Genomic DNA, 144,179 nt, shown 5'->3' on the forward strand with positions numbered 1-144,179 from the left:
AGTAAATACTGATGGCTGGCAGTAAAACTTCCTTATTAAATTACAGTGATTGGTTTATGTTTTGTCAGATTTAGCAATACCCAGTGAGAGAACATGAACCTAATTTACAGAAAGACTGAGAGATTTATGGACCATAGAGGCAAATTGGAATTAATATGATTCACACTTATAAATTAAAATTTGATCTACTTCTCCATAGCTTATTGTCTTCTGAAACCCTATATACCTAATCAAAGTAAGAATTGGGACCAGTGGATTTTAATCATGTGCTAAGTGTGGTGTTGGAGAAGACTCTTGAGAGTCCCTTGGACTGCAAGGAGATCCAACCAGTCCATTCTAAAGGAGATCAGCCCTGGGTGTTCATTGGAAGGACTGATGCTAAAGCTGAAACTCCAGTACTTTGGCCACCTCATGCAAAGTGCTGACTCATTGGAAAAGACTCTGATGCTGGGAGGTATTGGGGGCAGGAGGAGAAGGGGACGACAGAGGATGAGATGGCTGGATGGCATCACTGACTCGATGGACGTGAGTCTGAGTGAACTCCGGGAGTTGGTGATGGACAGGGAGGCCTGACGTGCTGCAATTCATGGGGTTGCAAAGAGTTGGACACGACTGAGCGACTGAAATGAACTGAGCTGAACTGAAGTTAGCTAAGGATATTTAGTAGAAGATAATTAAGGCTGTAATTTCTGCCATTCTCATCCTCACATTTAGTAAAGCTCTAAATTTTACATATCTTCTTCCTACGGTATCTGTTATGTTTATCTCTTCTTTCCCATCTCTACCTTTGTATAGATCCTTATCCCCTCACATCATGTGTTTTACAGTTGTCTTTTGAATCACCTCCTTGCTTCTCAGATCCAAAGTATTGTTTCTGACCCTGTTCCTTACTTATTCCTGTTGAAATCAATGGTCGCCTTTCACAATATACAGTCCTTCATCTGCTTCTGGTGTCTTCTATACTCCCTATCCTTCCAAGTTCAGTATTAGAATATTTCTGCTGCCCTCTCAGGTATTTAGATATCTCTCTTTGTCTGTAGGTAGACATTTTCCCCAAAAGCCATGTAATTTTCTTCCTCCCAGAATAGTAATATGGTACCACCCACCTTAAGGGTTTATTTTTCATTCACAATATTTTACATGACTTACGGTGCCATTTCTCCAGATTCTGGACTCATGTTACATGAGAAGAACTTTTGTTTTTCAGTAGCTAAGTCATGTCTGAGATGCTTTGCAACTCCATAGACTGCAGCACGCCTGGCTCCTCTTCCACTATGTCCTGGAGTTTGCTCAAATTCATGTCCTTTGAGACCTTGTGGATTGTAGCCCACCAGGCTCCTCTGTTCATGGGATTTCCCAGGCAAGAATACCGGAGTGGGTCACCATTGCCTTCAGAGGATTTTCCCAACCCAGGGATCGAACTTGTGTCTCTTGCATTGGCAGGTGGATTCTTTACTGCTGAGACACCAGGAAAGCCATGAGAAAAACTTTATACCTGTTTTATAATTCTTTTGGTGCATAATTTTCTCTTCTTGTTTTCTGGGTGGCTTTCATACATAATATTACCAACCACATGATATTGGCTTTTATAACTCTTTCTCCCCTCTAGATAGTTTTCTTCCTTTATTCCTAGATCCATTTTATTTCTGCAAACACTTCTTGTTCTCTACTGTATTTGAGGATAAGTATTTATTCTCCTCGTTTGTTTTGTTTCTGCTCTAGTGTCCTGTTTCCTTTGTTGAAGTCATAGTATCCATTTGGGTAAACATGCACAGAGCATATAGTATGTCCATTATTATAGAGTGTTCAGCATCCTTGCAGCATGTATATATAGATTTCTTTTTCTGTACTTACTATTTCCTGAAAGCACCATATAAGGATATATTAATCTTTTCATGTGAACTAAATTGCCAGCCTCTTCGTCAGCCTTATAAGTTCATACAATGTAAGCCATTTTTCTAATATGCATTACGCTTATTTTCAATGGGAAAGTATTAATGTGAGAATACGCTGCATTAAAAGACTACTCAATTAATTACAGCTATGTCTTCCAGTGCTATACTGGCCTTACGTATAATAGGCATTCAAATATTTTCTGAATTAAAGTGATATTTATATGTTTTTATGTTCTCAAAAAAAAAAAAAAGGAAAGAAAAAAGACTGTTATCATGGGTTATACTCAGTGTTGTCCTAATGTTTTAGAGTCTTTCTTTGGAGATACTAAGCTCTCCATCTTTGAGATATTCAAACTTACATTTGGTTGATCACATGGTAAAGACTTTAGAAAATCCAAGGGTGGTTACTCTAGAGCAGAGGTTAATAAGCCATGTTGCACAGATCAAATCTGACCTGCTACTTGCTATCATAAATAAAATTCTGTCAGAATACAGTCATGTTCAATTGTTTTGGAATTATCTATGTCTGCTTCCATGTTATATTAGTGCAAGTTAAATAGTATGAACAGAAAAATCCTAAAATATCTGCCATTTAGCCCTTTACAGAAAAAAGTTTGCTGACCCTTTTTCTAGACTAATATTGAGATGCTGTTGATACTGGTGTTTAATGTAAAATAATGTCTGAAGAAAGTAAGTCCCTTAATATATAAACTTCTTTGGCCATAAAAATGTATATGTCCCACAGTGCTTTGTCCTTTATAGTCTAGGCAATAGTTCTTAACTGAGGGTATGCTAATATCTTGAAATTTTATTCACATTTTTTCTTTGTATATGTATATATGCATTCCTGTGGAGGGGGCCCACAATGATCATTATCAAATTACCCATGCAATCTGTGTGTGATAAAAAATGTCACTACTGCATATATTTCTTTTTATGATTATTATAAGATCTCATGTTAAAATTTTGACAATGCCTGTGATGACTTTCCTCCCATGTTTGGCACCTCTAACTTCTACATTGTTTAATCTGAATGCTTTGTTTCTACCAGGCTATCAAACTGCCATAAGAAAATACAGACATAGCATGGCATTGTCAGATTCTAAATGTTGCATTCCTGTTGTCAACTTTTCTTCTTGAAGAAGAGTAAGTGTGAATACTGAAGAGAGCTCAGGGAGAAGTTCTTTTTGCAGAAACCATTTTATTGAGGTATGATTGACATGTAAAAAGCTATGCATATTTAATGTATACGACTTGATACATTGGGGCTTTCCTTGTGGCTCAGCTGGTACAGAGTCTGCCCGCAATGTGGGAGACCTGGGTTCAGTCCCTGGGTTGGGTAGATCCCCTGGAGAAGGGAAAGGCTACCCACTCCAGTATTCTGGCCTGGCAAATTCTGTGGACTGTATAGTCCATGGGGATGCAAAGTCATATGTGACCGAGTGACTTTGACTTTGACTTTTGATGTACTCCTAAAACCATCACCACCACCAAGACTCTAGACATATCCATCACCTCCCAAAGTTACCTCCTGCTCCCTGATGATAATGATGTGTGTTAAGGACACTTAAGATCTACCTTCTCAACCAATTTTAAGTAAACAACTCAGTTTTGATAGCTATAGGAACTGTGCTGCTTAATAGTACTTTAAAACTTCCTTCTAGTTTCCTAAAAACCTGTCCTGAAAGCAAAGCAATTACTGGAAAGGGATTTTATAAGGAAAAATGACTGTGTGTCAGCAAATTCTGTTTCCTTTTCCTTATGGGCTCACAACTATACTACATTTCCCATCCTCGCCATAATCAGTTGGAAAAATTTGATTGAATTCTGAAAGATGGAGTGTAGACTGAAGTGATGGACCTCATGCTCAGGGCTGGCTCCAGAACACTTCTATGTGATCTTGTGTGCACTATTCCATTTTTAAACTGGCTAAATGGGATTTTTCTTAGGCCTTAAGGGACAGTGGAGTCACTCTTTGGAAGACACCTTGATTCTTTATTGACTGTGTGGAGCATACCACCATAGTTACTTTTGAAACTGTTTATTACAACCATGAATCTAGACTGACTACTTCAGGGACAGACTAATACACCAATCAGACTGTGAAGAATTGTGTCAAAGTTTTTTTAAAAAAGAAAAGATCTATAGTACTTTAGAATGGCCAGGAAGGCATTCAGTTGTTAAAAGGGCTGAATCACCCCCCTCTTTTTAACTAGTTGATTATGATATTGACAGATTTTAAAATAGCCTTTACTAATACAATCATTAGCATAATTTTTTCTAAGCCAGAGACCATCTTTTCTTTAGGATATATTGAACTTGTTGTGTTTCCTCTGGCTAATATCCAGGTCATTAAAAAATTATGAAATTTTATTTGTAAACAACTGAGGGTAGGTACAGAGTTTCCCAGGTGGCATAGTGGTTAAGAATCCACCTGCCAATGTAGGAGATGCGAGAGATGTGGGTTCCATCCCTGGGTCAGGAAGATCCCCTGGAGGAGGAAATGGCAACCCACTCAAGCATGCTTGCCTTGAAAATTCCATGGACAGAGGAGCCTGACAGGCCTCTTTGGGGTCACAAAGAGTCAGATATGACTGAGTACACAGGGAGGGTAGATTGACATCAAGGTAAACTCACATATGAATCTTTCTAGGCCAATGAAAATAGCAAAATAAAAAGAAAGTTAAATTAGAAACAATTGAATGAAAAACAAAAACCTAAAACTCAGCTTATGATCCCATAGGCAGACCTGAGTTCATTTTATCTAAGGAAGAACTCCTGCTGACCATCCATAACTCTATGAGAATAGAGTTTTTAATAACGCTTTCTGTCTTACATAACTGTGGCAATTCCTTCACTAGGCTGAAGAGGAAGTATCTAGGGTCAAATTAGAGATCACGTTTCTTCACAGTAAACTTCACAGTAAACCCAAAGTTTGGGGTCACTTTCAGCTTACCTTCCATTTCTGAAGAAAATGGTCTTTATGTGTATGTCCACATGTACATATAAGAGGACATGCATGGGCGTTCATGTGTTGTCTCAATCCTACCAAATCCTACAAGAAGAAAAGAGCTATTCAGAAGACTTTGGAGCTAAGAATTGCAGGATTTTCACTTGCTAACCTGAATAGATGGACTATCATATAAACTGTAAACACAGCAAGCGTCTTTTTAGCCTGTGAAATCATAACTTATTCTAACTGCAGTGGAGCTTTCCCTTATTTCTCTCTTTAAGTATTCTTTTCTGGGCAGCGCAGGCTGCTGCTGATTGTCTGCTCAGTTCAGTTCAGTCACTCAGTCATGTCCCACTCTTTGTGACCCCATGAACTGCAGCACTCCAGGCCTCCCTGTCCATCACCAACTCCCGGAGTCCACCCAAACCAATGTCCATTGAGTTGGTGATGCCATCCAACCATCTATCCTCTGTTGTCCACTTTTCCTCCTGCCCTCAATCTTTCTCAGCATCAGGGTCTTTTCAAATGAGTTAGATTTTCACATGGGGTGGCCAAAATATTGCAGTTTCAGCTTCAACATTAGTCCTTCCAATGAACACCCAGGACTGATCTCCTTTAGAATGGACTGGTTGGATCTCCTTGCAGTCCAAGGGACTCTCAAGAGTCTTCTCCAACACCACAGTTCAAAAGCATCAATTCTTCAGTGCTCAGCTTTCTTTATAGTCCACTGTCACATCCACATTCATACATAACCACTGGAAAAACCATAGCCTTGACTAGACGGACCTTTGTTTGTTTGTTTTAATTTTAATTTTTACTTTATTTTGCTTTACAATACTGTATTGGTTTTGCCATACATTGACATTAATCAGCCAGACTAATGTCTCTGCTTTTTAATATGCTGTCTAGGTTGGTCATAACTGTCTTTCCAAGGAGTAAGTGTCTTTTAATTTCATGGCTGCAATCACCATCTGCAGTGATTTTGGAGCCCAGAAAAATAAAGTCAGCCACTGTTTCCCCAACTATTTCCCATGAAGTGATGCAACCGGCTGCCATGATCTTAGTTTTCTGAATGTTGAGCTTTAAGCCAACTTTTTCACTCTCCTCTTTTACTGTCATCAAGAGACTCTTTGGTTATTCTTCACTTTCTGCCGTAAGGGTGGTGTCATCTGCATATCTGAGGTTATTGATATTTCTCCCAGCAATCTTGATTCTGCTTGTGCTTCCTTCAGTCCAACGTTTCTCATGATGTACTCTGCATATAAGTTAAATAAGCAGGGTGACAATATACAGCCTGGATGTACTCCTTTAACTATTAGGAACCAGTCTGTTGTTCCATGTCCAGTTCTAACTGTTGCTTCCTGACCTGCATACAGGTTTATCAACAGGCAGGTCAGGGGGTCTTGTATTCCCATCTCTTTCAGAATTTTCCACAGTTTATTGTGATCCACACAATCAAAGGCTTTGGCCTAGTCAATAAAGCAGAAATAGATGTTTTTCTAAAACTCTTGCTTTTTCGATGATCCAGTGGATGTTGGCAATTTGATCTCTGGTTCCTCTGCCTTTTCTAACACCAGCTTGAACATCCGGAAGTTTGCGTTCCATGTATTACTGAAGCCTGGCTTAGAGAATTTTGAGCATTACTTTACTAGCATGTGAGATAGTGCAATTGTGTGGTAGTTTGAGCATTCTTTGGCATTGCCTTTCTTTGGGATTGGAATAAAAATAGGACTTCTCCAGTCCTGTGGCCACTGCTGCATTTTTCAAATTTGTTGGTATATTGAGTACACAGCATCATCTTTCGGGATTTGAAATAGCTCAACTGGAATTCCATCACCTCCACTAGCTTTGTTCATAGTGATGCTTCCTAAGCTCCACTTGGCTTCACATTCCAGGATGTCTGGCTCTAGCTGAGTGTGAGTGATCACACCATTGTGATTATCTGGGTCTTGAAGATCTTTTTTGTACAGTTCTTCTGTGTATTCTTGCCACCTCTTAATATCTTCTGATTCTGTTAGGTCCATACCATTTCTGTCCTTTATTGTGCCCATCTTTGCTTGAAATGTTCCCTTGGTAGCTCTAATTTTCTTGAAGAGATCTCTAGTCTTTGCCATTCTGTTGTTTTCCTCTGTTTCTTTGCATTGATTGCTGAGGAAGTCTTTCTTATCTCTTCTTGCTATTCTTTGGAACTCTGCCTTCAAATGGGTATATCTTTCCTTTTCTCCTTTGCTTTTTACTTCTCTTCTTTTCACAGCTATTTGTAAGGCCTCCCCAGACAGCTATTTCACTTTTTTGCATTTCTTTTTCTTGAGGATGGTCTTGATTCCTGTCTCCTGTACAGTGTCACAAACCTCCATTCATAGTTCATCAGGCACTCTATCAGATCTAGTCCTTTAAATCTATTTCTCACTTCCACTGTATATTCATAAGGGATTTGATTTAGGTCATACCTGAATGGTCTAATGGTTTTCCCCACTTTCTTCAATTTCAGTCTGAATTTGGCAATAAGGAGTTCATGATCTGAGCCACTGTCAGCTCCTGTTCTTGTTTTTGTTGACTGTATAGAGCTTCTCCATCTTTGGCTGCAAAGAATATAATCAATCTGATTTTGGTGTTGACCATCTGGTGATGTCCATGTGTAGAGTCTTCTCTTGTGTTGTTGAAAGAGGGTGTTTGCTATGAACAGTGTGTACTCTTGGCAAAACTCTTATTAGCGTTTGCCCTGCTTCATTCTGTGCTCCAAGGCCAAATTTGCCCATTACTCCAGGTGTTTCTTGACTTCCTACTTTTGCATTCCAGTCCCCTATAATGAAAAGCACATCTTTTTGGGGTGTTAGATCTAGAAGGCCTTGTAGGTCTTCGTAGAACTGTTCAACTTCAGCTTCTTCAGCGTTACTGGTTGGGGCATAGACTCGGATTACCGTGATATTGAATGGTTTGCCTTGGAAATGAACAGAGATCATTCTGTCATTTTTGAGATTGCATCCAAGTATTGAATTTTGGACTCTTTTGTTGACCATTATGGTTACTCCATTTCTTCTTTGAGATTCTTGCCCACAGTAAGATATAATGGTCATCTGAGTTAAATTCACCCATTCCAGTCCATCTTAGTTCGCTGACTCCTAGAATGTCAACATTCACCCTTGTCATCTCTTGTTTGACCACTTCCAATTTGCCTTGATTCATGGACCTAACATTCCAGGTTCCTATGCAATATTGCTCTTTACAGCATCAAACCTTGCTTCTATCACCAGTCACATCCACAACTGTGTGTTTTGTTGCTTTGGCTCCATCCCTTCATTCTTTCTGGAGTTATTTCTCCACTGATCTCCAGTAACATATTGGACACCTACCGACCTGGGGAGTTCATCTTTCATTGTCCTATTATTTCGCCTTTTCATACTGTTCATGGGGTTCTCAAGGCAATGAGTTTCTGCTCATGTGAGTAGTAAATGCTGAGGCATCACCTTGGAGTTGACATTTTGATCAGTCGCAGCATTACCTTACAGAGCGTCTTCCCCACCTTGATGACAGGACCTATAGCTTAATGCCATAAATATGCTAATAGCCATTCTTTACATTTTCTTCTTTTTTTTTGCTTCTCCTTTCCCAAAGAAAACACACAAAGTTCACAAAGCAACAGCAGCCTTAATCCCCAGTTTTGTGGGGGTAGGGCTGGGAGCCAGGGATGGAACTCTGCCTGATTAAGTGGTCATGTGATAAACAGCACAGTTTCTTTGTGTCTCTCAAAGGAACTTTTCATTAGACTGTGTACCCTTCCTAACTTTCTAGCTTTACCTCTGCCACTAAGCTGATGGTGACCTGTTACACTAAATAATTATGGATTACTGCGTGGCATATGTTTGTCCTAAAGTGGATCCACCCTGCCATCACTCCTCCAAACTCTCTTCCTCTCTTGTTGCCTAGCAACCAGCCTTCCTTCAAGTCAATGTTGAAATGTCCCTATCCACTGTGAAGTCTCTTTCCAGCCGCCAAACACAGATGGTTATCCTCCTGTTGGTGTTCCCAGACTATGTAGTACATACCCTTTACTATTATGGTTATCTCACTTTATACTCATTTGTTAATATATTAGTTTCCTCCATAGGACCTTGAGCTCCTCAAGGGCAAAGAATACATCCTGCTCATTTATACAGCACCTAGTCCAAGCCTGATATGTGCAGAGTAGTTGTCAACAAATAGGTACTGAAAAAATTTACAGGTATCTCATTTCTGCAATTAATCAGCATAGCATAATAGCTTAGAGTAGGGGCTTGCCGATGGGCTCTCTCAGAGATTAAAGTCCTAGCCTTTTTTGTATATCAGCCTTGTGACCTTGGGCAAGTTATTTATCTTCTCTGTTTGAATGAATGAATGAATGTGTTCGCTCAGTCATGTCCAACTCTTTGTGACCCCATGGACTGTAGCCCACCAGGCTCCTCAGTCCATGGAATTTTCCATGCAGGAGTACTGGAGTGGGTTGCCATTTCCTTCTCCAGGGGATCTTCCCAACCCAGGGATCGAACCCGGGTCTCCTGCACTGCAGGCAGATGCTTTACTGTCTGAGCCACAGGGATGCAAATAGTACCTGCCTGATGGAATTGTTGAGTAGATCCAATGAAGAAATGGATATAAGGTGCAATAACATGCCTGAAACACTAAATCTTCAACAAATGTCTATTTTCTTACTTTCAAAGCTCCTTCCTCCGTGTCTCTCTTAACAAACCAAAACTGCTTAGGTAAATGATATTGATAGGGACTAGAAAGAGACTTTTTCCCCACCAGGCACAAATCCCGGTCTGAAATAGGGAACAAATTTATATTGAATGAATATTTACCAGTACTTATGTCCTTTGTGATAGATGAAACTATGTAGTATTCTATTTATGTTCAACTACAAATTAAACCAAAGTTCATCAAATTTTCCCTTTATCTGCGATTACAGAGGAAAGGGAGGTGTGGGTTCAATTTAAAGACCCCACATAAAACCTTTAACCCCAACTTCTTGGTCAATTTCAAGATAAATTGTTTCATGTTATGAATGGGCCTATTCCATTTTTAAGAATCCTTTTGCAGTGTTTTTCTTTAGCTATGCATATATCCAGGAACAAGTGCAGGTTAACAACTTGTATATAAAGGCCAGTATGAATCAAAAAACCAAGTAGAATCCTGTTGTTAATTTTCAAAAAATTATTTGAAGAATATCTTGCCATACTGATAAAACTATAATTACACTTTATATTCTTCATATTACTCAGCAAATTGTATCTTTTCATACAAACTCTTTGTCCTTGAAAATAGGTTATTACCGCAAAGCAAACTCTAGGTTTCGAAGGCGGATAACTTTCCTGAGATATGTTTTAGATCATCACAGGCTGTCTTTGTTCTGTTCTTGTCTACACTTTTCAAATAGTTAGAAATATCTACAATGTATTTGACACAGTTACAGCTGCCTTTTAAAAATGTTGCCTATCTGGTTGATGTAAAACAATATGACCAATGAGTTGGGTGGGGGATGTGGAAAGAAAGCAGACTGTATGCTTTAGAATCTCCAGAGTATTGCTGTAATTTTAAAGCTCAACATTCAGAAAACAAAGATCATGGCATCTGATCCCATCACTTCATGGGAAATAGATGGGGAACCAGTGGAAACAGTGTCAGACTTTATTTTTTAGGGCTCCAAAATCACTGCAGATGGTGACTGCAGCCATGAAATTAAAAGACACTTACTCTTTGGAAGGAAAGTTATGACCAGCCTAGATAGTATATTCAAAAGCAGAGACATTACTTTGCCAACAAAGGTCCGTCTAGTCAAGGCTATGGTTTTTCCAGTGGTCATGTATAGATTAAGAGTTGGATTGTGAAGAAGGCTGAACGCCAAAGAATTGCTGCTTTTGAACTGTGGTGTTGGAGAAGACTCTTGAGAGTCCCTTGGACTGCAAGGAGATCCAACCAGTCCATTCTGAAGGAGAGCAGCCCTGGGATTTCTTTGGAAGGAATGGCGCTGAAGCTGAAACTCCAGTACTTTGGCCACCTGATGTGAAGAGTTGACTCATTGGAAAAGACTCTGATGCTGGGAGGGATTGGGGACAGGAGGAGAAGGGGATGACCGAGGATGAGATGGCTGGATGGCATCACTGACTCGATGGACTTGAGTCTGAGTGAACTCTGGGAGTTGGTGATGGACAGGGAGGCCTGGCGTGCTGAGATTCATGGGGTCGCAAAGAGTCGGACATGACTGAGTGACTGAACTGACTGACTGATAGTGATTATAGTTATACACACACATACATGCACATACATATTATTGCCTGCCTATCATAAGGTAAACGTTATTTTTAGTCAATAGGAATTCAACTCAAATAACCAAGGTTGCAAACAACCTTAGTGAACTTGAATAGGGATCTACAAAGAAAGTTTATATTTTTATTTGTAAATTTGTTAACATTTTATTTCAAAATATTTTATAACATTCTAGGAGAAAGTTTTCAGCTTCCAATCATATTAAATACTCTGTTAAGAAACATGTGCCTACATTCACCTCTTTGAAACAAGTCAAATCAAGCAAGTCATCTGAAGTCATTTGGTTTCTGTAGGAAATCACGTACTTTGACATTTGTGCAGGAGGGAGGAAATGTGGTAAATTATGAATTCTAATAGCTACAGAATAGCAGGAACCTTGGAGTTTTCCAGATGGCATAGTGGTTAAGAATCTGTCTGGCAGTGTAGAAGATTCAAGAGATGCGGGTTTGATCCCTGGGTTGAGTAGATCCCCTAGAGGAGGAAATGGCAACCTACTCCAGTATTCTTGCCTGGGAAAGCCTATGGGCAAGGGAGTCTGGTGGGCTACTGTCCATGCATGGGGTCACAAAGAGTCAGACAACTGAGCACACAGGGACCTTGCCTGTATTTTTTTCAGGGATACATATTTAGAGCCTAGGGTAGGGCATGGCACATATTAGGTGCTTAATAAGTATTTGTTGAATGAATGGATGAATATGTATCTAATTTAAGACCTGTAGAGGACCATGGCAAAAATTTTTGAAAATATAGAAATTACCCATAATGTCATCCATAATTCAGCCACTCAGGAGTGGTAATATATATATTTTTATATTTGCCTTTGTTACATTCTTTTGGCTTCAAGAAAAATGAACTCTTCTAATCCAACACAAAGTAGTCTCTTAATAGGGGTCTCTCATGGTGTCTCAAGGAGCTTGTGATCTTTCATGTCTGCCTTTTTCTCTTCCATTCCCTTGCTTCTTTCTGTAGGCTTGTTTTTTTCCCCTGTGTTTCCTCATCAGTGTGTAATTGTGAGATGCCTTCCCTGCCCCCACCTCCCTAGGACGACCTTTTTCAGATAGTTTAATTTAAGCGACTGCCACCATTTGATTCTGTTCTTTGTCTCTTAAGACCCAGGAGAAAAATTCTGCTACTTGACCAGTTAGTAGATGACCTCCCTCTAGGGCACCTAAGCACTTACCTCTGTCCCATTCTGATCAACTGGAAAATTGTGTGTATCATGCAGGATTTTGAGGTACCTAAATTTACCTGTTCAGTATGGGCTTTAGGGTTGTATTTAAGGACCTACCTAATAGACATTCAGTGAATGTAAGATCTGTGAGATCAGTAACTGCACCTTTCACCATTTCTGATGCATAAAATTAGTTGCTCAGTCATGTGCAACTCTTTGCGATCCCATGAACTATAGCCTACCAGGCCCCTCTGTCCATAGAATTCTCCAGGCAAGAGTACTGGAGTGGATTGCCAGTTCCTTCTCCAGGGGATCTTCCTGACCCAGGGATTGAACCCAGATCTCCTGCCTTGAAGGCAGATTCTTTACCATCTGAGCCACCAGGGATGCTTGTTTGATAGGTAGTTAATAAGCGAATGATGAATAGACAAATCAAATAAAGGGCATAAAGGTGGGAATCCTGGAAGCCATTTTTAATTGAGATATAATTGATACACAACATTGTGTAAGTTTAAGGTAGACAGTGTGTTGGTTTGATACATTTGTCTATTGTAATAGGATTATAATAAAGGAAATAGGAAAGAGGTCATGGTGTGTACATGGAGAAGGAATCAGTTCAATTCTGTCACTCAGTCATGTCCAACTCTTTGTGACCTTATGTATTGCAGCACTCTAGGCTTCCCTGTCCATCACCAACTCCCAGAGCTTGCTCAAATTCATGTCCATTGAGTTGGTGATACCATCCAACCATCTCATCCTCTGTCATCCGCTTTTCCTCCTGCCTTCAATCTTTCCCAGCATCTGGGTCTTTTCTAGTGGATCAGTTCTTTGCATCAGGTGGCTGAAGTATTGGTGCTTCAGCATCAACCTTCCAATGAAAATTGAGGACTGATTTCCTTTAGGAGTGACTGCAGCCATGAAATTAAAAGATGCTTACTCCTTGGAAGGAAATATGATCAACCTAAACAGGATATTAAAAAGCAGAGACATTACTTTGCCAACAAAGGTCCATCTAGTCAAAGCTATGGTTTTTCCAGTAGTCATGCATGGATGTGAAAGTTGGACTATAAAGAAAGCTGAGCACAGAAGAATTGATGCTTTTAAACTGTGGTGTTGGAGAAGACTCTTGAGAGTCCCTTGGACTGCAAGGAGATCCACCAGTTCATCCTAAAGGAGATCAGTCCTCAGTGTTCATTGGAAGGACTGATGTTGAAGCTGAAACTCCAATACTTTGGCCACCTGATGTGAAGAGCTGACTCATTGGAAAAGACCCTGATGCTGGGAAAGATTGAGGGCAGGAGGAGAAGGGGAAAACAGAGGATGGGATGGTTGGATGGCATTACCAACTCAGTGGACATTGGTTTGGGTGAACTCTGGGAGTTGGCGATGGACAGGGAGGCCTGCTGTGCTGTGGTCCATGGGGTTACAAAGAATCGGACACGACTGAGCAACTGAACTGAACTGGACTGAAAGGAGATCAAATCAGTCAATCCTAAAGGAAATCAGTCTTTCCAATGAACATTCAGGACTGAAGAGAATGAAGTTTTGACCAAAGGATAAAGTGGGCTGAGAAGTAGAAAGAGGCCACATTGTTTATGACTTTGAATTTCAGTCTAAAGAGTTTCTATTTTATTACATAGGCAAACTTTTGCACAAATAAGTGACATAGTCACTTTTGAATTTCAGGACAAGTCCATCCATCAAGGCACTCTATGGTAGATGTGTTTAGGAGACATGGATATGGGTGTATTAGAAGGAATTGATAAAGAGAGCTTGCAAGTAGCAAGATCTTAGCTGCTGAGAGTTTTCAACACACCTATTTATATTATCTTCAGCTCAGGTTTATCCTATTGCCTGTGGAGTCCTTTTTTATTGTTGTTGTTTAAAGCTACTCCTGACATTTTCTCTTTTGATCTCTGTAAGTGCATAGGTATTTACTGAGGTGAGAATGAAACCGATTCCCTAGTGTTTGCTAATTATAATCATGTGTCAGCCAGGGCCAGAACACGGGGCTTCTATGGGGATTTGCTGCAGCATTAGCAAGCTATTGGTATTCAGAATACTCCGTTTGCTAGAACATTTAAAATTAAGTTTAAAAATATTTGTCTGTTGCTGCATTTAAATGTTTTAATTGTCTTAAATGCTTAAGAATCTGAATACCAAAGTGCCTAGAGAACATTTGCACGGAATGGTAAATAAAACATATGCCCCCTATTGTGACTTATGGCAATCAGGTAAAGTTGCTTTGTTTGTTTGTACATTACTAGAAAAATGTGATGTCATCCCACAATGGTGCTACCAAGTAGTGTCCAAGGACTATCATTTTTTCTAAATCCAGCTTGGAAAGGCAGACGTCCATATTTTCATTAAGTTATGAATTCTGTGAATCAGAAGCCACTCTTTTCAATTCTACAATCAACCAGCACTTGCCATTGTAAGGATTTGTGCTAGGAGAGATAAGCTAATGGAGTAGGAAATGGCAGCCCACTCCAGTATTCTTGCCTGGAAAATCCCATGGACAGACAAGCCTGGCCAATTACAGTCCATGGGGTTGCAAAGAGTTGGACATGACTGAGCATGCATGCACAGATAAGCTAAAGAGCAAGGCTGCTCAGTCTCCACAGTACTGACATTTCCTGTTGAGATAATTTTTTTTTTTAATTCGGAGATTGTCCTGTACACTATAGGCTACTTAGCAGCATCCATGTTGTCCTCCAAGTGGATGCCCTTAGTGACCCTCACATACTCAGTTGTTAATAACCAACAATATCTCTACACATTGTTAAATGTCCCTTGAGGCACAAATCACCCCTTGGTTGAGAACCACTGGTATAGAGTCTAGCATAAAACACAGTTCTTATCCCCAAGTAGCTTACAATCAAGCCATTTTATGACCCAGATTTTAGAATCAAGAAACCTCAGGTTTGAATCTTCACCTTGCCAGTTACTAGTCATGTAACCTTAGCTAAGTTACTAAACTTCTCCGAGATGCACTGTATTTACCTTTAAGGGCATTTAAGGAAATACTACTTAATTTGCAGAGTCATTGTGATTATAGAAAAGTAAAGAATGTTATGAATAGCATCTGCTAAAATGGCTGCGAAAGTGTTCAAGACCAACTGTGCTTATTGCTTGCTGGGTTTTACTGCTTTCTACCTGGCCTCAATGAGATCTTTTTTCCAATTTAAGTCTGATGCCTCATGTATGCACTGGTCCCTACCCCTTCCTACTTTCTCAGTAATCTGATTTCATGATTTGTCTCTTCAACATTGCTTTTTCCCTTACAGATGGACTCTGGTCAGAGAGAGAAAATTATAAGTATTAAATGAGATTATACCTGTGAATCATGTAATCAAAGAGGAATCTGCCAATAAAGTGGAAAACCTAGGTCAGGCCAAAATGCTACTGATGAATCACATTTGTTTATTTTGAGGATTGGTAAAGGTTTAACATTGCATGTTGGTGACTTAAGAAGCTTTTGTATTTCTCTCACTGTGAGATATTCCATTCTTATTTTCTCTTTATTACTGAGAGAGTAAAACTCAATTAATTAAATAAAGAATAACCAAGTTATATTAGGGGCTAGGTTATGCTGTGTTAACAAACATCCTAAATATCTCAGTGACCTACAGTTTATCTCTTGCTCCTGCTCTTGGCTTTATCAGATGTTCAATTCCATACCGTCCTCACTCAGGAATCCAGACAGATGGGCTCTTTGCTCTTTAGAACAACATGTCTCATCCTACCAGCAGGAAGGGAACATGGTGATTTGTTCATGATCTCTTTAAGCAGGGGTTGGCATCTATAGTCTGCAGGCCAAATTTGGCCCACCATCTAATTTATTAGAATACCGCTACCCTTGTTTATCTATATATTGTCTAGGGCTGCTTTTGCACTACAAGGGTAGAGTTGAATAGCATACACATATAACGACAGATTGTGTGTGGCCCAGAAAGCCCCAAATACAGACTGTCTGGCTCTGTGCAGAATAAAAGTTTGCCACACCTGTCTTCAAGGGTTCTTCCTAGAAGTAAACATACCATAATTAATCACATTCCACTTACCCTAAGAAGTCATATGGCCATGCCTACCAACATTTCATGCAAAAGTAGAGCCTAGTCTTGATCATTTATCTTCCAGTACCCCAAGGGTGTAGTTGTCTCTTTCTTGCTCTCTTCAGACTTAGGGATACGTCTAAGAGATATACCTGCAAGATGAATAATAATAATAAAATCTATTGTATCTTTTCAATGGATGCCACTGATAGAAGAAATCAGAAGTTGCTCTTACAATTAGGCAGGTAGAAAACAAGTGTCATATTTGGGAGTGGTACACTTAAATTACAAAAACTATCAGTTCTTCCTCTAATTTTAATTCTAGTACTTATTTATGTGTGACAGATACTGTTGGTTGCCAACATGATGACCAGTTCCCCTTCCTTCCTTGCTTGTAGAAGTATGGCTTTGTTAGGGCAGCACCTTCCCTTCTTCCCTGTATTATTCCTGGCTTCCTGCCTCAAAGTGCAGCAGTTATTTTGTGACCATGAAGCAACAAATCAGGGGACAAAAGGTTCACATACTAAAGGGTAAAGAGTAGAAATATGGAAGGAAAATGGGGTCCTAATAGTATAATTGAACTACCAGACTGACTCTGGAATCACCAACTTTCAAACATCTTGGGGAGAATGTTTCCATTGTTTAAGCCCCATTAAATTGGGTATTTCCAACTTTTAGCCGCCCAAATCCAAAGTCATAAATTGTGCCATTGGACATACAAATATTTAACTATTTTTAGTCTCCAGTCTTGAAGCCTTTATTGGTAAAATAAAGATAATTATATTGTCTTTCTGAGCATGAATTTCTATAAGGTATGTGTATAAGAATGGCTCCACCATGGCACCCTGGCTACCTTGCATGTCTCCACAATTTGACCCGAATCTTGGCAGAACACACCCCACAATCCTCTTACATGGCAAGATGGACGTCTTGTGAAGATTGTCACAATCTGTTTCTCATCCTCTTCCCTGTTTTGAGAGAGGCTCCAGCTCTTATGAAAGGCTTCCATAAGGCAGTTTATCATCTCTCTCTCTCTGGTTATAGTGAATACAGGGCTTTCCACTTCACTTTACCCTTTAAGGTACAGCTCCAAGCTCTTGTGTCATTAATTCTACAAATCACTTTGGCTCGTTTACAACAGCAAACCAACATATGAGTCATCTGTCATCAGGTACCTCTGATACAGTGTCATCTTGAGAGTCCAAGGACATGTGAAGGTGATACCATGCTGATTTTGCTTTTGCTCTCTTTGAAAGTAATAAAGTGAATCCATTTCTGCTGTTTATCTCCTTACTGGTCAAATCTATGGAACTGTGGCAAGCCAACCTAGCAGCTGTTGCATTTATGGATGCTTGCTTGGCTGAGAGCAAGGACTCGGTAAATGTTAGTAAAACATTATAGTAATGATGTTGTGGTTGTTTAGGCACTAAAGTCATGTCCAACTCTTTGCGACTCCATGAGCTGTAGCCTAGCAGGCTTCTCTGTCCATGGAATTTAATAGGTAAGAATACTGGAGTGGGTTGCCATTTCCTTCTCCAAGGCATCTTCCAGATCCAGGGATTGAACCCATGTCTTCTGCTTGGCAGGCAGATTCTTCACCACTGATCTACCTGGGAAGCGCCAGTATAGTAATACTAATAGCATTATTATAATGATAAAAATAATATTATAATCATGTTTCTGAACCTCAGGTTTTTTTTTTTTACATAAAATGGGGATTACATGGGAAAGAATTAACATTAAGCTCTTAAAGTGTCATTTGTATATAAAATAGTATTAATAACTATTTTCTCAGGTCACTGAAGATGTTTTTATTCATAGTTTTGATTTATGATATAAGGATATTATAATTTAAATATTAATCTCTATAGTATTTATTGTAGACAATTATTCAATTGTCCAGAGAGCCCCAAATCATATGTCTTCTGACTAGAAGCAGATTGAGAGGTTTTGTCACAATTATTGGCCTTGTCTTCTGACATCAGCAATATACACATGTCCTAGTTTGTTGAGATTCAGTTCAGTTATTCAGTCCTGTCCTACTCTGCGACCCCATGGAGTTCAGCATGCCAGGCTTCCTTGTCCATCACCAACTCCCAGATCTTACTCAAACTAATGTCCATAGAGTCAGTGATGCCATCCAACCATCTCATCCTCTGTCGTCCCCTTCTCCTCCTGCCCCCAATACCTCCCAGCATCAGAGTCTTTTCCAATGAGTCAGTTCTTCACATCAGGTGGCCAAAGTATTGGAGCTTCAGCTTCAGCATCAGTCCTTCCAATGAATATTCATGACTGATTTCCTTTAGAATTGACTAGTTTGATCTCCTTGCAGTTCAAGGGACTCAAGAATCTTCTCCAACACCACAGGGTTCAAAAGCATCAATTCTTTGGCACCCAGATTTCCTTGTGGTCAAACTCTCGAATCCATACATGACTACTGAAAAACCATAGGTTTGACTAGACTGACCTTTGTTGGTAAAGTAATGTCTCTGCTCTTGAATATGCTGTCTAGGTTGATCATAACTTTTCTTCCAAGAAGCAAGCGTCTTTTAATTTCATGGCTACAGTCACCATCTACAGTGATTTTGGAGCCCCCCCCCAAAATAAAGTTTCTCACTGCTTTCATTGTTTCTCCATCTATTTGCCAAGAAGTGATGGGACCAGATACCATGATCTTAGTTTTCTGAATGTTGGGCTTTGAGCCAACTTTTTTACTCTCCTCTTTTATTTTCATCAAGAGACTTTCATTCTTCTTCACTTTCTGCCATAAGGGTGGTGTCATCTTCATATCTGAGGTTATTGATATTTCTCCCTGCAATCTTAATTCTAGCTTGTGCTTCATCCAGCCTGGCATTTCACACGATGTCCTCTGCATATATGTTAAATAAGCAGTGTGATAAAATACAGCCTGACGTGCTCCTTTCCCAATTTGGAACCAGTCTGTTGTTCCATGTCCAGTTCTAACTGTTGCTTCTTGAACTGCATACAGATTCCTCAGGAGGCTGGTCAGGTGGTTTGGTATTCTCATATTTTGAAGAATTTTCCAAGTTTGTTGTGATCCACACAGTCAAAGTCTTTGGCCTAGTCAATAAAGCAGAAATAGATGTTTTTCTGGAACTCTTGCTTTTTCAATTGTCCAACAGATGTTGGCAATTTGATCTCTGGTTCCTCTGCCTTTTATAAATCCATCTTGAACATCTGGAAGTTCTTGGTTCATGTACTGTTGAAGCCTGGCTTGGAGAATTTTGAGCATTACTTTACTAGTACAGGATGAGTGCAAGTGTACAGTAGTTTGTGCTTTCTTTGGCATTGCCTTTATTTGGGATTGGAATGAAAACTGACCTTTTCCAGTCCTGTGGCCACTGCTGAGTTTTCCTAATTTGCTGGCTTACTGAGTGCAGCACTTTCACAGCATCATCTTTTAGGTTTTGAAATAACTCAACCAGGATTCCATCACCTACACTAGCTTTGTTTGTAGTGATGCTTTCTAAGGCCTACTTGACTTCACATTCCAGGATGTCTGGCTATAGGTGAGTGATCACACCATCGTGGTTATCTAGGTCATTAAGAATCTGCCTGCAATGCAGGATACCCAGGTTTGATTCCTGGGTCGGGAAGATCCCCTGGATAAGGAAATGGCAACCCATTCCAGTATTCTTGCCTGAAGAATCCCATGGGTGGAGGAGCCTGGCAGGCTGTAGTTCATGGGGTCACAAGAGTTGGATACAATTTAGCAACTAGGAGAGAGAGAGTGATCTTTTTTGTATAGTTCTTCTGTGTATTCTTACCATCTCTTCTTAATATCTTCTGCTTCTATTAGGTCCATACTGTTTTGTCCTTTTTTATGCCCATCTTTGCATGAAATGTTCCCTGGATATCTCTGATTTTCTTGAATAGATCTCTAGTCTTTCCCATTCTATTATTTTCCTCTATTTCTTTGCATTGATCATTGAGGAATGCTTTCTTATCTTTCCTTGCTATTCTTTGGAACTCTGCATTCAAATAAGTATATCTTTCCTTTAGCTTCTCTTCTTTTCTCAGCTATTTGTAAGGCCTCCTCAGACAACCATTTTGCCTTTTTACATTTCTTTTCCTTAGGGATGGTCTTGATCACTGCCTCCTGTACAATGTCAGGAACCTCTGTCCATAATTCGTCAGGCACTCTTTCAGATCTAACCCCTTGAATCTGTTTCTCGCTTCCACTGTATAATCATAAGGGATTTGATTTAGGTCATATCTGAATGGTCTAGTGGTTTTCCCTACTTTCTTCAATTTAAGTCTGAATTTGGCAATAAGGAGTTCCTGATCTGGGCCACAGTCACCTCCCGGTCTTGTTTTTGCCGACTGTATAGAGATTCTCCATGTTTTGCTGCAAAGAATATAATCAATATGATTTTGGTATTGATCATCTGGTGATGTCCATGTGTCTCTTTCAAAAGTGACTATTTATCCGTGTAATGAAGAAGGTGAAGGATGAAACCAAGGGAATATCCATGGGAAGAACGTTTCAGGCACAGGAAATGGTGGATGAAAATACTGAGATGAGAGTGTGTTTGACATGTCCAAGAACAGTTGGCAAGATCAGTTGAGCTGGAAAGGAGTGAATAAGAAAGAAATGGTATGAGACAAGGTCAAGGAAGTAGCAAAAAGCCAGAGCAAGTAGGGTCTTTATGTCCTTGGGACAGTGTTAACTTTGACTCTGAATAAAATAAGAAGGCATTGGAGGGTATTAAGTAGGATATTGATGTAATCTGATGTAATCTGTAATCTGACTGACCTTTTAGAAGGATTATCCTTGGTACTTTGTGGAGAAAAATGCCTACTATAGGGCAGATAGGGCAGACTCAGTGGAGTGTTTGTTTGTTTGCTTTTTAATATAGAAGATGTTATACCATGCTTTTTTTATGCTGATGAGAATGTGTGACATTCTTTGTAATTTTTAAACTGTCTTAATCCATCTTTCATTTTTTTAAAAATTTTACTTTATTTTACTTTACAATACTGTATTGGTTTTGCCATACATCTTTTTATTTAGCTAAACAGAGCATGAAGACTTGAGTTTTTATATTCACAGATGTGTAGTTTTCTTTCCTGTGTTTTATTCCTTGTTCTTTCAGCAATTTAAGCATACTAATTTGGTTGGTTGTTTTCTGATTCTTGATCTTGTAGGCTTGGTTATACATGTGTTTTATAAATATGAGTTGTGAGTTTCTGTTTAGCTTGGAGTTGTAGAAATCTCAAGAGCATTGGCTTGAGGATGTTTCCATTCTTGGAGAATTTGCATTTGCTTCTACTAATTACCCCAGGGTCAAAACAAAAGTAATCTTCACTCCTTTAGGTTAATTGTTAGCTTGGAGTTTCACAAATCTTGCTAGGATTTCCCATTCAAAGACCACAAACTTTCTTTTTGTTGTTTTCCCTACAGTAGGCCTTTTATTAAGAGAGTCTGAACTTGCAAGGATCTTGGGTCTTATTTCTCACGTCGTGTGTATATTAATCCTGGTTTTCTGTTCTTTCATATTTCTCTATCCAAATGTCTTGCTAACTGAAAAGTACATATATAACTCTAGTGCAATTTTAGATTAGTACTTTGTTTTTCAGATTCTTTGCATGTCTACCATGTTAAATTAATAACAGCTAGCACTTTCTGAGTGTGGATTATGTAATTGACACAGATTCCATCTTTTTAACATGCTCTATATCATTTGTACACCTAACAAAATTATGGTAAGGCAGTATTATTTTCTCCATTTTAGAAGCTGGGAATTTGGGAGATGAGACAAAAATAACTTGACTGAGTTTAACAGCCTATAACTGAAATTTTGTTATTTTTTTTCTTTTACTAGGTTGTAATGAAATCTATTGGTTGCTTATTGCTTTTAATAGTTTTATTAATGATAACTGGCCAATAATAAACTGCTCATACTTATAGTGTATAAGTTTTGACACACACATTCATCCACATGTAACAATAACCATAATCCAGATAATGAACATATGCTTCACCACCATAGTGTTATTGTGTCACTTTAATAATCATTCCCCATCATCTTCTCTAAATCCTGCCTTTCTCCAGGCAACCCATCATTTGCTTTCTGGCCTTAGAGACTTGTTTTTATTTCCGGGAATTTGTACAAATGGAAAATATTTTAGTTACATATATTTTAATGGTAATTTGTTGTATGTTGTTGTTTTTCAGTCAATCAGTCGTGTCTGACTCTTTGTGACCCCGTGGACTGCAGCACAACAAGCTTCCCTGTCCTTTACCATCTCCTGGAGCTTGCTCAAACTCACGTTCATTGAGTTGATGATGCCATCCAACCATCTCGTCCTCTGTTGTCCCCTTTTCCTCCAGCCTTCAATCTTTCTAGCATCAGGGTCTTTTCCAATGAGTTGACTCTTTGCATGAGGTGGCCGAAATAGTGGAGCTTCAGTATCAGCCCTTCCAATGAATATTCAGAGTTGATTTCTTTTAGGATTGACTGTTCTGATTTCCTTGCAGTTCAAGGGACTCTCAAGAGTCTTCTCCACCACAGTTCGAAAATATCAATTCTTCAGGGCTCAGCATTCCTTTTGGTCCAATTCTTACATCTATACATGACTACTGGAAAAACCATAGCTTTGACTAGATGGACCTTTGTCGGCAGAGTAATTTGTTGTACAGGAAATGTTCATAGAGAAGATCAATAAAGTACAATATAATCTCTTTAGTGGAGTGATTGACTACCTTCATTTCCCCAACCTAGCATGATGCCTAGTATTCATTTATTCCTTCTGTAATTTATTTATTTACCATTCATTCATTCCTTTCTCAGGGAGATTTCACTCCTACTTAGATTAATGATACCTGTTGTATGCTCTCATAGCACCTTAATCTTTTGTACACTCCCATACCCCCAAATCTCATCACACTTGCAATTGCCTTTTTACTTGTCTGCCTTACCTACTCAAGTATGCACAAGTATAGAAGTTGATGAATGCTGCCATTTATTTGACACTTGGTAGATATCAGGTGTTTTGCTATTTTTACTTGTCTATTATAGCCAGATCAATCACAAGAAAACCGCTTTGAGATTTCTTGGGTATTACTATTCCCATTGGACAGATGGGGAATGGAATTTCACAGATATTAATATCTATTACATTCATTTATTCATTCATTCATCAGATATTTGTTATGTGCCTGTCAAGTCTATGCCATAACATCTTAGTCTCTGGAGATACAACCATTTTGCTAAAGCAAGCATGGTCCCTGCCTTCTTATACCTTACTATTAGTATTAGAAACAGACTTTAAACAAATGATGAAACAAATTTTTATGAAATTTTGCTATGAGTATTATAGACTGAAGAGTCTATAACAAAGAATTGATATTTATAGGAAGGTCAGTGAAATCCTTCCTAAGGAAGAAAAATATGGTCTGAGATTTGAAAGACACATAAGAAATAGGTAGGCTAAGACATGAGTTACAAAATTTTTCAATACAGGCAAATATCAATATGGAATATTTTTGAAATGAAATGGGCTAAAGAATATTCAGAGAATTGGACATTTGGAGGATGAATTTTAAAAACAAATTGTGTATACAAATATGCTGCATATACCATAAGTAAAATTTATAGGTAGTTTGAAACAGTGGTATAAATAGTATGGTCTGTTTCTGTGATTTTGTTGTAAAAATTCAGTAGAACATAACTAGAAATTCTGTGGTTGTTAAAAATCTGGACTAACAACCACTTGTAAAAGAATGAAACTAGAACACTTTCTAACACCACACACAAAAATAAACTCAAAATGGTTAAAGATCTAAATGAAACACCAGAAAATATTAAACTCCTAGAGGAAAACATAGACAAAACACTCTCCAGCATAAACCACAGCAGGATCCTCTATGACCCAATCCCAGAATATTGGAAATAAAAGCAAAAATAAACAAATGGCACCTAATTAAAATTAAAAGCTTCTGCACAACAAAGGAAACTATAAGCAAGGTGAAAAGATAGCCTCCAGAATGGGAGAAAATAATAGCAAACAAAGCAACCGACAAATAACTAATCTCAAAAATATACAAGCAACATACGCAGCTCAATTACAGAAAAATGAAAGACCCAATCAAAAAGTGGGCCAAAGAACTAAACAGACGTTTCTCCAAAGAAGACATACAGATGGCTAGCAAACACATGAAAAGATACTCAACATCACTCATTATCAGAGAAATGCAAATCAAAACCACAATGAGCTACCATTTCACACCAGTCAGAATGGCTGCGATCCAAAAGTCTACAAGCAATAAATGCTGGAGAGGATGTGGAGAAAAGGGAACCCTCTTACACTGCTGGTGGGAATGCAAGCTAGTACAGCCACTGTGGTGAACAGTGTGGAGATTCCTTAAAAAATTGAAAATAGAACTGCCTTATGACCCAGCAATCCCAAGGCTGGGCATACACACCAAGGAAACCAGAATTGAAAGAGACAGACCCCAAAGTTCATTGCAGCACTGTTTTTAAGCCAGGACATGGAAGCAACCTAGATGTCCATCAGCAGATGAATGGATAAGAAAGCTGTTGAACATATACACAATGGAATATTACTTGGCTATTAAAGAGAATGCATTTGAATCAGTTCTAATGAGGTGGATGAAACTGGGGCCTATTATACAGAGTGAAGTAAGCCAGAAAGAAAAACACCAATACAGTATACTAACAGTTCATTTCAGTTCATTCACTCAGTCGTGTCCAACTCTTTTTGACCCCATGAATCACAGCACACCAGGCCTCCCTGTTCATCACCAACTCCCGAGGTTCACTCAGACTCACATCCATTGAGTCAGTGATGCCATCTAGCCATCTCATCCTCTGTCGTCCCCTTCTCCTCCTCCCAATCCCTCCCAGCATCAGAGGCTTTTCCAATGAGTCAACTCTTAGCATGAGGTGGCCAAAGTACTGGAGCTTCAGATTTAGCATCATTCCTTCCAAAGAAATCCCAGGGTTGATCTCCTTCCGAATGGACTGGTTGGATTTCCTTGCAGTGCAAGGGACTCTCAAGAGTCTTCTCCAACACCACAGTTCAAAAGAATGAATTCTTTGGTGCTCAGTCTTCTTCACAGTCCAACTCTCACATCCATACATGACCACAGGAAAAACCATAGCCTTGACTAGACGGAACTTTGTTGGCAAAGTAATGTCTCTGCTTTTGAATATACTATCTAGGTTGGTCATAACTTTTCTTCCAAGGGGTAAGCGTCTTTTAATTTCATGGCTGCAGTCACCAGATGCAGTGATTTTGGAGCCCCCCCAAAATTAAGTCTGACACTATTTCCACTGTTTCCCCATCTATTTCCCATGAAGTGATGGGACCAGATGCCATGATCTTTGTTTTCTGAATGTTGAGCTTTAAGCCAACTTTTTCACTCTCCTCTTTCACTTTCATCAAGAGGATTTTATTTCCTCTTCACTATCTGCCATAAGTGTGGTATCATCTGCATATCTGAGCTTATTGATATTTCTCCTGGCAATCTTGATTCCAGCTTGTGCTTCTTCCAGCCCAGCGTTTCTCATGATGTACTCTGCATATAAGTTAAAAAAGCAGGGTGACAATATACAGCCTTGACGTCCTCCTTTTCCTATTTGGAACCAGTCTGTTGTTCCATGTCCAGTTCTAACTGTTGCTTTCTGACCTGGATATAGGTTTCTCAAGAGGCAGGTCAGGTGGTCTGGTATTCCCATCTCTTAAAGAATTTCCCACCGTTTATTGTGATCCACACAGTCAAAGGTTTTGGCATAGTCAAGAAAGCAGAGATAGATGTTTTTCTGGAACTCCCTTGATTTTTCCATGATCCAGTGGATGTTGGCAATTTGATCTCTGGTTCCTCTGCCTTTTCTAAAACCAGCTTGAACATCTGGAAGTTCACAGTTCATGTATTGCTGAAGCCTGGCTTGGAGAATTTTGAACATTACTTTACTAGCGTGTGAGATGAGTGCAATTGTGGGGTAGTTTGAGCATCCTGTGGCATTGCCTTTCTTTGGGATTGCAATGAAAACTGACCTTTTCCAGTCCTGTGGCCACTGCTGAGTTTTCCGTATTTGCTGGCATATTGAGTGCAGCACTTTCACAGCATCATCTTTCAGGATTTGAAATAGCTCAAATGGAATTCTTTCACCACCACTAGCTTTGTTCATAGTGATGCTTTCTAAGGCCCCCTTGACTTCACATTCCAGCATGTCTGGCTCTAGATGAGCGATCACACCATTGTGATTATTTGGGTCATGAAGATCTATTTTGTACAGTTCTTCTGTGTATTCTTAGAACCTCTTCTTAATATCATCTGCTTCTGTTAGGTCCATGCCATTTCTGTCCTTTATCAAGCCCATTTTTACATGAAATATTCCCTTGTTATCTCTAATTTTCTTGAAGAGATCTCTAGTCTTTCCCATTATGTCCTTTTCCTCTATTTCTTTGCATTGATTGCTGAAGAAGGCTTTGTTATCTCTTCTTGCTATTCTCTGGAACTCTGCATTCAGATGGGAATATCTCCTTTTCGTCTTTGCTTTTCACCTTTCTTCTTTTCACAGCTATTTGTAAGACCTCCCCAGACTGCTATTTTGCTTTTTTTGCATTTCTTTTCCATGGGGATAGTCTTGATATCTGTCTCCTGTACAATGGCAGGAACATCAGTCCAGAGTTCATCAGGCACTCTATCAGATCTAGTCCCTTAAATCTTTTTCTTACTTCCACTGTATTATGATAAGGGATTTGATTTAGGTCATACCTGAATAGTCTAGTGGTTTTCCCTACTTTCTTCAATTTAAGTCTGATTTTGGCCATAAGGTGTTCATGATCTGAGCCACAGTCAGCTCCTGGTCTTGTTTTTGTTGACTGTATAGAGCTTCTCCATCTTTGGCTGCAAAGAATATAATCAATCTGATTTCAGTGTTGACCATCTGGTGATGTCCATGTGTAGAGTCCTCTCTTGTGTTGTTCGAAGAGGGTGTTTGCTATGACCAGTGCATTTTCTTGGCCAAACTCTCTTAGTCTTTGTCCTGCTTCATTCCGTAATCCAAGACCAAATTTGCCTGTTACTCCAGGTGTTTCTTGACTTCCTACTATTGCATTCCAGTCCCCTTAATGAAAAGGACATCTTTTTTGGGTGTTAGTTCTAAAAGGTCTTGTAGGTCTTCATAGAACCATTCAACTTCAGCTTCTTCAGTATTACTGGTCGGGGCATAGACTTGGATTACTGTGATACTGAATCGTTTGCCTTGGAAATGAACAGAGATCGTTCTGTTGATTTTGAGATTGCATCCAAGTACTGCATTTTGGACTCTCTTGTTGACCATGATGGCTACTCCATTTCTTCTGAGGGATTCCTGCCCACAGTAGTAGATATAATGTTCCTCTGAGTTAAATTCACCCATTCCAGTCCATTTTAGTTCACTGATTCCTAGAATGTCGACATTCACTCTTGCCATCTCTTGTTTGACCACATCCAATTTGCCTTTGACTGGTGCATTAAGCGCAGGAGACTGCGACTGGTGCACTAAGCGCGGCTGAGAGCAGCTAGCCCATGTCCGAGGTCAGGGGCAGCGGCTGAGAGGAGCTACCCAAGTCTGAGGTCAGGGGGGCCTGGGAGGAGCCACCCCGCGCCTGAGGCCAGGGACGGCGGCCGGGAGGAGCAACCAGACACCCAAGGAACTGTCACTTCGCGGGTGCAGGAGGGCCTAGAGGAGCTATCCCACGTTCAAGGTCAGGAAGGGCAGTGATGAGGACATACCTTTCATCCAAGGTAAGGAGCAGCAGCTGCGCTTTGCTGGAGCAGCCGTGAATAGATACCCCATGCCCAAGGTAAGAGAAACCCAAGTAAGATGGTAGGTGTTGCAAGAGGGCATCAGAGGGCAGAAACACTGAAACCATAATCACAGAAAACTAGTCAATCTAATCACGCTAAAACCACAGCCTTGTCTAACTCAATGAAACTAAGCCATGCCCGTGGGGCAACCCAAGACAGGTGGATCGTGGTGGAGAGGTCTGACAGAATGTGGTCCACTGGAGAAGGGAATGGCAAACCACTTCAGTATTCTTGCCTTGAGAACCCCAAGAACAGTATGAATATGCAAAATCATAGGATAGTGAAAGAGGAACTCCCCAGGTCAATAGGTGCCCAGTATGCTACTGGAGATCAGTGGAGAAATAACTCCAGAGAGAATGAAGGGATGGAGCCAAAGCAAAAACAACACCCAGCTGTGGATGTGACTGGTGATAGAAGCAAGGTCCAATGCTGTAAAGAGCAATATTGCATAGGAACCAGGAATGTCAGGTCCATGAATCAAGGCAAATTGGAAGTGGTCAAACAAGAGATGGCAAGAGTGAATGTCGACATTCTAGGAATCAGCAAAGTAAAATGGACTGGAATGGGTGAATTTAACTCAGATGACCATTATATCTACTACTGCAGGCAGGAATCCCTCAGAAGAAATGGAGTAGCCATCATGGTCAACAATAAGAGTCTGAAATGCAGTACTTGGATGCAAACTCAAAAATGACAGAATGATCTCTGTTCATTTCCAAGGCCAGCCATTCAATATCACAGAAGCTGAATATTTCATGTAAAATGGGCTTGATAAAGGACAGAAATGGTATGGACCTAACAGAAGCAGAAGATATTAAGATGAGGTTCTAAGAATACACAGAAGAACTGTACAAAATAGGTCTTCATGACCCAAATAATCACAATGGTGTGATCGCTCATCTAGAGCCAGACATGCTGGAATGTGAAGTCAAGGGGGCCTTAGAAAGCATCACTATGAACAAAGCTAGTGGTGGTGAAAGAATTCCATTTGAGCTATTTCAAATCCTGAAAGATGATGCTGTGAAAGTGCTGCACTCAATATGCCAGCAAATACGGAAAACTCAGCAGTGGCCACAGGACTGGAAAAGGTCAGTTTTCATTGCAATCCCAAAGAAAGGCAATGCCACAGGATGCTCAAACTACCCCACAATTGCACTCATCTCACACGCTAGTAAAGTAATGTTCAAAATTCTCCAAGCCAGGCTTCAGCAATACATGAACTGTGAACTTCCAGATGTTCAAGCTGGTTTTAGAAAAGGCAGAGGAACCAGAGATCAAATTGCCAACATCCACTGGATCATGGAAAAATCAAGGGAGTTCCAGAAAAACATCTATCTCTGCTTTCTTGACTATGCCAAAACCTTTGACTGTGTGGATCACAATAAACGGTGGGAAATTCTTTAAGAGATGGGAATACCAGACCACCCGACCTGCCTCTTGAGAAACCTATATCCAGGTCAGAAAGCAACAGTTAGAACTGGACATGGAACAACAGACTGGTTCCAAATAGGAAAAGGAGGACGTCAAGGCTGTATATTGTCACCCTGCTTTTTTAACTTATATGCAGAGTACATCATGAGAAACGCTGGGCTGGAAGAAGCACAAGCTGGAATCAAGATTGCCAAGAGAAATATCAATAAGCTCAGCTATGTAGATGATACCACCCTTATGGCAGAAAGTGAAGAGGAACTAAAGAGCCTCTTGATGAAAGTGAAAGAGGAGAGCGAAAAAGTTGGCTTAAAGCTCAACATTCAGAAAACGAAGATCATGGCATCTGGTCCCATCACTTCATGGGAAATAGATGGGGAAACAGTGGAAACAGTGTCAGACTTAATTTTTGGGGGCTCCAAAATCACTGCATCTGGTGACTGCAGCCATGAAATTAAAAGATGCTTACCCCTTGGAAGGAAAGTTATGACCAACCTAGATAGTATATTCAAAAGCAGAGACATTACTTTGCCAACAAAGGTCCGTCTAGTCAAGGCTATGGTTTTTCCTGTGGTCATGTGTGGATGTGAGAGTTGGACTGTGAAGAAGGCTGAGTGCCTAAGAATTGATTCTTCTGAACTGTGGTGTTGGAGAAGAGTCTTGAGAGTTCCTTGGACTGCAAGGAGATCCAACCAGTCCATTCTGAAGGAGATCAGCCCTGGGATTTCTTGAAAGGAATGATGCTAAAGCTGAAACTCCAGTACTTTGGCCACCTCATGCGAAGAGTTGACTCATTTGAAAAGACTCTGATGCTGGGAGGGATTGGAGGCAGGAGGAGAAGGGGATGACCGAGGATGAGATGGCTGGATGGCATCACTGACTCGATGGATGTGAGTCTGAGTGAACTCCTGCAGTTGGTGATGGACAGGGAGGCCTGGCGTGCTGAGATTCATGGGGTCGCATAGAGTTGGACATGACTGAATGGCTGAACTGAACTAAATTTGCATTGATTCATGGACCTGACATTCCTGATTCCTATGCAATATTGCTCTTTACAGCTTCGGACTTTGCTTCTATCACTGGTCACATCCACAGCTGGGTATTGTTTTTGCTTTGGTTCCTCCCTTCATTCTTTCTGGAGTTATTTCTCCACTGATCTCCAGTACCATATTAGGCACCTACTGACCTGGGGCTTCCTGTTTTAATATCCTATCATTTTGCATTTTCTTACTGTTCATGGGATTCTCAAGGCAAGAATACTGAGAGATTTACCATTTCCTTCTCTAGTGGACCACATTCTGTCAGACCTCTCCACCATGACCCACCCGTCTTGGGTGGCCTCACGGGCATGGCTTATTTTCATGAAGTTAGACAGGGCTGTGGTCTTAGTGTGATTAGATTGACTAGTTTTCTGTGATTATGGTTTCTGTATATCTGCCCTTTGATGCCCTCTTGCAACACCTACTGTCGTACTGGAGTTTCTCTTACCTTGGATGTGGGGTATCTCTTCCTGTCTGTTCCAGCAAAGCACAGCCGCTGCTCCTTACCTTGAACGAAGGGTATCTCCTCACTACTGCCCCTCGTGACCTTGAACATGGGATAGCTCCTCTAGGCCCTCCTGAGCCTGCGCAGCCACTGCTCCCTGGCAGTGGGGTTGCTCCTCCCGGCCGCCTATACGGAATTTAGAAAGATGGTAATGATAACCCTGTATGAGAGACATTAAAAGAGACACAGATGTATTGAACAGTCTTTTAGACTCTGTGGGAGAGGGCGGCATGATATGGGAGAATGGCATTGAAACATGTAAATTATCATATGTGAAACAAATCGCCAGTCCAGGTTCGATGCATGAGACAGGGTGCTTGGGCTTGGTGCACTGGGATGACCCAGAGTGGTGGGATGGGAAGGGAGGTGGGAGGGCCATTCAGGATGGGGAACTCATGCACACACATGGTGGATTCAAGTCAATGTATGGCAAAACCAATACAATATTGTAAAATAAATGAATAAATAAATTTAAAAAAGAAAAAGATATTTAAATCTTCATAAAATCAAGAGTTTTGAATTAAACATAAATCAAAAATGTTTAATTCATTATACAACTTGATTTTTAAATTTCATTATGCAATCCATTACTGATGTCATCCCATATTGCAAAACATTTGTGATTCTCTCATTAAAAAGTAATAAAAATATAGCTTCAAAGCTATCACCAAGTACTAATAGTTAACAAATATTCTAAGTATATAACTTACTTTAAAGGTCACAAAAGCCCAGTGAGATGAATGTTATCATCTCAACTTTACACTGAGGGAACTAAATTTCAGAGATGATATACTTTTGAAAAAGACTGAGATCAGTGTGATTTGCCCAAGGCCCCTGAGGCAGAACTGGGATAAGATTTTAAAAAAAAAAATGGTTCAGGGAATTCCCTTGCGGTCCAATGGTTAGGACTCAGTGCTATCATTGCTGTAAGAGTGGGTTTGATCCTTTGTCAGTAAAATAAGATTCTGCAAGTGGCTTTGCGTGACCAAAAAAATTAAACAAAGATTTTTAGTTCAGTGCTTTTTTCATACAAAAAAAAAAAAAGAGAAAGATCTAGAGTGAGCTACTATGAGCCAAAAGAATAAATTAAAAGAAGTGTTAAATAATGAATTAGAGTTAATAAAATAAAAACTGAGTGTGATTTTGTCTATCTAGACTTGCTCTCTCATTTAAGCAGCATTTATTAGATGCTCTCCACCATCAGTGTTTATTAGAAGCTCTCCACTTAGAGAAAAAGTCTTGTATTTTCACTTTTAAACACAACCTCAAGTGTTGCTTGCCATTCTTTAGTTTTCCCTTCCCTCCTATTTAGAAGGCTGTGAGACAGCAGCGAGTCATATTACATTAGAATTTCCAAGGAGGAGGTGTCTAGGCAACAGAATGGAAAATAAATGAAAGACTTTATCTAACTGTCTTTTTGCTGCTCTCAAACTATAATTTACTTTAACATGGCTATTTATCATGAAGATACCCATGCAATGGATTTAACAGGCAAGGATAACCAATAATGGCTTAGTGAATGCATTTCAGTTCTGTTTCTTATGTTCTTTTGTGTATTCAGAGCTGTGTATTCAGCTAGAAAGCGTGCTGCTCTCTACACATTGATTTTTTACTTGCATCCATGTATACATGTGTACACAAGTATGTGCACTCTTCTATAGCAATGATATTCAAATATCATTGGTGTTTTTCCAGCTATTATAAATACTTTCCACCCTGTGTTTTTCCAGCTATTATAAATATTCTCATTCAGCCCTTTAAATGTGACTAATTACAAAATAGGAAACCAAGGCCAACATTACTAATCTGTGCACATCTGTTATGTTTCAGATAGAGTATCAGTCCCTGAGCCTAACAAATTATTTATTGTACAATCCACCCAGTGGACCCCATGAAGTAGATTATTATTATCTCTATTTTACTCACAAGGGAAATGTGACTCATAGAAGTTAAGGAATTTTCCTGATATCTCCTGACTAGTTATTTGACAAGTTTGGATTAAATACAGATGTGCATGCCCCCAAAGTTTATATTAATGCATACTCACATGACTCTTCATAGATCATGAAATAGTAAACAGTGGTGCTGGGACTCTAACCACATGTGCTGATGACTTGACAAGATGCAATATTAGATCTCTTATTAAATGACAACACCACTTTGAGAAAAAAATGAATTTAAAATTGCTGGGTTTAAAAGCATTTTTTTAGGTTTAAATTATTTTGAATGTAACCATTAAAGTGTTACAACTGGATTTCAAGGGAAAGCTTTAATTAAAATCACCACGTGCACCCCTCAATCTACTTTGGCTCACTAAGTGTTAAACAAATGTTGACTTTGGGTTTGGAATTATTTAATTGGGGGTTAAATAAGATTATTCTTTTAGGAATGTATATTGAGCTCTTCCATTGTGGCTGCATGTATTAGATGTTCTATGCTCAAAAGTGATCATTTAATGTTGTAGTCCATGATACAATTTTATATGTAAACAATTGATTTGAATAAACAATAATGTAAATTACTTAAATTGATGAAATTATGTTACACAACCATTCTCCATGATTGACATAAGTGAACCATTTATCACTGAAGTAAACATCATACTACTGCTATAGGTGTTGATTGTGCTGATGAGATTTTATTTTCCTCTAATCATTAGTTTTATCTACATATGTACGCATTGCACTTTTCAATCAGATACCACTGTACTTATGCAGAAATCAACTGCTGCTTTAAAGTAAGTGCTCATTTTGAGGAAAGCTTAATGTTATGATCTTTCCTTTATTTGAAGCATTAAAGTAATATTTGGTAAATACACACAATGGAAAATTTAGTAGCTATTATAAATAATTTTAATGACATGAAAAAATGAAAGATGGAATTCAGAATGCAAAACTGTGTTTTCAGGTTGATCTCAGCCTAGTTGTTGTTCAGTCACTGAGTCATGTTCAACTCTTTGCAACCCCATGAACTAAAGTGTGCCAGGCTTCGCTGTCTGTCACCAACTCCCAGAGCTTGCTCAAACTCATGTCCATTTAGTTGGTGGTGCCATCCAACCATCTCCTCTTCTGTTGTCCCTTTCTCCTTCTGCCTTCAATCTTTCCCAACATCAGGGTCTTTTCCAATTAGTTAGTTCTTCATGTCAGGTGGCCAAAATATTGGAACCTCAGTTTCAACATCAGTCCTGCCACTGAATATTCAGAACTAATTTCCGTTTGGATTGACTGGTTTGATCTCCTTGCAGTCCAAAGGACTCTTAAGTGTGTTCTCCAACACCACAATTCAAAAGCATCAATTATTTGGTGCTCACGATTATATGAATAATTTAAACTCATTTTATGAATTTTATGCTTGTATATTTTCTGCAGGAACACGAATCATCCATATGTTGACTTCTCTTTCCTGTCTTTACCCACTTCTGTAATCTTTCTTTTTTTGTATTCTTTTCTGTGTAATATTCCACTGTAGCCCACCAGGCACCTCTGTCCATGGGATTTCCTAGGCAAGAATACTGGAGTGGGTTGCCATTTCCTTCTCCAGGGGATGTTTCTGATCCAGGGATCAAACTTGTGTCTCTTGCACTGGCAGGCAGATTCTTTACTGCTGTGCCACCTGGGAAGCCCACAATGTCTAAAAGGTACTGAATAAATATGGGTTAAAAGAATGAATTTTAAATTCAACTCAGTGGTAAATTTCATTGGCATATGTTTGACTCCAACTGTTTCTTTCTTCCTGCTTCCAATAGAAAAGAGGCCCTCCAATATGGGCTTTCCAGGTGGTGCTAGTGACAAAGAACCCCCCTGCCAGTGCAGAAGACATAAAAGACGTGGGTTCCATCTTGGGGTTGGAAAAATCCCCAGAGGGGAGGACATGGCAACCAACTCCAGTATTCTTGCCTGGAGAATCCCATGGACAAAGTAGCCTGGCTGGCTACAGTCCATAGTTTTGCATACAGTTAGACACGACTGAAGTGGCTTAGCACACTTCAGATTTGGCAAATAATAAAGTAATGATAAATAAAATAATAAATTAAAGTTTTCTCATTTCTTCTCAGCTAGACCAAAAATATTGGGGAACAGTTTCATAAAATCTGAGATAGAATCTGTCACAAGAACTGTGTCCTCCTTAAACTTACTCCCTTGTCCACTGATTTCATCATGGATTATTTCAAATATTTAAAGGTGTGATCATCCTGATACTGTTTAACCTGTTCCAAATTATAGAAAGAGGATGAGAGCTGCCAGTATTCTTTCAGAAGTTGGCAAAATTCTGAGACTCAAAGAATAGTAGACAAGAAGATCCTAGAAGATTTAAATATATAAATCCTAAATGTAAAATATTAATAAGAGAATTCACTGGTGCATTAAAACATTAATTTACTACAACCCAACAAGGTTTATTCAGAATATAGGGATTACTTGATACTGGAAAAGTATTAAAATGTTTGTGTAATTCGCCATATTTATAGGCCAATTCAGATTTTTTTCATTGTTGATAACCATGCATAGATGGACACTTCCTTAACATGTTCGGTTGTGAAATATTGACAAAGGTCTCATCAAAAACAGGAATGAGGCAATAATGCCAAATACCACCTTTTCCTGAAAGTTCTATAAGTACTAGTCAGTGCAAATAGTTAATACATGGGAGAATAAAATAACAGGTAAACCTATTAGGAAGGAGAGCAAGAAATAAGTGTCATATACAGATGATAGGAATATATACTATTAATAATCCAAAATATAAATCAACTGAAACATTGCTGACAAAAGGAACATACTGGTTGATCACAAAGTTAATATATGAAAATCAATAACTTTCCTGAATACAAATGGCCACTATTAGAAAATACGGTGGAAGGACAGGTTCTCTTTTCCATAGCAGCAGAGTGATAAAATAAAAAGGAATAATATCAATACAAATTAACCTGTAGAGAAATCACAGCTCACAATGGATTTTCAAGTAAAAATTCAGTAAAAATAGAACCACTTCGAAATTTTGAAGCTCTTTTTATGTGATTCTTAGAACAAAGCAGAAACCCAAACCTTAATCTCTGACTTTATAGGAAATCATAGGAATTAATCACACTGCAGTTTAAACCAGAGAGAATGTGAAAAATTATATAGAGAAAAATCAATAACTTTTAAAAGTTCTTATTTTAATACAAGAAGACTTGAAAATAAGTTAAGCATACAATTCAAGAAGCTGGGAAAAAATAAATATAAGGATAGCAAGAAGTAATGTTTGAAAAATATATCAGAGCAATTGATTAAATTGAATTATCAATAGAATAAAATTGTGGGATCACTAAATAAAAGGAGATCCTTTTATTTGAAAAGAGATTTGAAAATAACAGGAAAAGGCAAATTAATGAATGAGTTTAAAGATACAATAAAAAAGAGAAGAGATATATAAAATCTGATATTTTTAAAGGTCAGTATTATAACCACAAATAAAATATGATAATAACTATGTACTATTTTAGGGTAATATATTTGAAAGCTCTGATTAAAAATGTTGTTTTCTCAACAAATATATATTACCAAAATTGGTGCAGGAGACTTTCAACCAAGGTCATCCTATAAGCCTGTGCTTTTATTTTCTCCTCTGCTTCAAGTCCATATTCCTATAGAAATATTTTTTATGGAATCAAATATTTAAAAATTTATCACTTTTTAAAATGATATAATATAAATTGGATATATAAAATTTCAATGGAATGTCACCACTATTCTTATAGATTGATTTAAGAATTAATAAAAAGCAGAGAGTTTCTCTTAATAACATTAGAAGTCTAAGTAAGTGGGGACAAACTGTTTAGGTGTAAAATTTTAACATGAAAGTAAAAGTAACAACATTCTCTGTAATATACACTGTTAAAAATGACCAAGCTTGCAAATTTTATTTTTATAATATCTCTACAGAGATAGTCTCCATTTTGGAATTGTGTAAAGTATCTTTTGTCTTGAGTTTTCCATTTTGTAGTAGAGATTAGGAACATTCAGTTACACTATTTTATCATTTAAAGGATACATATTTTTATTTTTCTTTCTATTTCCCCATTACATTAGCCCTGCTGTGAATGTGCATACACTCTTTGGAGTTTATGCTCTGTTGAGATAGATTAATCATATTAACTTAGGCTCCAAGAGAGCAGTTTTGCTTTTTTAATAAATATTATGTTTTCTAGATCTCAGACCCAAGGAATTTCTCTTCAAATGTGTTTTTCTTGAACTCTGTTCCTTTTATGTCATAAAAGAAACCCATTGCTTTATTTCCAAGTTTTCTTTTCACTTCTTTCTCAAATTGTGACCTGTACACACAGAGTTAATCTTAAAAGTTATTATTGAATCTAAAGGATCAAGAAGTCCTGTTTCTTTTCTATTATATTTCTTATTATGGTACAAATTTTAGAAACTTGCAACTAATCACAAAATAAAACAGAACAATCCCAGTTTTCTGGGAACTGACAGTCTTTAATGTTTTTTTTTTTCAACACCTCCCTCTTCTCACACACATAAAGGCTGTTTTAATGGACTTAATGGATAAAATTGAATACTTGTTCTCACCATCATCCATGCAATATCAACATACCTATTCAAATATATATGTACTCTAACTTCAAATAACATCCCATTTAGTAGCAAAAATTCATAAGTGTATAATACAGAGACTGGTAGAAAAATAATTTTTCCATAAATATGTGCATATTTAATCCCTGGAACCTATAAATCTGTTAATTTACATGACATAAGGGACTTTGTATATGTGGAATCACACATATGTATGTTTTAATGAATGGATATAATTAAAGTTATGGACTTTAAGATAGATTACCTAGATTATCCATGTGGGTCCAGTCTTATTCACATGAGCCCTTATAAGGAGAGAATTTTCCTTTAGTGGAGGCAACAGATGAAAAAAATCAGAGATTTTAAATATCAGGACCTGATGCACTTTGAAAGTAGTGGGAAAAGGCCACAAGCCAAGGTTTGTGATTGGTCTCCAGAAGCTGAGAATGAATCCTAGCCAACAGCTAGCTTTGAAACCGGGACCTCAGTTCCTCAAACACAATATAAGAAATTGGATTTTCCCAACAGCCTCAATGCACATGGAAGCCAAATCTGTCCCCTAGGCCCACAGGAGGAGACACAGATATGCTGACACCTCCATTTTAGCTCAATGAGGCCCAAGCCAAACTTGCATCATGCAGAAAAGAAAAAGTGAAAGTTGTTCACTCATATCCGACTCTTGGCGACCCCATGGACTATACAGTCCATGGAATTCTACAGACCAGAATACTGGAGTGTGTAGCCTTTCCCTTCTCCAAAGGATCTTCCCAACTCAGGAATTAAACCCTGGTTCTTGCATTCTTGCATTGCAGGCAGATTCTTTACCAGCTGAGCCACTAGAGAAACCCTGTGACATAATCACTGGGTATTGGTTTAAGCTGATTTGTTACAGCAGCAATAGAGAACTCATCTCTGCAGCATCCTATCACAATTCTATGAAAAACAACAGCAAACAGCATGGTTAGCATGTTTATGCACTGAATAAGAAGTGGTCCACTTTGCTCTTCTCCTGGAGTTCTGTGATGTGTGTATGCTGCTCATTGTACTCTTAGAAAGGCAGGAAGTGGGGACAGGCTATCAGCTACAGACCCGAAGTGGAAGAGGCATTTCAGTGTTTACTGGGCCCTCATTTACCCCATGTACTCAGATTAAGAGTTTATTTACTGGTGTTCTTGCCCCAGAGCCAGATATTTAGAATATTTAATGTCAGCTCTTATAATTATGATGTTTTCACTTAGAGTCTTTGGATTAAGTTTCAGCTTGCTACCATTTAGAATTAGCAACACATTTGTTTCTTATCCTTTCTGGTTGTCACAATAACTTTGGGAGGAGAGGTCAGATGGATGGTCATCTTCGTTTAAAGATGAAAAAAGTAAGGTGCAGATAGATTACATGTTTTGTAGAGGGTCACAGAAACTGTAAGTGTGAGAGCAAGGATTTAAACTGCCTTCTAAGATGATTCAGTGGTCTGTTCTCCCTTAGGGAAGAGTTTACAAGCACCAGAGAAGGCTGCCTGGATTTCACAGTAATCTGGGTTGAACCAGGTTGCTTTCCTCCCTCCTTTTCTTTTTCATACTTTATCCATTAATCTTTTATCCATCATTTTAATTAAAACTTTAATCCCTTCCCAAATGCACAGCTTCATATTTTCTGAAGGGAAAAACAGAAAGAACTGTTCTTTTCTGAATTTTTTGAAAATAGTACTAAAAGCGCATTTGACTGTCACTAAAAAGGTTCTCTAAAGAAAAGTGTTCCTCTTTGAATACCACTGTAAATGTTCTTGGTGTCTTAATGTTTGTATTATTTATTATTAGATAGGTGTGCTTTCTAGGAGGAAGTGTTAGAGAGTATATCTATATCAGGGTCCTAATTTTTATCGGGGCATCGAGGAGAGTTTCTTGAGGAAATGACCATTAATGTGAGATATGAAGAATGAATGGGAGTTAGTGATGTGAGGAACAGAAGAAAAGAAAGAAAGGCAATGGCTTTGAGCATAGTGACTGAAGGGCAAGCTGAGGCCCAGAGGCAGGGAGGCACTAGAGCTTGAAGAGTCTTATTGTCCATGTTAAGGACATTAGATTCTATCCTGAGAACAGGCATTTGTTGAAGGGATTTAAGCCAGAGGAATGATACAGTTCAGTCTGTTTTTAAAAAGTTCCTCTCACTATTACGTAAATAGTGCTTTAGAAGAAAACTTGAGAAATCAAGGATGCCATTTAAATTTTTGGATTAGTGAATATGTGCTTAAGTTGTTTTGGTTGTGTCTGACTCTGTGACCCTATGGACTGTATCTCAGGCTTCCATGGTGGCTCAGCTGGTAAAGAATATGCCTGCAATGCAGAAGACCTGGCTTCGATCCCTGGAGAAGAGAACGGCTACCCACTCCAGTATTCTGGCCTGGAGAATTCCATGAACTGTATAGTCCTGCCAGGTTCCTCTGTCCATGGGATTCTCCAGGCCAGAATACTGGAGTGGTTTGCCATACCTCTTCCAGGGTATTTTCCTGAACAAGAGATCAAACCCGCATCTCGTATGTCTTCCGCATTGTCAGGCAGGTTCTTTACCACTAGTGCCACCTGGACCACTAGAGAAATCAAAGTTGGCACTAGATTTTGGCCTGAGCAATTGGATGGATAGAGGTATAATGTATTGAGATGAGGAAGACTGGAAGAGGAGCAGGATGGGCAGAGAAAATGGAATTATGAACATGAAGTTTTGAGATATCTGTAAGACTTCTATGTAGAAATGCCAAGTAATCAGTTTTATATGCAGAGTTGAATTCCAAGCTAGAATGAAAAATGTAGGATCATACGTATATATATATATATATATATATATATATATTGGACTAGATAATTTGGGCATGAATGAGATAGGCTAGATAGAGAATATGAGATGAAAAGGCCTATGGGAGATAGTAATTCCACAAACAGAAAGGTCGGTTGTCAATCTTATTAGCAATTCTGAAATCACCAAAGCCATGAACTATATTTTAAAAACTTAATTGTAAGTAAAACTTGAACTGATCTTAAGATATTTAGTGACAAAATCTAGCTAGCACTTATGTGAGTCTTTCAATGGCCTCTTTGTCTAACATGTAATCATTTAAATTTGGATGTGGTTTTCAACCTGAATATTGGTATGTCTGATTAGAGGCTACTGCTCCAAACCCACTAGGTTATTAGGTAATATGTTATATGTAATATATGCTCTGTGTTACTTCCTGATATCTAATATTTGATTTCTGCACATCTTGTCCTGAGTGGTTTAGATAACTTACCTGTAGCATGTGCTAATGTACAGGAAGCCCAAAGAACATGGCATGTGTCTGGGGCAAAATGTGAAATGGTCATAAAAGAAGCTGAAAATATAGGACTAGGAAAGGCCATGCAGATCTTTGTACATCATATTAAGAAATGTGATACTTAGATTAAATCTAGTGATACTTTTTGTTTACTTTTTATAGATAAATTTTTATTCCTATTCTGTAATCAGTGAACCCGAAACTCAGACAGGGTAACTAACTTGCCCAGTGCTACATGACTAATAAATGGTTGGTTTCTTATCTAGGGCAAATAATTCTAGAGATCTCAGTCTTAACTATAACACTGTAGTGCATAATAATCAGTGTGGATTGGCAAATATTTTACCTGTTATGAACAGTATATTTGTGTGCATATATGCATGTTTATTTGCTACTAATTTTTTAACACATTTAGTGAGGCATAATTTGCAAACAAAAAATTGTATGTGTTCTGCCATGAAACAGTCATAACAGTCTAGGTAATGAAGAGTTTGATAACCCACACTCTATACCCATCTCTGGGTAATCACAAGATCAGTTTTTATTACAGTAGATTAGTTTATCCTTTTAGAACATTTTATAGATGAATAATAATATATATAAAGGCATGAACCATATATATGAATGTGTATACATATATAATTTCTTTTTATTGCTGAGTGGTATTCCACTCTCTGCATATATTGTAGTTTATCTCTTTACTTGTTGATGGACATTGCTTCCCCCCCTAGTTTTTAGTCATAAAGTAAAGCTGGTGTGAATACTTATGAACAGTTTTTGTATGGCTATATGTTTTCAGGTTTTTTTGTTTTTTAATTAAACACTTTGAGATGAAATGGCAAGTTTGCATGGTAGATGTATGTTTAACTTTATAAACAAGCAAACAAACTAAAAATGTTTTGCAAAGAGATTTGATCATTAGTATTTTCCACTGTGGGCTTCCCTGGTGGCTCAGAGGTTAAAGCATCTGCCTGGAATGCTGGAGACCTGGGTTCAGTCCCTGGGTCGGGGAGATCCCCTGGAGAAGGCAATGGCAACCCACTCCAGTACTCTTGCCTGGAGAATCCCATGGAGGGAGGAGCCTGGTGGGCTACAGTCCATGGCGTCACAAAGAGTCGGACACGACCCTCACTGACACTGTTAGTCTTTTTGGTTTTACCCATTACAAAGTTGTGTAGTGGTATATTGTTGTGGTTCACTTTGTACTTCCATGATAATTCATGATGGTTAATGTCTTTTCATGTGTTTATTGGCCATTTGTATGTCTTTCATGAATCACTTATTCAAATATTTTACTGTTTTTATTGGAATGTTTGTTTTCTTATTACTGAGTTGTAGAAATCCTATTTTAAATGTTTGCTTCAGGGTTTAGGCTCAGATTTAATTGGTGGCTCAAGTATAATTTCAATTTTATTAGCATTTGCTGCATTGCACTGGACTTGTACTAAGCACAGATACTTTAGGGTTGATGCTGAGCCTTGTGTGGCTCTACGTACACTGAAGTGTTTCTGTTTTTCTGGATCTATCTCTTTTGTTTCTTCCTTGCTCTTTATCTTGCTGAGTTTCCTTTACTTGGTTCATCTGGAAAGTTGGTGTGATTTCTATTGGAGTTTCAGTTGCCAGCCCAGTCCTTGAATAAAGTCTGTCTTTAGAGCAAAGTTGGAGAAGGCAATGGCACCCCACTCCAGTACTCTTGCCTGGAAAATCCCATGGACGGAGGAGCCTGGTGGGCTATAGTCCATGGGGTCACTAAGAGTTGGAGACGACTGAGTGAATTCACTCTGACTTTTCACTTTCATGCATTGGAGAAGGAAATGGCAACCCACTCCAGTGTTCTTGCCTGGAGAATCCCAGGGATGGGGGAGCCTGGTGGGCTGCCATCTATGGGGTCACACAGAATTGGACACGACCGAAGTGACTTAGTAGTTAGAGCAAACTTGAAGGAGAAGGGAGGAGGAGAAGGGAGGGAATAAAAAGAGGAGAGAGAGATCTCCACAGAGATCACCTCTCTAAGTTTTAAGCTGTCTTCATAATCCACCTAGTTGATCTTTGTGCTCTGTATATGATAGTCTTTTTAATGACAGAACTGAGAGATGACGTTGACCTGGACTAGAGTTACGGTAGTAAAGTTGGAGAGTAATCAGAGATGTAAAAAATATTTAGGAAATAAATCAAATATTGAATGCATTTTTTAATATCGTTGCATTTTATTGGAATAAATGAAACACTGGAGGAATTCTAATTGGGGAAAGGGCAGATCAAGTGTTCTATTTTAAATACTATAAATGTGAGATACTTATGGTAGAGTAATATTTTGAAACATTAACCATCAGTTCCCTTCACATACACTTTCTTTACCTATTACTTGTCTGGAGTCAGCTGGGCTTACTGCCCTATCATGAGATCATTATTGCATCCTAAGAAACACTAAGAAAAAGAAATGGACAGTGTTCATCCTGAGACTTCCAAATAAACTTCTGAAGATATAACTTTGACAGGAAGCACTTTTGGATTGCCATAGCCTGAGACTTCCGACTTATAAGAATTGAGGTTCTAGATTTAAAAGTTGGTATAGAAGAATGTCTTTCAGATTACAATACCACTGCTGAATCACAACTAATTGTTCCTGCCTTAGAAGACTGGACAAGGGTCCTCCCAAATGGGGACAAGGGCAATTTTTATGGTAAAGAAAGAGAGATGTGATCTCTGGGAAGGAACACCAAGACATATCCCAATCCATGGGGTTTAGTTCTAATATAAGTACTAATAGAAATCCCCCTAAAGTTTGGGGGAATCTTAAAAGTGAGGGGACTTGAGTGTTAATCCACATCCTGTTATCTCAGAATGGTATAAGTCTTATGAATTTCCAGACAAGACTGAAATATGACACTGACAGCTGGTTGAAATAGACAGTGCTCTCTTGGTTATGATAAAATGATACAATAGAGTTTATATGACTGGATACAAGAGGAGATGTATCTCAGTATTTGTAGAGGCCCAGTAAATGGCCAGCCCACTCTTCCATATGTCATGATAATAGGTAAGCATTCTGGAACTGAGATGTCATCCTAGGGAGAAGAAAATGACAACTTATTGTTTTTAAACCTAAAATGACTGAAAAATCCTTTAAATACTTGAATTTACCTGAAACTGCTCTATAGGGTTTTCTGCTATTGAGCTAATAGTTTCTTGAGATAAAATAATTTTAAATAGATAAGAATAGCTACATCTGATTTCATCAGTAAGTGTTATAATAACTGATAAATGTCAGTTAAGTCAGTTCAGTCCAGTCAACTACCCCATGGACTGCAGCATGCCATGTCCATCATCAACTCCCAGAGCTTACTCAAACTCATGTTCATTGAATCGGTGATGCCATCTAGCCATCTCATCCTCTGTCATCCCCTTCTCCTCCTGCTTTTGTCTTTCCCAGCATTAGGGTTTTTTCCACTGAGTCAGTTCTTCCCATCAGGTGGGTGGTGTATTTAAATGTTTATAGTACAATTGCTCCGAGAAGGCAATGGCAACCCACTCCAGTACTCTTGCCTGGAAAATCCCATGGATGGAGGAGCCTAGTAGGCTGTAGTCCATGGGGTCACTGAGAATTGGACACAACAGAACGACTTCACTTTGACTTTTCACTTTCATGCATTGGAGAAGGAAATGGCAACCCACTCCAGTGTTCTTGCCTGGAGAATCCCAGGGATGGGGGAGCCTGGTGGGCTGCCATCTATTGGGTCGCACAGAGTTGGACAAGACTGAAGCGACTTAGCAGCAGCAGCAGCAGCAGTACAATTGCTACTGTGGACGGTGACTACAGCCACAAAATTAAAAGATGCTTGCTCCTTGGGAAAAAAAGCTATGACAAACCTAGACTGCATATTAAAAACCAAAGGCATCATTTTGCCAACAAAGTTCCATATAGTCAAAGCTGTGTTTTTTTTCCAGTAGTCAGGTATGGATGTGAGAACTGGACCATAAAGAAGGCTGAGCACTGAAGAATTGATGCTTTTGAATTGTGGTGCTGGAGAAGACTCTTGAGAGTCCCTTGGACTGCAAGGAGATCCAACCAGTCATTCCTAAAGGAAATCAACCCTGAATATTTATTGGAAAGACTGATGCTGAAGCTCCAATTTTTTGGCCACCTGATGTAAAGAGCCGACTGATTGGCAAAGGCCATTAGGCTGCAAAAGATTGAGGGCACGAGAAGGGTACAACAGAGGATGGGATGGTAGGATGGCATCAATGGACATGTTTGAGCAATCTCGGGGAGATGGTAAAGGACAGGGAAGCAGGTGTGCTACAGTCCATGGAGTTACACACAACTTAGTGACTGAACAACAATTGCTGCGTCAATGTGTGTGTGTGTATGAAATTCAGTCTCCTGGATACCATACTGGTGCTGGAATGATATGATAACCATCCTTACATTGTAAAGAGCAAGTGGCCATGGAATTTTTGCTAATAAGTATAACAAAGGCTCATTTCAAAGTTAACCTGAGAAAGAGGAATGAACCAAGGAGCATCTCATACCTAGCTTCATTTAAGCCTTTTTCGTGATTTATTCATTACTTTATGTCTTTACTTTGAAAAATAATATCAGTCATTTCACAAGAAAACCCCACAGATTTCTTTTAAATCTCTAAAATTTTAATATAATACATTTAAAAATCAAGAAATTATGCGAAGGGGAGGCAGGATCAAGCTGTGTTTTTTTTTTTTTTTTGGTATTTGTAGTTAATGCGTCATCAGTGGGAAGGTTAATTTCTACACAGATTAAATTGTCATATCAACACTAGAGTCTGTTTAGCAAAGTCTGTAATATGTATTAATGTCTGAGAAGCACTTCAGGTATGTTAAAAATTCTTAATCTTAGTTTCACATAAAAATCACCTGAGGAGATTTTTAGAAATTCTAATTCTCAGGATGCATCCCAGACCAATTAAATCAAACTTTTGAATTAAGGGATCCAATTATTGGTATATTTTAAATATTCCCATTTGGTTCCATTATATAGTCAAATTTGAGGGGCACTCCTTTACAGTATCTTAACATTTCTGTTGCCTCAGATTTATGTGAAGGCGACCAAAATATCACCCCAAAATATGCTTCATTGGCATAAGGATTACTTTAGGCTGATTATTTTTAAGAAACATCAGACATAGGAAAAACTTGGAAAACTTAGTAGAAGCTATTCTTTTGTAAGAGGTATTTGCATTTATAAGGAAAATCTCCATTTGTAAGGGTGTCTCCCTTGCTGTACTAGGAAGAGAAAGCGGACTTCACATTTCTAGAATCTCTTGTTAATGCAGAGGTTAAGGACTTAAATCTGCATAACAGCCTTTACTCTTGCTTACTGTGCTCTTCCTGATCACCTCCTATAACTGGGGCCCCTTCCTATAGCCCCCAACATCTTGTTTTGTCTTTAGCTGGAGATGGTATTTAAGATGATGACTTGGACTGTTTCAGGAATTATCAGTTTTCTTGGGTCTTTCCTATGTATGCTGCTGCTGCTGCTGCTAAGTCGCTTCAGTCGTGTCCGACTCTGTGCGACCCCATAGACGGCAGCCCATGAGGCTCCCCCGTCCCTGGGATTCTCCAGGCAAGAACACTGGAGTGGGTTGCCATTTCCTTCTCCAATGCATGAAAGTGAAAAGTGAAAGTGGAGTCGCTCAGTCGTGTCGGACCCCATGGACTGCAGCCTACCAGGCTCCTCCATCCATGGGATTTTCCAGGCAAGAGTGCTGGACTGGGGTGCCATTGCCTTCTCCGTATATACAGAAGTGAAAAATGTTATTAAAATTCTGTTTTTCTCCTGTTAATCTGCCTCTTTATTATAGGGAGGTCTCAGTCAAGAACCTAGAAAGGTAGAGTGAAAATTATCTTTCCATTCCCATATATGACAGAGTTCTATCTTTAAATTAAGAAGCAGTTATCGGAAAGTTAATTTGTCTAGGTGACTGGAAAGTGATTATTTTTTTTAAAAAATTATTTTATTGAAGTACAATTGATTTATGTTAATTTCTGCTGTACTGCCTAGTGATTCGGTTATACATATGTGTGTGTGTTTCATAACTTTTCATTATGTTTCATCACAGAATATTGAATATAGTTCCATGGACCTCATTGTTTATCCATTGTATATATAATAGTTTGCATCTGCTAATCCCAAACTCCCAGTCCATCCCTCCCCTATCCCTGCTCTCCTCCTTGGCAACCAGGAGTCTGTTCTCTATGTCCATGAGTCTGTTTCTAAAAATACAGAATGCTTCATGAATTAGCCTGTCATCCTTGTGCAGAGGCCATGGTAATTTTCTTTGTATTGTTCCAGTTTTTAGTACATGTGTTGCCAAAGCAAGCAATTGCTGAAAAATGATTCTTAATCTAGAACATTATTTCACAAATACTGTGTGGTCCAGTGACCACCTGCATAAGAATTTTCCATGCCTATAAAATCCAAATACTGGGGTCTTATCTCAAACCAAAGCAACCAAAATCTTTTGGAGTAGAGTTCAGAAAAGGAAATTTTTAAAAGTTGTACTAGGTAAATCATACATACACTAAAATATGAGTGGTCAAAGTTGTGCTTTACAATGCTGGATGAGATCTTTAACAATTACCTTATAGATTTGCTTTGTAGCAAGTTGAGAATTGTGAGCCTGCTCAAACTGTTGGACTTGTCTGGGAGCTAATAATGTGGTGATTTATTTAATGATTTGCTCATCTGTTTGGATGCTGATGTCTTTTTATCTGTAAGATTGCGCCAGCTGGTTCTGACTAGGAATTATTACATGAAATGCTTTGTTTGTGTTAAAATGTCATTATATTAATGATATTTAGTTATGTTTATTAGCACTTCATATTTTATATGTGAACATGTTCTGCAGAATTACTAGTATTTCAAAGGCTTCAAGTATAATTTGAGTACTTATTAATTTAAAATTTGACACTCCTAATAGAGTTAATATGTTTGCTTTTATTTTGACTCCTAGTATTGAGGCAAATAGTGACTTTTTTCTTGGACTATTCATTCTGTTCCCCTGAAGCACGTAGTATACCAGGTATTTCTCCAGAAAAGATGAGTTTGTCAGGCGAGTGTATTCTCCTCAGTTCTGTCTTGTCCCAACAAAATTTGAAGCGATGGATGTTAGAGCCTTCTGCTTGTAAGAGACAGACCATGTCTATAGCTCTCAGGTCTTGGACAGACCATGTTATGGCTCTTAGACAGATCAGTATTACAGCTCTGTGTTACAGCTTTATTTTATTTAGAAAATAGCAGCAAAATCCATCCTCGAGGCATGAGCGCATGCCAACCCAAAGACCCAAAGAGAAGAGAGTGGGGGAGTGCACCAGCTTGCAGGAGAGAGACCGACCCCTGGCCCTATGGCTCCTCTTTTTATATGTTTTTCCCTCCCCCTGGGCCTACCCTATGTAAATTGGGCGAGCCAGGATTGCTGTTTGTTCTACCTGAGGTCCTCTGGTCCTCAGACCTTCCTTTGTTCTATTTTCGTGGGCTTTTCCTTCCTTATCTTTTAGCCACAGCCATTCTGGACTCCTGTTTCCAATTCTAACTACCTAATATTCCCCCCTTAAGAGATGGGAGGCCCAATTCTTTTGGAATAGGGGTGTCGAGGTCTTTCTGGCTACTTCCTGCTGAACTGGGATGGTGAGGGGCATTGGGCCTCCCCCTCTTGTTAGTCTCAGGCTTCAGAGTCTTTACAGCGGTGTCCATCTAAGGGTGAGTGATACTTTTCATGGTCGGCTATAGTTTTATATCTTTGTTGAACTGGCACTGCACGTTGTAGCTTGTTGACCTGGGCAGAGACATAACAGATTAGACAATTGACAATACATGGAACAATCATAAGCAGCATCAATATGGCATAACAAAGACTAGTAGGGGCAATTAGCCAATTCCAAATTCCCATCACCAGGATGGCTCAAGTCCCTCCTTGTTCAGAGATCAAAAGGTCTGTCTCCTGTCTGTTTTGGAGTACAGTCCCAACCAAGCTGCATTGGCTCTTTAGAGCTGTCCTGAGAAATCTTATTCCCAGAAACTAGATTTTGGGGATATTTATTAGAATAGCACTCATTTATAGTTCTGAATAGGTATCTGAGATCTCCCAGGGGCTCAGAGGTGTATTGAGTGTCCTGTTTTGATTTTTTTCATGGCTTGACTTGTGAGTAGTGAATCCAGGAGTCATGTCCTGGTACCTTAACTGCTGTGGGGATAGAAAGTATTACAGGGTAGGGGCCCTTCCATGTGGGCTGGAGTTGAGCCTTTGGGGACCCATCTTTCCGGACTTTAATTAGGACTTGAGTCCCTGGAGCATATAGCGGTGACTCCTTAGAATCTTTTGGATCCTGGTTCACACCCCACAAGCGTATATCCTGCTGGAATTGCCCAATGACCATGTTATAAGACTGGAGGGTCTAAATCTCTGAATATAGGAAGAGGTCATTGACATAAACAAAAGGTCTCCCATATAGCATCTCATAAGGACTGCTGCTGCTGTTGCTGCTAAGTTCCTTCAGTCGTGTCTGACTCTGTGCGACCCCATAGATGGCAGCCACCAGGCTCCCCCGTCCCTGGGATTCCCCAGGCAAGAACACTGGAGTGGGTTGCCATTTTCTTCTCCAATGCATGAAAGTGAAAAGTGAAAGTGAAGTCACTCAGTCGTGTCCGACTCTTCGTGACCCCATGAACTGCAGCCTACCAGGCTCCTCCATCCATGGGATTTTCCAGGCAAGAGTACTGGGGTGGGTTGTCATTGCCTTCTCCTCATAAGGACTAAGACCAACCTGCTCCTTATTGCCCTTAGGGGCAATACGGGTGTGGAGGAGAGCTATTGGTAAAGCCTCCTTCCACCCTAGGGAGGTCTCCTGGGTTATCTTTTTTTATTGCTGATTTTAAGAATTGCTTGGCTCTTTCTACTTTTCCTGAAGACTGAGGCCTCCAGGCACAATGGAGATAATAAGTAATGCCCAATGTTTTAGAGACCCCTTGGGTGACCTTAGAAGTAAATGATGTCCCATTGTCACTTTGTAATGACCTGAGCAGACAAAATCTTGAAATGATTTCATGGAGCAATTTTTTGTTTTTACCACCTCCTTAGTGTGTAGGTATATTGTTAGAGCCATGCAGTGACCATGGTGATAGTGAAGATGACTGTCTTGAGAGGTAAGCATTTTTTCTTGTTGTTGCTAATTAACTATTCATTTTGAAAATTGGAGTTCTTTACACATTCTGGGGTGAATTTTTTAGATGAAGCTTTCTGTTACAACATATATTTTAGGTGAGCAAACAAAACCAATCATCTTATTTTGATGATAAGTGTAGAGCATATTGGAGCTTCCCAGATGGCTCAATGGTAAAGAATCCACCTGCCAAAGCAGGATACTCAGTTTGGACCCCTGGGTTGGGAAGATTCCCCTGGAGAAGGAAATGGCAACCCACTCCAGTATTCTTGCCTGGGAAATGCCATGGACAGAGGAGCCTGGAGGGTTACAGTCCATGGGGTCACAAAGATTCAGATATGACTGAGCTACTGAGCAGCAGCAGCAGCATAAGGCATATTAAATGTTCATAAATATTCAGAGTAGATACAGATTAAGACAGGTGTTATAAATTGGAAAACATTCAGAAATTAGAACACTGCCTTCTTAGAAACACTTCAAACTTTTCACTTGATTTGTAGAACAGTTTGGGAGTTTATTGGATCTTCCCTGGTGGCTCAGATGTTAAAGTGTCTGCCTACAATGCCTACCATGTGGGAGACCCGGGTTCAATCCCTGGGTCAGGAAAATCTCCTGGAGAAGGAAATGGCAACCCACTCCAGTATTCTTGCCTGGAAAATACCATGGATGGTGGAATCTGGTAGGCTGCAGTTCATGGGGTCGCGAAGAGTTGGACACGACTGAGCGACTTCAATTCACTTCACTTCACTTCAGCCTTCTCAGTCTGGGTGGGAAAGCCTTCGATCCATCCTGTGAATGTATCTATCATGATTAATAGGTATTTATACCCTTGAGAAACTGGCATCTGGGTGAAGTCCATCTGCCAGTCCTCTCCTGGGTAGGCCCCACGTCGTTGGACAGGCTGGAGTCTTCGAGCTCCTTGGGGGTTGTTTAATTGGCAAGTGGGACAAGAGACCACTTACCTTAGAGTTGCTTGGAAGCCTGTTCCTCTGAAGGATATTTCTAGTAATCTTTGGAGGGCCTTTCGCCCTAAATGAGTGGTAGCATGTAAGGAGTTAACTAACTTCCATTGGAGATTTCCAGGCAGAAAAAGGAGTCCTTCCTTTTGGAACCACTCCATATGATCTTCTTGAAAGCCCTCACTCTTAGCTTTAAGAGTCCTACCTTCAATATATGAAGGAGTTTCTGGCAAATTAGTCTGTGCGATTAAGGTGGCAACCCCTATTAGGTCATTGTTCTGCAATGCTGCTCTCTTAGCTGCCTGATCAGCTGCTTGGTTCCCTCATGTCACTTCCATGCTCCCTTTTTGGTGTCCTTCACTGTGGGAGACTGAAACCTCAGTGGGCCGATGGACTGCCTCCAAGAGTCTAAGAATTTGGTCACCATATTTGATTGTGGACCCTTGGGTGATCAAGTGGCCCCTTTCTTTCTAAATAGCAGCATGTGCATGTAGCACCAGAAAGGCATACTTGGAGTCAGTGTAAATGGCTATTTTTTTTTCCTTTTCCCAACTCTAAAGCTCAAGTCAGGGCTATGAGCTCAGCTAACTTGGGGGTAGCAGGAGGGTGGCTGGGTTAAGAACCTCACAAGGGGATATAGTGAGGCCTGGATTTTCCATCAGCACTACTTGATATCAGGATTCTTTGATTAGACATCCATAAATGGCCTTTCCCATTTAGGAGTTGTTTCACTTGGTGGCTGGTAAAAATAGTTAGTTTGCCCCAAAGGAGAGTTTTAAAGCATCTTCTATCAGGATGGCAATAGCTGCAAGATTTCGAAGGCAGGGGGGCCAGCCTCAGGCGGTTGGATTGAGCCTCTTGGATAACTAAGCTACAGGCTGGGGCTCAGATCCCAACCTTTGAGTTAACACTCCCAGGGCTATTCCCTCTCTTACATGGACATAAAGTTGGAATGCTTTTTCTGGGTCTGGCAACCTCAAGGCAGGTGTCTGAGTTAAGGCCTGTTTTAGTGTAGCTTCTGCCTTCTTTTGAGGAGTTCCTGACATTAATGGGATTGAATCATCCCATCCCTTTAAGCTTTCATATAAGGGCTGGGCAATTAGACCATAATTGGGTATCCAGATTCTACAATACCCAGTTAGCCCCAGGAAAGCTCCTAATTGTTTTCGAGTCATGGGGGAGGGAAACTGGAGGATTCCTTGTACCCAATCAGAGGACAAACTCTTGGACCTGTGTGTAATCTGAACTCCCAGGTAAGTGACCTTTGTCTCGACCATCTATGCCTTAGCACGGGAGACTTGATATCACCTTCCTGCCAAAAAGTTTAGAACCTGAATTGCATGTTGTTGGGCATTTTTCTCATCTGGAGAGCAGGTTAGTAGGTCATCTACGTATTGTAATATTTTTTTCATTAGGTCCCAGGTCCAGATTTAGGAGATCCTGGCTAAGGGCTTGTCCAAATACGTGCGGGCTATCTCTGAACCCCTGAGATAATACTGTCCAAGTCATCTGTTGGTGTTTTTCTCCTGGGGCCTCCCACTCAAAGGCAAAAAGATATTGGGATTTTTTAGCCAGCGGTATGCAAAAAAATGTATCTTTGAGATCCAAGACTGTAAACCACTTGGCACTGGGTGGGATTTCTCCCAAGATTACATAGGGATTGGGTACTGTGGGATGGAGGGGGATTACAGCTTCATTTATGATCCAGAGATCTTTCACCAGGTTCCATCCTTTTTCTTTACTGAGAGGATTGGGGTGTTACATAGCAGATTGTTGGGGACCAATAGCCCACAAGCAAGAAATTTATTTATTAAAGGCTGTAGTCCCTCCTGAACCTCTGTTTTGAGGGGATATTTTTTCCGGTTAGGAAACCCAGTGGGATCTCAGAGGACAATGGTGACAGGTTCAGCTTGGTGGGCTCATCCAGGAATTCCCTGATCCCACACCTGGGGGTTAATTTTATCCTCCCATAGTTTTTGGTTGCTCTTTATTGGAGGAGGTGTAATGGGTTCTTCAGTAGTAACTAGAAGCTGTGGAGCTCTAGGGGCTGAAAAGCTTCCCATCACAAGGGTGGTCTCCAGTTTAGTGAGTATATATCTTCCCATTAAAGGAGTAGGACACTCAGGGACGACCAGAAACTGGTGGGAAAATATTTGTCCATCCCAGCAACAAAGAAGTGCTTGGGTGAATCTTTTAGTAGTTGTTTTTCCTGTAGCACCCAAAATGGTACAAGTTCGGGAGGAGAAGGCTCCAGAATAGGAGGTCAGGACACAGTAGGTAGCCCCCGTGTCAACCAAGAAATTCTCAGACCTACCTGCCACATCCAGTTGCCCCCTTGACTCCAGCCTCGTGATGGTTATCTGTGACAGGTGGGCTGGCTGGAGCGGGCCTCTTCAGTCCTGAACCATTGTGACGGAAGGCTTGGTGTTTGACCTTGAGGCTTTTGGGTCCCAAGGGCAGAGTGCCACCCAATGTCTCAATTGATGGCATTTGTAGCAAGCCATTTTAGGAGACTTGTCACAGTTTGGACACTCTTTGGCCCAATACCCCACCTGTCTACATATTAGGCATTTGCCTCATGCCTTGTCCTTTAAGGACTCAGGGTGTACCATAGGGCTTCCCTGGAGGGCAGCCAGCATCTGGGCATGGCTTGTCTCTTTCCTTCTCTCCCTCTCCTTGGCCTTGGCCTCCTTCTCCTGTTTTCTGTTATAAAAGTTATTGGTGGCGGTCTGGACCATCTCGTCTAAAGAGGAAGCAGGGTCCTGCTGCTGTAGCAGTTGTAACTTAATTCTGATATCTGATGCACATTGGGACAGGAATTTGTCCTTTAAAATCACCTGTCCTAAGAGTCTAAGTCCAGATTGGTAAACTTTGGGAGGGCCTCTTTTAGCCTTTCCAGAAAGGCAATGGGGTTCTCATTGGGCCCCTGAGTTATTGCTGAGACCCAGGCATAGCTGATTACTTTTTGCTGGGCTGATTTCAGTCCTGCCTTCACACAGATTAGAAAATGATCTGTTTCCCAGATGTGCTCAGGATCATTATAATTCCAATTAGGATCAGAGGAGGGGACTTCAGTTTCCCCTACTGGGTATTTATCACTTGACATGTGAAGCCCTGTTCCATATCTTCAGGCTTTTTTTAAGACCCTAATATGTTCAGGGTCAGATTAAGTTTGACTAAATATGACCATGATGTCCTTCCACGTCAAGTCAAAGGCCAGGGTAATATGTTGGAATGTATCTATATATTTGCTTGGGTCATCTGTATAGTTTCCCAGGTTTTGTTTGATCTGTCTTAGTTTTATGAGGGAAAAGGGCTTATGGACCCCGGTTGGTCTGAATTCTCCTCCAGTGTCAACTAAGGGGCATACTTGAGCTGGCTTTTGTGGAGGGGATGCTCCTGGATATGGTGGCACATTTAGATACAAGGAAGGAACACCAGGCAACTCAGGAGTTGTAGAAGGCTCTAGTCTTTTCGGGGGCATGGGAGGTGAGCCTTTACGGGGAGGGGGGGGTTCCTTTTCTTGGTTGCCTGTGCCTAACACCATTTGCCTAGTAGGCTCAATTTTAGGGCATACAACAATCCCATACTTAAGACAGAGTTCCTTTATATCTCTTGAAGTGAAAAGTGAAAGTGAAGTCGCTCAGCCGTGTCTGACTCTTCATGACCCCATAGACTGCAGCCTACCAGGCTCCTCTGCCCATGGGATTTTCCAGGCAAGAGTACTGGAGTGGGTTGCAATTGCCTTCTCATATCTCTTAGTTGGAAGAAAATTTGGACATAGGGGATCTCTGTCCATTTCCCTTGTCTTTTGCAGAATAATTCTAGTTGTAGAATGGTATTGTAATTTAAACTCCCATCCTCAGGCCAGTCTTCTTCATCCCCCAGTGGATACTGTGGCCACGCAGTGGCACAAAAGAATTTTAAGCGACTTCTCCCTAGGATCGAATAGATTCCAGTTATCAAGGATGCATCTCAAGGACGTTGGCAGGGAAGTGGATTGGTTATTTCCCATCTGAAAGACAGTTATGACAGGGAGGAAAAGAAAAAGAAAAAAACTAACAGGCCTCCTTCAATTTCCATGGGTGGACTTCATTAGGGGTAAGTCTTTCTGAAGCTTATCCTACCCAGCACTGTTGCAACCTGAGAGCCAGGTGTCCCCGGGTCAGGGTGCAGATCTCCAGGCAGGTTGAGGCGTGACAGCCTCCTAGAGATCAAATCCCTGGGCAGGTTGAGACGTGATGACCTCCTGGGACCCCTGGATGGGCGGATCACCATACAGGTTGAGACGTGGCAACCTTTGGAGGACCAGATCACTAGGCAGGTCAAGGCAGCTTGACCTCCTGGGACCCCTGGACTGGAGTTGGGCACCGCAAGATCTCCAGCATGACCAGTACTGGGTAGGATTCAGTCCAGTTCGGTCGCTCAGTCGTGTCCATCTCTTTGCAACCCCACGAATCACAGCTCACCAGGCCTCCCTGTCTATCACCAACTCCTGGAGTTAACTCACGTCCATCGAGTCAGTGATGCCATCTAGTCATCTCATCCTCTGTCGTCCCCTTCTCCTCCTGCCCCCAATCCCTCCCAGCATCAGGGTCTTTTCCAATGAGTCAACTCTTCGCATGAGGTGGGCAAAGTACTGGAGTTTCAGCTTCAGCATCAGTCTGATCATCAGATCATCATCAGACCAGGACTGATCTCCTTTAGGATGGACTGGTTGGATCTCCTTGCAGTCCAAGGGACTCTCAAGACTCTTCTCTTACACCACATTTCAAAAGCATCAATTCTTTGGTGCTCAGCCTTCTTCACAGTCCAACTGTCACATCCATACATTACCACAGGACCTTTGTTGGCAAAGTAATATCTCTGCTTTTGAATATGCTATCTAGGTTGGTCATAACTTTCCTTCCAAGGAGTAAACGTCTTTTAATTTCATGGCTGCAACCATCATCTGCAGTGATGTGGGGTTGTAATTTTAACTCATTGCCAGTTCACTGCAGATGGGAATAGATATCATGATATAAAGTAATCCAAGGCTGTGCCCTGAGACTGGAAAAAGGTAAAACAGTCATAAGCCTTGTCCTCTTACTCTAAGGGATTGTAAGTCACTGATTTTCGCCCCTAGTCTTCCATAAGAGCTGGTTATGGTGTCTCCACAGGTAAACAATGTCACGAACCTCATTCCATAGTTCCTCAGGCGCTCTATGTATCAGATCTAGTCCCTTAAATCTATTTCTCACTTCCACTGTATAATCATAAGGGATTTGATTTAGGTCATACCTGAATGGTCTAGTGGTTTTCCCTACTTTCTTCAATTTAAGTCTGAATTTGGCAATAAGGAGTTCATGATCTGAGCCACAGTCAGCTCTGTCTTGTTTTTGCTGACTGTATAGAGCTTTTCCATCTTTGGCTGCAAAGAATATAATCAGTCTGATTTCGGTGTTGACCATCTGGTGATGTCCATGTGTAGTCTTCTCTTGTGTTGTTGGAAGAGGGTGTTTTCTCTGACCAGTTCATTCTCTTGGCAAAATTCTATTAGCTTTTGCCCTGTTTCATCCCTTATTCCAAGACCAAATTTGCCTGTTACTCCAGGTGTTTCTTGAATTCCTACTTTTGCATTCCCGTCCCCTATAATGAAAAGGACATCTTTTTTGGGTATTAGTTCTAAAAGGTCTTGACAGGGAACAAGACCATCCCCATGGGGAAAAAATGCAAAAAAGCAAAATGGCTCTCCGGGGAGGTCTTACAAATAGCTGTGAAAAGAAGAGAAGTGAAAAGCAAAGGAGAAAAGGAAAGATATAAAGATTCTGAATGGAGAGTTCCAAAGAATAGCAAGAAGATATAAAGCCTTCCTCAGTGATCAATGCAAAGAAATAGAGGAAAACAACAGAATAGGAAAGACTAGAGATCTCTTCAAGAAAATTAGAGATACCAAGGGAACATTCATGCAAAGATGGGCTTGATAAAGGACAGAAATGATATGGACCTAACAGAAGCAGAAGATATTAAGAAGAAGTGGCAAGAATACACAGAAGAACTGTACAAAAAAGAGCTTCATGACCCAGATAATCACGATGGTGTGATCACTCACCTAGAGCCAGGCATCCTGGAATGTGAAGTCAAGTGGGACTTAGGAAGCATCACTACAAACAAAGCTAGTGGAGGTGATGGAATTCCAGTTGAGCTATTTCAAATCCTGAAAGATGATGCTGTGAAAGTGCTGCACTCAATATGTCAGCAAATTTGGAAAACTCAGCAGTGGCCACAGGACTGGAAAATGTCAGTTTTCATTCCAATCCCAAAGAAAGGCAATGCAAAAGAATGCTCAAACTACTGCACAATTGCACTCGTCTCACATGCTAGTAAAGTAATGTTCAAAATTCTCCAAGCCAGGCTTCAGCAATACGTGAACCATGAACTCCCAGATGTTTAAACTGGTTTTAGAAAAGGCAGAGGAACCAGAGATCAAATTGCCAACATCCGCTGGATCATGGAAAAAGCAAGAGAGTTCCAGAAAAACATCTATTTCTGTTTTACTGACTACGCCAAAGCCTTTGACTGTGTGGATCACAATAAACTGTGGAAAATTCTGAAAGAGATGGGAATACCAGACAACCTGACCTGCCTCATGAGAAACCTATATGCAAGTCAGGAAGTAACAGCTAGAAATGGACATGGAACAACAGACTGGTTCTAAATAGGAAAAGGAGTACGTCAAGGCTGTATATTGTCACCCTACTTATTTATACTTATTTATTTTCTATGCAGAGTATAGAAGAATATTTAACTTACTATTCAACTTATAACTTAATTTAACTTATTATAACTTAATTTAATATTTGACTTAATATAAGTTAAATATTATCATTAGAAACGCTGGGCTGGAAGAAGCACAAGCTGGAATCAAGATTGCTGGGAGAAATATCAATAACCTCAGGTATGCAAATGACACCACCCTTATGGCAGAAAGTGAAGAGGAACTGAAAAGTCTCTTGATGAAAATGAAAGAGGAGAGTGAAAAAGTTGGCTTATAGCTCAACATTCAGAAAACTAAAATCGTGGCATCTGGTTCCATCACTTCATGGGAAATAGATGAAGAAACAATGGAAATAGTGTCAGACTTTATTTTTTAGGGCTCCAAAGTCACTGCATCTGGTGACTGCAGTCATGAAATTAAAAGACGCTTACTCCTTGGAAGAAAAGTTATGACCAACCTAGATAGCACATTGAAAAGCAGAGACATTACTTTGCCAACAAAGGTCTGTCTAGTCAATGCTATGGTTTTTCCAGTGGTCATGAATGGATGTGAGAGTTGTACTGTGAAGAAAGCTGAGCGTCAAAGAATTGGTGCTTTTGAACTGTGGTGTTGGAGAAGACTCTTGAGAGTCCCTTGGACTGCAAGGAGATCCAACCAGTCCATTCTGAAGGAGATCAGCTCTGGGATTTCTTTGGAAGGAATGATGCTGAAGCTGAAACTCCAGTACTTTGGCCACCTCATGCGAAGAGTTGGCTCATTGGAAAAGACTCTGATGCTGGGAGGGATTGGGGGCAGGAGGAGAAGGGGACGACAGAGGATGAGATGGCTGGATGGCATCACTGACTCAATGGACGTGAGTCTGAGTGAACTCTGGGAGTTGGTGATGGACGGGGAGGCCTGGCATACTGTGATTCATGCATCACAAAGAGTCAGACACGACTGAGTGACTGAACTGAATTGAAACTTTTATATTGTAATATCTAACTCATGACTAAGGTTAGAAAATTAAGCTAGATCTTGCGTTGTGTCTAAATATGTCTTGTTATGTCTTTGTCTCTGGGTAATATTTTGGAGATTAATTTGTAAATAAGCTCTATTTAATTGACTTAAAGAAAAATAAGTGCTTACAAATCACATAATTCTAAGTTAAGCAATAAATTCCAGTCTCCAGCACAATGGGTTCATGTGAACTGAGAAATATTCAGTTAAATACCTGATATTAATATTTTTTGACCTGTCTAAACAGGTCAGACCTAATGTAGACATGTCTTAGAGTAGTTAACATTAAGTAGAATATTTTCATTGTACCTAGGTTTAATATAAGTTAAATATTATCATATCTGTTACAAGTTTATCAACAGGAAAATTACCTCTGGAGAAGAAACTTCTAAAAAATTGTAAATGAGATATGAGCTTTTAGATAAACTCTATTAAGAATAATTATGCTTTAGGAATATCTATCTAAAATAATCTCTCCAGATTGGGTTAACTTGAATTTCTAAGGGTTGTGCTAAACTAAGTTTTGGAAGTCTATTGAATAGTTAGGTCATTTCCAAATAAAATAAGATTTTGAAACATTTACTATTAAACACTAATTTCCTTTTACAGAAAAACTAAAGAGATTTTGGACTATAAATGAATAATGTTTAGTGCCATCTTAAAGTGTTCTAAGAAAGCAAGGGTTTTAGAAATTATCACTGATATTTATGCTCACCAATCTATAAAGTGCTAATATAAAATTTCTTGGTTGCTAAAGGAAAGTAGGAAGTGTGTTTCAGTTAAAAAAATAGGTATGAAAAAATACTAAAAAGAGTTATGCATGATCAGGATTTTCTAAAATTGGATTACAATTAGTTAGATAAATGGATTTGGTTAGGAATGATACAGCCATAGAAAAACTGGTTAGAGCCAACTAGCTCCAAGATGGCCGAGTCTTTCACTAGACTTTGAGCCTTGGTATCGATGCCCATTGTGACATATCAAGCTAAATGATACACTCATTGATATTGACTAAATCTGACCAAATGTTCTAAACCCTTTTAATTGATTTTTTTGACAAAGCTTCATAAATCGAATTCTTTTGAAGTTCCTTTGACCTCTAGCTCACTTTGGGGTGCTTCAGAAGGCCCCTGAAACATCCCAAAGAGAGATATTAAACTAATTGTGTTTATTTGGTTGGTTAAATTACATGACAAATAATATCAAATGAGTAATAAACCCTCTCATGTTATAATGTATGGTAAATATTACTTATATAGATATCCTAGAAATTCTTAACATTAAGAACTCTTAATGGAGTTCTTAACATTCTGATATGTCCTGGTATCTAATGGAAAGCTTGATGACTTCACAAAAGTTAACAAAAGACTGAATGAACCACTGAATATGCTTATAACTTTTATGGTTTCTATCTGAAAAAATTATGGATTTGAATCTTATGTTTTCCAGGAATAGGGAAAACCTTCCTCTCAAACTAATTATGACAATAATTTGGTAAAATTATACATTATAAACAAAACAATTATATGTTCTATCTGACTCCTCCATAAATTGGAAACTCTTAGGTTTCCAGTGAGTTTATCAAATGACTTAGGAAGGTTATCTCACTAACAGGTACAAAAATCTCAAGGAATTTTTGAGACCTTAAAAAGGGAAGAATTCACCTAGATTTGTTAGGTGAAATCTGTGATAAGCCTTTGGTGTGAGTTTTCCAGTTCAGTTCAGTTCAGTCGCTCAGTCATGTCCGACTCTTTGCAACCTCATGCACCTACAGCACGCCAGGCCTCCCTGCCCATCACCAACTCCCAGAGTTTATTCAAACTCATGTCCATGAATCAGTGATGCTATCTAACCATCTCATCTTTTGTCATCCCCTTCTCTTCCAACCTTCAATCTTTCCAACATCAGGGTCTTTTCAAGTGAATCAGTTCTTCTCATCGGGTAGCCAAAGTATTGGAGTTTCAGCTTCAGCATCAGTCCTTCCAATGAATGTTCAGTACTGATTTCCTTTAGGATGAACTGGTTGGATCTCCTTGCAGTCGAAGGGACTCTCAAGAGTCTTCTTCAACACCACAGTTCAAAAGCATCAGTTCTTTGGTGCTCAGCTTTCTTTATAGTCCAGCTCTCACATCCATATACAACTATTGGCAAACCATAGCTTTGACTAGATGGACCTTTGTTGGCAAAGTAATGTCTCTGGTTTTTAATATGCTGTCTAGATTGGTCATAATTTTTCTTCCAAGGAGCAAGCGTCTTTTAATTTCATGGATATAGTCACCATCTGCAGTGATTTTGGAGCCCAAGAAAATAAAGTCTGTCACTGTTTCCCCATATATTTGCAATGAAGTGATGGGACCAGATGCCATGATCTTAGTTTTCTGAATATTGAGTTTTAAGTTAACTTTTTCACTCTCCTCTTTCACTTTCATCAAGAGGCTCTTTAGTTCTTCTTCACTTTCTGCCATAAGGGTGGTGTCATCTGCATATCTGAGGTTATTGATATTTCTCCCTGTAATCCTGATTCCAGCTTGTGCTTCATCCAGCCCAGCGTTTCTCATAATGTTCTCTGCATATAAGTTAAATAAGCAGGGTGACAATATGCAGCCTTGACGTACTCCTTTCCCTATTTGGAACTACTCTGTTGTTCCATGTCCAGTTCTAACTGTTGCTTCTTGACATGCGTACAGATTTCTCAAGAGGCAGGTCAAGTGGTCTGGTATTCCCATCTTTTGAAGAATTTTTCAGTTTATTGTGGTCCACACAGTGAATGCTTTGGCATAGTCAATAAAGCAGAAATGGATGTTTTTCTGGAACTCTTGCTTTTTTAATGATCAAACAGATGTTCACAATTTGATCTCTGGTTCCTCTGCCTTTTCTAAATCCAGCTTGAACATCTGGAAGTTCATGGTTCATATACTGTTGAAGCCTGGCTTGGGGAATTTTGAGCATTACTTTTACTAGCATGTGAGGTGAGTGCAATTGTGCGGTAATTTGAGCATTTTTGGTATTGCCTTTCTTTGGGATTGGAATGAAAACTGACCTTTTCCAGTCTTCTGGCCACTGCTGAGTTTTTTAAGTTTGCTGGCATACTGAGTGCAGCACTTTCACAGCATCATATTTTAGGATTTGAAATAGCTTAACTGGAATTCCATCACCTCCTCTAGCTTTGTTCATAGTGATGCTTCCTAAGGCCCACTTGACTTTGCATTCCAGAACTTTCCAGCCCTGTTTTATTTTACAATTTCAGTCTGAGAATCTATAAATATTTCAGCAAAATAAAAAGTTTATGATCAATTATGGTTCTATAAATCGTCAGGCCAAAATTGATGAGAGCAGACCTATTCTGCCAACAAACTAGCCTTAATTTTGATATATTGATCAAAATTATGTAATTTTAGGTAGAAAAAGATGTTTCAATAAATGTTAGATCCCAGTTTGTTAATGGAGGTCAGAATCTAGTAAGACTCATTTCTTGGATAGTTCTTTGCTGTTATGTGATATTAATGTACAATTTAGTTGAATTCTTAAAGAACACCATAAGTTTATTTCTGAAGCTTATCTCAGTAATCTGTCTTTGGATTAAGATCATGACCTGTAACCAGGACTGGAAAGAGACATAGTTTAAGGGACTGTCTCCAACCTGGATGAAAGGACTTTTTTTTTTTTTTTTTTAAATCAGGTACTGTTAACTAGCTCATGCAAAATGAAACTGAAGAGAAATTGACTGTTAGATTAATTCCCACTTCCAAAGGCCCCTACACTGGACTGTTCTATAGTGAAGAGAGCTGACATGGTCTCACCTTAAAATGATGCTCAAACAGAGGAGAAACTACACTACACCAGGATGAGAAGACGACAACATCACAGTTAGACAGCTTGCCCAAGATGCTGGACCTGATTCTTATGATCATTTATAAAGTTTTCTCGACTTCTTAGACCTTTACATATAAATCAAATGCTTTTCTATCATAGGCCTGATTCTATGCTAGTTTTAGAAATCAATCCAATTGTTAGCTTCGTGGCGAATTACCTGTGTCTAGTTCTGGGTTAGCTTGGTAAATTTCTCTACTGCAAGGCTCTAACTGGTTGGCCCTGAGAAAATTTACTTAAAATCATAGTCATATTCAGGCCACTATTGATATTACTAGATGGGGTCCCCTCACTGGGCTAATTAATAATGCCTGCTCTGACTTTGGCCATAAATTTGATCTTTTTTCTATTACTTAAGCTCAATCAGAACAATAAGCAAAGTTTCAACAATGGAGGAAAAAAATCTCCCACAATTATGGGATAGATTTATATAGATAACACCAGCCTATGATAGTTTAGGTTTAAAGTCTCCTCTATGTTGGAAACAATTAAATCAGTCTAGTAACACTAGAAAACTGGGTATGTGCCTTCTAGACAGTGCCGATATATAATTTCCCTGGAAGATAAAGATTCGTACAGAGTAGACTAAGTCAGATGACCTGGGATGTCCTGGGCTACATCTAATGGAAACTCTTAAGTCTTACTTGTGACTTTACTAATACTGCTGGCTATGTTATTTGTATTTCACCTGCTTTACAAAACTGCTGCTTTTTACACTGCCAAATGTGTGATTGATGCCTCTGATAAGATAATATATAGTTCCATATGAGATCAATGAGGGTAACAATGTAACTCTAGATATGGGAAGAAGCAACAAGAGGGAATGTTTTCCTGGACCAAGAGGCTAGTAAGACAGGTGGTCCAGAGAATTTTGGAAACTATTTCATGGCCTAGTCCAGTAACAGCACATTAAGAGGCCTATCAACAAAATTTTTGCCAAACTTGACAATGGGCATTCTCAGCACCATGGGATAAGATGGTCATGAAATGCCCCTCCTCAAAATCATGGTCAAGTTTTTGAGCAAAAAGGGGCTCTGCCAACTAAAAACTGACACTTGCCATCTACGTCTACAAAGATTAAGTCGTGGCCACTGCAACTGTTGACCTTCAACTCCCCTGAAAGGAGTTCACGGTGAAAATCAGGAATGAGGCACTCTGTGCTCTGGGAAAAACTGGCAGAACAGGCCCGCAGATAGTTAGATCTTTTCAGGAGAAGATTTTATGAGTCCCAATTCTTGCATCTTCTCATACCTAGGAGAAACAATGATGTCATTAATGGTGACATCTGCTTTGGCTGTTAAGGAAAATCTTACAATTAAAAGTCAAAATAGAGTAGCTGTGGTTCAGACATCCTGGGAAATTTCATCCTGGGTGAAATTTCAGACTAGAATTTGTATTGCTAAACACTTGAGTTTTCTGAGTCATGTCAGGCTTGGATGCCACAATTCTCAAAACAGTGTCTGCTGGAAGCTAGTAACTGCAACCTTACTTTTTTTTAATAAAACTAGGCAACTGCCTACCTGGCTACAAGTCTCCCCAAAGTGCCAGGTCCAAACTGGGTTTCCGGCCTGTTCTTCTAAAAAGAAATAAGATTTATTTTGTCTATTAAAATTCCAGTTATCACTCCTCCTACTACTTCTAATTGGGTCTGTTACACCAAAATGGCAGCCCAAGGGACTGAGATTTTAATCATATAAGACTCAGATCTAGGACTTGGAACTCAGAAATATTTCTAACTCAGTGTCTATTCTCCAAGCTGAAGCAGTCCTATGCCCCATTTTGACAGGAAGTTATCACAGTCATAGTGGCCTAGTTCCCTAAATTAAAACTGAGCAGGACTCTGTGGGGCTCTGGAGTATAGATATGTTCTGTGTTCTCCATTTCTTGTCTATAGGATATGGTCTTCATTCAGCCTCCTTGACCTTCCCTAAGTTCCAAAGGGTAGATTCAAACAATTGCTAATCAGGGAAGGGAGGGCATACAGAAACAGGAAAAAACAATCAAATGGTGGTACAGCCTTGAGACAGAGTTTTGGTTCCTACTAAAAAAAAAAAAAAAGCATAACAATGTCTTTGAGTTCTTCTACAGAACTGGAGCCCCCATCCAGGTGGAGGATGGTAACTTCAGACTGAACACAAGATTCCTGGAGCACAGCTCTGTTGCCTCACCACCAACCAAAAAAAAAAAAAAAAGTCACAAACCCTGCAGCTCTTACCCAAATGTTGTGTCCTGTTTCTGGGGACCAGTGATGACTATCCTATTAGGTCTCCTGTTTGGCCCCTGTCTATTTCACTTCTGAGAGGAGCCAACAGGTTCAAACTAAATTGCTGTTATTACAAGGGTGAATGTTGGTTTCAGGCAAAAATTACCTTGACTTAGATCAGGTAGAGAGAGATTTCTGCTCTGCTAGGCAGGCCTATGCCCAAGCACAGCAGGAAGAAGTTACAGAAGACAGACACCTCCATCCCAATTCCCAAGAAGTATCTTAAGTATGAAGTCTCTCAGGGGGAAGTTGTTAGGGGAAGTGCACTGATTGAAACTGCCCACCCTGGCCAGGCACCATAGTAACTATTTGCATGAGTTGGTTTAGGATAGGAGGTCCTGGTAAGGAATGCAGAATTAATAAGCCTCCACCAACTGGAAGAGTTCAGGAAAGGTCAAAAAGAGATACCACAGACTCCTTCTTCCTGGCATCCATCTTGGCTGAACAAGGTGTGTACCACCAGGAAGGACTCTGAGTCAGAATGATTAAAGACAAGCTGAAAACTAATCCCATCACCATAAAACCCAAGACTGCAAGCCACTGGCAGAGCTGTTCTCCTGGCTTCCCTTACCCTACTGCTCTCCACCCAGGTGCCCTTTCCCAATAAAACCTCTTGCTTTGTCAGCACACGTGTCTCCTCAGACAATTCATTTCTAAGTATTAGAAAAGAGCCCAGTTTCAGGCCCTGGAAGGGGTCCCTCTTCCTGCAACATATATATAGATGTTGACAAAAAAAAGCACAACCTAAAAGCTGAGAATTATGTTTTCTTTTTTTTGCTCAAAACAGAGGACTTAAGCCTGGGACAAAGCCTCTCAGATAGCTCTGTGAGAGTGCTTTGAAGAGGTTAGGGAGGAGCCAGGATATATAGAAGTTTTTGTAACAAAGACTGGGTAGTTGGAACATCAAAAGATTAATGTTAAAGAAGACTGAACCTCTCAAGTGAATGAATTTAGTGCTTTTCTAGCTATGGGAAGATGCAAAAGTCTGGGGCTCACTGAAATCATTTCTTTGATATGCACCTCCAGTATCTGGGGCCAGTTTCCTGTGTTTCTTCATCCTGAGGGTCCTCTGGAACATTGTTGGGCTGTAGTGACTGCCTGCCTGATGGTGGCACATCCTGTTTCTATTGGGAGTTTGAGTTCTCTCTCCAGGCTCGCTGTGTGAGGCAGCTATAATGTGATGGCTTGTTGGCTGTAACATTCTTTGTTTACTGACAGGGCAGGCAACATGTTTTTCATTAATATAGATTTCTTTTCTCCTATCACCTTACTATTGTTGATATTGTAGGGAAGAAAAAATAATTTCTCTCTTCCCTTCTAGGTTCTTGACTGAGACTCCACTGTAAAAAAACAATAACAGGAAACAGGAGCAAAACAAACAGAAGTTTAATAACAAGTATAATTTCAGTACACATGAGAGAGACCCAGGAAAACTTGAGTAATGCCCCACATGACCCAAGCTGCCAGCTTAAGCATGAACTTCAGCTAGAAACAAAAGTTGTTGGCATGGGAGCCAGCTATAATAGGCTATCAAATAATGCACAGTAAAGGAAATCAGTCCTGGGTGTTCATTGGAAGGACTGATGTTGAAGCCGAAGCTCCAATATTTTGACCACCTGATGCGAAGAGCTGACTCATTTGAAAATACTCTGATGTTGGAAAAGATTGAAGGTGGGAGGAGAAGGGGACAACGGAGGATGAGATGGTTGGATGACATCACCGACTCAATGGACATGAGTTTGGGTAAACTTCGGGAGTTGGTGATGGACAGGGAGGCCTGGCGTGCTGTGGTTCATGGAGTCGCAAAGAGTTGGACACAATTGAGCAACTGAATTGAACTGAAACAGGGCTAAATTTGTTATGCAGATTGAAGTCTCTGTCTTACCTTTGATAAGTTTCTAGAGATGTAATCAACCCCTCTTTCTAGTACAGAGAGGGAGACATGCTTACAAATGGATATTTCCCTTATTAATGCAAAATGTCCATTACAAAACGGTACTTGAATTCAGTTTTCAAAACTTTTCTTGTGGCTGCTGCTTTTTAAAAATAATCAGTTGAGGATAATGCTAATGCCAAAGAGGTATATTTTGGGATGACATATTTTCTGCTCCCTTTCAGTAGTAAGGCTAGATCTAGAGAGGGAAAATTGTATCCAGTTTTTCCATGCTAAAAATTTTACATGATGCTTTTTGTAAGAATAAGCCTACAATTATCCATTGCTGCCTAGGACTGACTGGGTAAGTCTGCCTAATTCTAGAGTAGAGTATTAGGAAGCCCATTGTTGTTAAATATCTAAGCCTGATTCTTCCATATTAGTGTAACTGGTAAGAGTTAATTTTGACTCCATACTGGATCTGCTTCTTTGACGTTAATGGTTATCTTGCTGCTTTTGTTATTATAGGTATAAATAATGGCCTGCCTAAAGGAGCCTTGCCTGACCCTTGGGTTAAGGTACCTTTGTTTGGCTCACAGGGAGATAGCCTAACCCTGCCCACCTGTGGAGGACAGTGACATTCTTGAGTTCTTTGTGGGAGAAGTTGACACTGCTTGTCTGTTGCTTGCTGGCTTGGCTCAGAAATTCATATCTGGTTGGGGCTGGAATTGCAGATAGCTGTGGTATCCTTGTTTATTGGTATCACAGGAGATATTCCATTTCACACCACCTGTGAAATGGCTGTACGAAAGCAAAACTAGCATATATCTCTGCCTGAGGCTTGCCATTCTAGGTTTACAATAATTCAATGGTTTTTCCACTTTGTTTCCTTACCTCTTCCCATCTCTGATCCATAAAAGAAACTGGCATCTAGGCCATGACAAGATGGTTATTTTGAGATGTTAGTCTGCATTCTTCTGGGTTAGCTGGCTTTCAGAATGAAGTTGTATTCCTCACCTCAAAACTTCATCTCACAGATTTATTGGTCTATCTTGCAGCAAGCACAGCAAGCTTGGACTTGGTAGCATTAGTAGTATTACTTCTTTGTTATTCATCTATTTACTCCTTGGCCTCTTTTAATTATTGGTTGAGGAATTATTGGCATGTGGAAAGTAGGAATGTCATACACTGGCTCCCTAAAGCACAAACTATTACTATGTCTACTCTATGCCTGAAACTATGCAGTGATTAATATGTACTTTTGCTCAGTCTTAATAACAATTCTATAGAGGCTACTAATAATTATTTTTGTTTTACATTTGAAGAAATTGATTTCATAAGAATAAGATCACTCATCCAAGGTCATATATCCATTTAAGTGATGAGCCTGGGGCTAAAACCAAAATATGTCTGGCTCTAGTATATTATACAGAAGGAGTAGTGGTAAATGGCACTGCTGATCATAGGCAAAGATTCAGGAAAATGTGAAAAAAATTGATTTTAGGTTAAATAATTCAATTTTGTTACGCATCAGTTCAGTTCAGTTGCTCAGTCATGTCTAACTCTTTGTGACCCTGTGGACTGCAGCACACCAGGCTTCCCTGTCCATCACCAACTCCTGGAGCTTGCTCAAACTCATCTCCATAGAGTTGGTGATGCCATCCAACCATCTCATCCCCTGTCATTCCCTTCTCCTCCCGTCTTCAATCTTTGCCAGTATCAGGGTCTTTTCCAATGAGTCAATTCTCCGCATCAGGTGGCCAAATTATTGGAGTTTCAACTTTAGCATCAGCCTTTCCAATGACTATTCAGGACTGATTTCTTTTAGGATTGACTGGGTGGATCTCCTTGCAGTCCAAGGGACTTTCAAGAGTCTTCTACAGCAACACAGTTCAAAAGCATCAATTCTTGTCTCTCAGCTTTCTTTATAGTCCAAATGTCATATCCATACATGACTACTGGAAAAATCATAGCTTTAACTAGACAGACCCATGTCGGCAAAGTAATATCTTTGGTTTTTAATATGCTGTCTAGTTTGGTCATAGCTTTTCTTCCAAGGAGCAGTTTAGTTAAGTCACTGTCATGTCCGACTCTTTGTGACCCAATGGACTGCAGCACACCAGGCCTCCCTGTCCATCACCAACTCCTGGAGTTTACTCAATCTCATGTCCATTGAGTCGGTGATGCCATCCAACCATCTCATCTGCTGTTGTCCTCTCTCCTTCCTGCCTTCAATCTTTCCCAGCATTAGGGTCTTTTCAAATGAGTCCAAGGAGCAAGGGTCTTTTAATTTCCTGGCTGCAGTCACCGTCTGCAGTGACTTTGGAGCCCAAGAAAATAAAAGGAAATATTAATAACCTCAGGTATGCAGATGATACCACCCTTTTGGCAGAAAGTGAACAGGAACTAAAGAGCCTCCTGATGAAAGTGAAAGAGGAGAGTGAAAAAGCTTGCTTAAAACTCAACATTCAAAAAATGTAGAGCATGGCATGTGGTCCTATCACTTCATGGCAAATAGATGGGGAAACAATGGAAACAATTAGAGACTTGTTTGTACATATGATCTGAATAGGTAGGCTATGGGCACATGGTTGATTTCTCTGTATAATATATATATATATAATTGAACATAAAAGACTAAAAGTGTGTGTGTGTGTGTGTGTGTGTGTGTTTTAAGAAATAAAACAAAAATGACCATACATAGAAAGTTTTGAGTTAGAGTTAATGTTATTCGGTGAGGGATATAGGGTGGATGGATTATTGATATCATGACAGAGAGGGTAATCATTGTGTAAATTATTTCAGAATAGGGACTCTTACATTTAGCTTTCAAATTGTTTTTCAAGTTATTTTCCATGATAAAGGAAATGAAGGTCTATGAAACTTCTCCCACTGTACCACGAGAAGGTGATTTATAGTAAGGCATATCTAGACAGCTAGAAGTAGCTCCATGAAATATTTACAGAATTGAAGGAAAATTAATTTGTTCATTGGGATGGTAGTCAGGAATTTCTCAAAACTTTGAAATAAATTTTCCTTGAGTTAAACTAGGTAAGTTTCATTAATAGCAAGATGAAAAATGTCCTTTTGGATTTAATCAATGATAGTGACATATTGAAAGATACTGATTTAAAAATATAAAGTACAGAGGAATAAATTCAGGACAAACATGGAAAGAAGTTTATGCCCATTTTCAGTAAAGATTTTTCCCATAGTTAGGAGTGGAGAGCTTGGTCTTGAAGAGCATAAATTATACATTGCCTTGATCCTGATCACACTTAATTTCTTGATCAGGAGTGGATTCAGTTCTTTTCAGCTAATCTTTGTTTTTGTCTTTATAATCTCTGAAAAGGAAAACAAACAAACAACAATGGTAAACTTCAAATACTTGTCTAAGAGAGAATTTGAACAGGGCAGGTATAGCAAGCAATTAGAAATACTATTTTGGTAGACTCATAGATAGATCAAGAAAGCTGAACCACTCCAGACTGGTAACATAATAAGAATTCTTTATAGCAGCTTAGTGCAAAATGTCTTGTAAGGTCTTTGGCTTTACAAAATATAATCATCATCATAATTATAACTTATGGAATTAACCTAAAGCATTTTAAAAGTATTATCACATTCATATGTCATTTTATAAAGATGGCTTATTCTTAAAGGTTTTAATCTAGTATATGACATGAACAATGATAACAATTTATACAGAACAGTTTCAATCTGAATATGGCAATTTTTGACTTTAATAAAACTTCAGGTTGTAAAAATACCAAAAGTAGATCAGGAAGAGACATAGGTACCTTTTTTTATAGGAATGTAAACACGTTTAATTGTTTTTTTTTTTTCCCTGCTATTTCAATCACTGAATATAATAAATACAAAATGCATCCAATTATACCATAATGGGATTAAATCTGGAAAGTTTCTATGGTGCAGGATTTAACATATCAACTCTCTTAGCTTTCAGTTTTCAAAAGCATAATCCACATTACCTGAAATGAATGTTAGCAGTAGTATATGGCAAAACATATTATGAGCAAATTCAATTTTTATGAGTATATATCAAAAATGCAAGAGAGTTCCAGAAAAACATCTATTTCTGCTTTCTTGACTATGCCAAAGCCTTTGACTGTGTGGATCACAATAAATTGTGGAAAATTCGAAGAGAGATGAAAATACCAGACCACCTGACCTGCCTCTTGAGAAACCTATATGCAGGTCAGGAAGCAACAGTTAGAACTGGACATGGAACAACAGACTGGTTTCAAATACGAAAAGGAGTATGTCAAGGCTGTATATTGTCACCCTGCTTATTTAACTTATATGCAGAGTACATAATGAGAAATACTGGGCTGGAAGAAGCAGAGGCTGGAATCAAGATTTCTGGGAGAAATATCAATAAGCTCAGATACTGAGATGACACCACCCTTATGGCAGAAAGTGAAGAGGAACTAAAAAGCCTCTTGATGAAAGTAAAAGAGGAGATTGAAGAAGTTGGCTTAAAGCTCAACATTCAGGAAACTAAGATCATGGCATCCGGCCCCATCACTTCATGAGAAATGGATGGGGAAACAGTGGCTGACTTTATTTTTGGGGGCTCCCAAATCACTGCAGATGGTGACTGCAGCCATGAAATTAAAAGACGCTTACTCCTTGGAAGGAAAGTTATGACTGACCTAGATAGCACATTAAAAAGCAGAGACATTACTTCGCCAACAAAGGTCCGTCCAGTCAAGGCTATGGTTTTTCCAGTGATCATGTATGGATGTGAGAGTTAGACTGTGAAGAAAGCTGAGTGTGAAAAATTGATGCTTTTGAAGTTTGGTGTTGGAGAAGACTCTTGAGGGTCCCTTGGCCTGCAAGGAGATCCAACCATTCCATCCTAAAGGAGATCAGTCCTGGGTGTTCATTGGAAGGACTGATTTTGAAGCTGAAACTCCAATACTTTGACCACCTCATGCAAAGAATTGACTCATTGGAAAAGACCCTGATGCTGGGAGGGATTGGGGGCAGGAGGAGAAGGAGACGAGAGGATGAGATGGTTGGATGGCATCACCAACTCGATGCACATGAGTTTGGGTGAACTCCAGGAGTTGGTGATGGACAGGGCAGCCTGGTGTGCTGCGATTTATGGGGTTCACTAAGAGTCAGACATGACTGAGTGAACTGAACTGATGATATTTATAAAATTCTATATTTTATATGAAATACTGAAAAAATCCTAATGATTTCACTTGTAAGAAAAGAAATAAAAATGTGACTGAGAGTTTGAAACTCCACTATATTTGAAAAGTTGCTGTTAAATTTAGCAATATGAAGACCATCAGTTAACTTAGCCAGAGCCATTGTAGTAGAGTGGGCAGAGATTGGACTGAATGGGTTGAGGAATAAATGGAAAGTGAAGAGGAGGAGGCAGCGATTGTAAACAGATTTTGAATAGTTGTCAGTGAATGAGGAGAGAGATAAGGTATTTTATCTAAAGAAGTTAAATGAATGAGGGGAGGATTTTTAATTTTTTTATTATTAACACATTAGAGACTGGAATATCTTTTCATGTATTTGGGAAGATGAAATTCTATCCCAATGTGTTTATCTGCTCATCACTTGATAAATATTTGCCTTTTTCTTCCAGTTTCTCATGACTATTCATAACTGTTCTAAATAGTTACATACATGAATTTGTATGGGAATAGAGGAAATAAAAATGTAAAACTTGCTCTTCTTATCTGTTTCCCCTCTCTCTCTCTCTTTTTAATATTCCTCATGTCATTACAAGCCATTAGTTAATTTCTAGAGTTACTTAAAATTGGCTTTCAATTTCTTTTTCTCTTTAATTTTTTTGTATGTACTATATTTTTAAACTTTTTACTTTATATTGCAGTATAGTTGATTAACAATGTTGTGATCATTTCACATGTAAAGCAAAGTGATTCATACTTATATGTATACATATACGTATCAATTTCTTTTTTGTCAATATTCGTACTTCTGTTATGGATGGGTGGCTTTACAGAGTTTCAGCCATTTCCATTCATTTCTAGAGTTTGAAAACTGTTGATTCTGCACTTTTTGCCATTTTTTTTTCATTGATTTTATGGAGAATGGAATCTTTGAAGGTTTTTATTCGACTATTTTTGCTAGTAACCTAGCCTTTACTTATTTTTTTTCTGCCCCATATCTATCTCCATCTACAATTACAATAATTTTAGACTGTTACATATTCCCCTATACATCTCTGAGGCACTGTTCATATTTTTCAAGTATTCTCTCTGTCTCTGGTTTAGGCTTAATAGTTTCTTTTGTCATGTCTTTAGGTTCAATTGCTTGTTTTCTGTCTTATCTATCATTAAGTCCAGACAATAAATTTTCCTTTCAATATTGTATTTTTAGACTCTTGGAATTAAATTTTCTTTCTTTATTTTAATATTAATATATTAATATCAGTTAATATTAATGCTTACACTTTAACTTCTTGTGCATTGTTATAATAACTGTTTTAGTCTTCCTGTTGTTTTTATCATCGCTTTCATATCTGAGTTTGTTTCTAATGACTTACTTTTCTCCTTGTAATGAGTATGTTTTTCTGCCTCTTTATATGTCTAGGAACTTTTTGTTGCGTGTTAGACGTTGCCATTTTACATTGTTAAGTGTCTCAATTTTCACATCTTTGTAAAAGAGTGTTAATATTTACTTTTTGGCAGTTTTTTGAGTTACTTGCAGAATTTCTTGACCCTTCAGAAGCTGGTGTTTGGGCTTTCTTATATCATAAGACCCTGGAAGTGGTCTCTACTTAGTGCTATGAGTATTCAACACAGTGTCTTCATTCTGCCTGGTTGGAACTCAGAAGTCTCCCTGTCCTACATAAACTCTAGGAATTATTAAGCTTACCAATACCCGGGATATGTTATTTGATCTCTTGGAGTTACATGCTATCCATGCACAGATTCATATTCAGTCATAAACTTAACAGCATCACTTTGCAGAAATCTGCAGTTCTTTCTACATATGTCTTGCCTCTGTAGTTGTCTGCTCTGTTATTGCTGGATGTTTGATCCTCCCTAAACTCTGATCTTTGCTTCCTTAAATCAGCAAGACCACTACTTTAAACTTTATTTCTCTATCCCATGTTCTGTCGTCCAGACCTACCTCCAGGTGAACAGCTGTGGTGGTCTTTGTGCTCAGTTCACCTGTTTTCTTTATTTTGGAGGTTACAGTCTTAAACTGATCATTGTCCACGATCTGAAAACAATTGTGTCGTATATTTTGTCCAGTTTTCTAGCTTCATAGCAGAAGAAGTCTAGCATCAGTTAATCTTTCATTGCAAGTAGAGAATAGAACCCTCTTTGTAATTGACATATTTCTTCTGGAAAGCTCACATGTATCTTTCTTTAGCCTTGAGGTTCAGTAATTTCTTCCTGATAGGTTCTCATACTGAATGTTCTGTACCATTCACATCCCACCCCCACCCTGAGATGCAGTGTATCATTTTCCCCTGCATATTCAGGCCTTTGTTCTCCTTGATGTGTCTTGCTTTATTCATCTTGCTTCATTGCTCAGGAGTGTGAGTTCTGTGTGAGGTGGAAATCTTTTGTCTGGTGTTCAGGTATTGCTTTTAATATTATAAAATCTATTCTGTCTTTTGCTTTTATTTAGCATAATTTACTCATGCTTTATCTTTAGGCCTAACTGTATTTTCTATAAAGTTTATGTATAATTATGTTGTTTCTAATATGATCTTATACCTATACTGTTTAGATCTTTTCTATTTATTTTTTAGGTTCTACTAGTTTTTCATCTTCATCATCATTTAATCTAAGTTTTGAACTTTAATTCTTATTGATGTTCTTTTTGTTTTATATAACTCATGCTATTTAATTTTTTTTTTGTTGAGAAAGTGAAGAAATAATTGTCTGAACCTGGATTCTGAGTCCTTGGATAATTTTTCCTGTGATGTGTTGTTCACTGACCTTTTGTTCATGTTTAATTCCTTCTTTTAATTAAACAAATAAGTTTTAAAGTTTCTTTGCATAGTTTAATTAAATTTATTTCTTTGTTCAATATTATTATTTGTATTTTATGAGGTAAACCATATTTTAATGGTAATGGCAGAGATAGTGATGTAGGAATACCAATATCTTTGATAAGGGTTTATTTCCTAGGCCAACTTCTTACCATGGATATCTGTCTTTTTCCCTAGTGGCATAACTTCTCTCAGTTACTGGCATTCAAGTGAATGCTCCTTCATAGAAAATACCTTAAGCCATGGGCTCTCTGTTGTAGGCTTCAGTTCAGTTCAGTCTCTCAGTCGTGTCTGACTCTTTGCGACACCATGAATTGCAGCACGATGTAGGCTTAAATGATTATTGCTTTCCTTCTGTATCTATTCCATTTCCCATCTGGCAGTCCCAGCTGGTTATAAGGTTAGATCATAGATAAACATGTAATATCAATATGGTTTCTTCTTCAAGTCCATATTTTATACCATTCTGCATATTTGCAGAAATATTCTGTTTCTTCAGTTGTTTGTTCATCTTTCTCAGTCCAGTTACTCAAAAGCATTATTGAATATAATACTAAGTAGCATTAATTACTTTGGACAAACTGCGACTCCTTTTCAAGGTGTAAAAAGGTTTGTACTTTATATCTGAATCTTCTCTTGTTTTGCTTCATATTTCATAGTGTTTTGTAGACATATTTCAAATTTGTATGTTTTGGTTGTGGTCATTTCCTTATGGCTTTGAAGATAGATCCATCCCCTGTTCAACTCACACACTCACAACTCTACTTTGTTCTTATGCTATTGAAGGGTTTTAAGACACGGTAGAACAGTGGGTTTCCCAGGTGGCTCCGTGGTAAAGAATTTGCCTGCCAATGCAGGAGATGTGGATTTGATCCCTGGGGCTGGAAGCTCCCCTTGTGGACGGCATGGCAACCCACTTCAGTATTCTTGCCTGGGAAATCCCATGGACAGAGGAGCCTGGAGAGCTACAGTCCATGGGGTTGCAAAGAGTTGGGCGTAACTTAGTGAGTGAGCACACATGCACACAAGTAGAACAGTAAGGCAACATTGCTCTTCACATTTTAAATGGAGGAATTGAATTAATTTTAATAGATTTCTAGTAGAATAAACAGCTTATTATTTAAGGAGAATTCATTATAGTCTATTTTATAGAAAAAAATACAGTATATTTTTGTACTAGTCTACCACTAAAACAATAACCCCAAATCTGTGTAGCAGTTTCTTAAGAGCTTAGTTTCAAAACCAATAATTAAAGACTTTTGCTGCCAAAATTTCCTTCCCTTCCCTCTCTTGTTTAGCTGAAGGTAATTAATTAGATATCCCATAATCCCTTACTACTCATGTGATCCTTGGACCAGAAGCATAGACTTCCCTGGAGACAGTGTACAAAATAGATAATGTCAGACCTTCTGAATCAGGATTTGTATTTTAACAAAATCCTGAGGTGATTCTTATGCATGTTAAGGTGTTAGAAGCACTGATATTAATAAAAGTGTTCCCAGATCTTAGAAAAAGTTTTGTACATGATTTCAGGCCCAGTAGATGTGTGTCTCTCCATATTTCTTCCTTTTATTGCCATATGTAAAGAACTGTAGTTAAGAACCGGTGGTGTGGGGGTGACTTCCTGAAAAAAGGAAAATCCTGATTCCTATAGTCGAACCAGCTTCCTTGGTGTGAGTACTCCCACCATGGCTAATTTCAAGCTAAAAGTGTGGTGTCACTGAATGTGGAATTGCGAAGAGGTGAATAATCTATTCCCTCATGCCTTTACAAGCTGCCTGCAGCACACCACTGCTGAGAATGTATTTATTGCTCTTGCTATTGTGTAAACATAAGCTCTCTTACTAAGTTTCATATTTGGGGGCTTTTTGGATGTGCTTTTTTTGCTAGTCTGTATCTTGGTTAAATGAAATAAGATGGAGTATTAAGACAGAATTGAACCTTGGAAAACTCTTTATCTCTCCTTATCCATTTGACCTATACTAATTATATCTTAACATTTTATTTTATGGGTGGTTCTTCCCTGGTGGCTCAGAGGTTAAAGCGTCTGCCTGCAATGCGGGAGACCTGGGTTCAATCCCTGGGTTGGGAAGATCCCCTGGAGAAGGAAATGGCAACCCACTCCAGTATTCTTGCCTGGAGAATCCTACGGACAGAGGAGATTGGTGGGCTACAGTCCACAGGGTCACAAAAAATTGAAAGTTGTCATATGTCTAGGGAGGTGGGAGGGGGGGGTTCAGGATTGGGAACATGTGTATACCCATGGCAGATTCATGTTGATGTATGGCAAAACCAATACAATATTGTAAAGTAAAAAAAAATAATAATAAAATAAAAAAATAATATATAATATTTTGTCTTCCAAATAGAGAATGTTTTTCTTTTTTTCTAATGCATTTTAAACTTTACTACTTGGTATAATCATTTGCATACTCTTAGAGGACAGTGTGAGTATTTTACCCTCCAAAATGGCTGACTTGGACAAGGTCATAAAGCAAATGGAGACAAAACAAATGAGAAACCATAACTCCAGTTTTCCTGCACTCCAGTGATGAGAATAATTTGCAACAAAGACATTTTAATGTAGAGAATGATAAATGGAATTTCTTGGAAACTATAGTTGACCCTGTTATGGATCTAAAATTCCTGGGCATTTTGAAACCGATTCATTGGCAAGTAACATTATGCGTTATTGAACCTAACTGAGAAAGGTTAAATAACCAAACTTACCACTGTTGTCTTTGCTTCCCTTATTAAGCCTAAGATTGATCCAAGAAAATCAGTTTGGTATTTTTCTCTTCTATAGACAGCAGCAACTTCGTTCATTATACAGATGATGAAAGAGAAAGGTTAAATAAATTATTCAAGTAAATATAGTTATTTAGTACATTGTAGAGCCATGTTAAAATCTGGTTCCACTGGAATGCTAAACCCATGTTTTTCTTTATTACTTTGCACTTTATATGTTTAATGTCCTTTGTTTCTTATATTATAATGAGTATGAATTTTTAACTACTCATAATTTTGAGGAAGTTGATCAAATAGCAACAATGTGCAGTTACAGTTCAAAAATGTATCAATAAAGACTGTTCCAGTCTTGTTATTTGTAAAATATTCTCAGCTACCCACAATTACAAAAACATTTTACTTATAGAATAGATAAATTTATAGAAACAGAAAGTAGATTAGAGGTTTCCAGGGGCTGGGTGGAGGGGAAAACGGGGAGTTGCTGTTTAATAATTATGAAGTTTCTATATAGGGGTGATGAAAAAGTTTTGAAAATAAATAGTAGTGATGGTTTCATAACATTGTGGATGTACTTAATGCCACTAAATTATACACTTCAAGTAGTTTACATGGTAAGTTTTATATTATGTATACTTTACTACATTAAAAAAAATTAAAACAGACACAATGTCTCAAAAACACAAACATTGACATGGTCATCGTGGTACCTGTATTTATGGAGAAGAATCATCTTTGGAAATGCTCTAAATTACTTTTTCAGATTCTAAGAGAATGTTCTGATTTTTAATAAACACAGCTAATGCTAGTAATAGTTTCTATATTTGAATGGACTTATATAATTAAAGAGAATTACATTAAATTATAGTGAGAATATTAATTTGTGTATATTTTATTGACTCTCTTGGTAAGCTCGGTGACAAGAGAGATCACTGCTGCTGAAAAACCATCGACAGGAGAATGTTGGATCCCACCAGAAAAAGATATCCTGCATCCAAGGGCAAAGAAGCCCCAACAAGAAGGTAGGAGGGGCGAAATCGCATTTAGAATCAAACCGCATACCCTCCAGAGACGCTTGGAGGGCTCAAACAAAACCTTGTGTGCGGCAGGACGCAGAAACTAGCCCCACTGTAGAGCCACCAAGCAGAAGACCCACAAACTGGAGAGCAATCATATCAAATAAGTTATCGCACTGTTGCAAAAGTTCTAGGATCATATATGTTTTATTAGCTATTGCATTTATAGCAGTTGGCCTAGGACCAAGGACAGAGTTGACACTAAAATCATGTGTTTTCTGCCTATCTGCTTAGGATTCCTTTTAGAAGATGTGGACATAAATAATAAAAGTGAATAACTTCATAACAAAAATCTACATGGATAATGCTTATGTATTTTTTTCTGATGTAGGTGAATGGTATTCTGTAGTATAGGCTAATAATAGTTCATATTTCTGTTTAAAATGAACTGTATAGTGCATCGTCAAAACAGTGGTTCTCTAATGAGATTTATTATGTACACCTCCTTAAAATGGTACTTTACAGGGATTGAAATAAAGATCTCAACATCCTTCTGCACTTTCTAAAAGCTGAGAACTCGCTGAAGTTATTAGAGCAGTAAATGGATACTCCTCTACTAGTCATGGATATTCTGGAGCGATGCATATCCACTAGTGAATATTTTTGAATTCTTTTTGCTTTGCATGTTCAAAACCAATATATTTTGCTTAAAATGCTGATTTTTGATTATGTGTATCTTATAAAATTTTCCTCCTGACCTTGAGATTTTCTTGGTTAAAACAGTCATCCAGAGCTCTAAGAACTAAAGCATATTTTATCTAAAGTTTTTACCATAAGTGGCAATTTAATACACTCACTCTGGATTCTTCTGCCTCCATGGCATAGTGATTTTGTTTTAGGAAGCAATGACACAGGTGCAGTGGATTGAGCTCAGAGTTTTTGTTAAGTCTTTGTCTTATGAATTGGGTGAGAAAAAATGTTTGGTCTGAGTATACTGAAAATTTATAAGATGTATAAATGCATTTAGAGATTCATTTCTCTTTAACAATTCCCTGGAGTCTTTAAGAAAGACATATCATCTTAGAATCCTTGAAAGTTTAAAATAATATGAATAGGATCAGAATAATTCTTTCTCAAGTGCAAGTTGGCAATGGAAGAATATAAGGTGCATTCAGTTCAGTTCAGTCGATCAGTAGCGTCCGACTCTTTGTGACCCCATGAACTGCAACATGCCAGGCTTCCCTGTCCATCACCAACTCCCAGAGCTTACTCAAACTCATGTCCATTGAGTTGGTGATGCCAACCAACCATCTCATCCTCTGTCATCCCCTTCTCCTCCCACCTTCAATCTTTCCCAGTATCAGGGTCTTTCCCAATGAGTCAGTTCTTTGCATTAGGTGGCCAAAGTACTGGAGTTTCAGCTTCAGCATCAGTCCTTCCAGTGAATGTTCAGGACTGATTTCCTTTATGATTGACTGGTTGGATCTCCTTGCAATCCAAGGGACTCTCAAGGGCCTTCTCCAACACCACAGTTCAAAAGCATCAGTTCTTTATCACTCAACTTTCTTTGTGGTCCAACTCTCACATCTATACATGACTACTGGAAAAACCATAGGTTTGACTGGACAGACCTTTGTTAGCAAAGTAATGTCTCTGCTTTTTAATATGCTGTCTAGGTGCATTAAGATGATAAAATTTAGCCAGCATATATAGCCAGGGCTTCCCTGGTGGCTCAGCTGGTAAAGAATCCACCTGCAATGCAGGAAACTTGGGTTCAATCCCTGCGTTGGGAAATCCCCTGCAGAAGGGCATGGCTACCCACCCCAGTATTCTGGCCTGGGGAATTCCATGGATTATTCCATGGGGTCACAAAGAGTCAGACATGACTGAGCAACTGTCACACAAAGTGATAAAATATAGCCGCATAGTATTTAGAGCTTAAAGAGCTCACAGAGATGATCTTGTCAAAGTGATCAACATGTGTAGAGGGCCAGACTCTTGCCTAAAGTCGCACAGTGAGTCAACAGCAGAACCAGTCTTTGAACCTAGTAAAATTGGTTCCCATATGGTGTGCATGCATGCTCAGTTGCTCAGTAATGCCCAACTCTTTGCCACCCCATGGACTGTAGCCTGCCAGGCTCCTCTGTCCATGGGATTCTCCAGGTAGGAGTAGTGGAATGGGTTCTCCAGGTCATCTTCCCAACCCATGGATCAAACCCAGGTCTCCTGCATTGCAGGCAGATTCATTACCAACTGAGCTACAAGGGAAGCCCCTTAAGTAAGACTGATAACTGTTACTTCCTGAATCTGCTCCCAAATACACTCCACACTAAGTAGGATGAAAATTCAAAGTAAGTTGCTTCTGAAAACTACAGTGCTTCATTGGGTGATTAATTACCACCTGGAAACTTTAACTATGTCCTAAATCAGAAGCCTTGTGCTTCATAAGTTTATAAAATCATTAGCCATTGAATTTAAAATAGGAATGATAAGTAAAAGTCTTATTTTTATTAGCAACTGCAAGAGGTATGTAAAAGATAGCATCTAAGAAGTTTTATAACCATTAGAAATGTTTCATCAGTATTTTCTTTTTACTTTAAAGACATTTGCATGCTCAACAGTCTGGACTAGTCTCAGATTGCCAGATAAAATATAGAGCACTTAGTTAAATGAGAAACAAGGGATATGTATTCTTTTGGTATAAGTACCCAAATATTGTATGGAACATGCTTATATTAAAAATAATTATTTGTTTTTCATTTGAAATTCAAATTTGATTGGAGGTGCTTTTCTTTTCTTATTTTTTTGTGGTAAATCTGGCAACTCTAGATTGATCAGAAAGGTAAAGCATAGCCTACATGTCCTTTTGTTTTGACAACTGGAGTGAAACCATAGGGAACATGCATAAACACCTCCGTTTTATCTTAGCAGTTATATAAAAAAGAAAATTCAGAAATAATAAGTGCATTTCACATACTCATATCTTAATATATATATATATCACATATTATACATTTTTTAATCAGTCATGTTGTCAGGATGCATGTTTAACTATGTATTGAAGTCGCTGTGTCTTCAGTGTGTTAAGATCTTCAAACATGATCATTCATTAAACAAATACTTTTCAAGCAGTCACGATGAGTCAGAGTTCACTGTGTTCAGTCAAATGTGAGTTTAAGTAGAATAACAAATAATTGTCTTTTGTCTGCTTCCAGTGAATTATATGCCAAGAAAAGGGCAGGAAAAGGCACTGATGCTAAAGCAGTGATCGGCAACCCTGGCTTCACTTTGCAATCACCAGGAGAACTTTAAATTACATGTGTGGGTCCCACCCTCAGATATTCTTATTTAATTGATTGGAGGTCTATCCTGAGCATTGGGAATTTTTGAACGCTCATCCAAATGCTTCTAAATATGTACTCATGCTTTCCTAAATTAGTGGTTCTCAAACTTGTTTGCACGTTTAATGACCTAGGGAAATCTTTAGGTAAATACTTGAATGATCAGACCACACCATAGACCAATTAAATAAAAAAGGGAGTAAGGTTAAGAATCAGGCTTCAGTATTTTAAAGCTCCTCACATTTATTCCTGTATAGAGCCAAATTATAAAAACTATTGCTTTACAGGCTATGTGTTCACATTACACATCTCTCTTGGAGAAGGAAATGGCAACCCCCTCCAGCATTCTTGCCTGGAGAATTCCACTGGACAAAGGAGCCTGGCAGGCTACAGGGCTATAGTCCATGTGGTTGTAAAGAGTTGGATATGACTGAGCAACTATCACTCACTCACTACACATCTCTCTAAGAACAGGACTTTGAGCATTTGCCTTATTAAAACTTAAGAGAAATTAAAGACGGCTATAAGAGGTAATGGTGATATAGGTTCTTTCAAAGAGCTGTTTGCTATGTGAGCATCCTAAGAGGAAAACAAAATATAGGAAAGACAATGACAAAACATCAAGCATATACTTGAGACTTGCCCATGGAACTCTCTGCCATAGCTGGAAATTCATTTGACTTCTGGGTTGCATTTTGGTGTATGAATTTTCCTGCACCATGATGACTAAAATTTCCAAACTGAATGATCAACAACACAAGTTTTGGAACATACATATAAAAACGTGCTGCTTCACTGAGTACCGAAAACCCTGCTGTTAGCTGTTTTCTGTCATGCACACGTGGCTGAACCAGCTCTGTGAGCTAGTCAGGTGTGCTTCATGAACAATAGAAAATTGTGGAAGCCCACAAGTAGGACTTCTGAATCTTTATGGTTGCATCAGTTTAAATGGATGGATTTGTTTTACCTTGAGCCATTATATCAAGTACCATCAATTTTGTAATTCAAATAGCTCTCATTTATACATATTAATGCCTATTAATTTCTTAATTCATTTCTACCTATATGACCAGATAATAACTACCATAAGGGATTGGGGTGGGAATGTGGGTGCAATGGAAAGAGCCTAGATCAGGATTCAAACAAAGTCATTTAGTATTACATATATCACTTCATTTTCTGAGCCTCAGCTTCTTTATTATTCCAATGAGTACAATACTTGGCTTCAGCCTCATAGAGTTGCTGTGTGAATCAAATTAGTTTGGTATGTTGTTTTTTTGTGAGATAGCTGACAATAAAAATCTAACAGCAGCAGGAAGAGCCAGTGGAGAATTTCTGGACTTAGACATGCCAGTTGGGAGGGTTTAAGTTCTGTGGGAACTGACCTAGGATAAGGTGCATTTTTTCAGGCAAGTGAAAGAAGTCATTCACTGGCAGAAGTTAGGGGCCAGAGGTTGCAGAAGGGACTAGAAGTTTGAGAAAAATAGAAACATTGGATCATTTTTCCCTGATCTCTAGGAATGTAAGCTTTTTGAGTGAGGTTACCTGGAAGTATATAGGATATTGTTGGTTCACAGCCTCGTAAGTTCCCTGGGTGAAGTTCAAAACTGGACCCCATACAGACAGGGCAAAGAGAGACTGAAGAGAGAGGCAGACCACTCCATGTTTGTACCTGCAGTGTTAATAAGCTAGAGAACTTATACGGTGCCTGAAAGACAAGTACATCTGTACACCTGCCCACCAGAATCTTAAAAGATTATATAGAGGCCTTCATAGGGTTCACTCTTGTGTACAGTGCAGGTTGCCTCAATACTCTTTACTCTCTGAAGGCTGTTTCCTTGAAGTAACTCCTAGTATGGGAACAGTGGGTAGAATGTATATTCCAAGGACAGGGAAAGGGGTAAACAGCCCGCAATTGCCTTTATCCAGCTCTAGGATCATCTCAATGACCTCTAACAGATACATAGTTAATTTAAATTTGATTTAAAAAATAAAAGTTTTAGCATATTTAAGTCCAAACATTGTTAGGGAAATATACTAAGTCTACTAAAAATCACTTCTTTATCTGACATTCAATTTTGTGTATCCTGTAGTTTTATCTGCTAAATCTAGCAACCCTAATCTTGAAGGTCTTGCGGTTGTCAGCTTTGCTTCTTCTCTCAGTCATTGTGGAGGAGATTGTTTCAGATATTGGTTCCTTGCTACCTGCCTCATGGTAGTGTTGACTGATTAATATGATAGGATTTATATATCGTGCATGGTCTGTACAAGGAGTTTCATAGTTAGGCATTTTTATCCCCACTTTACATATTAGGAAACTGAAAATCAGAATGATTAGAATGTTTGTCCAAGTTTTTATGTTTAATTAGTGGAATATTAGGTAGTTAGTCACCAAAATCACATTCCACATGAAGTGTTATTTCAACGTGGCCCCAGCTGTCTCTTGCACTGATTAGGTCTCAGCACTTTAGGTTTATTTTTTAAAATTGATGGTTTTACTAAGGTCTAGTTGATTTATATAAGTTGCAGATATACAACATAGTGATTCATAATTTTTAAGGGCTATACTGAATCTATAGTTACTATAAAATATTGGTTATATTCTCTGTGTGATACAATATATCCTTATAGCTTATTTATTTTATACATAGTATTTTGTACCTCTTATTCCCCTACACCGATCTTGCTCCTTATTCTTTCCCTCTCTCTACTGGTAACCAGGTGTTTGTTCTCTATATCTGTGGGTCTGTTTCTATTTTGTTATATTCACTTTGTTTTATTTTTAGATTCCACACATAAGTGATACTTTTATAGTATTTGTCTTTCTCTTTTCTCACTCAGCATAATAATCTTAAAGACTATCTATGTTGTTGCAAATGGCAACATTTCACTATTTTTTATGACTATGTAGTAGTCTGTTGTATATATGTATCACATCTTTTTTATGCATCCATCTGTTGAAGGGAACACTTAAGTTGCTTTCATATCTTGGCTACCATAAGAATTATAAATAATGCTGTTAAGAACATTGGGATGCATATATCTTTTTGAATTAATATTTTCATTTTGGATATGTACTGAGGAGTGGAATTGCTGGGTCATATTATTGTCCTATTTTTAATTTATTAATGAATTCGCATACTGTTTGGCTGCATCAATTTGCATTATCATTAAGAGTATACAAGGCTTCCCTTTTCTGCACATCCTTGCCAACATATGTTATAATATTTATGGTCATTTTGATGATAGCCATCCTAACATCTGTGAGGTGATATCTCATTGTGGTTTTGATTTGTATTTCTCTGATGATTAACAATGTAAGCATTTTTCTGTATGACTGTTAGCCATCTTTTCCAAAGAAGGCTGTATGTCTTCTTTGGAAAAATGTCTATTAAGTCCTGCCCATTTTTTAATTGGGTTGCTTTTTTTTAAAAAATGAGTCGTGTGAACTGTTTTTTTAAAAAATATTAAGCTCTTTATCAGTCATATTATTTGTCAATATTTTCTCCCAGTCAGTGGCTTGTCTTTTCATTTTTGTCAGTGTTTTACTTTGCTGTGCAAAAGCTTTTACATTTAATTAGGTCCCATTTATTTATTTTTGCCTTTGTTACATTTGCCTTAGGGAGAAAAATCTGCCAAAATATTGTTATGCTTTATGATAAGTGTCCCATCTCTGTTTTCTTCTAGGAATTTTATGATTTCTGATTTTGCATTTAGGTGTTTAATCCATTTTGAATTTGTATATGGTGTGAGGAAATGTTATAATCTCATTCTTTTACATGAAGCTGTTCTGTTTTCCCAGAACCATTTACTGAAGAGACTGTCTTTTCTCCATTGCATGTTCTTGCCCCCTTTGTTATAAATTAATTAACCATAAGTGTGAGAGTTTTTTCTGGGCTCTCTATTCTGCTCCATTGATTTGTGTGTCTGTTTTTGTCCCTGTACCATACTGTTTTGATTACTATGTGTGTGCTTAGTCATTCAGTCATGTCTGACTCTTTGTGATCCCATGGACTGTAGCCCACCAGTATCCTCTGTCCATGGGGATTCTCCAGGCAAGAATACTGGAGTGGGTTGCCATGCCCCACTTCAGGGGATCCTCCCAACCCAGGGATTGAACCCAGGTCTCCTGTATTGCAGGCTGATTCTTTACCAACTGAGAGACAAGGGAAGCCCTTTGAATACTGTGGCTTTGTATTAGAGTCTAAAGTCAGGGAGCATGATTCCTCCAGTTTTGTTTTTCATTTTCAAGATTGTTTAGGCTACTTGGGATCTTTTGTGTTTCAATACAAATTGTAAAATTTTTTTCTAATTCTGTGAAAAATGCTATTGGTAATTTGATATGGATTGCATTGAATCTTTAGATTTCCTTGGGTAGTAGAGTATTACAACTTGCTTAGCAAGTCAGGTAATGGACACTGCCAAAATAATGGAAAGAAAATTATAAAATTGAGTGAACAGATTTAATTGTTAAATGCAACTGTATGTGTTCATCTTTTGTGAATGGAGAAACTTAGTAAACTCGTTTTATGTGCTCATCATTTTTCATATATGTCTCATTTATTTTTTATAAACATTGTGCCTTGGAAGTATTATAATTATCATTTAATAAATGACAAAACTGTGCTCTGAAATACTAAGTATCTTACTCAAAGTCACATTGCTGGTCAGTGACCTATGTTTGGTTTATAATCTAGCTATAGTTTATCCCCTATATGAGTGGCCCTGGCCTCCCCACAGTATAATGACCATTTTCTATTGCCACATACCCTGAATTATTTCTCATCATTTTACAATGCATTTTTTAAAATGAACTTGGAAGTTGTCTTGAAACCAGAGGGTAAATATGGAAAAAAAAATCCAAATGATTGTACTGAAGCATTTTATCACTCATGCCCAGAGAGATAGATTTTCTAGGAATTCCCTATCGTAAAGCAAATAAATATATTAATATTGCTATTTTATAGTTTACTGATATAAATGCATCAATGAGTCATGTAAGGAAACTTTGTAAGTATCAGAGATGGTATTAGAGATCAGTAGTCAAAGGATGGACTATTTAACATGTGGTGTTTGAACAATTAGTTTCAAGGTAATTGAAAAAAACCTAAAATCCAATCCTTCACAGCATACACAATAATAAATTCCAAACGAATTAAAGACCTAATTGTGAATCAAAAACTTTAAACATGTTTAAACTGTGTCATAAAACACTTGCATGATCTTGTGGGAAAGAAGATTTCTTTTAAAAGATTTATTTAAAATGAAATGACATCAAGATTTAAAACATTCATGGGACAAAAAAAAAAGGTATCATGAAAAATTTAAAAGACAAAGGACATATTAGGAGAGGATATTTCCAACATAAACAATAGAGAAAGGATCAGGACTCAGTATAGCAAAATAATACCTGTCACATTCTAGGTCATAGATACATAGATGTTTGCTATAGTAATCAAGCTTGACTGACAAAGGTGTGTCTAGTCAAAGCTATGGTTTTTCCAGTAGTCATGTATGGATGTGAGAGTTGAAACATAATTCTTCGGCTGAATTAATGGTTGAGAATTATTGTGCTGGAGAAGACTCTTGAGAGTCCCTTGGACAGAAAGGAGATCAAACCAGTCAATCCTAAAGGAAATCAACCCTGAGTATTCATTGGAGGGTCTGATGCTGAAGCTCCAACCCTTTGGCCACCTAATGCGAAGAGCCGACTCATTGGAAAAGAGCTTGATGCTGGGAAAGATTGAAATGGCAAAAGGAGAAGGGGGCAGCATAGCATGAAATCGTTAGATAGCATCACTGACTTAACGAACATGAATTTCAGCAAACTCTGGGAGATAATAGAGGATAGAGGAGCCTGGCATGCTGTGGTCCACAGGGTCACAAAGAGTAAGACAAGACTTAGTGACTGAACAGCAAGGAACATAGTAGTCTCTGTACTTTTTGCATTGTTACCTTTTTCTTTTTTTTCAAATTGAAAAAAAAGCATCTTGAAGCTCAGAGGTGTTTGTGAATTGTGTAAGACAAGCAAGGTAAGGAAATATATGACTCTGCAAATGTAAATTAACATGCAATTGAAAAGGTTAATTACATTGACAGAAGAGCAAAGTATTCTAAATGGGCCTAAGGAGATTTTCAAGTATTTTTCTTTGTGAAACATTATTGATTAATCCTTTGCAGTGTTCGGAAGGGTTTCATTAGAAGCAATTGTTTTCACTAACTCTTACTTCCATCTCTGAATTTCAAAATATGCTGGAGTACTATTCTCTTTGCATCTGTAGGTTGATAACTAACTTATGGCAGACACTAAGACATGATTTCTCTGTCTTCACAGTATTACCAGATGATAACCCCTGCTCAAAGGAAAATGTGGTTAATTAGTGTTTTTTCCATCTTATTTTTAGAATTGATGGTTATGGTAATTCGTGGCACACTGGTTTTCTGGGTATCTGGTAGAGTGAGATTTCAGAAGATCTAGGGTAATACTGCTTGAGTTCTTAAAGAGGGCTTTTTATAAGAGCCCTCTGGAAATTTAAGGGCTTCCCTGATGGCTCAGGTGGTAAAGAAACCACCTGCAACGCAGGAGACACTGGTTTGATCCCTGGATTGGGAAGATCCCCTAGAGAAGGGAATGGCAACCCACTCCAGTATTCTCACCTGGAGAATTCCATGGACAGAGGAGCCTGGCAGGGGTCCATGGGGTCGCAAATGGTCGGACATGACTGAGCGACTAACACTTTCATTTTCCCTAGATTTAAATGAACTACGTGAAACATAATGCTTAATATTTACTAAGGATTTTTGCAGTGTTGGAATTCTCAACTCGTTAATATACAATTCAAGACTTCTCAGAGAGGAAACCTAAATGATTGAATGCTGAGTGTTAGTGAAAAGCAACAGACACTCTAGATTGGGTGTAAGGTGACTTGAGTGTTAACAGTAGGCCTGCCTCTAACTATCTCTGAGAATTGAAATCAGGTACTTACCCAACCTGGGGAATCAGTCAGTTTCTCTATCTGTATATTGACAAAGATGGACTAATAAGGGATCACAAGTTGGCACTAAGAGCACAGTTTAGCTCATAGGTATGATTTATTTGATGTAGACAGGAGCAGCTTCTGTCACAGCTGATTGCTTCCTTATCCTGCAAATACTTTTCTTCCCTTTAACTTCTAAGGTACCACACTCCAATTTCCTAGGTTTCACTAGCACTTCTTCTTAGTCTCCTTTGTTGGGAATCACCTAAGACTCGTCCTTGGATCTCTTATCTGTTTACATAGCATAAATTCTACTCACCCCCTTGTGAGTGTTGTCCAATGTGATGGTTTTAAAGCCATATATTTATTGACAATGCCCAAATATATATCTTCAGCCTTGACAGCCTCCTTGAATTCCAGATCCAATTGCCTACTTGATATGTCTGCTTTTATGTCTAATATATTGCTTAAAATCAACACGACTAAATCTGAACTCTCATTTCCCATTCGTCCTGTATTTTAATCTACTCTTCAATCTGCCTCCTCCATACTCATTAAAGAAAACTCCGTTCTACTGCTCATGCTAAATAAATACCTTGGCATCATCATTGATCCTCTCTTTGTCTAATACCCCTTGCCTAATGCAAATCTTTTGGCCCTAACTTAAAAATATGTCCATAATGTATCAAGCAGTAAGAAGCCTTACACTGAAGAGGCATTGAGGGAGCAGAATCCCAACTGCAAAAACCAGGGACATCAGGGTCAAAGGAAAGAGATAGTTGATATAAACAGTGGGGAAAGAGAGCCAAGAGATTAGTGAAAAAATATGGTCATTTAGTTTGAACACTTTGCAGAAATCAAAGAAAGGGAACTTTATAACCATGAAGCAGGAAAATCTAATATTCTAACCCACCCCAGCCCCCTAAAAGTTTAGGAAAATGAATCTCACATAAATATAATCAAAAGTAATCAGGAAAGGCTACTATACCAAGGAATAATTTTTAAAATAGACTTATTCTATTTTTGAAGCAGAATAATATACTACAGGCAATGAAAGCATTTGTAGAAAGATCCACAAAGCAAAATGTGTTATCTAATATTTCAAAACAGGTTAAAAGGGATTGGCAAAATAATATAAAATATGAAAGAACAATATAAATTTGAATTAAACTCAGGATGATGTGATTATGCCAAGAAATAATTATAAATAAAAGTCATTTCAGAAATAAAGATTAAATTAGAAGGATTACAAGTACAAGTAAGCATAAAATGATGCTTTTAAGAGAAATAAAATGTGAGAAGTATAAATTTAAAAGATAAATGAAGAGAAAGATGAAAAGAATTCAAGAGAAGGTTTAGCTGGTTTGTTTTGAGAGTCGATAGGACCCAGACTGTTCTATTTTTTTAGACCTTACAACAGGCTCTTCACATCCACCCACAAAATGGATTGTGTGAAAAAAATCCCTTCCAGTTTCAGCTGCTGTTCTCAAATAGACCCTGCATATTTTCCAAGAAATTTTAGGATTTGCCTGTTCTTACATAATCTTAGCTATTCTTAGCAAGGAAGCCCCTCACTTTCTTCTGTTTCTTCTTAGCTTAATGTAAAATTATTGCCTCATATTTCTTTTCTTGAGTTTTTAAAATTAGTTTGCCATTGCCTTGTGGTTTAAAGTACTGCTGTTGACAATATTCATAAAATAGGATTCCCCAAGGAAAAATTAAAGCAATTTTAAAATAAATTCTAAAAAATATAATGCAATAAAACTTTTATGAAATAAAAATACCTTAATACTGTATTAGGAAGGGTATAAAACAGACCTGGGAAAAGTAAACTGGCACAACAAACAAAGAAGTCTATGCAGTAAAACTGTGGAATTTTAAAGGAGAAAAATAGAAATAACCTCTTGGGCATCTAGGCAAAAATATCTAGTCCCTTAAGAGAAAAGGAAAATTAGATTCTTATTCGGACTTTTCAAGCCAAACTTACCTTGAAAAAAGTTGAGGGCCAAGGAAAAATGTCAGAAATCAAGAGCAAACAAGAGTCAGGAGATTATCAGAGCATCCAGAGAAAAATATGAAGCTGCTCATCAGAATTGTCTGCCCTGGAATTGATGAAGATAAACACTTAGACATGGGTTCACATCGTGCATTTTTTGAGAGTTGCCTTTGTGGTGAAAATAATTATTCTGAATTTCTGGGATGTGCATTCATGCATGACCAGTAGGCTCTAACCACTGTATCAACTCATGGCCTCAGAGAAGGCCCAGGGCAGAAAACAAAAGATTTTTGTGTGCTTCATAAAGTGTCAAGATGAAGTGAGTCAAAGTCCTCAAGAAATTTCCACAGCAACTGTTCCTTGGATCTGAGTTGATGCCCAAAGGACAGAAGAGGAATCTGAGATACCAGGTCAAGCATCACATGGGTCTCTATGAGAAGAGATTTCCTATGTGTTGCTAGGCCCCATTCCTAGAAAACATAACAGGATCCTAGTACTGAATTTTCTACCTTAAAGATTCATGTCTCAAGGAGCCATTCTCATCTTTAGCCTGGCTGATACTCCCCAACACTGAAAGAAACCTGGATTATAGATTGTTATAGATAGAAAGTTCCCCTTCTTTCCATTCTATCCTACATCTCCCCACCCCCCCCCCAATCTCTAATCCATTCCTTTCAGCTCCATCTCTTTTTACTGAGGCCCTTATTATGCTCTGTTTTCTTTCCTTGGGAAGAAGTTTTATAGTGTGAAGTTTAAGTCTATACCTACTGAATTAAGATGTCTGTGGGTTCCTCTTCTGACTTTACCATTTGCCAAACCAATTACCTAAGCTCTCTGTCACCCAGTTTATTTTTCTGTAAAATGAGGATGATAGTTATTGTGAGGCATAAATGAGAGAAGATATGCAAAGTACTCAATATATATTAGCTTTTCATATCAGCAGAAGTAGTAGTGGTAATGTTAACCTTATGGGTGTGTTTCTATGTGTAAATCCAATTAACATCTTTCAGATCTTAATTGACCTTTCAGTAAATTATGGTAAACTTTCACATAACTCTTGGCATCTATGACTCACACACATTTTTTATTTTCTTTTTGCTTTTCTGGGTGCTTTTTCCCCCTTCTACCTGTTCTCCTTTATAGGGTCATTCTTCACTCCCTGGTGTTTAAATGTTAGCATTTCTGGAGCTCTATTCCAGGCCTTCTTCTTACTCCACCCTCTTTCTAGGTGAGATCACTAGGAATCTCATTCTGGAAAAAATGCCTTCAGTTCAGTTCAGTTCAGTTCAGTTCAGTTCAGTTCAGTTGCTTAGTCGTGTCCAACTCTTTGTGACCCCATGGAATGCATCATGCCAGGGCTCCCTGTCCAACGACCAGCTCCCAGAGTTTACTCAGACTCATGCCCATTGAGCTAGTGATGCCATCCAACCATCTCATCCTCTGTTGACCATTTCTCCTCCCACCTTCAATCTTTTCCAGCTTCAAGGTCTTTTCCAATGAGTCACTTCTTCGCATCAGGTGGCCAAACTATTGGAGTTTCAGCTTCAGCATCAGTCCTTCCAATGAGTATTCGGGACTGATTTCCTTTAGGAATGACTGGTTGGATCTCCTTGCTGTCCAAGGGACTCTCAAGAGTCTTTTCCAACACCACAGTTCAAAAGCATCAATGCTTTGGCACTCAGCTTTCTTTATAGTCCAACTCTCACATCCATACATGACTACTGAAAAAGCCATAGCTTTGACTAGATGGACCTTTGTAGGTAAAGTAAAATCTCTGATTTTTAATATGCTGTCTAGGTTGGTCACAACTTTTCTTCCTAGGAGCAAGCATCTTTTAATTTCATGGCTGCAGTCACCATCTGCAGTGATGTTGGAGCCCAAGAAAATAAAGTCTGTCACTGTTTCCATTGTTTTCCCATCTATTTGCCATGGAGTGATGGGATCAGATGCCATAATCTTAGTTTTCTGAATGTTGAATTTTAAGTCAACTTTTTCACTCTCCTCTTTCACTTTCATCAAGAGGCTTTTTAGTTCTTCACTTTGTGTCATAAGGGTGGTGTCATCTCAGTATCTGAGGTTATTGATATTTTTCCCAGCAATCTTGATTCCAGCTTGTGATTCATCCAGTCCAGCGTTTCTCATGATGTACTCTGCATATAAGTTAAATAAGCAGGGTGACAATATACAGCCTTGACATACTCCTTTCCCTGTTTGGAACCAATGTGTTGTTCCATGTCCAGAACTAACTGTTGCTTCATGAGTTGCATACAAATTTCTCAAGAAGCAGGTCAGGTGGTCTGGTATTCCCATCTCTTTCAGAATTTTCCACAGTTGTGATCCACACAGCCAAAGGCTTTGGCATAGTCAATAAAACAGAAGTTGATGTTTTTCTGGAACTCTTTTGCTTGTTCTATGATCCAGCCTTCAAATAAATAGTTCTAGACCAGACCCCTTTTCTGTTCAAGATCAATATTTAGATGCTATTGACCTGAAACACATAGCCTGCCAGTTATTTCTCCAGCAGAAATTAGTTTATTCAGGATCAGCAGATAATTGCAATTGAATGTCTGCAGTAATATCAAACCACAAAAAATATTATTGACAAAAAATTAAATGAATAAAAATTAAAAGCCACACACAAATCCCCACAGGGCAAGAGAAGGAGGGGAATACTTTAAAAAATGGGGAAAAAGACAGGGACAGGAGAGGAAGTTGGGAGAGCTATAGTAAGCAAAGAGTCTGTGACTTGTCAATGGGCTAAGTCCTTGATGGGGAAAAAGAGGAATCTTTTTGTTGTTGGGCTCTGCTATCATTGCAGGATGTGAGAGCTCCCCTTTCTGGTCTCCCAACTCTACTTAATTAAAGTTTCCATTTATTATTATTTTACAATGCTTCCCTTGTGGCTCAGCTGGTAAAGAATCCACCTGCAATATGGGAGACCTGGGTTCGACCCTGGGTTAGGAAGATCCTCTAGAGAAGGGAAAGGCTACCCATTCCAGTATTCTGGCCTGGAAAATTCCATGGCCAGTCCACAGGTTTGCAAAGAGTAGGACACGACTGAGTGACTTTCACAAACTACAGTGCTTATTACTCATTCTCACTTGGATATCTCCCAGACACCTCAACCTAAACATGTCCAAAATTGAACCCATCTTTCCACCAAACACATCAATTTCTACAAATGTAACCATGATCCATCTAGTTGTTGTTCAGTCACTCAGTCATATCCAACTCTTTGCTACCCCATGGACTGCAGCATGCCAGGCTTCCCTGTCCTTCACCATCTCCCAGAGTTTGCTCAAACTCATGTCCATTGAGTTGGTGATGCCATCCAACCATCTCATCCTCTGTTGTCCCCTTCTCCTGCCTTCAATTTTTCCCAGCATCACGGTGTTTTCCAATGAATCGGCTCTTCACATCTGGTGGCCAAAGTGTTGGAACTTCAGCATCAGTCCTTCAATGAATAGTCAAGGTTGATTTCCTTTAGGATGGACTGGATTGACCTCCTTGCAGCCCAAGAAACTCAAGAGTCTTCTCTAGCACCACAGTTGAAAGGCATCAGTTCTTTGGTGCTCATCCTCTTTTATTGTCTGGCTCTCATGTCCATACATGACTACTGGAAAATCTAGTTACACAAGTCAAAAACCTAAACTGAATAGCAAGTCTAAACTAAATAACAAGTCAAAAAACTAAACTAAAAATAATCCTTGATCCATACATCTCCTCCCATCCCCACATATTATCCATCATAATGTCTTGTCTATTCTGCTTTCATAAGAGCTAGAATCTTACCAATCTGTAGAATCTACTACCAACCTGATTCAAGTCACCATTTCTGATGTTCTAAGTAGCCTTCTACCTGGGATTTGCTTACCCATACTTACCCCCTTTTTTGCAATCTAGTCTCATAACACACATGCAATATATTTCATTGCACTTTGTAACAAATTCACAAGTTCTCTGCATCACTTGGACCATCCCTGTGTCTTTAGGGTCTTCTCTTGTCTTCAGGTTCTTCCTTTGTAGCTAAACTCATTTACTTCATTAATGTTCTATGCTTCTTTCTGACTTCTTCACCTTTACAGATGATTTCTGTTCTGCTTGGAATGTTGTGTTCACTCTTATTCCACCCATGTTTGCTCAACTACTCACCCTTTAGTTCTCAATTAAATATTACTTCTAACAGAAAGCCTTCTTTGACCTCTCAGAATAGATTCAGTTCAGTTCAGTTGCTCAGTCATGTCCGACTCTTTGAGACCCCATGAATCACAGCACACCAGGCCTTCCTGTCCATCACCATCTCCCAGAGTTCACTCAAACTCACATCCATCGAGTCAGTGATGCCATCCAGCCATCTCATCCTCTGTCATCCCCTTCTCCTCCTGCCCCCAATCCCTCCCAGCATCAGGGTCTTTACCAATGTGTCAACTCTTCGCATGAGGTGGCTAAAGTACTGGAGTTTCAGCTTCAGCATCATTCCTTCCAAAGAACACTCAGGACTGATCTCCTTTAGAATGGACTGGTTGGATCTCCTTGCAGTCCAGGGGACTCTCAAGAGTCTTCTCCAACACCACAATTCAAAAGCGTCAATTCTTCGGTGCTCAGCTTTCTTCACAGTCCAACTCTCACATCCATACATGACCACAGGAAAAACCATAGCCTTGACTAAACAGACCTTTGTTGGCAAAGTGATGTCTCTGCTTTTCAATATGCTATCTAGGTTGGTCATAACTTTTCTTCCAAGGAGTAAGTGTCTCTTTTAATTTCATGGCTGCAGCCACTATCTGCAGTGATTTTGGAGCCCAAAATGATAAAGTCTGACACTGTTTCCACTGTTTTCCCATCTATTTCCCATGAAGTGATGGGACCAGATGCCATGATCTTCATTTTCTGAATGTTGAGCTTTAAGCCAACTTTTTCACTCTCCTCTTTCACTTCCATCAAGAGGCTTTCTAGTTCCTCTTCACTTTCTGCCATAAGGGTGGTGTCATCTGCATATCTGAGGTTATTGATATTTCTCCCAGCCGTCTTAATTTCAGCTTGTGCTTCTTCCAGCCCAGCGTTCCTCATGATGTACTCTGCATATAAGTTAAATAAGCAGGGTGACAATACAGAGCCTTGACATACTCCTTTTCCTATTTGGAACCAGTCTGTTGTTCCATGTCCAGTTCTAACTGTTGCTTCCTGACCTGCATACAGGTTTCTCAAGAGGCAGGTCAGGTGGTCTGGTATTCCCATCTCTTTCAGATTGCACTCCCATAAAACCTCAAATTTCATTCTCAATATTATCTTCACAATTGAGATAAATTATTGATATAATTATTTAATGAGCCTACAGCTTGAGAAGTAGTAAAGAAATTATAGTTATCATCATCATCATATTTTGAATTATTTTGTTTGAAGGTCATAGGAAGGGAAGAGTTGTTAGCTATTCATAATTTTTGATTTTGGAATAGAGAAAAATATGGAAAATGGGGCTCATAGGCATGTGGAGGCAGGGAAAACTTTCTAACCACAGCTTTGTTCCTGGCATACAGATTGTCACTAGTTAGTTCTATCTGTAATGGTGCATATTAAAGCATGTAATAGGTAAATTAGAAGCAGTCAGATCATTATCTTCAAAGGAAAAGATTAGTTTTCTGCTCTGCAAAGGCTTATGGTATAATGGTTAAAAAGAGTAGTGATCAGAATAATTGCCATCACTCCTCTGAGAGTGCCTATATGTGAATATGGATCCCTGCACAGGCCCAAGAATGACTATCATCAAACTTTGCTTCAACTTTGATTAAACTGTCTTAACAGCCAGTCAGATAAAATAGATCAGATGATTTCACTGTCATGTACAGTAAACCTAGAGTGTGTTTTGCCTGTTTGTAGATTTGTTCCACAGCCTACAAAACTGTCTTGGGATTGTAGAGACAGACCTGATCAGACAGATTCTGCTCATCTCCAGAATAGTGCAAAGAAACTCTCCAGCTGTGAACAAGGAAGCCGAGACCAAGGCTGCAAATGTAAACACTATAACAATGAAGGGCTTGCCAAAACTCTTCTGTACTTCTCTTTTGTTTTGCTGCTGTTCATTAACAAGTTATTTATAGTTCATGAAAAATTTTATTTTTTAAAACATCTGTAGATTAGAAGGAATTAAATTGTAAGTAATATAAATCAAAAATCATTCTATAAAAATCAAGTTTAAAAGAAATACAAAAATGCTTACTGTAGGTTACTGAGGTCAACCACCGTTTAGAGTTTGGTTCAGTTCAGTTCAGTCACTCAGTCATGTCCGACTCCTTGCAACCACATAAACTGCAGCACACAAGGCCTCCCTGTCCATCACCAGTTCCCGGAGTCTACAAAAACTCACGTCCATCGAGTCAGTGATGCCATCCAGCCATCTCATCCTCTGTTGTCCCCTTCTCCTCCTGCCCCCAATCCCTCCCAGCATCAGGGTCTTTTCCAGTGAGTCAACTCTTCACATCAGGTGGCCAAAGTATTGGAGTTTCAGTTTTAGCATCCGTTCTTCCAATGAACCCCCAGAACTGATCTCCTTAAGGATGGACTGGTTGGATCTCCTTGCAGTCCAAGGGACTCTCAAGAGTGTTCTCCAACACCGCAGTTCAAAAGCATCAATTCTTCAGCGCTCAGCTTTCTTCACAGTCCAACTCTCACACCCATACATGACCACTGGAAAAACCATAGCCTTAACTAGACGGACCTTTGTTGGCAAAGTAATATCTCTGCTTTTGAATATGCTGTCTAGGTTGGTCATAACTTTCTTTCCAAGGAGTAAGCGTCTTTTAACTTCATGGCTGCAGTCACCATCTGCAGTGATTTTGGAGCCCCTCAAAATAAAGTCTGAAACTGTTTCCACTGTTTCCCCATCTATTTGCCATGAAGTGATGGGACCAGATGCCATGATCTTCGTTTTCTGAATGTTGAGCTTTAAGCCAACTTTTTCACTCTCCTCTTTCACTTTCATCAAGAGGCTTTTTAGTTCCTCTTCACTTTCTGCCATAAGGGTGGTGTCATCTGCATATCTGAGATTATTGATATTTCTCCCAGAAATCTTTACTCCAGTTTGTGCTTCTTCCAGCCCAGCGTTTGTCATGATGTACTCTGCATATAAGTAGAATTTGGTATACTATGTCTTTCCCTCTTCTGTTTGGTGTGATTTATCTGTCTCTGCAATGCCATAGGGAGAAGGCAATGGCACCCCACTCCAGTACTCTTACCTGGAAAATCCCATGGACGGAGGAGCCTGGTAGGCTGCAGTCCATGGGATCGCTAAGAGTTGGGCACGACTGAACGACTTCACTTTCACTTTTCACTTTCATGCATTGGAGAAGGAAATGGCAACTCACTCCAGTGTTCTTGCCTGGAGAATCCCAGAGACATTGGGCCCCCGTCTATGCGGTCACACAGAATTGGACACGACTGAAGTGACTTAGCAGCAGCAGCAGCAGCAGCAACTCCATAGAACTTACTGTGTCTATGATGTAATGAATCTTCAATACAGGATATCTTGTGAAATTTTGTATCACTCATGTGCATATGTCTGCAGTCAGAATACTAGTAAAGCGCTCTTTTAAAATGAACTTTTTATTGAGATAATTATAGACCCATGCTCGTTGTTAGAAATACAACAGAGAGATTCCTGTATACTTTGCTGGGTTTACCCGAGTGGTAATAGTTTGCAAAACTTTAGTATGATAAAACAACCAGGAAATCTATATTGATACAGACCTTATTTAGACTTTCTGTTTTGGTTGTACTTTGTGTGTATGTGTGTGTGTGAAGTTTTCTACAACTTTATCATTATCTGGTAGGTTCATGTATATCCACTACTATAATCAAAACACTGAATAATTCCAGCATCACAAGGATTTCTTATTTCACCCTTTCATAATCTTAATACCACCCTCTCTCATGCCATGCCAAAACCTAATACCTAACCCCTAATTCACTATCTCATCCACTAACCTGTTTTCTGTCATCTAGTGTGTCACCTTTGGGAATTGGTTTTTATTCACTCAGCATTAATTCTCCTGAACATTCATCCAGGTTTCCATGTGTTATCAGTAGCTTAGTCCTTTCTACTGCTGAGTAGTAATCCATGGCATGGATGTATTACAGTTTGTTTGACCAATCATTTGTTGAAGGACATCTAGGATGATTCCAGGTTTTGTGGAATCATGTTTTTCTGTGAACATATTTTCATTTCTCTGGTATCAATGCCTAGAAATGCAATTAATGTTTACTTAAAGTAAAAAAAAACAAAAAACAAAAAAACCCTGCCAAACTGCTTTCCAGAGTGGCTATACCATTTTCTATTCAGATAAGCAATGTATGATATGGTTTCTCCATATCCTTGCTAGCATTTGATGTCACTATTTTTTTCAAGCCATGTGGCATGTCTTGATATTGTATTATGATTTTAATTTGCAATTCATTTACAGCTAGTAATTTTTATTATCCTTTCATGTGCTTATTTGATGGCTATGGATCCTTTTTGGTAAAATGTCTGTTTGTATTTTTCAAAACATTTTTTTCTTTAATTCTGAGTTCTGTATGTATTCTGTATATGAGTATTTTGAATATATAGTTTGCAAATATATTCTCCTACTTTATAGTTTATATTTTAATCTTCTTCAAATGAACTTTCAGAGAAAAATTCAATTATTTAAGAAACTTGATGAAAATAATTTTATGAGCCAAAATTTTTTTTTTCCTTTTATTGATTGATCTTTATGTTGAGCCTATGAACTCTTTGCTGTGCCCTAAATCCCAAAGATTTCTCCTACACTATTTTACCCCAGAGTCTTAAAGTTTTGTCCAAGCCAGGCTTCTTTGAACTTCTAGATGTTCAAGCTGGTTTTAGAAAAGGCAGAGGAACCAGAAATCAAATTGCAAACATCCACTGGATCATCGAAAAGCAAGAGAGTTCCAGAAAAACATCTGTTTCTGCTTTATTGACTATGCCAAAGCCTTTGACTGTGTGGGTCACAATAAACTGTGGAAAATTCTGAAAGAGATGGGAATACCAGACCACCTGATCTGCCTCTTGAGAAACCTATATGCAGGTCAAGAAGCAACAGTTAGAACTGGACATGGAACAATAGACTGGTTCCAAATAGGAAAAGAGGTATGTCAAGGCTGTATATTGTCACCCTGCTTATTTAACTTACATGCAGAGTACATCATGAGGAACGCTGGGCTGGAAGAAGCACAAGCTGGAATCAAGAATGCCGGGAGAAATATCAATAACCTCAGATATGCAGATGACACCACCCTTATGGCAGAAAGTGAAGAGGAACTAAAAAGACTCTTGGTGAAAGTGAAAGAGGAGAGTGAAAAAGTTGGCTTAAAGCTCAACATTCAGAAAACGAAGATCATGGCATCTGGTCCCATCACTCCATGGGAAATAGATGGGGAAACAGTGGAAACAGTGTCAGACTTTATTTTTTGGGGCTCCAAAATCACTGCAGATGGTGACTGCAGCCATGAAATTAAAAGACGCTTACTCCTTGGAAGGAAAGTTATGACCAACCTAGATAGCATATTGAAAAGCAGAGACATTACTTTGCCAACAAAGGTCCATCTAGTCAAGGCTATGGTTTTTCCAGTGGTCATGTATGGATGTGAGAGTTGGACTGTGAAGAAAGCCGAGCACCAAAGAATTGATGCTTTTGCACTGTGGTGTTGGAGAAGAATGTTGCAACTCCCTTGGACTGCAAGGAGATTCAATCAGTCCATTCTAAAGGAGATCAGTCCTGAGTATTGTTTGGAAGGAAAGATGCTAAAACTGAAACTCCAGTACTTTGGCCACCTGATGCCATGTGTTGACTCATTGGAAAAGACTCTGATGCTGGTAGGGACTGGGGGCAGGAGGAGAAGGGGACGACAGAAGATGAGATGGCTGGATGGCATCACCAACTCGATGGACGTGAGTCAGTGATCTCCGGGAGTTGGTGATGGACAGGAAGGCCTGGCATGCTGCAATTCATGGGGTCACAAAGAGTTGGACATGACTGAGCGACTGAACTGACTGACTGAACTGATTATACATTTAACCTTTGTGAGTTAACTGTGTGAGGCATAGGTCATTTTGGGTGTGTTGGTTAATGCATGTCCAATTTCTCTAGCACCATTTGTTGAAATGAACTGTATTGCTTTTGCAACTTTGCCTAAAATTATTTGGGCTAATTTCACTTTAATCAAGAGACTTTTTAGTTTCTCTATACTTTCTGTCATAAGAGTGGTGTCATCTGCATATCTGAGCTTATTGATATTTCTCCCAGCAATCTTGATTCCAGCTTGTGCTTCTTCCAGCCCAGTGTTTCTCATGATGTACTCTGCATATAAGTTAAATAAGCAGGGTGACAATATACAGCCTTGACGTACCTCTTTTCCTATTTGGAACCAGTCTATTGTTCCATGTCCAGTTCTAACTGTTGCTTCCTGACCTGCATGCAGGTTTCTCAAGATGCAGGTCAGGTGGTCTGGTATTCCCATCTCTTTCAGAATTTTCCACAGTTTATTGTGACCCACACAGTCAAAGGCTTTGGCATAGTCAATAAAGCAGGAATAGATCTTTTTCTGGAACTCTCTTGCTTTTTCCATGATCCAGCGGATGTTGACAATTTGGTCTCTGGTTCCTCTGCCTTTTCTAAATCCAGCTTGAACATCAGAAATTTCATGGTTCACATATTGCTGAAGCCTAGCTTGGAGAATTTTGAGCATTACTTTACTAGCATGTGAGATGAGTACAATTGCATGGTAGTTTCAGCATTCTTTGCCATTGCCTTTCTTTGGGATTGGAATGAAAACTGAACTTTTCACGTCCTGTGGCGACTGCTGAGTTTTCCAAATTTGCTGGCATATTGAGTGCAGCACTTTCACAGCATCATCTTTCAGGATTTGAAATAGCTCCACTGGAATTCCATCACCTGCACTAGCTTTCATAGTGGTGCTTTCTAAGGCCCACTTGACTTCACATTCCAGGATGTCTGGCTCTGGGTGAGTGATCACACCATCATGATTATCTTGGTCATGAAGTCTTTTTTGTACCGTTCTTCTATGTATTCTTGCCACCTCTTCTTAATATCTTCTGCTTCTGTTAGATCCATACCATTTCTGTCCTTTATCAAGCCCATCTTTGCGTGAAATTTTCCCTTGGTATCTCTAATTTTCTTGAAGAGATCTCTAGTCTTTCCCATTCTGTTATTTTCCTCTATTTCTTTGCATTGATCACTGAGGAAGGCATTCTTATCTCTTCTTGCTATTCTTTGGAACTCTGCATTCAGATGCTTATACATTTCCTTTTCTCCTTTGCTTTTCCCTTCTCTTCTTTTCACAGCTATTTGTAAGGCCTCCCCAGACAGCCATTTTCCTTTTTTGCATTTCTTTTTCTTGGGATGGTCTTGATTCCTGTCTCCTGTACAATGTCACGAACCTCAGTCCATAGTTCATCAGGCACTCTATCTATCAGATCTAGTCCCTTAAATCTATTTCTCACTTCCACTGTATAATCATAAGGGATTTGATTTAGGTCATTCCTGAATGGTCTAGTGGTTTTCCCTACTTTCTTTAATTTAAGTTTGGATTTGACAATAAGGTTTCATGACCTGAGCCACAGTCAGCTCCCAGTTTTTTTCATTGTTGTTGTTGCCTGTATAGAGCTTCTCCATCTTTGGCTGCTAAGAATATAATCAATCTGATTTTGGTGTTGACCATGTGGTGATGTCCATGTGTAGAGTCTTCTCTTGTGTTGTTCAAAGAGGGTGTTTCCTATGGCCAGTGCATTCTCGTGGAAAAACTCTATCTGAACGTAAAAATTATTAATGCATGGGACTGTTAAGAATCTCTCATCCATTAGAGGTAATGCACTGTAATTTCCTACGTAATTCCAAAGAATAAGATGAGCATTTCCTATTTCCAAGTACAGATATATTCTCAGCTAGAATCCAGTTTCTTTGAATGTACTGAGAGTTGGTTGGTATTAATCTGAAGTCCTTTGTTAAGTAAATTTATTACTCTATTTAAACTTTTTGTCAAAGCAACCAAACAAAAAAAAACCCTAAGTTTCTAACTTTGTCTCTTCATCTGAAGGAGGAAATCAACTATAATTAAGATTCTTGTGCCTTCTCTTACTAACTTACATATTACCACATAATGACACATAATCCATTATCATTTGTTGAGTTGCCTTTCATTTTATCAAATCAACAAATATTTAATGAGACTCTATCATGTGCAATTCACCATAACAGCTTTGAGTAAACTTTCTTCAATTTTTTAATACTCTCCCCTCTTCTGAAGGGTGTTTAAGTTTGATTTGGGGAAACTTAGCAGGATAAATAAGCCTTTATATAAAGCTTTGAACTGATGTGTATCCCATGGTATGCCTCAAAAAGAATTTACACACTCTTTTTAAAAATAAGAGGCCAGTCATGGTTCAATACAAGATGCTTGGGGCTGGTGCACTGGGATGACCCAGAGGGATGGTACGGGGAGGGAGTTGGGAGGGGAGCTCAGGATGGGGAACATGTGTATGCCCATGGTGGATTCATGTTGATGTGTGGCAGAACCAATGCAATATTGTAAAATAATTAGCCTCCAATTAAAATAAATAAATTTAAATAAAAAATAAGAGGAAATAAAGTTTGCTGCTGCTGGTGCTACTGCTGCTAAGGTGTTTCAGTCATGTCCAACTCTATGCAATCCCATAGACAGCAGCCCAGCAGGCTCACCCGTCCCTGGGATTCTCCAGTCAAGAACAGTGGAGTAGGTTGCCATTTCCTTCTCCAAAGCATGAAAGTGAAAGTGAAGATGCTTTGTCATGTCCAACTCTTTGTGACCCCATGAATCACAGCACGCCAGGGGTCCCTGTACATCACCAACTCCCGGAGTTCACCCAAACCCATGTCCATTGAGTCGGTGATGCCATCCAACCATCTCATCCTCTGTCATCCCCTTCCCTCCTGCCCTCAGTCCTTCCCAGCATAAGCGTCTTTTCAAATGAGACAACTCTTCGCATGAGGTGGCCAAAGTATTGGAGTTTCAGCTTCAACATCAGTCCTTCCAATGAGCACCCAAGACTGCTCTCTTTTAGGATGGACTGGTTGGACCTCCTTGCAGTCCAAGGGACTCTCAAGAGTCTTATCCAACACCACAGCTCAAAAGCATCAATTATTTGGCGCTCATAGAGATAATTTATATTGCTCCTAAATATCTACATAACATGTATAACCAAATAAAGCTGCAGATGAAAATAACCTAAATTCAAATAATACTATTTGGAGCAGTTTTGGCCTCCCTGGCAGCTCAGCTGGTAAAGAATCTCCCTGCAATGTGAGAGAACTGCGTTTGATCCCTGGGTTGGGAAGATGCCCTGGAGAAGGGAAGGGCTACCCACTCCAGTATTCTGGCCTGGAGAATTCCATTGACTATATATGTCCATGGGGTTACAAGGAGTCAGACATGACCGAGTGACTTTCACTTTCACTGTTACAGAGAACAATGCCTCCATTTACATTGTCGGTATATTTTTTTCTGCATATATGCACTGACACTGGCTATGTGTCTATTTTTGTCAATGAATTATAATAGAAATGAATTTCAGATAATAAAATCATAAACACCTGGGCTTTGCAGCACATAATCTGCTGAGTTTTGAATATGAAATGATTTTGATTTCCTTTCTAATAATAAAAGGAAGGAGGATATCATGAGGTAATTTATGGTATTGTGCTACTAAGAAAGAAAGAGTCTCATTTGCACCATTGTTTACAATCTCCTTTATGGCCTTCTACTGTTCCATGTTGAAGAAAGGGATATGGTGAACTTGAAATCTGAATTATGTCAGTTTCTAGGACGGTGCTTGGCATACGATAGGCACTAAGTAATATTTGATGAGTGAATGAATAAATTGCAATGAATAGAGTTTCATTATCAATTTTGAGAACCCACTTCAGGCAGGTACTGAGTATAAACATCATCTTAAAATAATTTTACTAGGCACAGACTTGTAAAATCTGGAAATTGACAAAGTTGCTAACAAAATTGGCCCTTACTCACAAGCAGGTAGAGAGAAGTGAAAGAAAGAAAAAGACTGTATACAATCTTTTGTATACAATCCAGAAAAACTATATACAATCCTAGTGCCAAGGCAGGTGGGTGAGAAGGTCCAGACCATGATGGTATAATCTAGATCTAGTTTAGATAGAGGGTGGTGGAGTAGGAAAGACAGGATTACAGTCTGGCAGGGGAGACATATAATCAAGGAATCCAAATACATAACATTTTCAAGAACCCCCCAGTGCTGCTAGTGGTAAAGAATTCACCTGCAATGCAGGAGATGCAAGAGATGCAGATACGATCCATGGATTGGCAAGATCCCCTGGAGGAGGGCATGGCAACTCACTCCAGTATTCTTGCCTGGAGAATCCCATGGACAGAAGAGCCTGACAGGCTACAGTCCATAGGGGTGCAAAGATTCGGACATTACTGAGCACACACCCAGTTGTATGTATAGCTTGGTATTATCACCTATCCTTTGCATGTTGGCTTTCAAGAAATATTAGCTAAATATATATATATATATATATATATATATATATATATATATATATATATAAATCAGAGGAGTTTGAGAGAAGTGGATGATCTTGTGAAGGTCAGGGATAACAATAAGAGGAATATTAGATTTCAAGGATGACCAAAAATCTTTGTCTATACAACTGAATATAGAAGTGAATTCACAGAAAGTATATTGAAAGACTAAAGGGCATAAGAAGTGGATATCTTGGAAACAAAAGAGACTGTTTCATGGAGAGGATCAAAATCAGCATATTGTGTGAGGTGAGGAGAGAATTAGGAGGTCTGAATTGCAAAGGAGCATCTAGTCCCAAGTTTGGTTAGTGGATGATATGGAAATTGTCTGTTCACAGAGATTTATTAGGAATTCTTATCTATTTACAGTGCAAGTTCTTAATGCTGAAAGGGTATCATATAATATATGTTATCAATTAAAGTTCTAAATATAGCATTGTAATAAGAGGACTCTGATTTGCATTGTGCTAAAAGTTCAGGAAAATGTATATGTGACTTCCTAATGCAAATTATGCAGGAAAATTCATGAAAATGTTCATGACTAGATTTACAACATAAGCGTGTTTCTATTGTTTCTTTATTCAATCTCAACTGTTATTTTCTGTTTATAAAGAAAATTTTTTGAGATTTCTGACTTTAACTAGTAGTATTCCAAATAATCACATTTGGGAAAATAGGCAGTATGGTACAAATCAGTGGATTTTGAACAGACAGACCAGGTATTAATTTTTTTCATTACCTGATATGTATTGGTGAATAAGTTACTTAATGAGCTTCAGTTACCTCACTTGAAAATCATATCAATAATAGCATGTAATATGATATTGAATATTTGACTGTTGACTCGTAGGTAGACACTCAGGAATATGGTGATGCATTTCGCAATAAATCCTTGCCTAATCAGAGTCTCCAGTTATTTAGGAGATAGGTGTTACAAAGATCATCATCTTTCTAGATGATCCTGATATAGGAGGAAAGAAAATCAATGGGATGTACTGGCCCTAGGGTGTTGGAACATGTGACTTTGAGAAATGATCAGATTAGCTGCACCAGTAGAGTTTCAAGATAGTTAGTGGTAGGTTGTTGGGGAGATGATCTTGAAATGAGATGCCAGCTGTAAGACTGGCACATGGGACAGAGCAGAAGGGTTCAGGATAGTGTGAAGAATGCTGATAGCCTCATGGAGGCTAGCTATTGAAGAATTTTCTCTTCATTTCTTTTTTTTTAAACTTTTTATTTTTACTTTATTTTACTTTATAATACTGTATTACCATACATTGACATGAATCCACCACAGGTGTACATGCGATCCCAAACATGAACCCCCCTCCCACCTCCCTCCCCACAACATCCCTCCAAGTCCCCCCCATGCACCAGCCCCAAGCATGCTGTATCCTGCATCGGACATAGACTGGTGATTTGATTCTTGCATGATATTATACATGTTTCAATGCCATTCTCCCAAATCATCCCACCCTCTTCCTCTCTCTCCGAGTCCAAAAGTCCGCTATACACATCTGTGTCTTTTTTGCTGTCTTGCATACAGGGTCATCATTGCCATCTTTCTAAATTCCATATATATGTGTTAGTATACTGTATTGGTGTTTTTCTTTCTGGCTTACTTCACTCTGTATAATCAGCTCCAGTTTCATCCATCTCATCAGAACTGATTCAAATGTATTCTTCCTTTATTTCTTTTGACTTTGCATCTCCGCTTTTTTAAAGCTATCTGTGTGTCCTTAGTGACTATAATTTATACTGTTTATACTATGTATCAAGCACTGCTATAGGCACTTTACAAGTTATATAGTACTTAAGCCTATCACAGAAAAGGGAAAGATGATATCTCTCCCTTGGGCACTGGCAGCAGCAGTCCTGGGAAGCAGGACTTCCTTAGACTGTTGGCCTAAGCCCTTTTGGAGGTTGCCTTTTAAGCCTACCATAGATCCTGTAGACTCCAGGACAAACAACTAAAAGGGAGGGAGCACAGCACCCCAGTCAGCAGAAAGTTGGATTAAAGATGTATTGAACATGGCCTTGCCTACCAGAGCAAGACCCAGTTTTCCCCACAGCCAGTCCCTCTTATCAGGAAGCTTGCACAAGTCTCTTCTCCTCCGAGGGAAGACAGAAGAAGCAAGAACACAGTGCCACAGCCTCCATAATGAAAAACACAAGCTAACCAAAATGATCATGCGGATCACAGCCTTGTGTAATTCAGTGAGGCTATAGAGCCATGTCATTCAGGGCTACTTAAGATGGATGGATCATGGTGGAGAATTCTAACAAACTGTGGGCCACCAGAGAAGGGAATGGCAAACCACTGTAGTATTCTTGTCTTGAGAATCCCATGAACAGTATGAAAATACAAAATGATATGACACTGAAAGATTAACTCCCTAAGTTCAAAGGTGTCCAATATGCAACTGGGGAAGAGTGGAGAAATAGCTCTGGAGAGAATGAAGAAGGTGAGCCAAAGTGGAAATGATGCTCAGTTGTGGACATGTCTGGTAGTGAAAGTCAAGTTTGATGCTGTAAAGAAAAATATTGCATAGGAACCTGGAATGTTAGGTCCATGAATCAAGGTAAATTGGTCAAGCAGGGAGATGGCAAGAGTAAACATCAACATTTTAGGAATCAGAGAACTAAAATGGATAGAAACAGGAAAATTTAATTCAGATGACCATTATATCTACTACTATGGGTAAGAATCCCATAGAAGAAATGGAGTAGCCCTCATAGTCAACAAGAGAATCCAAAAAGTGGTACTTGGGTGCAATATCAGAAACAACAGAATGATCTGGTTCATTTCCAAGGCAAACCATTCAACATCACAGTAATCCAAGTCTATGCCCCAACCAAACATGCTGAAGAAGCTGAAGTTGAACAGTTCTATGAAGACCTTCAAGACCTTCTAGAATTAAAACCCATAAAAGATGTCCTTTTCATTATAGGGGATTGGAATGCAAAAGTAGGAAGTCAGGGATCCCTGGAGTAAGAGGCAGGTTTGGCCTTGGAGTACAAAATGAAGCAGAGCAACAGAATTTTGCCAAGAGAATGCACTGGTCATAGCAAACACCCTCTTCCAACAATACAAGAGACAGCCTTACACATGGACATCACTAGATGGTAAATACTGAAATCAGATTGATTATATTCTTTGCAGCCGGAGATGGAGAAGTAAAAACAAGTCAGGAAAAAAAGGCTGGGTGCTGACTGGCTCAGATCATGTGCTCCTATGGAAAATCCAGGCTTAAATGGAAGAAAGTATAGAAAACTACAAGACCATTCAGGTATAACCTAAATCAAATCCCTTATGATTATACAGTAGAAGTGACAAATAGATTCAAGAGATTAGATCTTATAGACAGAGTGCCTGAAGAACTATGGACAGAAGTTCACAACATTGTACATGAGGTGGTGACCAAAACCATCCAAAGAAAACAAAATGCCAGAAAGCAAAATGGTTGTCTGAGGAGGCCTTACAAATAGCTGAGAAAAGAAGAAAAGCAAAGGCAAAGGAGATAGGGAGAGATATACCCAACTGAATGCAGAGTTACAGAGAATAGCAAGTGGAGATAAGAAAGCCTTCTTAAGTGAAAAGTGCAAAGAAATAGAGGGAAAAAATAGAATGGGAAAGACTAGGGGTCTCTTCAAGAAAATTGGAGATACCAAGGGAGCATTTAATGCAAAGGTGGGCACAATAAGTGACAGAAATGTCAAGGACCTAAAAGAAGCAGAAGAGAAAAAGAAGAGGCAAGAATATACTGAAGAATTATACAAAAAAGGCATAATGTCCCAGATAACCACAATGGTGTGATTTCCTCACCTAGAGCCAGACATCCTAGAGTGTGAAATCAAGTGGTCCTTAGGGAGCATTACAACAAACAAAGCTAGTGGAGTTGATGGAATTCCAGTTGAGCTATTTCAAATCCTCAAAGATGATGCTGTGAAAATGCTGCACTCAATATGCTGGCAAATTTGGAAAACTCAGCAGTAGACACAGGACAGGAAAAGGGCAGTTTTCATTCTAATCCTAAAGAAAGGCAATGCCAAAGAATGCTCAAACTACCGTAAAGTTGTGCTTATTTCACATGCTAGCCAGGTAATGCTCAAAATCCTTCAAGCTAGGTTTCAATAGTACATGAACTGCTTACTTCCAGATGTACAAACTGGATTTAGAAAAGTCAGGAAGTAGAGATCAAATTGCCAGCCTCTGTTCTATCATAGAAAAAGCGTGAGAATTTCAGGAAAACATCTACTTCTGCTTCACTGACTATGCTAAAGGCTTTGTGTGGATCACAACAAACTGTGGAAAATTCTTAAAGAGATGGGAATACCAGACAACCATACCTGCCTCCTGAGAAATCTGTATGCACGTCAAGAAGCAACAGTTAGAACTGGACATGGAACAACATACTGGTTCAAAACTGGGAAAGTTTTACATCAAGGCTGTATGTTGTCACCCTGCTTAATTAAATTCTATGCAGAGTACATCATGCAAATGTTAGGCTGGATGAATCACAAACTTGAATCAATATTGCTGGGAGAAATGTCAACAATCTCAGATATGCAGATGATACCACTCTAACAGCATAAAGCAAAGAACTAAAGAGCCTCTTGATGAAGGCAAAAGAGAAGAGTGAAAAAGCTGGCTTAAAACTCAACATTCAAAAAAACTAAGATCATGGCCTTTGGTCCCATCACCTCATCCAAATAGATAAAAGTGGAAACAATGACAGATGTTATTTTATTGGGCTCCAAAATCATTGTGGGTGGTCACTGCAACCATGAAATTAAAAGATGCTTGCTCCTTGGAAGAAAAGCTATAGCAGACCTAGACAGCATATTAAAAAGCAGAGATATCACTGCCAACAAAGCTCAGTATAGTTAAAGCTATGGTTTTTCCAGTAGTCATCTATGGATGTGAGAGTTGGACCAAAAAAGGCTGAGCACTGAAGAACTGATGCTTATGAACTGTAATGCTGGAGAAAACTCTTGAGAGTCCTTTGGACAGCAAGGAGGTCAAACCAGTCAACCCTAAAGGAAATCAACCCTGAGTATTCATTGGAAGAATTGATGTTGATGTTCCAATACTTCGGCCACCTGATGTGAAGAGCAGAATCATTGGAAAATACCCTGATGCTGAGGAAGATTTAGGGCAGGAGGAGAAGGGGTTGACAGAGGATGAGCTGGTTAAATGACATCACCGGCTCAATGGAGATGAGTTTGACCAAACTTTAGGAGATAGTGAAGGACAGGGAAGCCTGGTGTGCTGAAGTCCATGGGATCACAAAGAGTCAAACAAGACCCAACCTTGGTAGCTCAGCTGGTAAAGAATCTGCCTGCAATGCAAGAGACCCCAGTTGGATCCCTGGGTTAGGAAGATCCCCTGGAGAAGGGAATAGGCTACCCACTCCAGTATTCTGGCCTGGAGAATTCCATGGACTGTATAGTCCATGGGGTTGCAAAGAGTCACACACGACTGAGCGACTTTCACTTTGGGAGATAGTGAAGGACAGGGAAACCTGGCATGCTGCAGTCCATGTGATCACAAAGAATCAAACATGACTTAGTGACTGAACAATAGCAGCTGTTCTTGTTGCAATTAAAATGCAATTAATTCCATCAATTTTACCCTAGTTTTTTATTTATTATTGATGTATGTAGTCATAGTTTAAAAGACTATCATTAACCTTTCCTTTTTGAAAATAGGTTCAGGAAAACTGTCACTATTTGCAGATGACATGACATTCTACATAGAAAATCATAAAGATGCTACCAGAAAGCTACTAGAGCTCTTCAAAGAATTTTATTAATTTGCATGATGCAAAAATAATATACAGAAATTTGTTGCATTTCTATATATCAACCATTAAATATCAGAAAAATAGATTAAAGAAACCATCCCATTTATCATCGCTTTAAAAAGAATAAAATGACCATTCTACCCAAGGAAATCAACAGATTCAATGTAATCCATATCAAAATACCAGTGACATTTTTCACTGAACTGGAATAAGAAATTTTAAAATTTTAGATGAAACACAAAAGACCCCAAGTAGCTATAACAATATTCAGTTACTGGCACAAAAACAGACAAATATATCAAGTTTCTCATTTTTAATCAGAAATGTCTAGCTTTATGAATTTATTCAACAGTTATTTGCAAAGAAAACTTTATTTCTTTAATGGATATTTCTTTTTCAATTTTTAAAAAATTTATGTATTTTAATTGGAGGCTAATTACTTTACAATATTGTAGTGGTTTTTGCCATACATTGACATGAATCAGCCTTGGGTGTACATGTGTTCCCCATCCTGAACCCCTTCTGTCTCCATCCCATTCCATCCCTCAGGGTCATCCCAGTGTGCCGGCCCTGAGCACCCTGTCTCATGCATCAAACCGGACTGGTGATCTATTTCACATATGATAATATACACGTTCCAATGCTATTCTCTGAAATCATCTCCCCCTTGCCTTCTCCCACAGAGTCCAAAAATCTATTCTTTACATCTGTGTCTCTTTTGCTGTCTCGCATATAGGGTCATCGTTACCACCGCTCTAAATTCCATATATATGCATTAATATACTGTATTGGTGTTTTTCTTTCTGACTTACTTCACTCTGTATAATAGGCTCCAGTTTCATTAATGAATATTTATTGACTGTTACTCTCTGGCAGGTGTTTTGGTGGTAGGCTCTAGGAATATAACAGTGAACTAAATCAAGTCTCTGTCCTCATGAGGTTTGTATTCTACAACTATTAAATATTTCCATTCAATGGATCCCTTCCACTCAAATGTTAGTGGCAAAGAATTTGATGGAATTCTTTGATTTAATGATTATTTTAAATGTAATTATTTTGAAAAGCCTATTTATTTTTTTGCTCTTTGTAGTCGTCATTTATCAGGAAGATATTCCCTTCTATTCATAGTTTGCTAAGGAATCAATCATGAATAGGGGCTGATTTTTTTCAAATACTTTTCTCCATTAATTGAAATAATTATTCAGCTTTTCTTATTTATTTTTTTATAAAGTAAATTATATCAATATTTGAATGTTACTTAAGCTGTGCATTCATGGAACACACTCCACTGAGCTATAATGTATTATGCTTTTATATTGCTAGGTTGGTTTGCCAAAAAACTTGTTTCTAAAAATAGTTGTGTTGATGTTTATGAGAAATATTGTTTGTAGTTTGTTTTTCCTTCTGAGGCACATGTCTGGTTTTAGAACCAAGATATGGTGGCCTAAAAAATGTAGAATGTGCCAGTGGACTCATGTGGATTCTGTTTAATTAGGAGATATATATTAAGAGATTTGTAGCAAAGAGTATTAGTAGGAGGTTATAATTATGTATTAATGAATATGAGTACATATAATTATATAATAAATGGAAAATATATAAATGATGTTTTATGTATATATCAACATAAGATCAAACAATGAAGCAATTGAAAGTGAAATCAAACAGGAATACATACACACACATGTGAAAAGAAGGAAGAAATGAAGAAGGAAAGGAAGGAAGGACTATTTAATAAATTTAAAATAAACCTCGTGGCTGATTCTGAGTTGCCTGAACAACAAACTATATGTGACTCCGAGTTTCTCCTTCTCTGAGCCAGACTGGTTGCATCGAAGTTCAGTGCTTAATGAGGAAAATAAGCTGTATTGCCCCAAGAAACCCAAGTTGTTTAAAGTCTGGGGAGCTGGAGTTCCCATATAGCTCCTATATAAAGCTGGCACCTGAAAACAGGCTGCCTTGTGCCTAGGAGGTTGTTTGTAACCCATTTGACAAGGTCACATTGTTTCTGTGCCTCAAAGAAGGGATAGCAACTTCACTCATGCTGTGTGTCCAACAGGATCAGAGCCTGACCTATGTTTTTGTGTGATAATGGAATAATGGTGGGCTTGTAATTTATCATTTCTTGTTGATTCAGTTCTTGAAATTTTTTCTTCTCCCTAATAATTCCTTAACTCTTGCTGTTTGATATTTTGGAATATGTCCGAGTTTTCTTCAGTGACAGGTGGTAACTACAAGTGGATCAAACATGTTCTTCTCTGTATTACCTTCACCTACTACGAAAAGACCTCTTGTTCTTCCCTTCTGGTAAGTTTGTGCACTCAGCGGCCTATATCTTCCCTTCCTCTTTTCTCTTCATTATCACTGCAATAAACTTATACCCCTTACCCTAAAAAAGCTCTCACTAAGGTCAACAATGACTGAAGGATATTTTAATTCTGTTACCAAACAAATCCCAGGTCTTAGGAGCCAGAGAATCCTGGTGGTATTAGTCTTGTATGGATCTAAGAGTTTATGGCCAATGTATGAATGACTATGGAAGAGATTAACATAAATAGTTTTGTAACTCATGAAATACAATTTAACTAATATGGTGACCATCTTCAAATTAAATTATCAAAATCCCTTGTCTATATTGTGTATTATCTTTGGGTAATATAATTAGATATTTCCAAAAATGCTAGCCAGGTTTTGTCCTTCTTTATATATAAATTTCATCCTTACCAATTTCCAACACAATTTCTGGCTCACTATACAATAATGAAAATTCCATGGCCAAGAGGCACATGATAAAATGCTCAATATCACTAATTATTAGAAATGCAAATCAAAATTATGATGAGGTATCACCTCACACCAGTCAGAGTGACCATCATCAAAAAGTCTGTAATAAATGCTGGACAGGGGGTGGATAAAAGGGAACCTTCCTACAGTGTTAGTGGGAATGTAAATTGGTAGAGTCACTATGGAGAACAGTATGGAGATTCCTCAAAAAACTAGGAATGAAACTACCATATGACCCAACAGTCCCACTACTGGCATATATCTATAGAATAATCTAATTCAGAAAGATACATACACCCCTATGTTTATAGCAGCTATTTACAATAGCCAAGACATGGAAGGAACCTAAATATCCAATGACAGAGGAATGGATAAAGATGATGTGGTACATGTATACAATGGAATATTACTCAGCCATAAAATGAATGAAACAATGCCATTTGCAGCAACAGGAATGTACCTAGAGATTATGATATCCAGTAAGACAGAGAAAGACAAACATGATATCACTTATATATGGAATCTAAAAAAAAAATGACAGAAACTTATTTACAAACCATAAATAGACTCACAGACATAGAAAACAAACTTATGGTTACCAAAGGGGCTAAAAGGGAGGGGAAGAGAGAGAAATTAGGAGTTTGGGATTAACATATACACACTACTATATATAAAATAGGTGAACAATAAGGACCTTCCACAATCAGTATACCACAGGGAACTCAATATCTTATGATAACCTATGATGGAAAAAAATCTGAAATATATATACATATATATGTGTGTGTATATAAATGAATCACTTTGCTGTACACTTGAAACTAGCACATTGTAAATTAACCATACATTAACCATATGTAAAAAAACAAAAATCCAGCTTAGTGATCCAGATTCTATGGAACTTCCTAACTTCAGATTTGCTGTAGTGAAACATGATCAGGGAAAGTGACGTGTGATTTAATGTAATAAGATTTGTTACGTGCATCTTCACTCCCAATGAGATACCAAATGACACATTTCAGTGATTTAAGAAGCTATGGCATCCTAGCTGTTTCTTTTTCTCACTTATGTGAAGTGACTGTTTTTCATATTTTACTGTGTAAGCAACGAAGCTTGTTCATGTGATTCTTTCTTCTCATGTTCACAATATAGCACTGTAAACACTAGTTAATAGGTAGTATTAACACTAGGTATAAACATAATGCCAATTACATTGTAAAAGATTATTGTCATAATCCATTCACTACTACCTCAACTTAGTTCTCTGGCCAAATACAAATATAAAGCTGCTTATTTTTGTGTTCCATTTATATTTTTTACAACATGGTTTAAATCATTATATCCTAAGTTTCAGGGCCAATGTGATAAATTTGCAATTTTGCCATATTCATATTTAACCTCTACTATTATAGAAATCTTTTATAAAATTATTTTTGTACTTGGGTTCTTCCTGAGAAATAATATCCCTGAAGACAAAGGTTTTATGTATTGATTAGTTTTTTCTAATATCCATTCAAATACAGCATAGTTATTAGCCTACACTGCTTGTCAACATGCCAATCAAAATCATCTCACACATACCCAATGATCAATTAATTACCACTTTGAAAAAACAGGTTATGAAACCATTGTCGAATCTAAATATATTCCTTTCACGCACACATACCTCAGGCCATATGCCCATACATGTACGCACACACTCATATATACACACAAAGATATACAACTACATATACATATTAATGAAACAGGCCTTTCCTTGATAATTTTGTTTTCCTTTTTGTATTTGGGTTTTATGTAGAAATTCAGAATTAACATAACAAGCTTCAATTTAAAAACAGTGAAACCATGATGGTTTTAATGTAAATGACTTTATTTACAGTAAGCTTTTCTAAAAAACAGCATTTAGCAAATGAGAATTAGCATTCCTGTTGCAATTGCAATCACTACTTTGCAATATGCTAAAGAATTAGTACTTTTTACTAGCAGGTGTTAATTTGTAAATAAAATGAAAATTCATGAGATCCTTGAATTACCTAGAGTCAGGGTCTTTCTAGTCCAGAAATCTTCCCATGGAATGAGTTTTCATTAAAGTTATTGTCAGATTTGGAGAATAAATTCCTGTTTTTGTCATTTCTGAACTGGAGTTTGTAATTTTTTACTCTTCTATGGAGTGATTATAATGATATCTCTGTGAGAAACATAAACCTTCAGAGACAAACCGCGGCTTGATTTCTAAATATGAAAAAATGCTCAGTGGTGGTGATGGTCTAGTATTATACTTCTGAAATTACCAGTGACATACTGTAGACTTAGAAAGATAAATTTTTGTGTATCATCATATAATTTCACACTAAATGAAAATAGTGCTAATTGGAGGATAAACGAAAAGAAGTTCAAAGCTGTTAGATTCAAAATAAGAACCAGATAGGGCTGTAGAGGCTAGGGAATGAGAATCTTACAAATCAATTGGTTGTAGGTTTGTCAGGGCTTGAGAATTCCCCTTAGCTTTTACTGTGTTTGTAATGTTCTGTTCTTGGCTGTAATGTAATGTTCTTGGCTCACACTAAGATGGCTGTTGAATGAAAGAATTATAGGAAAAGGTATTTATTTGGCCCATGATAGAGTGAAGTGTGCACAATTAGGTGACACAACAGTTCTCCAAAGTCATAATCACACAAAAAGCATAAAGGACAAAGTAACATTCACTTTATTAGGCTTAAGTAGTTGAGACATCCGTTTACAACATTAAACATTAAAATAGAAAAATGCAGGTGATGATTGAAATTCTTACATGAAATTGGGTTTTCTGGTCAAAACATGTCAGCATTCGTGTTCATTTCTATTGTCTTCCCCTTTCATTTACTTTACGTATACCTTTCAAAGCCTTTGCAACTAAAGAGATTACAGTGAATTCAATGATAAACATTTTTTTTTAAACTTGGTGGGTTGAGCCCTGCAACTTCCAAGAGACCTAGCTGTGGAACTCTTAAGAGATTTTGCTTGTAGGAAAAATGTATAACCTTAGAGAATATTATTGTACACTAATCATCCTGTTCAAACATTTGTGATATGACTTTACAATTAAACAGTACTTTTTTTTTTCCCTCAAAAAGCTTGACTGTAAGAACATGTATGTGCTCAGTCGTGTTCGATTATTTGCAACCCACGGATTGTAGCCCGCTAGGCTCCTCTGTCTATGGGATTCTCCAGGGAAGAATACTGGAGTTAGTTGCCATTTCTTCTCCAGGGGATCTTCCCAACCTAGGGACCGAACCCGAGTTTCCTGCTTGGCAGGCAGATTCTTTACCACTGAGCCACCTGGGAATTCTCCATTTCTGTGATAATTGATAGTTTTGACCATTTTTTCTTGTGATTGTTGGCAATTTATTTGTGTTTGTGAAACAACAGTGAAAATACATTCCTAATTTTTATTGAAGTGTTTATCCTCTCTTTTTTGAGTTGTAAGAATGATCTGTGTATTCTGGATATACTATAAATGTTTCTTCCTAATCTGTGGTCTAACTATTTTTTTCTAATGGTATTTTTCAATTAGCACAGAATTCAACTTGGTGAACGTTTTTAATCAATATTTTAGCTCAAATTTAGTGCTTTTGTGTACTCTGTAAGAAACATTTACTTACTCCAAGGTCATAATGATGTTTGCTTTGTTTTCATTTTGAGGCTTTGTTATTTTACTTTAATAGTTAGATGTTTCTATGATTGATCTTCCTGGAAGATGAGGTTTATATTAAACTTGAGAATATCCAGATTTATATTAATATTTATTGAAAAAGACTTTACTTTTACCTTTAGGTTGCCTTGCTAACTTTGTCAAGACCAATTGGCCATACAGTTAAACATATAGAGAAATAAACTCTTCTATGATGTTCCATTGATGAATTACTATTTTCTTCTCAAATACTTTAGCTTGATTGTAAATCTTGGAACTGAGTAGTATGATGTGAACAAATATGTTATATTTTTTCAATATTGTTTTGATTATATTTTTCTCATGTGAATTGGATTGATTTTCATAGAAATTTAAGACTCAACTGCTGAATTATTACAAAAAAAATACAGTGGCGAGTTTGACTTACATTTCTTAAGTAAGAAATTCTTTTTTTTAAATATAAATTAATTTTTTAATTGGAGGTTAATTACTTTACAATACTGTATTGGTTTTGCCATACATCAACATGATTCCACCACAGGTATACATGTGTTCCACATCCTGAACCCCCCTCCCTCCTCCCTCCCCGTACCATCCCTCTGGATCGTCTCAGGCCACCAGCCCCAAGCATCCTGTGTCATGCATCGAACCTGGACTGGCGATTCATTTCACATATGACATTATACATGTTTCAATGCCATTCTCCCAAATCATCCCACCCTCTCCCTCTCCCACAGAGTCCAAAAGACTGTTCTATACATCTGTGTCTCTTTTGCTGTCTTGCATACAGGGTCATCATTACCATCTTTCTAAATTCCGTATATATGTGTCAGTATACTGTATTGGTGTTTTTCTTTCTGGCTTACTTCACTCTGTATAATCAGCTCCAATTTCATCCTTTTGTTTTCTTGAGCTCTTCATAACTTTCTGTACTATAAGATGCTCTAGTATCGTCTCCTAATTTCCCTGCCCCATCCATAAATTTGGTCATTTATCCAAGGAGCCCTGGTCCCTTTTCTTGGAGAATTTCAAGTCCAATGGGGGAGGTGATCATTGACCTTCTTCTTCACATCTAAGGGGCAGAATGAAGTGGAGGGAGACAGCACTAATTGGCACTCTGCTTTCCTTCTCTCCTTAGAACAGCAGGGCCTAGTGAGGACTGAGAGTGTCAGGGTATTGAGTGAAATGGCATGGGGAGGGCTGTTTGAATAGGGATGCAATTGCCATCTTCAGCGTGTCTGTGTGCTGTACCCCATTCCAAGGCTTGCCATTCATCTGGCTAAACTTGTGATTGGCACGTCTTGGAATGAAGTAACGTACAACAATGATGGTGGTCCTGGAGGAGGTATGGCTGCCCGAGTCTTTCCTTGAACCATAGCACCATGTTTTCAGTGCTGGGCTGCATCAGGGGACCATTGTGCATGCCTTCTAAGGAATAAGATGCAGGGAAGTAGGGCACCCTAGGAAAACCTTCATATGTATGTTCTTGAGGGTTTAAAAGTTTGATAAAAAAGGGACCTGGGCATACGGAGCACAACATGGGGGAAGTTATAATGCTCCTCTGTCTTACCATTAATATTTCTTTCTGCAGAACCAGATTTTTCCTTTCTTGGATTCACCTTCAGTTGTAATTGAAGTCACCAAAGAAGTAGGAGTAACCATTGTTAAGTTAGATGAAGCTCTGTCAGTATGATATATAGTATTCAACATTTATTTATTGATTTATTATGTGTATGCTTGTTCACTTATTTTTTAGTTATGTGAAAAACATATGGGCAATGGGGAACTATAATTTAGATCTCTTTTTTAAAAAAAATTAATTAGTTAATTTTTTGTTTTGTTTTATTTTAATTTTAATTTTTACTTTATTTTACTTTGCAATACTGTATTGGTTTTGCCATACATTGACATGAATCCACCACGGGTGTACATGAGTTCCCAAACATGAATAATTTATTTATTTTAATTGGAGGCTAATTACTTTACAATATTGTAGTGGTTTTTGCCCTACATTAACATGAATCAGCCATGGTAGAACTCTTGATAATGATAAAATGCTTCTATTTTTCCCTTTTGTTCACCTGTGGATTTCTACTCTTGACCCTGCACACAGAGGGAGACAAAGAAGATAGTAGTTGGGTAGTTGGAGACCATCTGCAGAACTGGAGCAGTGCATAGGAAGCAACTTACACATTTTACATTCTTCTATGGAAACATAGTCTTGAAGCTCTGTAAAGGTAAGCCTTCTTCAACCAAATTAGTGGTTATGGAAAACTAAGGGTTTTGGTATCCCTGCATCTCAGGGGGCCACAGCTTTCACTCTCACTTCAATTCTTGGCAAAAATTTAGGTTGTGATCAAAGGATGGAAATTTCTTTATCTGTCTCCTAACATTATTCAGTTCAGTTCAGTTCAGTTCAGTTGCTCAGTTGTGTCTGACTCTTTGTGACCCCATGATTTGCAGCACGCCGGGCCACTCTTTCCATCTCCAACTCTCAGAGTTCACTCAAAGTCATGTCCATTGAGTTGATGATGCCATCCAGCCATCTCATCCTCTATTGTCCCCTTCTCCTTCTGCCCCCAATCCCTCCCAGCATCAGAGTCCTTTCCAATGAGTCAAGTCTTTGCATGAGTTGCCCAAAGTATTGGAGTTTCAGCTTCAGTATCAGTCCTTCCAATGAACACCCAGGACTGATTTCCTTTAGAATGGACTGGTTGGAGCTCCTTGCAGTCCAAGGGAATCTCAAGAGTCTTCTCCAACACCACAGTTAAAATGCATCAATTCTTTGATGCTCAGCTTTCTTCACAGTCCAACTCTCACATCCATACATGACCACAGGAAAAAACCATAGCCTTGACTGCATGGACCTTTATTGGCAAAGTAATGTCTCTGCTTTTGAATATGCTACCTAGGTTGGTCATAACTTTCCTTCCAAGGAGTAAGCATCTTTTAATTTCATGGCTGCAATCACCATCTGCAGTGATTTTGGAGCCCCCCAAAATAAAGTCTGACATTGTTTCCACTGCTTCCCCATCTATTTGCCATGAAGTGATGGGACCAGATGCCATGATATTAGTTTTCTGAATGTTGCACTTTAAGCCAACTTTTCACTTTCCTCTTTCACTTTCATCAAGAGGCTTTTTAGTTCCTCTTCACTTTCTGCCATAAGGGTGGTGTCATCTACATATCTGAGGTTATTGATATTTCTCCCAGCAATCTTGATTCCAGCTTGTGCTTCTTCCAGCCCAGTGTTTCTCATGATGTACTCTGCATATAAGTTAAAAAAGCAGGGTGACAATATAGAGCCTTGACATACTCCTTTTCCTATTTGGAACCAGTCTGTTGTTCCATGTCCAGTTCTAACTGTTGCTTCCTGACCTGCATATAGGTTTTTCGAGAGGCATGTCAGGTGGTCTGGTATTCCCATCTCTTTGAGAATTTTCCACAGTTTACTGTGATTATCACTTATGTACAAAGGCTTCCCAGGTGGCTCAGCAGTAAAGAACCTGCCTGTCAATGGAGGAGACACAAGAGATGCTGTTTTGCTCCTTGGGTCAGGAAGATCCCTTGGAGAAGTCAATTGCAACCCACTCCGGTATTCTCTGTGATGCAGTCGGTTAGCGTGTTTGACCGTTAACCAAAAAGTTGGTGGTTTAAGACCACCCAAGGATATGTCTTTCCTGCTACAGAATGTAAAGGATTCATAGCTCTACCTAGGGCTTCCCTGATAGCTCAGTTGGTAAAGAGTCCGCCTGCAATGCAGGAGGCCCTGGTTCAGCTCCTGGGTTGGGAAGATCCCCTGCAGAAGGGATAGGCTACCCACTCCAGTATCACGACTGAGCGACTTTCACTTTCACCAGTATTCTTGCCTGGAAAATCCCATGGACAAAGGAGCTTAGCAGGCTACAGTCCATGGGATCACTGACACTTACATGTCTCAGCACACATGCATGCACAACTTGTCTACTATTTATGGTATTTTCTTTCCTGCATCACATGAGCTAAGGCTTTCTCTGCACAGTCTCACTACTCCAGATGTGTGTAGGCAGTGACTATGACACTATTGAAGGTTGTTCTCACAAGATTTAATTGTGAGTTTATTATGGAAAGGTGTGAGAGTTTATGTGTGAGTGTGTTTGTATATGATTGTCCTGAAATGTGTAAGGATTCTTATTTGACACTGAAGTGGCCCTGTATGGTTTTCAGGAGTAATGTATGTGGAGAAAGCTGATACAAATGGTACAACTACTTCAAAGTTGGCTACAAAACAGCTTCTAAATAGAAGTTATATGTTCCATGGAATATGAAAACATTATAGCTGGGCATGGCCTTTGTATTTTGTCATGGATCGATATGCCTTAGAAATGGTCTCAGTTTGATTGAAAGTAAATCCTAAAGGAAATAACACGTTTCAAAGGACCCATCACACAAAGAAACCCATTTCAAATATTCAAAGGAATATTTTAGAGACTTAGGTCTGTAAATAACATCATGATTCAATATTTGCATAACAATAGCATGTAAGGGCAGCAGAGGGAGCATAAGAGAAGAGTGAGCATAGAGGGAAGGGATCAGTTGCTCAGTTGTGTCCGACTCTTTGCAACCCCTGGGACTGCAGCATGCCATTCTTCCCTGTCCATCAACAATTCCTAGAGCTTGCTCAAACTCATGTTCATTGAGTCAGTGATGCCATTCAACCATCTCATCCTCTGTCATCCCTTCTCCTCCTGCCTCCAATCTTTCCCAGCATCAAAGTCTTTTCCAATGAGTGAGTTCTCATCAGGTAGCCGAAGTATTGGAGTTTCAGCTTCAGTCTAAGTCCTTCCAATGTATATTCAGGACTGATTTCTTTTAGGATGGACTACTTTGATCTTCTTGCAGTCCAAGGGACTCTGAAGAGTCTTCTCCAATACCACAGTTCAAAAGCATTGATTCTTCACCGCTCAGTTTTCTTTATGGTCCGACTCTCACATCCATACATGACCACTGGAAAAACTGTAGCTTTGACTCCATGGACCTTTGTTGGCAAAGTAATGGTAGGAAATGGATTTCTCAAGAGTAAGGGAACCAATGTGAATGTGTGTTAAGAATGGTTCTGTGTACAGCAAAAGGATTCAGACACATACACACACACACGTGTGTGTGTGTATATATATATATATATATATATATACACACATATATTTCTTTTCTGTTATAGCTTCTTACATGGTATTGAATACAGTTCCCTGTGCCATACTGTAGGTACTTGTATATATCTTTTATATTTGGTAGTTTGTATCTGTTAATCCCCAAATCATCTTATTTATCTCTTCCCCTAGTTTGGTTCTTATGTACACCAAGGTCAAAGATGAAATCTAGGTTCAGCAGTTGGGTTGGGAGGTAGAGTAGGTGCTCCTTGTCTCACAAAGAGAAGAGGACCAGTCAGCCTAGGGACTTTGCAACCTGGGAATGTATTATTTTTGTCTCCTGGTCTCCACTAGAACCAAAATACTCAAGTACAGTTGTGTCAGTACTCAACAGCCCACTTCAGGAACTCTCTGAATTCGTACTCTGCTGCTGAAGATAAACACAAAGGGATGCATCTGTTTTTGTCTTTTTTTCTTTGTTCACCAGGCAAGAACATCCTCTGTGTTCCATTATACTTATGTGAAGAAACTCGACTGGAGGGCATGGCTGAGGTAGTAATAAGTACCAGTCAAAAGACTGTCAGAGCTGAAAGACGTGACAGGGATTGTGCCCATAACAAACCCCTTATCACACACCAGAAACTTGGGTTATAGATGGTTCAGATATATTTACTGAAGATGTGAAAGTTCTAACATTTTTGTGAAACGGGAACTATTGAAAGTCTCTTGAAAGTCCAAAAAAAAAAAAAAAAAGACTTGGGAAACTCCAGTTTATATGTCCCCTTCCCTAAGTCTTTTCCCCCCTCTCCTCAAGTGACAGGTGGAAGTGTGTTTCCAAATCCTCTTTCCTCTCTGTCTGAAGGATTGGCATAAGATGACTCATTCTCTTAGACTATCGTTGGTCTGTGGTCTCCTTTCACCTTAACATGCTCTCTTTCATCTTCTATCAGGTTCAGTTGGTCATCAAAAATCAGAGTCCTTGGCACCAGTGTGTCACAGAATGGAAAATTGGAAAAATATATTATCAACAGCCAAACTTTTTGATCAAGGGCTGAGATAATCTAAAGCTCAGAGGAGGAAAAGATATCTCTAGGATTTCACCTCATGTCTCTCTTAGCATTGAAGAGCCATATATTAAATGGTTAGTTTCTTTTAAAGAGACACAAGAGATGGAATTTCTGCCCTCTCAGTATTTGCATCCCTGACTGATGTCCCCCTTTCCTTCCTAAGGGTTTACTGTGCTTTCGCTGATGTGGATTTGAAATGAAGGAATTTGGGGGGGGGGGCAAAGAAAGGCAATGCCAAAGAATGCTCAAACTACAACACAATTGCACTTATCTCACATGCTAGTAAAGTAATGCTCAAAATTCTCCAAGCCAGGCTTCAGCAATACATGAACCATGAATTTCCTGATGTTCAAGCTGGTTTTAGAAAAGGCAGAGGAACCAGAGATCAAATTGCCAACATCTGCTGGATCATGGAAAAAGCAAGAGAGTTCCAGAAAAAGATCTATTCCTGCTTTCTTGACTATGCCAAAGCCTTTGACTATGTGGATCACAATAAACTGTGGAAAATTCTGAAAGAGATGGGCATACCAGACCACCTGACCTGCCTCTTGAGAAATCTGTATGCAGGCCAGGAAGCAACAGTTAGAACTGGACATGGAACAACAGACTGGTTCCAAATAGGAAAAGAGAAGTACGTCAAGGCTGTATATTGTCACCCTGCTTATTTAACTTCTATGCAGAGTACATCATGAGAAATGCTGGACTGAAAGAAACACAAGCTGGAATCAAGATTGCCAGGAGAAATATCAATAACCTCAGATATGCAGATGACACCACCCTTATGGCAGAAAGTGAAGAGAAACAAAAAAGCCTCTTGATGAAAGTGAAAGAGGAGAGTGAAAAAGTTGGCTTAAAGCTCAACATTCAGAAAACGAAGATCATGGCATCTGGTCCCATGACTTCATGGGAAATAGATGGGGAAACAGTGGAAACAGTGCTAGACTTTATTTTGAGGGGCTCCAAAATCACTGCAGATGGTGACTGCAGCCATGAAATTAAAAGATGCTTACTCCTTGGAAGAAAAGTTATGAGCAACCTAGATAGCATATTCAAAAGCAGAGACATTACTTTGCTGACTAAGGTCCGTCTAGTAAAGGCTATGGTTTTTCCTGTGGTCATGTATGGATGTGAGAGTTGGACTGTGAAGAAGGCTGAGCGTCAAAGAATTGATGCATTTGAACTGTGGTGTTGGAGAAGACTCTTGAGAGTCCCTTGGACTGCAAGGTCCATTCTGAAGGAGATCAACCCTGGGATTTCTTTGGAAGGAATGATGCTAAAGCTGAAACTCCAGTACTTTTGCCACCTCATGTGAAGAGTTGACTCATTGGAAAATACTTTGATGCTGGGAGGGATTGGGGGCAGGAGGAGAAGGGGACGACAGAGGATGAGATGGCTGGATGGCATCACTAACTTGATGGATGCGAGTCTGAGTTGGTGATGGGAGTTGGTGATGGACAAGGAGGCCTGGCGTGCTGCGATTCATGGGGGTCACAAAGAGTCGGACATGACTGAGCGACTGAACTGAACTGATGGAGTATGGCGGTGTTTTAAATATTTTGTTCTTATTTTGTTTGAGTTTACTTTGGGGGAAACAGATATTTTCAATATTTAGTTCCTGATAACTTGAAAGATAACATGTTAGAGTAAAGATATTTCTTAAATTAGGAAGGAAAGACAGGAAGGGACTCATTCTCTTTGGGGCATGAGAAACCTCCAAGGTACACAGAAGAAGTGAGGGGAAACTTATTCACGTAGAGATGGAACATATCAGGCAGTATGTTTTTATGGAAAATGATGACTATCATGCAGTGCCAGTTACTATCGGGTAGATATTAGGAGAGCTATATTGATGTAAGGTGGATTGGGCAGAGGGGCCACCTTGAGCCATGCTATGTGCACTGCCCTATTTAGGAAGACACTATTGACATATACTCTATTATCAAGTGTGCCTTTCTGTATAGATTAGTGCTCAACAAGTACACCTTGGTTGGTGGCTTAAGTCCCTGAAAAAAATTTGTCCCAAATAAATCATTCATGAGTCTATAACCCTTTATTATAAAGAGATATGGCCACAGAGAAGGAGGCTTGCACAGGGATATAACCCTACCTAAATTCTGCTATGAAAAATTCCCTGATTTAAACAGTATCAAGTCTCTGTTAATATGATGCTCTCCATACTCGGCAGTGTAATGCCACTCCATCTTCATAGAAGGAACAGGGTTCCCTGGTGGGCTGTCTATGAAAATTTCACTATGGTTTTAGGTCCTATATACCACAGGACATCTGAAAGCCCAAGATCGGACATGGATGTGGCAGCTGAGGCTAGATGGAAGGAATATTCCCTAATTTTTCAGTTCAAAAATTGCCAAGCACATACAGTGTGCCAGTCCTCATGTGAGGTACTGCAACTATAGTAGGAGAACAGGAGAGGGAAAACTTCAAGGAGCCCTTAGTACAAATATACAATAGCTAGTAAAAAAAAAAAAAAAGAATGTGAACTGTGCACAACAGCCCAAAGTACTCTGGCCGACAGTAAAGTGTATTGAGGATTGGACAGTGCTCCAGAAAGAAGCCGTGGTCATTTCAAAGACAGTGATCAGGGAAGGTTTCTCTGAGAAGACACTGAGTAAAGTCCTGTGTTATGAAGGGAGAGAATCAATCCCTAATTTCTTAATGCTCCAAGACTTCCTTTCTGCCTTAGTGATGGAGCTAATCCCAGTTTTTCCTGTTGATCTTTTCTTACTGTCCAGTTTCACCTCCAACACACATAGTTCTACCCTGGCCCAAGAGATTTTGTGGTGCAAATTCATGGAAATATTGAGATACTTTGGTTAAAGAAGTGGAAAGGAAAAGGGATCAAACAAAAACCTGTCAAGTTGGATGATATATCTCCATGACGGGAAAATAGGAGTTGATGGAAATAAGAAAAAAAATTAACTGCTGCCATGATGCTTTATGTAGAGGGGATATCTCTTCTCTGGGGGGTTTCAAAAAATCACCAGCAAGAAATTGAGTGTATTTTTTAAAAGGGAAGAAAAGACATTGAAGACATTTGAAAATGATGCTTTTGCTGGTACTGATTATCCTTAAATGTGAGAAACCCAGATCAGAGACTGAGCCATTAGTTTTTTGTCTCAAAGGAGTTGCAGCTGCCTGTTAAACTAATAGTACATGTGCACAAGTATTGTCTGCAAGACTTAATCTTACTCTCTATCCTCTGCCAACTTAAAACCAGTGCATGGCTACTGTGGCTGTTGCTTGTGCTTCTGCATTCCTGATAGATTAAATTGAGAATGATCTAGTGCAAGACCACCTGGTAGTAAGAGAAAAGGCTGAGTTGGACAACAGACTGCAGTCAAGCTCTCTGATGACAGAGCTCAACACATCTGCAGTGTCAATAGGAAATTGGGCCCTCTCTATTATGATTTCCATTCTTTCTTATAGGAAATAGAGGGGAAAATGGTGTTTCCTCATTTTGGGTAATCTGCAGAGAGAGAACAGAGATGCAAAGTGGCTAGTGGTCCTTAAGACATACAGCTGTGAAGAGGAGCATTGGGATGAATAATGTTGAGAGGAGTTAAAGTTTTCTTGAAAATATTGGTACAGTTGGCCTCCATATCCATGGATTGCACATGCACAGATCCAATCAAGCACAATCAAAAATATTTGGAAAAAACCCACAAAGTTCCAGAAGGCAAAACTTGAATTTGCTGAGTACCAGTAACTATTTATATAGCATTTATAGTGTATTTACTACTGTGTATATAACACTTACATTGTATGAGGTATTATATTTAATATAAAGATAATTTAAAGTATACAAGATCATACTAAGAGAAGTTAGAAAGAAAAAGACAAATACCATATTCTATCACTTATATGTGGAATTTAAAATATGATACAAAATAATGCTGAAGCTGAAACTCCAGTACTTTGGCCACCTCATGCGAAGAGTTGACTCATTGGAAAAGACTCTGATGCTGGGAGGGATTGAGGGCAGGAGGAGAAGGGGACGACAGAGGATGAGATGGCTGGATGGCATCACTGACTCGATGGACGTGAGTCTGAGTGAACTCCTGCAGTTGGTGATGGACAGGGAGGCCTGACGTGTTGTGATTCATGGGGTCGCAAAGAGTCGGACACAACTGAGCGATTGAACTGAACTGGACATATCTATGAAACAGAAACAGATTCAGAGTACAAACGTGTGGTTGCCAAGAGGGAGGGGGTTGAAGGAAGGATGGATTGGGAGTTTGGGGTTAGCAGATGCAAACTATTATATATAGAATAGATAACATCAGATGACTCAGTGGTAAAGAATCTGCCTGCCAAGGCAGGAGCCATAGGAGACACAGGTTCGATCCCTGGGTCAGGAAGATCCCCTGCAGGAGGAAATGGCAACCCACTCCAGTCTTCTTGCCTGGAAAATTCCATGGTCAGAAGTAGCCTGGTGGGCTACAGTCCATGGGGTTGCAAAGAGTCAGACATGACGCAGCATGCCCCCACCACCATGCAGATAACAAGGTCCTACTGTATAGCAAAGGGAACTATATTCAATATCCTATAGTAAACCATAATGGAAAAGAATATGAAAAAGAACATATATACTTATAACTGAATCACTTTGCTATACATCACAAACTAAGACAACATTATGAATCAAGTATACTTCAATTAAAAAACAAAAACAAAAACAGGTAAAGTATATGAGAGAGTATGCATAGGTTATATGCAAAAACTCTGCCATTTTACATAAGGGGCTTGAGCACCCTCAGATGCTGGTATCCATTGGGGATACTGGATACCAAGGGATGACTGTACTTTTTGGAAAAATGTGGGACTTGTGGCTACTATAGTAATATAGACCAGGTATTTTCCCTATTAAATAAGGAAGATTTCAAGACTGTCAGACATCAAGATAGTTTCCTTTATCTGTCTTGACTATTGTTTCAATAAAAATGTATAAATTTGATATAATTTTCCCATGCTTGTCCACCTACCTATTTGAAAGATCTTCAGCCACTAGTTTTCAAGTTCTAAAAAAAAGAGAACTAAACTCAAGTTTTAGACTGGCACCTTCTCACCTGTATTGCCAGCATTTTCAGATGTGTGTGTGTATACAACTTAACATTTCAATGTATGCACAGTACTATAGCTTCTTTTTAGTGAACACTTATGCAAGTTTAGATGAATGTGAAACTTGTATAACAGTGACAAAATTCAAGATATAGAATAGTTACCACCATGTAAAAAAAAAAAAAAAATCTTACCAGCTCATAGAGTAAGAACTTCCCATAATTCCCAGAGTCTAGAATCCATTCACCATATTTGTTTCCCTGTATTTTGGTGTCCTAGGCTTATTCTTTGCAGAGAAACACAGGCACCTAGTAGCATGTGTCTAAGATTTAAAGAAATGGAAAAACATGCTCAAGGAACAGGCTCAGAAAACCCAGATCCTGAGAGGGATAAAAGGGCATCCTTAGGTCCCAAGTTCCTATCTGTTTTGTACATCATTCTCAATAAGTAAAAATTTTACTCTAGAGTCTGAAAAAAAAAGGGGATTTCTATTCTTTCTATCCCAAAATAATAAACAATCTTTAATAAACAATCCCCCCCACTTTGTTTTTAGGATTTTGTGTGTTTTAACTGCTTATTTTGTAATTCTAGAGTTGAAGTAAGAAGCTCAGATAGAGGGCTCAGATATTTGAGAGATAAAGTTGGGATTGATGTGATAGTGTGTATTTTCTGCCTAAGTGGATGTGAGGAATGTAAAATGCTTGTTAGTATCTCATTATATTAATAAGTAGTAAAAGAGGCTAAGATAATGCATGCAAGGATATTTCTTCCATGAGCAAGAAAACCTAGTAGAAAGGTTTAAAGTTCTGAATTTTCAGTTCTGAAAATTGTCACATAAAACCTGCAACATGGGAGGGAGATCATCACACTCAGGAAGGTTGGATGAAAAAGACAGGGAGGTGGGTCCCTCTCTACAATGCTCTACAGGTCCCTTGGTCAAAAATCTGTGGCCACTCACTGCCTGAAAACATTGAGCATTTGTTTCAGAAGAGCATGAGTGGATTTTTAGGAAAGGTTTAGACATTTAGAATATCTAGACATTCTTTGTGTGACCATTCTACAAATAGCTAGTAATACTGATCATAGCACTTTATGGCTTAATTTTCTGTTTTTATTTCATTTTTTTGTCTTTGGTTTTATCTTTTCACAAGTGTTTTTTGAGACAAATTTTTGGATATTTTATATATGGGGTTTGGATATAAATTTTTAAAAATACATTTACTTATTTTCATTTTGAGTCTTTTGGTTATTTGGTTGTTGTTGATTTGTCTGATCTACAAATAACTGGGATAAAAAACAACCTCATGTCCCAAGGCCCTCCCTGGTTTTCAGAGAATACCATAGGCAGAATTTTGTTCTTAGGGCATTGATCCTGAAAAATAAGCATTTAAAAATCAACATAAAATAAGGCTCTCCCTTTATGGTGAATAAGTCTATGAGTTTTGAAAAATACATATAGACATATAGTACTGTGTCTACCAATGTGGTCATGATTTTCTGCCTGGATGATCTATCCATTGATGTAAGTGGGACTTTAAAGTCCCTATTATTATTGTATTATTGCCATTCCTAGTTGGATTTTGCCCTTTCCTATGAATTCTTTTCTACATAAAGAATACTCTTTAACATTTCTTTTGGATTAGGTTTAGTATTGATGAACTCTTTTAGCTTTTGTTCATCCTAGAAGTTCTTTATATCTCCTTTGATTCTAAATGAGAATCCTGCTGGGTCATGTATCCCAGGTTGCAGGTTTTTTTCCTTTCAGCACTTTGAATGTGCCATGCCAGTCCCTCTGGCCTTCAATGTTTCTGCAGAAAAATAAGCCGAGTACCTAATGAACATCACTTATATATGACTATTAAATTTCTCTTGTTGCTTTTAGAATTCTCTCTGACTTTTGCCATTTTTATCATGTTATGTTTTGGTGTGGATTTGTTTGGGTCCATTTTTTTGGTACCCTCCTTGCTTCCTGTACTTGAATACTGTTTCCTTCTTCAAAATGGGGAAGTTTTTAGCTGTAATTTCATCTAATATATTTTTGATCCCCATTCTCCCTCTTTTCTCCTTCTGGGACTGCAAATGTTGTTATGCTTAATGTTACTGGAGCATGGCCTATAAGGTTGTGATTGCTGTCAGAGTTTAGGGTTGCTTCTAATACACTGCTTGAGTCAGCATTAAAAATGGCTGCTGTCGCCCCACTCAGGCTTACCCTGGGAGCTCTGAGTCTTCTTCCTGGTCATGGTCTTGTTCTACCCAGATCCAGTGCTCAGCTGTGACATGGAGTGAGTGGGGCCAGTGCATGCACGCACCTAGCCCTGGGGTGTGTGGTGAGCTGGTTGTGGGAAACCCAGCATCTGCTAGAGCAGTCATCTCTCTGCCCCCAGCTCTACTTTAGAGAAGCCAGCATGCACGCAGTCCTCGTGGGTGGAATCCAGGCTTCCCACAGTCCTCTTGTTGGTCCCAGCAATCTTCCAACTAGCCAAGGGGGCCAATCTCCACAAAATATGACCCCAAGATTGTGGCACCTAATTTGTGCCAAGCAGAAACATTACTTTATCAAAAAAGTTTTGTCTAGTCAAGGGTATCATTTTTTCCAGTGGTCACGTATGGATGTAAGAGTTGGACTATAAAGAAAGCTGAGCGCTGAAGAATTGATGCTTTTGAACTGTGGTGTTGGAGAAGACTCTTGAGAGTCCCTTGGACTGCAAGGAGATCAGTCCTGGGTGTTCACTGGTAGGACTGATGTTGAAGCTGAAACTCCAGTACTTTGGCCACCTGATGCAAAGAGTTGACTCATTGGAAAAGACCCTGATGCTGGGAAAGATTGAGGGCAGGAGGAGAAGGGGATGACCGAGGATGAGATGGTTGGATGGCATCACCGACTCAGTGGACATGGGTTTGGGTGAACTCCGGGAGTTGGTGATGAACAGGAAGGCCTGGCGTGCTGCAGTTCATGGGGTCACAAAGAGTCGGACATGACTGAGCGACTGAACTGAACTGAACCACTCATTCCCCAGGGCAAGTGTTTGCCTTTGTATTCTCCCTTTTCCCCCTGAGTCCCTTCTCAGGGTCTTGGATGCCAAACTGATCACTTTTCTTTCTTACCTGATTATTTGTGGATCTTTCTTTGGACACAACTGAGCAACTGAACTGACTTACAGCCTTTAGTGTATGGTATCTTTCTTCCAGCCTCTAGTTAGTTTTCAGTGAGAATTATTCCACATGTAGATATATTTTTGATATGATCATGGGAGAGAGGATAAACTCCATGTCTGCTTATTCTTCCATAAAAGCCTTTGGTCTTAGATATGAATTTGGGGATAGAGACTTTCTTTTGGCATTTTGAGTACATTATCCCTTTGTCTTCTGATCTGCATGGTTTCTGATGAAAATTCAGCTGTTAATTTTATTGAGGTTCCCTTGTATGCAATGAGTTGCTTTTCATTTGCAGCTTTGAAAATTTCCTAAATTAAGAAAAAATAAAGAAATTCAAAGCTCCCTTTTCCTCAGTCTCTTTCTCCCCAACTTCTTTATTTTATCCCAACACCAGGAGATTGAATGTAATGTCTGCCAATTTGGGTTTCTTTGTGTTTATACTGCTTAGGATTTGTCATACATTTTTGATATGAATAGATTAATATTTTCATAATTTTGGGTAAGTTTTAGCCATATTTCTTTGAAGTTTTTTTCTGATTTATTCCCTTTCTCCTTCTCATTTTGGTGTTCCTAATATGCATATTTTTTGGTTCATTCAGATATTCCATCTTTCTCTGAGGCACTACACATTTTTCTGCTTTTCGTTTACTCTTTGTACTTTAAAAGTATTATCACTCTCAACCTGATTTCAAGTTTCTGATCTTTTCTGCTGCCAATTCAATTCTCTAGTTGAGCCCATCTGTTGATTTTGTGTGTGTGTGTGTGTGTGTGTGTGTGTGTCTGATCCTGTGCCTTGAAACTCCAGGATATACTTTACTTTAAAAATACTTTTTTGCCATTTTTGATATGCATGTTTGATGAGATGTACATCTTGGTATACATGTCATCATAACTTCCCCTGCTTCTCAAATTATGGTTTATTTCTTTGAAAATATAATGTTTACTTTAAAGTCTTTGCTAGTATGATATTTGGAATCTGTCACAGGAATTTTCTTTTGCCAGCGTTTCTCCTGTGTATGGAATATTTTTTTTTCCTTTCTTTTCATAATTTCAGTTAAAGGATGATTAATTGTAGCAACTCTGGATAATTGCCCCCTCCCTGGGATTGTTTTGTTGTTGTTGTTTTCTGCTTCTCTATTTATTGACTTGACAGTACCGTATCAGTAAACTTTTGTCTACAACATGAAACGGTTTGTATTTATCCTATTAGGGCCCAAGTTTTGTTATCCACAATAATTCTGAGAAGACAGTGGTTTTAGTGGAACTTTCTTTGACTCTTCCTAATCTCTTTGTCAATCTGTCTGCCTTCATGTATATCACACCCAGCCCTTAGACTTCCTAATTGCAGACAGATTATTGTGTAGTTTTCAAAATGCTATAAGCAAAAATTGGTCCAGAGTTTAAATAGTTTAGACCCTTTGGCACAGGTAGTTCTGAGGCAAGTCTTTGAGGTTTGTTTAGATACTGTGAGGGCTCTTATTAGCTATCTGTACCCTTGTTTCTCTGTGGTAAACAAGCCGGACTATTTTCAACTTATTACTCTCAGATTACTACAAGCTTATTTTATTTACTGACCACTAAAATCTATATTGTTTTTGAGAATGTGGCTAGGTTTGACATTCCCTTCATTCTGTTACAAATAGTCTTGTCCTTTAGGGAGAGTGTTAATATTCTGTTATTCAGGGCAACCTCTCACACTGGGGAAAAATAGTAGAATCACTAATCTGGAGTTGGCACTAAAGGCAGATCTACTTCTCTCAGAGTGACATTCCTGCTTTACAAGTAGGATGCTTATCAGTGTCAGTAGGTTTTATTTTTCTCTTGTTGCCTCATGTGCTGTGGAACCTAAACCCAATGATCAATCCAGGGCAAAGTATACTAGAGATCAAGTATTTTTAAGTGCTGCACCTGCAGTGAATATCATAATAGGCTCTGTCATAGGAGGCTGAGTGGTGGAAGTGTCCCTGAACTCTCACCACATGTACCTCGTATTTAGCCTCTGAAACATTAAGCTGGTTTTGTGGAATGGATGAGAAATGCTGGAGGGTTGCAACTTCCACAAGTACATTGTAGCTCTTGAGTGGGAACTAGACGTAGAGAGAACCCATTTTGTAGGCTACAGTCATTTTAAATACTAAAACCCCAGCCTTTGGCATCCATTTACCTTATCTGTGTACCTGTATTGTGTCTTAGAAACAAGACAGGGGAATGTAAGCACCATATAATTTATGTCAGAATTGAAATAATGCAATAACACATTCTAAACAATCTTGTTTCAGATAATCACCCAGAAAATAGAAGAGCTGAAGGAATATAAGGGCATTTTCATGTGTCAGGTGTATTTTACATCTTGTAGATCACTCCAGTTTAGCAAAATGGGCTTTCTGTCCCCTGGGGTCTGAGGATGAAAAGGGATTTCTACTTTCTCCATCTCACCACCTACTGTTTTCTTCTCTCTTTATTTACATCTAGGATCAGGTATACTTTTCCTGATTATTATCTTTCATTGGATTTGAGGTAGAAAACTCAGGTAGGGGGACTCATATTCAGTGAGTCAAATATGGGTTGGTGACTTGAAGTATATTTGCTGCTTAATTAATGGACCTGGGGAATGCAAACATCTTTGTAATGGGAATAAGACAGTGGGAAAAGAAATAGGATAAGGCATGCAAGGCTATTTCTTCTATAAGAAATAGAATCTAACAGTAAGAATTAATAGTTAGCAGTTCTGAAAAACTATGAAAGCTCTAGCATGTGGGTAGATTCCACCCAGGAGGAAAATATGGGAAGAACAGTGGAGTTGGTGCTATAGTGATCCTAAGTGACAAATTCCACTGATCACTCACAGCCTAAAAATAGTAAGGGTTTGCTTCAAAGGTGCATTAGTGGGTGTTTAGGCAGGGCTGTCATCTCTAGACATGCTGTGTGTGGTACCCTACTGAAGAGAGTGGCAATCACGTATAATTAAAAATGATTGGCATCTCTGCTGGTGAAGTAACAAATGACATGTGTGACATATGTGATGACACTGTGGGTGCACTGAGAGTGGTTAGTTACTTGTGGGGGATGATTTCCCTAGACTGCAAGAATATCACTTTCACACACCTTCCATACCTGTACTGGCCTACTTCAGAGAACTCTTTGAGGTGCCTTCTCAGAGACAGGGACAAAGAATTTAAGGTGCCTTGAAAGTATCCCATTGAGTTCTGAGACTCCCATCCATTTTTCTAAAGTTACTTGATTGAAATAGGAACAAGGCTTTCTGTGCTATTATGTTGTTCCATTATGCCTGGAAAGTATTGTTCCTTTTGCAGAACCTATTCTCTACTCCAACCAACAGATATGTTGACCTACTCTCATCTATTAGCTTCCTTCCCCTTTTAAGGTTTTTCCTTAACCTTCTGAAGCTCAAAATGTTTTCTATCTTGGGTATGCATGCATGCATGCTCAGTTGCTCAGTCATGTCCAATTCTTTGAGACCCCATGGATTGTAGCCCACCAGGCACCTCTGTTCATGGGATTTCCCAGGCGAGAATACTGGAGTGGGTTGCCATTCCCTTTTCCAGGGGATCTTCCTGACTCAGGGATCGAACCCATGTCTCTTGGGTTGACAGGCAGGTTCTTTACCACTAGTGCCATCTGGGAAGCCCAACCATAGAGATACCTTTCTTCCTTTCTTTTTCTCCCTCCATCCCTCCCTCCTCCCTCTCTACCTCTTTCTTTTTCTTTCTACATGTGTCTAAAACATCATTCTTTTGAGAGAATGTTTGAATTGTATGTAAGTCACCAATTTATTACAGTTTGTACATCAGACTGGGAAAATTGTACTCTTTGATAGTATTTTTTGTTGTTGTCACTTAAAATTCACATATCCTTAGTTTTTCTCTTTCTTTCCTTTGGTTTCCCTTCCTAATGCAATTAGCAAAGAGTAAAAAGAGAAGGGAGGAAAGAGAGAGAGGAGATAAGAATAATTAGATCAGTACTCCATTTCATTTTCTTATTGTGCAGGGTACTTGTCACAGGTGAAGGATATCTAGGTTTTTTTCTAGTGTTTAGAAATTTTGAATAAGGCTATTTATTTACATACAAATGTGCATTTGAATACAAGATTCATTTTTTATCAGTTTCTGATTCTACAGGTAAGAAGAACAGAAGTTTCCACTTCATGATTACAGCAAGGAATCTGAAGAGACCAAAAAATAAACTCTTCTTGATTTTGCAAGAAAGACACAGAACAAACAACTACTCCCAAAATTGGAGAGACCTTTCAAAGAAGCAAATACAGAGGGTGTCAGCTTACAGAGTCAGAGACTCAAGAGTGGATTTCTGTGCTAAGGTAGGAAAACAACTGTAATTGATTGGTTGCTACAAGCTCAGTGAAGACAACTCCTGAAAGGTAAAAACTCCCAGGGGACTCAGTCATAGGGGACCCTACAATTTTGTAAGATTTACCTCCAGAAGATTGATAAGATTCCCACAAGAATTGTCAGAGAAATATTTCCTTGGTCTCCTGACACAGGGAAGGGGAAAGGATCCATTCTGAAATACACCAGAGCACTCTGCTCTTTTTTTTTTTTTTAAATTTTATGTTGGAATATAGTTGATTTACTATATTGTGTTAGTTTCAAGTATACAGCAAAGTTAATCAGATATATTGTTTTTCAGATTCTTTTCCAGTTATTGGAAAAATATTTTTCCAATAATATTCCAGATATTTTCAAGATATTGAATATCATTCCCTCTGCTATACAGTAGGTCCCTATTATTTATCTACTTTATATATGGTAGTGTATCTACTGTAAATCTGTAAACATTTGGGATTTGTTAATCCCAAACTCCTAATTTATCCCTCCCCACACTTCCCTCATTGGTAACCATAAGTTTGTTTTCTATGTCTGTGAGTCTATTTCTGTTTTGTAAGTAAGCTGATTTGTATCATATTTTAGATTCCACATATAGGTGATATCATATGGTATTTGTCTATCTCAGTCTGACTTACTTCACTTAGTATGCTAATCTCTAGGTCAATCCTCATTACTTCAATGACATTATTTCATTCTTTTTTATGGCTGAGTAGTATTCCATTGTATATGTCTACCACATCTTCTTTATCCATTTATCTGTTGATGGACATTTAGGTTGCTTCCATGCCCTAGCTATTGTAAATAGTGCTGCAATGAACACTGAGGGTGCATGTATCTTTTTGAATTAGTTTTCTCAGATAGAATAGATGCCCAGTAGTGGACTTGCTTGGAGAAGGTGATGACACCCCACTCCAGTACTCTTGCCTGGAAAAATCCCATGGACGGAGGAGCCTGGTAGGCTGCAGTCCATGGGGTGGCTAAGAGTCGGACACGACTGAGCAACTTCATTTTCACTTTTCACTTTCATGCATTGGAGAAGGAAATGGTAACCCACTCCAGTGTTCTTGCCTGGAGAATCCCAGGGACAGGGGAGCCTGGTGGGCTACCGTCTATGGGGTCGCACAGAGTCGGACACAACTGAAGCGACCTAGCAGCAGCAGCAGCAGCAGCAGCAGCAGCAGTGGAATTGCTGGATCATATGGTAACACTGCTCCCCAGGTGGCCCTAATGGTAAAGAATGTGCCTGCCAATGCATGAGACTTAAGAGACAATGAGTTTGAACCCTGGGTCAGGAATATCCCCTGGAAGAGGGCATGGAAACCCACTCCAGTATTCTTGCCTGGAGAATCCCATGAACAGAGTAGCCTGGCAAGCTACAGTCCATAGGGTTGCACAGAGGTGGACATGGTTAAAGCGACTTAGCCCATACTCATGGTATACTATTTTTAGTTTTTTAAGAAACCTCCACACTGTTCTTCATAGTGTCTGCACCAATTTACATTCTCATCAACAATATATACTTTAGCGTCATCATAACGTTCTTTACTTTTCAAACATGTCTCTGATTGGAAAATTTTGTAATGATTGCTTTAAAGACTTTGTATATTAGTATAACTTCTGGGCAATCTCTTGGACAGTTTCTGTCACCTGTTCTTGTCCTGTGTAAGGGTTATGTTATCTTTTCTTTGCATGTTTCATAATTTCCTCTAGATCAGCACATTTGGTACTCTGGATATTTATACCCTACTGCCAGGGATTGTATTGTTGTTCTTGTCTGCTTTTTTATTTGTTATTTTTGAATGGGCTGGGGTATGTTAGTAAAGTCTCTTTTGTGTGCCATACGCTTTCTTATGTTGTTCCTCAGAGGGCACGGCATTGTGCAGGTACACAGTCACTCTGATATGACAGTGATTTTTGTGAGTTTTCTTTGTTTCTTTTCCTGACCTCTCTGTCAAGCTGTCTGTCTCTGTGTGTATCATACCCAGGTACCTGCTTTCCTAATTGAAGGCTTGCTTTTTATGGTTTTCAGAAATGCCATGGGGAAGAAAATCCCTCAGAGTTACATAATTTGGATCACTTTGAGCAGTAGGTTTTGAATTAAGTCTTTCAGATTTGTTCTGATATTAGGAGGGTTCTTAATTGCTTTCTCTTTACCTGGTGCTCTGGTTAGACAAGCTGTCATTTGGTGTAACTTGTGGCTCTCATGCAGCTACCAGCATCATCTTACATCTTATTTACTTATCTCTCAATCTGCATTGTTTTCTTAAGTGCCGTTAGGCTTGATTTTTTCCACACTCTGTTACACCTGAGTTCATATTTTTAATGAGAGCTTTAATAGCTTGTGTTTTTTGACAAGACTCCTCTCATACTTGGCAAAAATCTCTAATTCACTGCTTTGGAACTTGGGGAGGGGCAATGAGGAGGAGGAGGAAGAAGAAAAAAGAAAGAAAGAAAGGATTATTCTGTCTCAGCTGAAAACCTGCAAACCAAGCATGCAGCAGATGAGGGGATACTCATGCAGGGGGAGGTAGAGGAGACAGGGCATGCAGTAGGTGTTTTTCATATACATTTTGTATAAGTCCTCGTGGCCAAACATGGAAGCCTCCAGTGACTATGAAAGTAACACAGCTGTAGAATCACTTGGGCAGAGTCGCCACATTTAACCATACTTTGTGCAGTAGCCCACCCCAAAGAGTGTCATTCGGATATACTAAAATATGATTGGCACTTTTTTGAGTGTGGTAAATCATAACATGTACAGTCACATGCGGTGGCCCTTTGTGGAGGTGGTATGGTTGTTTCTTCACAGCTGCACTCACTTTGAATGCTTCTGGAAAGACTAGATCTGGAATCTGAGGGCTTTTGGGAAAACTTCCCATCCAGGTTCTTCAAAGATTCACATATCTTTGTCCCAAAAGAACCCGAGACCTCAGAACAAGGTATGGGATGGGTCCATTGTTCTCTCTCTCTCTTTCCCCTCTTTCTCTCTTGTGCACTAATTGCCACTTTTCTTCTAAGGATCACAGAACCTCCTTATCCTTATTTTTTTTTTTTAAATATCGTCTATCAGATCACTATATCAGCAACGGTTCAGATGGTCCATAACTTTTTATTCAGTTAGTCTTTCTGCACATTTTAAGTATTTTTTGTGTCTTATGTGAAATATATCATTTGTTGAAGTGATGAGAGATTTTACTTCTCAGACCTTTAGAACTAAAGACATATTACACAGACTTTTCTCTCTGTTCTTAAAGAACCCTATGTTAATTCAGCTCCTTCAATGAGAGACCAGAAGAGAGAGACAGAGAAAGGTAAAAGATAGCAAGCGTCACAGTCCTGGAGACCATTTCAGCACTGCCGCAATTCATGGGAAGCACTTTACATATTGTATATCCCTATGTTGAAAAATTAGTATATCCCGATTTCCTTAGCTTTTGACTCCCAACAGAGCACTGAGTTGGCAAGTGATGTTTTTCAATACTGCTGTGTATTTCCAAACATCCACTTGTCTCACTTCACCCCATGTCATATGTATTAATAACCTTTTACAAATATGTTCGGTAGTGTAGCTAATACCCAAATATTTCTGTCAGTCCCTAGATTCCTTCATGTTCATTTACAGTCAATCTCTTTTCCTCCCCCTTGGACTCTGGAAACAACAAATTGGCATTTTATCATTGTAGATTTGTTTTTTCCATAATTTTAGGGAAGTGAATTCATCTAAATATAGTCTTTATGTAGGCTACTTTCACTTAGCATAATGCATTTGATATCCGTGGAGTTGTGTGTGCTCCTTTTTAACTGCTAAGAAATATTCCATGATATGGACATAGCACAGTGTTTTTATCCATTCAGCTAATGAAGGATATTTGGGTTGTTTCCAATTTGGGACAATTAAGAATATAACTACTATAAACATTTAAGTACAATTTTTTGTGTGAACATAAACTTTCATTTCTCTAAATATCTAGGAGTGGAATTACTGAGCCATTTGTGAATATTTAACTTATAATAGCAGTAGCAGCAGCAACTTATAAAAAGCTGCCAAACATTCAAAGGGGCTTCCCTGGTGGCTCAGTAGTATAGAATCTGCCTGCAATGCAGGAGACATCGGTTGGATCCCCGGGTGAGCAAGATCCCCTGGAGAAGGAAATGGCAACCCACTCCGGTATTCTTGCCTGAAGAATTTTATGGGCAAAGGACCTGGTGGGCTACAGTCCATGGGATCGCAAAAGAGTCCGATATAACTGAGCAGCTGAGCATGAACAAACATTCAAAGTGGATGAACTAATACAGCTTATCACTTCTGCTAGAAATATGTGATATCTCCTGTTAATTCACATCCTACTTTTAAACTATTTGTAACGATCATTTCTGGGCTCTATTCTATTCCATTGATCAATTTATTTCTTCATCAATACCACAGTCTCTTGATTACTGTAAGCGTTAAAATCAGACACTGTTAGTCTTACAACTTTGTACCTATTTTGAAAATTACTTTGGCAATTGTGGTTCTTTTGTATTTCCTTTTAAATTTTAGAATCAAATTGTTTATATTTATACAAGTTCCTGATGAGGTTTTTGATTAGGATGAAATTAAATTTATGGATGCATGTGGAAAGATTTGATATCTTACCATACTGACTCCTCCAATCATTAACACAATATATGGCTCCATTTTTTTTTTTTTTTTGGCTTCCCTGATAGCTCAGTTGGTAAAGAATCTGCTTGCGATGCAGGAGAACCCCATTTGATTCCTGGGTCAGGAAGACCCCTGTAGAAGGGATAGGCTACCCACTCTAGTATTCTTGGGCTTCCCCTGTAGCTTAGCTGGTAAAGAACCTGCAATGTGGGAGACCAGGGTTTGAGCTCTGGGTTGGGAAGATCTTCTGGAGAAGGGTAAGTCTACCCACTCCAGTATTCTGGCCTGGAGAATCGATGGACTATATAGTTCATGGGATTGCTAAGAGTCAGACATGACTGGGCCATGTTCACTTCACATATGTAATATCAATTCTATTGGCTCAAATGGTACCATATAAAATGTGTACATTGTACTTGTTCATTCCCAGTATACAGAAATATTATTTATAGTTTGCTACCCATGGTTGGATAGCATCACTGATTCAATGGACGTAAACTTGGGTGAACTCCAGGAGATAGTGAGGAGCAGAGAGGCCTGACTTGCTGCAGTCCATGCAAAGAGTCAGACATGACTGAGTGACTGAACAACAACAACCCATGTCTCAGGGATGAATCCTTATCCTTTACTGCCTGATTTCTGGTGTCTTATAATATATTGTTTCCTATATTTTGATAGTTCCTTTTTAATTTATTTTTTCTCTTTTAAAATTTTATTCATTTTTGAAAATTTATTTATTTTATTATTTTAAATTTAAATTTATTTATTTTAATTGGAGGCTAATTGCTTTACAATATTGTAGTGGTTTTTGCCATACATTGACATGAATCAGCCATGGGTTTACATGTGTTCCCCAACCTGAAACCTCCCTCCACCTCGTTCCCCATCCCATTCCTCAGGGTCATCACAGTGCACCAGGCCTGAGCACCCAGGCTCATGTATAGAACCTGGACTGGCAATCTGTTTCACATATGATAATATACATGCTTCAATGCTATTCTCTCAAATCATCCCACCCTTGCCTTCTTTTTATTGTTATTGTTTCAAGTGGAAGAATAAATTAGTTTACTATAACACCATGTTGGCAAAACATACACTAATATGTGGTGGCCCTAAAACTCCAGCTGCTTTTGCAACATTCAAAGAGCTCCTCTCCAGGACTTCCCAGGTTGTGCTAGTGGTAAAGAACCCAACTGCCAGTGCAGGAGAAGCTAGAGACATGAATTGCATCTCTGGGTCCAAGAGATCCCCTGGAGGAGGGCATGGCAACCCACTCCAATATTCCTGCCTGGAGAATCCCATGGACAGAGGAGCATGGCAGGCTACAGTCCATTGTGTTGCAAAGACTCAGATGTGATTGAGCATGCACACATCTACTCTTTTCCCATTTCAGTACTCAGCTACATCAGAAAACTTTAAGTGCCTCCTAAGGTGTAAAACCTACAGGCTAAGATCCCATGGGAGAAGTGTCTATGTATTTATTCAGATTTAAATTTGTCTGAAACTGGCCTGACCAAATGAAACAATACTTAATAGAGAAAGAAAGACATGCTTTTTGCCTTATCATTCCTTTCCTGCTCTCAGTTCAGTTCAGTCACTCAGTCGTGTCCGACTCTTTGCGACCCCATGAATCGCAGCACGCAAGGCCTCCCTGTCCATCACCAACTCCCAGAGTTCACTCAGACTCACGTGCATTCAATCAATGATGCCATCCAGCCATCTCATCCTCTGTCATCCCCTTCTCCTCTTGCCCACAATCCCTCCCAGCATCAGAGTCTTTTCCAATGAGTCAACTCTTTGCATGAGGTGGTCAAAGCACTGGAGTTTCAGCTTTAGCATCATTCCTTCCAAAGAAATCCCAGGGCTGATCTCCTTCAGAATGGACTGGTTGGACCTCCTGGCAGTCCAAGGGACTCTCAAGAGTCTTCTCCAACACCACAGTTCAAAAGCATCAATTCTTCAGTGCTCAGCTTTCTTCACAGTCCAACTCTCACATCCATACATGACCACAGGAAAAACCATAGCATTGACTAGACGGACCTTAGTCAGCAAAGTAATGTCTCTGCTTTTGAATATGCTATCTAAGTTGGTCATAACTTTCCTTCCAAGGAGTAAGCGTCTTTTAGTTTCATGGCTCAGTCACCATCTGCAGTGATTTTGGAGCCCAAAAGGATAAAGTCTGACACAGTTTCCACCGTTTCCCCATCTATTTTCCATGAAGTGATGGGACCAGATGCCATGATATTAGTTTTCTGAATGTTGGGCTTTAAGCCAACTTTTTCGCTCTCCTCTTTCACTTTCATCAAGAGGCTTTTCAGTTCCTCTTCACTTTCTGCCATAAGGGTGGTGTCATCTGCATATCTGAGCTTATTGATATTTTTCCTGGCAATCTTGATTCCAGCTTGTGCTTCTTCCAGCCCAGCGTTTCTCATGATGTACTCTGCATATAAGTTAAAAAGGCAGGGTGACAATATAGAGCCTTGATGTACTCCTTTTGCTACTTGGAACCACTCTGTTGTTCCACGTCCAGTTCTAACTGTTGCTTCCTGGCCTGCATACAGATTTCTCAAGAGGCAGGTCAGGTGGTCTGGTATTCCCATCTATTTCAGAATTTTCTACAGTTTATTGTGATCCACACAGTCAAAGGCTTTGGCATAGTCAAGAAAGCAGAAACAGATGTTTTCATGGAACTCTCTTGCTTTTTCCATGATCCAGCTGATGTTGGCAATTTGATCTCTGGTTCCTCTGCCTTTTCTAAATCCAGCTTGAACATCTGGAAGTTCATG

General features: G+C 38.8%; 1 non-coding gene across 1 annotated transcript; it reads right to left on the reverse strand.

Annotated features, from left to right (window-relative positions):
• Positions 1-47,325: 47,325 nt before the first annotated feature.
• LOC138931238 (U6 spliceosomal RNA) lies at positions 47,326-47,431 on the reverse strand. The gene has a single exon (XR_011446487.1). It is a non-coding gene; the product is annotated as a U6 spliceosomal RNA (small nuclear RNA).
• Between the last annotated feature and the right edge of the window lie 96,748 nt (positions 47,432-144,179).

The sequence above is a fragment of the Ovis canadensis genome, chromosome X (assembly GCF_042477335.2).
Source record: "Ovis canadensis isolate MfBH-ARS-UI-01 breed Bighorn chromosome X, ARS-UI_OviCan_v2, whole genome shotgun sequence".
In the NCBI taxonomy this organism is placed as follows: Eukaryota; Metazoa; Chordata; class Mammalia; order Artiodactyla; family Bovidae; genus Ovis; species Ovis canadensis.